The sequence below is a fragment of the Ictidomys tridecemlineatus genome, chromosome 10 (genome assembly GCF_052094955.1).
Source record: "Ictidomys tridecemlineatus isolate mIctTri1 chromosome 10, mIctTri1.hap1, whole genome shotgun sequence".
NCBI lineage: Eukaryota > Metazoa > Chordata > Mammalia > Rodentia > Sciuridae > Ictidomys > Ictidomys tridecemlineatus.
The window spans coordinates 35,721,748-35,865,082 of NC_135486.1; the positions used below are offsets into that span (position 1 = coordinate 35,721,748).

At 42.4% G+C, this 143,335-nt stretch overlaps 2 protein-coding genes and 1 long non-coding RNA gene across 11 annotated transcripts; 2 read left to right on the plus strand and 1 right to left on the minus strand.

Moving 5' to 3' along the window:
- The first annotated feature begins 33,279 nt into the window (after positions 1–33,279).
- LOC110598573 (uncharacterized) lies at positions 33,280–104,556 on the plus strand. 8 transcript variants are annotated; one of them, XR_013426519.1, is made up of 5 exons: positions 33,280–34,123; positions 34,731–34,859; positions 40,860–41,011; positions 41,682–41,797; positions 44,553–46,343. XR_013426519.1 is itself a non-coding variant. In XM_040276893.2 (4 exons), the coding sequence occupies exons 1-4, from the start codon at positions 33,332–33,334 to the stop codon at positions 41,713–41,715; spliced, it is 1,107 nt and encodes a 368-aa protein (XP_040132827.2). In that variant the 5' UTR covers positions 33,280–33,331; the 3' UTR covers positions 41,716–42,913. The 8 variants fall into 8 exon arrangements, 5 of the variants coding, with proteins under 5 accessions (XP_040132827.2, XP_077878866.1, XP_040132824.2 ...); XR_013426518.1 differs by lacking the exon at positions 44,553–46,343 and adding an exon at positions 42,678–42,913; XM_040276893.2 differs by lacking the exon at positions 44,553–46,343 and having other exon boundaries at positions 41,682–42,913.
- On the minus strand, positions 48,170–69,273 carry Cd34 (CD34 molecule). 2 transcript variants are annotated; one of them, XM_005329467.5, is made up of 8 exons: positions 69,119–69,273; positions 59,742–59,927; positions 58,898–59,145; positions 57,454–57,534; positions 50,899–51,049; positions 50,627–50,679; positions 50,155–50,319; positions 48,170–49,463 (listed from the first exon to the last, which is right to left on the minus strand). In XM_005329467.5, exons 1-8 carry the CDS (start codon positions 69,195–69,197, stop codon positions 49,278–49,280), a joined length of 1,149 nt encoding a protein of 382 aa, XP_005329524.2. In that variant the 5' UTR covers positions 69,198–69,273; the 3' UTR covers positions 48,170–49,277. The 2 variants fall into 2 exon arrangements, with proteins under 2 accessions (XP_005329524.2, XP_013215861.2); XM_013360407.4 differs by lacking the exon at positions 48,170–49,463 and adding an exon at positions 49,483–49,619.
- A 13,775-nt stretch (positions 104,557–118,331) lies between the features above and the next one.
- LOC144367207 (uncharacterized) lies at positions 118,332–122,486 on the plus strand. Its single transcript, XR_013426521.1, has 2 exons — positions 118,332–119,935; positions 121,628–122,486. It is a non-coding gene; the product is annotated as an uncharacterized LOC144367207 (long non-coding RNA).
- The last annotated feature ends 20,849 nt before the right edge of the window (positions 122,487–143,335 follow it).

A 143,335-nucleotide genomic window follows, 5' to 3' on the forward strand; every position in this document is an offset into this window, starting at 1 on the left:
CTTGGTCTTGGAAACTTAATGAAAAGCCTTTGGTGAGTTATTTCTATATGCAACTCACTAAGTCATTTCTCACACATTATCTGCATTAATCTGCTCAGCTTCTCTTCGCTGGGAATCAATCCCAAAGCTCACCTGTTCCTTTCCCAAGTCTCATCAGATGGATCTTTCTTGCTGGCCAAACTCTAGCAAGAAGGTACTCAGACACTGTTGATGCTGGACCAGAATTGGGAGACCCATGGTCTCCACCAGACTAAGCATTATGTTTACCTTTATTCTCCATTCTTTCCCAAGCAGGAGAGATGGATATCCCGCAGGTTATCAGGATAGCCACAACTGCTCAACATTCTTCAAATGCAATAACATCTGTAACCCTGTTACAATTCAGGGCTTGATAATATATTGTCACATCTCATGTCCCATGGGTCCAGTATCTCGTGTCTCCAATGAATCTGAACTTTTCAAAATTAGGGCCCAGGCAAGCTTTAGTATTCTTTTTTGCTATTCCAAAGCTAAGCTCCTAGCAGCACATGTTGATTGGCAGAAGGAGTTAGATTATGTCCTCCCCAACTCCTGGTCAACATGATGACCCTTAAGTCCCCTATCGACACATTGGAAACAGGGTCACACTGAACCTCTCCCCTGCAGATATTGGTTCTCTGAGGCCTCTGCTTCTTCTCTCCTTCTTCTAATATGGACTTACCAAACATGAATTTACTCTTCCAACTCCAGCTGTTAAAAAGGTCTACATACAATATCAAAAGGACAACCTGGTGACACAAACACCTGCACTCACCCCACGTCTAGCTGGAGGTTGCTAAGGGTGGCTCTCTGTGGGCTAACAAACAACCCAACGCTGAGCCCTGGGGGTCTTTATGCAGCTTTCTTTTCCTGTGGCCCCACAGAAGGCACAAAGGGGGAAGAAATTAGCTATCTCATTGCCTGAATGGCAAGGCCACTGTCAAACTCACTCTCTCAGAGACTCTAAGAGATCCCTGTGACTACAAACTGTAGATTTCAGCTAAGGAAAGAATGCACTGCTGGCCTTCCCTGATAGTGGCAACAGAAGAGAAAGGAGCCAAGATAGGCATCCCCAGCCTCAAGAGGCAGGGACACAGATGGAGCCCCTCATGTCTTCAGCACCTCCTGGTGCAGGCTGAAATTCTTATTGTGACCATACACAGATGCCCCAAGAGAAGAGGCAAAGCCCTCTACCTGTTGCCTTACTCCAAGGCCCCACTGACAGATGAAAAATGCTGGTGAATGGCACAGAGAAGGCCCACAGTCCTTTGGAAGCTGTTCTAGGTACCGGCTCTAGGTAGTTAATGAGCTTTGCCCAAGTAGCTCCTGATTTTCCTAAGGCCTTCCAGCACCTAAGACAAAGCCAGGCACACAGTGTTTGTTGATGCTGCTACTGAATCCAGGACAGGAGGGAAAAGAGAATCAAAATTAAATATAAGATATGGTTCATAACCAAAGGCGTTCCTAAAATAGCTTCCAGAGCTAACATGATTTGGGAACAGTTATAAAACAGCCTCGCTGCTAGGAAGCTTCTCATGGGCCTGGACTGCATCTTACGGCCCCTTATACCACCACGTGAGGCACATCCATTTCCAGTAACCATCTGCTGGGTGAACGGACCAATGAACACAGGAATGGACACACAAGACGACTCTTTGGGTCCAATTTCTAAACATCATTTTGAAAGTTATAAAATGCCAAGATACAACTGACTGACCACTTCCTATCCTAAACCATCCTCACAGTTACATCATCTTCACACAAGAAAAATATCTCAGCAAACTTTCCCCAATATTTAACCTCTTTCCCTAACACAAGGTTTGTTTGTTTCCCCCACACACACACACACACAAAATCAAGTAACAAGTTAAAAAATGGCAGGAACGCTTTCTGAATAAGCTTTGAGCCTTGGCCAAAATGATGAAGATAAGCTTCACCGTGGGATGCACCTCTCAGTGATCTGAATCTATTCAGGGGCCAGTGAGAATCCTGTCAGCTGACCTCTAGGACAACCTTGCTGGGGCCTGTAGGACTGTAAGGAGAGGTTTCCTTCCTATTAACCCTAGTGGGGCCCACATCCCTGGCCACCACTGATCCACAGCTTTGGGAGACCAGCAGAAATCTACCCACCTCGGGCCCTTTACAAGGGTCTGATTTCCTCCCAAGGTTGCCCTACAATTTCAGCCTCCATCCTACCAGACACATGTTCTCCTTGTCCCCCTCCTTGGAGAGCCTTCAGATAAGATCAAGTCCTCAAACTAGCATCCACTCACCCTTTAGCTACCCAAACAGCAACCACCTAGCCATGAACATGAACTTCCACATTCACAGAGCACCTATCACATGGCAGGCCTTGTGTGAGGCCCTTCACAACAATGTGAAGCTGGTGCAGTCAGGGGTAAGAACTGAAGAATTCCCCAGGGATGCACAGCTGGTAACTGGACTCACTAGTTCTTTACCACTGTACTGGGCATGCTAAGCACATCCCTCCCTCTTAGGAGACACTCCAAGCTCCTGTCCTTCACTGATAAACTAGTCCCCATCTTCACACTTATACAACCCCTGGTCTAAGAGGCAAATGTTTCAAAAAGGAAAAAAAAAAAAAAAGAGTGGCCCAATGCACAGGTAAAATAAGGTTTTACTACTGACTCGTTTAAATGAAGTGAATGTATGGAGACCCCCTTCTCATTTATGAAGCTTTCTATAACAAATTACCTTACTTCATCCCACACTGAAGCTTTGTGAAATATACACAAATTCCCATTTCACAGATCAGCAAATGAGAAAAGCAAGAAGAGTCAGTCCAGATTGTTCAGCCAATAAACAGAGTAAAGTTCTATAATAAGTTGAGTTTCATAATAAACTGAACCCAGGACTTCAAAATGCTCAATCCTGTCTTCTGGGAACATATGGCATGAAAGGAAACACAGCCCTGGGATACACAGTGGGGAGTGAGGGGTCAGGAAGATTCACACTGGCTGTGGGACCCAGGGCAAGTTAATTAATTCCATCTGGTATTAGTTTCTTCATCCATAAAACAGTGCTAATAACGACCCTGGCACATGGTTACACTGAGGATGAAGTGAGATAATGTGTGCAAAGTACTTAGCACAGGCCCAAAACATAGTAAACACACAGAAAAAAAAAAATGGCTGTTATTTTTACCACGCCACTGCCTGGCCCCAACAAGGACAAGAGTGACTCCTTTACTCTGTGCCTTTCATAACATATACAAGACACAAAACTCTGCATGCAGTAGGTGCCTAATACCAAGTGACAACGAGTAACTTCCTTATATCCCAGCCACTGTGTACCTCCAAACAACTGTGGCCAAGAATCACAGGACACAGATTTTTCAAGAATATGCTCAGTACCACAGGCAGGAGGGCGGGCTGCTACTCAGGTCACAGTGACCAGGACTGTCTGTGCTGGCCAGGGAAACTGGGGCCAGGCTTCCAACCATAGCAGCTATCAGGTCTAAAGAAGCAGAGTCCACCCTGGATGCATACGTTCCTTTGGGACCAGCAAAGAGACTGGGAAGGTTCCCAGCTGCCACTGCCAGCCAGAAACAAAATGGCCGCCACCCGAGGTGCAGCCATGGGGCACACAGTGCCTTCCCAGTGCCCTCCTGGTGCCTTCCTGGGAGGGTCCGCGGCGCCTCCACACCCTGCCTCACACCCTCCCCTCCCCAGGGCTCCGGGGCTCTGCTCCCAGGGCTTGGGAACATGCCTGTCCTTGGTGAGAAGAGCAAATAAAAGCACATGGCCTACTTCCAGCAGCCTGTTTCTCACTTTAAGATGAGAATAATAAAAACACACACATGCAGAGGCTGGAGAGGAGGGGAACCGAGCAGCACAGGGCTGCGGTACAAGGACTCACGCAGCACAGGGCTGCGATAACCTGGCAACCTAAGGAAGGTGTGTCAGAGTGAGTGGGACGGCAGACCGACAAGTACCCAGGCTGGGAACAGTCAGGGCTGGACGGGGGAAGGTCACAACGTGCTGGCCTGGTTCCTCCGGTGCGGAGCTGGGGCGGGAGGGAGGGAGGGAGAGTAGACAGGGCGCTGCTGCCCACGCACCTCGTGACTCCCAGCCTGTGTCCCCAACAGCCTCCCTACTGGCTGGCCTGCTAGCTCCAGGCTCTCTCCTCCAGTCCAGTCTAGATACTTCTATCAGTATCTTCTCTGAAATTCCGAACCATCACGTCCTGCTCTGACACCTTCTATGGCTTCCCCCAATGCCTAACACAGGCCTTGCTCTAGCTACTGGTTCCAATCCACCCCTCCAACCTCAGGTTTCTCCATGATCCCGCCCTTCTGTATGCCTTTGCTACCAGGAGACTCCTCCCTCATCTCAGCCTGCATATATCTGAGGTCGAAGTTCTTCAAACATGCTTTAAGTGAATGTCTACCAGGTACCAGGCACTGGGCTAATCACCGAGACTGTAGAAACATAATATATCCTGTGTGCAAAGAGCTCATGGTCACAGTGCAAACAAGTCCACCACTGCTATGCAAATGTGGTGGGCCATAGAAATGAGACACCTAGCACTCAGTACCAGCAAGGCATTATTTTAAGTCCTTTACATGCTCATTTTTAATTCTTTCAATAAGTACAAGTATTATCAGTTCTATTTTATAGATGAGGAAGCTGAGGCATAGCAAAGGTCAAGTACAACTTACTCAAAATTACCCTAAGTGCAGAGATGCCTACAAGTTTACATTTATATCAGTACTATTCACAGGAGCCAAGATTGGGATTCAATCAAGATGTCCACTGATGGATGAATGGATAAGAAAACATAGTATGTATACACAAAGGAATACTATTCGGTCTTAAAAAATATTGAAATCCCGTCATTGGCAGTAATGTGGACGGAACCAGAGATCATTTGTTTTAGGTGAAATGAGCCAGAAACAAAAAAAACAAGTACCACATGTTCCCACTTACATGTAGAAGCTTTAAAAAAAAAAAATGCTGATAGATGTAGAGAATAGAATCATTTACCAGTGCCTAGAGGGAGGCGTTGAAGGAAGGAGAGGAATGGAGAGAAGATGAACAATGAGTACGGGATACAGTTGGATGGAAAGAATAAGTTCTAACGTTCTAGAGTAAGTAGAATAATTACAGTCTACAACAATTTTTAAATTTGTTTCAAAATAACTAAAGAGTTCAAAGGTTCCACACACACAGAAATGATGTTTGAGCAGACACAAATGTGAATTACCCTGATTTGATCATTATGTATTGTATATGTCAATCAAACTATCATCCTGTACGCCATAGAGGTGAACAAGTATTATGTGTCAATTTAAAAAATAAAAATCACCCTAAGTGAGGGACCAATTTCCACAGGTACTGGACATCTCTGGGGAGAGGCTTTTAGGTCCTATAGGGCAGCAAGAGGTGGTCACTCAGGATGAAGCCAAATCCAGGATGGCTACAGCCACAGCACCTTCTCTCTACCTCCTAAAGAGAACATCCTAGAAGCAGGGCCTTCCCAGATGGAAGAGATGCTTGAGGTGGGAGGTGAAATACCACCCAAGGCTTCCCTCTCTCATTCTAAGAAAGGAATGAGCAGAAGGGGACGTACGTATGAGCAATAGCCAAATGTCACAGTGTGAAGTGTCACGAACTGCAAATTCACAGCAAATCCACTTAACTTCTACATTTCCCCAGGCCACTCAGAGGGAGAACTTACCCCCCAGATATTTACGGGCTTAGCAATCCTAGCCTGTCTCTTGCACAGTGGGGAGGGGAATATCTTGGTATCTCACAAGGCCCCTTTTCTTCTTTCCCTGCATAACTAAGAGATTTCATATACTCCTGCCAGCTAGGCTGCCCTCACCACATCACAACTGGACATGAATCTGGGTGTTGGCACTAGGTCATGTCACAGTGGGCATCAGGGTGCTGGGGCTGTGGCCCTCACACTGGAGCATCTCCCCTGGTACTGCTCCTCCTAGTCCACAGAGCATACAGACAGAGGGTACACCCTCAGGGTCAGGACAGCAACATGCCTTGGAGGAGAGTGTCCCCTCAGTCCAACCCAGGGAGCTTTTTTTTCTCTTTCTCAGACAGAAGTTCCACTCAAGGAGTCATCATGCCCCACACAGGCTACCAGGCAGCCTCCATCCTGCTGCAACCACAAGGGTATAGCTTCGCCTCTGACTAAGTACAAGGGCCCCCTTCCTCTTCTTCCAGCAACATTGTGGGGCTCTTCCTGAAAACTGACTGGAATATAAGGTTCATTAGGACAGGGTCATCTGTTTTGTAAGCTACTGAATTCCTAACACCTAGAATAATGCTTGGCATACAGCAGGAACTAAATGGCTGAGGAATGCACACATTTTGCTTCCATCTTGCAAATTAAAAAAATTAAGTATATTTTCCAAGATATAAAATATGGCAGAACTAAGATTCAAAATTCAGATTGCAGATACAAAACTCATCATGCTGCACAATCATCTAACACTATTTACTGAGTACTTAACATGGGCAAGATGCTCAAGAGGACAAGGAAAATGACTCCCATGTTTAAAAACTGGGGCTCCGTTATGTACTACATGCACTGGGGACATAAAAACATGAATCTTCCTTAAAGGTCTTATGTATGCATGCTGTGTGTGTGCACGAATGTGTATACAAACACATATCTCCTGTATACAGATGTATATACCTTTGCACAGATGCATATGCAAACATATGTTATGTCAATATATAAAAGTCATGTGTACAAACATCTTGTAAATATATACATTTTTTGGAGGGGGGTACCTGGGATTGAACTCAGGGGCACCCAAACACTGAGCCACACCCCCAGCCCTATTTTGTATTTTATTTAGAGACAGGGTCTGAGTTGCTTAGCACCTCACTTTTGCTGAGGCTGGCTTTGAACTCAGGATCCTCCTGCTTCAGCCTCTGGAGCTGCTGGGATTACAGATGTGTACCACCATGCCCCGCAAATATCTTGTGTAACCCATCACTAAGCAGTATGGGGGAACCAAACAGTTGAAATAGTTAATAAATGAAATAGGAAACTGGAAGAGGCAGAAACCATTAGAGACAAACAGCGTTTATGAAGGAGGCAGAAACTGAGGAGGACCTAAAGAATTTAAAGTCTTCAATAAGGAAGGAAGGAGACCCAAGGGGCAGGAATCACAGGGACACTGCAGGCTGCCTCGGGTTGTTTGTCTCTTTTTTTCCTTGTCTTTCTTTTTTGCAAACTTATATCTCTGCTTTTAAGTGTTTCATGTTCTGCACCTATCAGTAATACTGTTTGAAGAAAATGCCCCACTGTAATAAAAGAAAAAAAAAAGATATTTTGGAAATCACCACTCAAATCCAACCTCCTTCTCCTACAGATGGGAAAAGAGAGTTGCCCAGAGTCTTGAAGCTAGCTTGTGGCAAGACTGGGGCAAGGCTCTGGGCCTCCAGGCTGCCATGGGTCATCAGGTCCCTATTTCATAAGTATAATGGAGGACAGAGAAGGTGGGCCACTAGAGACTGAGAACCACAGTGGGCCAGACCAGTGTCCTCACCTGTGAAGTTAGGGGTCCTCAGCACCCCTCTCTCAGCAATATACACCTCTGACCAGGCCATACCCTGGGCTGCTGGGGCCACGGCAGCCGAGATTCCGCCCCTTCTGGAGTCATGAGTTGTTTTTTGTTTTTTTCCAGGTGGCTTGTTTTGACATGAGGTGGAGGCTAATCCTCCTGGAAAACTCGGGCAACACAACAGGGCAGCGGTCCCCTCCCTGAAGCAGTGGGCACAGCTGGCCCCAACAGGGAGAAACCAGATCCAGGAGTCTGACTGGTCAGCAGATGACCTCTCTGCTCTGGCCACCAGAGGCTCCTATGCATCCTACTGGGCCGTGTCCCCTGAACAGTGCAGGCACTAGAGCCAGACTGGTTCAACTTGTCTCCACCTATGACAAGCAAGTGGTCTTAGGTAATAGCCTACACCTCTCTGAAACTCGGTTTCTTCGTCTGTCAAATATAACGAACAGTTGCTGCGAGGTTTAAGGGAGTTAATGTATGGGAAAACCCTTAAAGCAGCACCTAGAACACAGAAAACACTTGATAAATCCAGCTACCATTGATATTATATTGTTTGTATGTGAGGCTCTCTGAAACCTGGGCTCTCAGGTGCTGAGTCAGATGAGACTAGATATACACTGTCATGGGCTGGGGTACACAGTGGTGCCTGAGAAGGTACAGATGTTAGCCTGCAGACACCCAAGCCTCATGCTGCCCAGCTCTGACAGGAACACTGTGCTACAAATAAACAGATAAGGTCTCTGGCCTCTGTGGCCCCATGTGCTCTACCTTGGATTCTATACTATAGGGTGGAAGCTGCCTGGTTCCCTGCATTCATGCTCCCACATTCTAGATCCTTCACTTACATCCTGTGAGAATGATCTAGACATTTTCCTTGGGATAAGTGATACCCTGGGTCTGGGGGAGTTCACTGAGATTATATTTGTAAGTAATTTCTAAGGATTTCCTTGAGATCTGGGGCCACCCTTGTGTGTGTTCCTAAGAATTTTACCAAACCACTTTGTCAGGAGGTGATTTTTGGAGTATGTACTTTTACCTGGCCCGGGACACAGCATCGGAAGCTCAGCATTTGCTACAGACAGGGAGATGGGAGAAGATGAGGCTTCCCCTTTCTTAGTCTTCAGCCTAATATCTCCCTAGGCTCTACAGAAAGTCAAGTCTTTAAGACTTAGACAAGTCTAGGACCTGCCCAGGCTCAATTTGTACTTCTTAATCTCAACCTTGTGTCCATATTCTAGCATCCAGCAGCAAGCATGGCTTGCAGCTGGAGCTCAATGAATTACCGGTTAGACTGAATTTTCTCTAGCATGTGATTCCAGATACAGTCATATCTGAGCCAGATAGGTCTGTCATATGCAATAGTCTTTACAACTTACTGGTGTCTATGTTAGACTGTTCTATTATACACACAGGGCAATGGGTTGTCCTGGGGATTCTTTGGTGTCCAGTCATTCTAAATGCGGCTGCTGAGTTATGCTGGATGTAGTGTTTAGATGTAGATCACTCGAGCTCCCCAACTGACATCTCTTGATCAACTTAAAAGGGGAGGAAACAATAGAAGCGCCAGCCCTATGTCCCACTTCCCCCACATATCCTCTACCTCATCATTCTGGTTTCCTCATTGTTCCCTGTGGCTCCCATTCTTTCCACCAAGCTCTTACTGCTTCCTCTACCAGAGGTGTCCTTCTCCCCTCTGTAAATAGCAGAGTCCAACTGCATTACAAGTCCATGCTCAAGTTCAAGATTTCCTTGAAGTCTCAGAATAATCTGTGCTGGTGAATTTTTTCTCTACACACCTGTTACTAGTGCTACTGCTTCACCTGGTGTCCAGCATTGAATAGCTCTAGCTGTTCCAGGTGTTTCCCTTGACCAAGGGTTATGGTCTGGACTACCAACATTCTATAGAAATTTCTTCCTGAGGTCAACCATGAAATCAGACACAGCGAGCCCAAGTCTTAGCCCCATGGCTATTCGCCAATCCCAGCGTTCCTTTTCAGACCCTTCATTCTTTTTGACTTAGATATGGCTTTTTACCCCATTCTTAAAATCTCTCTTCTGTTTTCAGTAATGACACCCTCCTGAGATGATTGCATCTGGAAAAAATTTTCTCTCACCTGTGCAAACCCTAGGGCCCCGCTCCCTGCTCTACCCTGTCTCTGGGACACCACACCTTCATCCTTCACCTCTAAAAGGGATTCAACCTCTAGACCTGAGTCATCTTAGAACTGCTGTTGAACAAAAGCCCACCTGGATATCCCACTGTCAGCTCAAGTTCATCATAACTAAAATCCATTCCAAAATTACTTGCTGAATTGCTACTAAAGTCAGGATTTATTCAAGTTATTGGTGAGCAAACCATGAAAAACTTCTTGCCCTAAGTGTCCACAGACAGATGAATGGATACAACAAAATGTAGCACATACATACAAAAATATTTTTTTTAATAAATCTCTGCCCTCTGTGTACTTTTCTGTATGTTTCACTTCAATAAAAATGAAAAAGACTTTGTTCTCACAGAACTTATACTCTAGAGTCAAGATCATGGGCATCATCTAAGCAGCTTTTTTCTCCAAATTCCTGTTACCTCAACTGCCATTCTCTAGACTCATATGATAGTGACCAGATTCCTCCTCCGCCGCCATATTCAATTTCTCTCCATTTTTCCTCTTTAAGGTTTGTCCTTCCCTCCTTCTCAGTACCAAATCCTATCAGCTCTTAATTTTTTATAGAAAATACAGGGAAGCAGGAATAAGTCTGCAGTGTCTGGTCTCAGTGCTGACTCTACTACTCACTGAAAAACTTCTAATTAAAGCTTTAATTTCCTCACCTGTCAAATGAAGAGTTTGCAAGACATTCACGAAGGCCTCTTCTGACTCCAGCATGGGAAAAGTCTCTGGCCTGAGGTCTGGTGTATTCCTCCCAGGCACCATGAGCAGCCTGAGAAGAAAGGCCTCATTGAGGAGGGGAACCCAGCCCGGGCAACAGCTCCCTGCAAGCACTCCTTGGCTCTCTCTCCAACTAGACTGAACTTTTACTGCTTGCAACCTTGTGACTTTGGATTACCTGACCTTGAATCCTGCCAGCCCTGCACTCCTGGCTGAGACCTCTTCTGACCCAACTGCCTGTAACTGGGACAGTCTTGCCTTCTGACACTGGACGCTGCTGTGCTACCACCACTGGGCTGCCTGGCAGCTATACAGCCAGGATGCTGCTAACCCATCTCTGAATTCTCCTTAGGCCATCATAATGACCCCTACTGACGTACCTGCCTTGGCCCTAATCCCTGTAGTGTTCTCTGAGTTTCCCCATCTGCTAAACACGGCTCACAATATGCTGTAAGGGATTCATTCACTCCACAAATGTTCACTACAGTGTCTACTCAGTATTGTTCTAAGCAAAGTCCTCGGTAAAGAACTCAACTGTTTCCTGTACCCAACATATCCCATTGCCAGGACAAACCTCCCTCTCAATATAAGACTTTACCTAATTCACCACAGTTAGATTCTTTCATTCAACAGGTACTCATTAAGTACTTACTATGGGCTGGGAACTATAATAAAACAGCAATTTTCAGAAATGCAACTTTCCTTGAAGTACAGTGGTTAAGAGCATGGGCCCTGCAAGCCAGTTGTAAACCTCGGCAATTAGAAAACGTCTCTGAGCCTGTTTCCTTGCTTGAAAATGAGCATAATAATAGCACTTAACTGATAAATGTGTCTAATGAATAAATTAGAGAGCCCATGTAAAATGCCTAGAACACTATATGACACATAGTAAATAAACGGACATTAACATTTTTATTTTGATGTGATGCCACAGGTGCCAGTACTTTAATATGCCAAGAACTTCAAGAGACCCTGCCTCACCCTTCATAACCAATATCCCAAGAGTTCCTTTGTAGAAAACTAGATAAACTTTGTAGAACACTTGATAGCCCCACCTTCAACATAGCTAACAAAGAATAAAATATCCTTGTGCAAAATACTATAAATAGTGCTAATTCTTTCACATGGGATATCACTAAAGACATGGATATAAAGCTACTGTGAAGAGAAAATATTGGCAATCATATATTGGAAAACATATGAAGAACTTTCTAAAAAGCAATGTGAAAATCTTAGGAAAAAACAGAAAAATGAGCAAAAGATATAAACAGACTATTTTGCAAAAGAAGATACTCAAATGGCCAATCTCACTGAAATGCGTATTTGGACCTAATGTTACCGTATACTCACCAGAAAGTATACAATGAAAAAGGAAGATAATATCAAATACTGGCAAGAACTTGGAGCAACCAGAACTTTCCCAGTGGGAATGTAATTGGTACAAAGGCTTTAGCACTATTAAAACTATGATCCAGCAATTCCGCTCCTAAGTATATTCCCAACAGAAGTGTATAAAGGTGTGTGTTTGTGTACACAAATATACACATATATGTTTATATTCACAGATACATATATATGTCATGCACCACATGTTTTGGTCCATGACAGGTCATGTGAATGGCAGTGGTCCTCTAAGATTCTATCATTCAGCAACAATATAGTGATCTTAGATTGTGCAAGTGCACTGTGTAATGTTCACGTAACAGTGAAGTCATCTAACAATGCATTTCTCAGGATGCAGATGCACCCATGCTGTGTATATACACAGATTTATACCACAAGCCACGTGCCAACACTTCAACTGTAGCACTGTCTGCAGTGGCCAAAATATGCAAATGGCCAAACATCAACGTACAAGGAAGAACAAACCGTGGCCCATGAATACCATGCAACCCCTACACAGCCGGAGAGTGGGGAAGCCACGTCGGCACACAAGGCAAGGGGAGGGCAGACACAAAAGGAATGGAAGAAGCCAGACCACATAGGAGGCGGCAAAACTAACCTGTGACATCAGTAGGCAAACACAATGCCATCCCTGAAAGGGTGGTCATTGGATAAAACTGTGAGGTATCTTCTCGGGGCTGAAAACGCTGTTTCTTTTCTTTATCTGGGTGCTAGTTACACACTGTGCACCGAACACATGCAATTTATTCACTCTTTTCTATGGGTATTCTACATCAATAAAAATATAACTAAATAAGGCTAACAAGAAAAAGAAGGAAAAATTTAGCAATTAGGAGAAAATGGACTTTTATCCAAATGGGTTGATATCCAACTACTAATAGAGCTTTATCACTTTCTACCTCTGCTGATGAAATCTACATTTCCACACATACATTTCTGAGCACTTTCTGGGTTTTAATAACTGACAGAGACATTAATCTATAAAAATTTAACGCCATGTAAATGAAATACATGTTTTCAAAACTCCCAAGCTTATTTGTCAAGTTTTATGTTCTGTGAAACTAAATCTGAAAACATATTTGGAATTTATAAATGCATGTTGAAATATGAAATAATTCGTAAGAAATAAGATTTGATTTGTGTGTGTGTGTGTGTGTGTGTATCGGGTATTAAATCCAGGGACTCTTAACCACTACTAAGCCGCATCTCCAGCCCTTAATTTATTTTGAGACAGGGTCTCGTTAAGTTACATAGTGCCTAAGTTGCTAAGCTGGCCTCAAACTTGCGATCCTCCTGGGCCAGCTCATTGGGATTATAGGAGTACACCACTATGCCCAGGTCAGAAACTAGATTTTTTAATGAGACAGAAGTAGAGGAAGTCAGGGACCAAGGGAGTGAAAAATCAAGAAGAACAAGGATATCAGGAGATCACACAGTTCTAAATCAGCACTCCAGGGCTTAAATTTCTGGTGGCTGCAGATCAATGAAAGAACTCTTGAGTCTACAAACAAGAAGTCCAAGTAGAAACCAGGAACTCAAAGACAAGCTCTGGATCTAGAAGCTAGATGACAATCAAATTGTGAGGAGACTGAGGGACAGAAGCAAAAGAACCCAGAATGCTGACAGAGGTGCCTAAGCCACCAAGAGGCTATAAGGGGAGTGACCTGTACTTCTTGACCCAGGGCAGGAAACGGTGGCTGGGTGTGGGCAGCCTTGGGTACAGAAGGAAGTGACTTCAGCTTATCATGGAACAAGAGGATGTAACCTTGGGTGTGTCTGACCTGGCACAGGGATGAGTAAGCCAGCTCACCCAGAGGTTCTTTCTCTGTTGGGTGTTGAGTTTCTAAATATATACACGCTCCTCTGCTCATCCATTCAAATGTTTACCATCACTGAATAGGACTTCTGAGGCTTTTGGTTCAGCTGCCCTAGTTGCTGAGATAGCAGTAATCTAGAACTAGAACATGGCTCCTGAGCCCACAAGCATCACCTCAGTCACTTGCACAAGAAGAAAATCGATGAAGAACTTCAAAGATTTGCCATATGTTAATCCTTTCCCCAGTGATTTCCACTAACAGAGGGAAACATTAAAAAATAAAACTAAAAGGCACCCAAGGTCACTTGCAAACATTATCTACTTTCTCCTAATTAGAAGTGCCTTCCTAACTTGTATGGACTCATCAAAAATGTATTTGCCACCACCAAACAGGGAAACTAAGTGAGTATATGGGACACAGGGAATGCTACTCAGAAGCAAACTGGTCCTAAGGATATCCATGTCTCCTCTCACTGGAGAAGAACATGTGCACATCTCTCAGGGTAGCTGGTTCTGTCCTGCTGAGCTGCTCCCCTACCCCAAAGTGCCACTCCCACCTTCCTCTCTGACATCACAGGTAAAGAGTCCAGGTAATGAGATCACATGAAAAGAACCCTGAAACCTGTCCTGAAATTTAATCACCATATTCTAAAATTCATATGCAGCTCCCATCCAGTCATCAGCTAGCTAGATCGCAGGTCCGCACTTTTGGGAGACTTCGCATTTCCCTGTTCTGGCCTGAAAGCAGCCTTGCTAACTGCAGGACGGTGCTGGCAGCTGAGAGCTGCATGGGGCTGCTTAGATACCTGGCAACAGGTCAGGTCTTTTATCTGGGAAGCAAAAGCACGTTCACCAGGGCAAGGAATATGATTTCCCGTATTTAAGAGAATTTTAACAAACAGAACTCAGTTCTGCAAGGCAGAGCAAACACTTCAGCTACAGAGAGAAGAGAAAAGCAGCTCCGGGCTACAGTCCCATCATTCCCACATGATGCCTGCTTGGAATCAAGCTGCTGTTGCCCTTAAAGTTCATCTTAAAAGTATCAGCAACTAAGTATGCCAACATCATATGCCTGCTTCAGTGCACTGCAACACAGCTGCACAAAACCACCTATATAAGTGGCCTGGAATGTACACATGCTTAAAAGGTATGATTCCATGCCAAACCATCCCCCAGGAGCTGTGAGCGACTGCCTAGAAACAACCTCCTGAAGTAAGATGCTCAAGTATTCCATCAACAAGGCTCCGTGAAGATGCTGAGGAAGCAGGAGAAGGGCACAAAGGGAGAAGGTAATAACCAGACAGCTCCTGGTCACTTCCAACAGAAGCAGGGACAAGATGAAATAAACTCTGAAGTTCATTTCTACAAAACTGTCTGCATACATCAAGGTTTCTCAATCTCAGTAAGATTATTATTTTGGACTCAGTAATTCTTTATTGTAGGGAGGGCTGTTCTGTGTACTGTAGAATTACTGGTGGTATATCTGGCCTATACCTACTAAAAACCCAAAACAGACTTTTTGCTCCCCAGTTGTGACAACTAAAATATATCTAGATATTGCCAAATATGCCCTGGGAGACAGGGATTGGGGAAGCAGGTGCAAAGTTATCCTTGGTCTTTGTCTTAAACTAACAAATCATGTCATACAGACATGATCCCAGCCCTGACCCAATGATATAATCACCCATTTTGGAAAGACTTGAGGACATTTAGCTTGGTCACTGTCGCCTAGGACACTAAGAAGACAGAAGTTCTGCCAGACAAACCATCACCATAGATCTAAGGAGTGGGAGGAGGAACACATTCTGTCACCTTCAGACCTCCAGTCTACAATCCAATAAAATCTACCTCATCCCAGATACAACCCACATCAGGGCACAAGATTGTGTGACCCTCTCCCTTCTCCACTGAAGTCAAGGGCCCAGGAGAGCATAAGACATGAGAGAGCACAGTCGGAGGTCTGCTGGGCTCTGAAAGCAGGCTCTGCCCCCAAGGTGGCACTCAGAAGGAAAAGTGGCCACCGATCCTGGAAGACCACCTCTGCCCACTCCTCTGCACCAGGATTCACTGTCTGGAAGTCAGTGATGCTGTGGGGTGGGAGGGGTCCTGCTCCCTCAGATTCCATGTGGCAGAGGGGGTGGATAGAGAAACCCTCAGGACAAGGCTGGAGAAAGGTCCCTCGACAGTTACCACAAGAAAGTCCCACAGCCACTCTGTCCTATCACAATTTATTTCCAGTGCTGAGAGTACGAACACCATTTACTTAGCTAAGCTTCTGGGAGAAGTGAAAGTATATCTCAACCCCTCAAAGCCTTGTTCAGCTAACCATCTTAGTTCTTCCCATTTCCAGACTCATTCACCTCTAGCCAAAAGGTATCCTACATGCCAGATTCCCTAAAGAAAATCTACCAAAGCCCAGGTCCCCCTTCAGGACCTGGGGAATCAAGGCTGGCAATACAGGCCAAAAGGCATGAATCTGCAGACCAAGATGAAGTGAGATCCAATATATACAAGGGAGGCACAGATGGACAGATGGAAACCCAGAACCCAGTGGGCATCACCAGTGATGTGCGCAGAGCCACGTCTCCAAGAGGCAGGCACAGGGCCAGGGAGGCCTGCAGGACAGGCTGACAAGCTTCCGGGCTTTGGAAACCGAAAGATCCTGTGTAATCTTGAACTTGCCCAAGCAGAGACAACACTGACTGCGTTGCTGACTATAAATCTAGTCCACTTGGGGCTGGGTTTGGCTCACTCCAGGCCGGCCCCCCACCAGCTACAGTTTTGCTAAATTTAGTGCTGTTCCCAGCCACCCAAACGACTCTGCTCTTCGTGTCCATTTCAGGTTCAGCTGGGGACAGACAGAGAGGAACGGGACTTGTCAAGAAGAGATCTGCCCTCGTGTGACCCTCTCCCTTCTCCACTGAAGTCAAGGGCCCAGGAGAGCATAAGACATGAGAAAGCACAGTCAGAGGTCTCCTGGGCTCTGAAAGCAGGCTCTACCCCCAAGGTGGCCTTCAGAAGGAAAAGTGGCCACCGATACTGGAAGACCACCCTTCCTCTGCCCACTCCTCTGCACCCAGGATTCACTGTCTAGAAGTCAGTGATGCTGTGGGGTGGGAGGGGCCCTGCTCCCTCAGATACCATGTGGCAGAGTGGCAGCCTCAGGACAAGGCTGGAGAAAGGGCCCTCTATAGTGCTCTGAGAATAGAAAGGTATTCAGTAAAATATTCAGAGGCCCCAAAAAATAAGAGGTTAAGAGGAACCAGCTCTTTACCTCTTATGTCTTAACCTGGAATTATCCAGGAAAGCTTCCAAAACTCTGATCTCATGTGCCCCCCCACGCCCTGCCAAAGACTACAATGTAACTGGCCTGAACCATGTCAATTTTAAAAGATCCCCAAGTGATTCTACTGTGAACACACATGTGGGAACAAGTGGGCTGAGTATGGGTCTCTGCTTACTTGGAGTTCTACTTGTAGGACGTGCCATGTGCACTCGGGATCCAACCACCATTTCCTTACTGTCACCACAACCAAGTTATGTAGCTTTCTGACCTCACTGTACTGACTCTAAAATGCACCCACTAACACAGAGCAGTTATACTCAGATGGTAGTTGTGAAGGCGTCACGAAAAAGTCCATGTAAAGCACAAAGAACAGTCGTGTGCAGCAAGTGATCAATGAACATTAGGAATCTCTGGCATCATAACAATAAAAAGGAGAAGAGGAGGAACCCAGAAACTGGTTCTGTGTTGTCCAAGGATTAAGAGTCTTTAGGAATGAAGGACTATTTCATGAAGTGGGAAGGGGAGAAGGGGCTCCACTGTCATCTGCACTTAGGAGGATGTCCACCCATTCTCCCTGCCTTTGTTCATGCTGTTCTTCTACCCCCATTGTCCCCACCTTGCCCATATTTCTACCATTCAGAACAAAGCTCTGACCATCCCAGGGCTCCCTCTCTTTTCAGGTCTCTTTAACAATATTTCCACCAAGACAATTTAGAACTCGATAATTTGCTACCCTAAACAGTTACCAGGCAGATAAGTATTCACCTACAAATAAGTGAGTGTTTTGATATGCACTAGTCTTGTACCTTAAAGAGACAATAATGAAGGTCCCCTCTCACACTGCTGGGCATCTAGCATTGTGCTGGACACACAACTCTGGATTAATACTTGTGGATGAACCCACAAAGCTGAACCCATATCAGGAAGGATCCAAACTCAGTGTCCAGGAGAAGCAGGGCTAGCATCCAAGGCCCATGGCACAGTGGGCTCCAGACTCCACTATAACAAGGACACACCATCACCCCATTCCATTACAAGAGGCTGCCCAGCCATTCATTCCCAGGACCTATGGCTCCTGCCAATGACCCCTATGATTCCCTCAACTTGACAACAGCCAGGCAAAGCCCAGCTCTGCCCACATGAGAGTCCACAGAGCAGCTGGCCACCCAACAAGCTGTAAGCCTCTTACAGATTAAAGGTCCTAATTTAAACCTCTATTTGAGGTACAAGTGGGTCAGCACTCTGCAGGCCGATCCGTGCAGCTGGTAAAGGAGAAACAACTATGATCTGAGAAAGGCTTCTCTCTTTGGAGGTAAAGAGAGAGCTAGAACATCATTGATCTAAGTGAAATCACTGAGGGAGTAGCCAACTCACTGCAACCCACTAGGAACCTCAGACCAGATGATCTGAACTCTAACCTCACTAGCCAGTGAACCTTAGAAACAGAACAATGATAGAACAAGCCAGGGTGGCCATCCTCTCCCTGCCCTGGCCTTGGAACATGGGGAAAGAGGGTTGCTGCTAAAAAATATTTAAAAGGCAAGGAAATAGTTAATAAAATCAGGAACCAAGAGAAGAGGGATGGTGCTGGATTTACTGCATTTTAGGGAGCCATTCCCTGGGTAACTAGGGAGAAGACAATCTTTGCTCCTAACCTCTGGCTGAGACTGTCCTGGCCCTGGTCCTAGCTCCCCTGCAGAAGGAAACACCAAGCACAGGTGAGCAGCCAGGATGAGGTGAAGATCACACTGTGAGAGCATGATTCTGGCTGTTCTTTAAAAGAAACCCTCTCATCACATCTGTCTCCATAGAGATGGCCTCTGGGGAAGTGGCCAGAATCCACTGTCTATGCTGAGACCAAAGAAATCTAGCTAGACAATGTTTCTCAAGCATTGTGGACCCTGACCAGAGTAAAAAATAAATTTAAACAGCAACTCGGCACACATATACATGTGTTCGTGTGTTTCTTTCTCTAGATCCAACGGAAGCAGAGGCTCCTGCTACACCACTCATCTTTACTACACCCCACGCAATACAATACTTATGATTACATAACACTCGTTGTTTTAAGGCTGGTCTCCCACTACACAGATTTCACCACCACTTCAACTGCCAAGTCCCTTCTCTGCAATACTAGCCCTCCAGAAATGGCAGCTCCAAGAGTCCTAAAGTCTCAGGGCATAGACCCAGACAATCTTCCTTCCATCCCCAATGGTGCCTTCTAGTGCTGGCTCAGCCAGGCCCAGGGCTTATTCCCGAAAAAAATGGTCCACAGGATCAAGCACTGCCTCACCACACCCTACTGATGGAACCCTCCTGACATAAGAAAGCAGAAATTATCATTTTTTTTTCTTCTGTAAGCAGATATGCTACAAAACCCAGGTAGCCAGGAAGTATGTTTGCTTTTTAACTGATGGTACAAAGACACTTTTATAGGAATTCATCTTGACAACAGAAATAAAAACAATCAAATGTTAAAGCTACCCTGAACCCAGTTTTTCTGCTTTTCCAACAGGCCTGTGAAATTTTGCCACCTCTTCCTCCAGACAGCCCACCCTGAATGATCAGGACAGCTAAGGAATTCCACAAAACCCAGACCATAGTAACATGAAACCCTAATCACTCCTTTTCCACACTCACTGTTCCCAGAAATGCTGCACACTGCCTCTTTATATCTGTAATTACCGCCTGGCGGGGTATCTGAGTCGGAAACCATGTCACAGAAAAAAAAAAAGCATAAGCATTCAATAGTCTGAATCAGTTAGTTTTAAAGGTTCATTTTTCAAAAACTTTTTCCCAGGTAAATTTTTTTGCCCCTCCTAAGGGTAGCAAGCTCTGTACTTCTGTATGTGCAGCCTCCCTACCCCGCCTACCACCACTTTCCAGGCTCATGGGGACCACCAATGTGCAGCTGCTTATCAGTGCCCTCCAAACCCAGAATGCCAACAGAGTACACTCAGTCAATTCCCAAAGACCTCAGGAGGCAGGGGGAAAAGTGTTTTATCGGTGTCTGATGAGCCCACCCAGCCTACAGCAGGTTTTATAACTGGGAACCTGTGAATCCTCTGATGGTGTGTACCAAATCACATGCTGTATAGGATTTTTTCCCCCTAGGAAGAAAGACCCCATAGCTTCCATGCAATTCCTAATGAGCACTGGCACAAAAAGAGGTTAAGAGCTACCCAAATCAAAATTCATAGGGAGCTGGTCAAAGCTCTGCCACGGCCTCCACCAACACACAGCTCCTCCTCTGCTCCACACACCCTGAGCACATCAGCTGCCTTGTCCCAACAAGTCATTTCCTCCTCCATCTCTGTGCCCTAGCACTGCATTTTCAGCTGAAGCCCCACCCGTCCCTGAATACCACTTATTAACAAATGCATATGCACTGAGCACCTGACTGGGGCAAAGCACCAGCTAGGCTCCACAAACAAGAAAGAAGGGACATTCCTAGTGTTCCTACAGACATCCTCCTCCCTTCCTCCTGGCTAACCTAACACTTTCTTTCACTTCATTTGTGTCCCTTTCATGCTTTCAATTTTATTTTAGGTGGAAATGTCTGTCTTCCTCCCTTATTCCTTCCTCTCCCATCCCCACCCACTGCATCTGCATAGAGAAACAGACACAGAATTGATCACATGGGACATCCTAGGCACATGTGCACCCATGAGCAGATGTGGATGGGTTACCAGTGGTCTGCGTGGTAAAGAGTCGTGCTTGGGGATAGGCCTCTCTCAGGAAAGCAGGGGACAAGGTTCTCACTGCAGCAGAAAGCACAGAATGCCTGTGTGTCCTGGCCACAGCCTGCCGCTCTCCTTCCAATATTGCATCTTAATTGTGATTCTGGTCATTGCAGTTGGAAAAACAACCCCAGATGTATGCGTCTGGCTGACTTACCTCCTGGATGATGAAGGTAGAAGTGTACTCCTGGGTTGTTGGTGCAAGCACTCTGAGCATGCGGTGAGCTGACAGAAGACATGAAGCAATGCTGCAAAGGTGTATCACTTCTCTGGAGGTGGCTTAAAGCTAAACTAAGATTCTGCAGAGCAAGCAGGGTGAAGAGACAATAGTTGCAGAATGGGGAAAAAATTTTTTTTGCAAACTACTAATCCAACAAGTGCTTAATGTCCAGAAAATATCAAATAATTCAACAGTAAGAAAAAAAATCAAATCAAATTCTCTGATTAAAAATAAGCAAATGGCCTGAAAAGACATTTCTTAAAAGAAGATATAAAAATAGCCAAAAAATATATGAGAAAATTCTCAGCATCACCAGTCATCAGGAAAATGGGAATTAAAACACAATTTGGTATCATCTCACCCCAGTTCCAATGGATAGCACAGAAAGACAAAAAATAATAAATGCTGGAGAGGGTGTGGAGAAAAGGGAACGCTCTTATAAGGTTGGAGGAAATGTAAATCAGTACAGTCATTATGGAAAAACAGCATGGAAGTTCCTCAAAAAAAAAAAAAAAACTAGAAATAGAACCACCATATGATCCAGTAGTCCCACTACTGGGGATATATCCAAAGGAAAGCAGGATGTGGAAGAGACACCTAAACTCCCATATTTACTGCAGCACTAATCACAATAGTTAAGACACTGCATCAACCTGGTTTCATCCATCATTCAGTGGATGAAAAGGTACACGAAATGTCCTTCATATACTTGATGGAATATTATTCCGCCATGAAAAAAAGAATGAAATGCTGTTATCTGCAGCAACATGGACAGAAGTGGAGGAATTATGTTAAGTGAAATCAGCCAGGCTCAGAAAGACAAATATCACATGTTCTCATCTACATGAGGAAGCTAAAAAGTTTATCTCATAGAAGTAGAGGTTAGAAGAGTGGTTAGCAGAACCTGAGAAGGGTGTGGGGGCAGGGAGGGATGGAGAGAGGATGGCTAGTAGATACAGGGGTACAGTTAGATGGGAAGAACAACTTCTAAAGTTGTATAGCACAGCAGGATAACTATGGTCCCAACACAATGAAATGATAAATGTCTGAGGTGATGAATAGGCCAATTACCCTGATCTTATCATTACGTATCATATTGTAATGCTCCATCGGTATGTATAATTACTGTACATCACTTAAAAATGTGTGTATGTGTGTGTGTGAGAGAGAGAGAGCGCACGCACGCGAGCGTGCCCTGACTTCTGAAGCTACCATAACCATCTCTTACAGACATCTGCCAGGGCACTATCTACTTCCTAAATCACAACATGGCAATGACTAAGATATTTGCTACCACCATATTTGCTACCTGTAAGATCCAGAGTGCACAGCCAACAGCACTGAGACCACAGCAAATATTGGTGAAACCCAGCACTGTTGGGTATACAATGAGCAACAAAAAGACAAGACTCAACCTTCATGTGAATTAAAGACTGATTAGGGAAGTAAGGTTAATACAGAAAAAAATAATTAGGGAGTTCACCTCTGATGCAGCATACATCAAGAAGATCCATTAGGATGAAGAATATTTTGCCTTTTATATTTATTAAAAAGAAAGTAAACTTTATTATTATTTAATTCATGAGTTAACCTGTTATGCCTCTTCAATGTGTGTGTTGAGTGGTTACTGTCTTAAGGTACAAGAAGCAACCTTAGATCTAAGTGGAAGATGTAAAACACAGAAGGATGAACGGTGGCACCCGGCTGTCTGTATAACTTAGAGCAGCTGACCTGTGCCCAGTTATGCATACTTAAAGATACCATCTTTAACACAATGAACGATGGTCCTTTGTAATTAAAAGGTAAAACCTGAAAATCACTGGCCTACCCTGTCACTGATTAACTGATAGAAAAACTCTGAAAAAGTTGTTTAACTTAAAAAAAAAAAAAAGTATTTTCTTTTTCCAAACTAGACAAAACAAGGGTTTCAAAATTTATTGACTTCTTCTGTCAAAAATATCAGTAGAATGCTACTTAATGAATATTTTTAAGCAAACAAACAAATGTATAATATGTCCCTTTAAGGTGAAAATGTAATTTTTTTAAATGGGTGGGGGCATTATTCCTTTTTAAAAGAGCAATTTAAAAACAGGGTCTTGGAAATCATTTCCACCATTCTGTGATAATGCTGTCAACTTCTATATAAGTACTTCATCTCTAAAATCTTCTATTTGTACAAATACTCAAACCATATATCCAAACTTATTTTAAAATCTCCCTAAATGAAGTATTTCAGGTGTTTTGGACCCTTTTATTAAACATATAAAAATATATAAAATCTTCCAATGAGTTCACCAGAACTGATTAATGTCAGGAAAGACTAAAATGTATTAGATGGATTTCAACAAAAATCTTTGCAGAAACTGGCAGATATGACCATTACAAAAAAGAATCAGGCTGGGAATATGGCTCCGTGGTAGACCACTTGCCTAGCATGCATAAACTCTGCATTTAATTCTCAGCCCTACAAAAAAATTAATAATAACATCAACAAATGTCAACATTTAGAAAATATAATCAAAAATTTACACATATTTGTGAGATCTTTTTCAAAAGTATCCTGACCTAAACTAGAACTTCAAACTACTATATGACACCAAGACATCCCAAAATAACAAAGTATACTCAATTGCGCTGTCTTACACACACACACACTCACACATATATATGGGGGGTTCTGGGATTGAACCCAGGGGTACTTAACCACTGAGCCATATCCTCAGCACCAAGTTGCTTAAGGCCTTGCTAAGTTGCTGAGGATGACTTTGAACTCACATTCCTCCTGCCTCAGCCTCCTGAGCTGCTGGGATTATAGGTATACACCACCATGCACAGCTGTTGTTACTAATAATTCTTTTTTATTTTTTTAAAGACAGAGAGAGAGAGAAAGAGAGAGTGAATTTTTTAATATTTACTTTTTAGTTTTCGGTGGACACAACATCTTTTTTATTTTATTTTTATGTGGTGCTGAGGATCGAACCCAGCACCCCGCACATGCCAGGAGAGCTTGCTACAGCTTGAGCCACATCCCCAGCCCAATAATTCTTAATAATTCATTTCATTTTATTTTTTTAACAAATCTCTATTCTCTGTCATATGTGCCTGGCACTATTCTATGCTCTGGAATACAGCAAAGGACAAAACTTACAAAAATCATCATTCTCAGGGAGCTCATACTTCAGTGTGAAGAGAGAGAAAATATACGAATAGAAATCTATATAGTATGTTAAATGGCGATGGAGAACAATCACTGTATGAAAGGATGCAGGAAGTGCTAGAAAATGCTGGGGTGAGGATACGCCCACTGGAATGGTACCATCTGAGCAAAGACAAGTGGAGCACCTGGAGATGCAAAGGTCCTAAAACAATAAATGCTGAGTTTCTATGAGGAAGAAGAAGGAGGCCCATGATACTGGAGCAAAGTGCAACGGAAGAGCAGAGGAGATAAGGACACAGAGGCAAAGGAGGGCCAGGTTTTACAGATCTGAGTGTATCCAAAATGACAGTCACTAGCCAAGTGAGGCTGCTGAGCACCTGAAACACAGCTGGTATAAACTGGGATATTCTGAGTGTGACTTTAGTACAAGCTGTAAAACAGTGTAAGGGATCTCAGAACCGAAAATATTTTTGACATGCTAGGTTCAATAAAATGCATTATTAAAATTAAATTTAACAGTTCCACTTTTCTTTCATTTGTCCTTTACAAGAAAAATTTAAATTACCCATGTGGCTCTCCTACGAAGCTCATATTTCTTTTGGACAATGCTAACATGACCTATAGAGTCCGACCAACCACAGTAATGATCGTGGCTTTTACTGAGTGGGAAGCCACTGTGGGTTTTGAGTACAACAGGGCATGATACGACTTTTGTTTCATGGGATCATTCTGGCTGCTGTGGGAAATCCAACCTGTAAGAGGGAAAGGAGAAGCAGGTGAGAGATGTCATTGGTCTGAACCAGAGTAGCAGCGGTGGAAGCAGTTCTGATAGATCAGATTCTGAATACACTTTGCAGGTGGAGTCAACAAGATTTGTGAAGGATGTGATGAAGGATAACAGGAAAGAGAAGTCAAGCAAAGGTGTTTGGGATAAGATACTGGAAGGACAGCATTCCCATAACTAGGTTAGGGAGACTGTAGAAAGAACATATCTGAGCAGGAAAATCAGAAGTTCCATTATGGACAAGCTCGGTGCTACCCATCTATTAACACCAACAGTTAAATGTTAACTAGGCAGATGCAGAATCAATTCAGGAGAGAGTCTGAGCTGGTGAAAAATAATTGGGGATTACCAGCATAGACTTAACTTTCCATTAGGAAAAATTTTCACCATACGTAAAACTAAAGAGAACAGTATAGCAAATCCCAGGTACCCATCACTCAGCTTCAACAACGACCAACTCATGGTCAATCTTATTTTTCTCCTAGGATTAATCTGATGCAAATTCTAGAAATCATCCTTAGAGATGGTATTTAAGCTATGAGACAGGAAAGGATCACAGTAGGGATGAAAGAAGATGGAGAGGAGATACGCAGGGCCTTCTCATGACCTTCTCTGGTTCAGAGGTCAAGTAGATGAGAAGCTGAGAAGGACAGCCAATGTACCAAGTGGGAAACCACAAGTATACACCCTGGAAGCCAAGGAAGAAGGGTGTGACCAGCTGTGCCAAAAACACTGCTGAAGAGCTACCAGGATGAACAATAAGAAAAAGCAGACTTAGTAACATAGAGCTCGCTGTGACCTCGTCATGAGAGCTTTCATCTGCAGTGGTGGGATTGGAGAGGGAATTCAACTGAAACAGAAGCAGGAAACTCTTTGAGGGGCAGAAGCTGAGACAGGTAAAGGTGGATTTTTTTTTTTAAGAAGAGAAAACAATAATCTATGGAAATGATCCAGGAGAGGGAATATTAGTGACACAAGGAGAAGGGAAAGTGCTAGGACAATGCCCAGAATATGTGAGGGGGACTAGAATTTATGCAGAGAGGGGGTGCCCTTGGATAGGACCCCAAAGACTTCAACAAGGAAATGGTAGATATGTCACAGCCACTGAACTTTTTTGTTTTATGATGTATATACATTATTAATAGAGAATTGCTATATATAAACACACGTGGGAAGTTGCTCAAAAGTTTTAACTGATACATGTACACATTAAAATAAGTAAAAACTATTTAATTGAAAAAAAATACTCTAAGCCATGTAACCTGCTGTGGCCAAAGATATATATCATGACATAGTTAATATGCTCTATATTATTATTTTAAGTATATAATAAAAATCTAGGAGTGGTAAAAGAATATTAATCTTTGTATCTGAGAAAATATTTTTACCAATATTTCTTTAAAAGTCTTAGAAACTATAATCCAGGAACTATAATACAGCTACATTTGAACTGAAAATACAAAAAAATACATATATATAATACAAATCACAGAGCAATCGCAAAACCAGAGCATCGCAGAGATCAAACAAAACTCTCATTATTTACATAGAAAAATGTCAATTACTTAAAAGTTATGTTACAAGACAGGACTAAACCGTACCATCAGATTCTGCCACCACAGAAGTATGTATACACAATACTGTAAGCTCTGCAAAGAACAGCAAATCAAGTAAATGGGCCTGTCACCTGAAAGGCCTGCAGGTAACCTAATTAAAGCAGGCAAAGCCCCAGTTCAAGCTGCACTCCACAAAGTCAGAGAAACATCGAACTTGTGCAAACATCATCAGTACCACCTGGTGCTTGCCAAGCCCTTTACCAATTCAGGATACCTTTTAAACGTTTTCATTTAGCCTCTCTACGATCCATCCGTTAAGTAAGCTCTCCGTTTTAACTCTCAGCTACACACACTCAGGCCCAAACATGTTAAATGGATACACATACGTAAAGGGAGCACCGCTGCTAGCAGGCAGGTTGCAGGGCTATGAAACACTTGGCTCCTTGGGGGCACCTCTCATCAGTCACATAAAATGACAGCACAAGAACATGAACACCAAGCCCTAAAACGTGGCATATCTGTCAACATAGAAGTGATGGCCACGGTCACACAACTCACACAGGGAAAACTGATGGCAGCTCTCCGTGGTTAGATGGTGAACATCATGAGAGCAGGATGCTGCCCGTCTTTTCACAGGTGCATGCCCAGTGTCTGGTACAGTGCCTAGCACACAGCAAGCTCTCAAGAAATCATTATTGAAGGAAGAAATAAATGACTAGTTACATGAAACCATAAAGCAACAAGGATAATGGAGGATGTTCAAAATCATAAAAATGTTTCCATGAAACCCAGGCAAGCTGTTGACAGCAGTTGACTGGGGATAATGGTGGGCAACTAGGTAAAGGTAGAAATGAAAAACTGCAAAACAAATTAAGAATGGCTGTACTCTTTATTAACAAGAGATTTCAAGGTTTATCAATTAAATGAAAAGTGTGGATCTTATTTGGATCTTGATTTAAACCAACAGTTTAAAAAAAAAGAGAGACAACAGGGGAAACTTAAATACCTACTGGATGACAGGTGATATTTAGGCATGACTGTGCTTTCTCCAGGTGTGATAAAGGTATTATCATGCAGAGATACATAATGATGTCTGTATGGATAAAATGCTACAATGCCTGAGAAGTGCTACTCAATAATCCATGAAGAGGGGAAGGGGATAATAAATGAGAGGAGATGGGCTATGCATTGAATGTGTGTTGAAAACTGGGTGATGGGAACATAAAGACTGGGAACACTCTACCTTTATATGCCTGTGAAAATTTCCACAGTAAGAAGTTTTTAATAAAACAATAACCATAATGTCAAATCACAGTTGACATATTTGCATTTGCTGCACCATAAGAAAGTAACCGAGTGGTATATCTGGTCATAGACAGGCACAGTCATTTCCCCACATACCTGCAGAACATGACTGGGAATCCCGCCTCTTATCCATTCCTGCCACCATGTTCATCTGGATTCACAGGCTACATGTCTGCCCTCACTCTGGGCCCAGAGATGCTTGTGTTTCCTGTTTCCTCACACTGATTTCTACTCCCCCTTGCGAATCCTCTCTTTCCTGCCATGAGTTCTTCCTTCTGTCCCCAGCCCTCTGTTCTATCTGATAGTACTGGCTGCCTTTAACCCACCTCTGGGTACCAGGTCATACTCTCCTTTCTCATGGCCCTGATTGATGGCAATGAATTTTCTCATGCTCATTGGCATTAATCCCTCCCTATCCTCTTTTCCTTAAAGGCAGTCACACTAGCAGTATACCCCAGTATGTCCATCCCTCCCCAAACTTGTCACTCTTACTGGTGTGAGTCCCTTTCTTTCTCCACTTACCTACTCAGATCCCTCCTGCACATTTCCAAAGCAAACCAAATAAGGATGGGTCAGCCAATTAAACATCTGCATGCCTACAGCATGCCAACTCTGCATCCGGCACCAAGGTGACGGCAATGAACAAGACAGACACAGACACGCTCTCCTGAAGCGTTATGATCTAGTGCACATGGAATTAAAATTGGTTCAACTGTTCATCAGCCTTCCAGTCCAGATTGTGAATCCTTTATTCACCCATGTCCTCAGAACATCACGTAGTGTCTGACACATAACAGAACTTAACGAATATCCAGCAGATAAAGTGAATGATTCTCCCAAGTCAATGCATAAGTCCCAACAGTAGTTTAAGCCCACGTAATGTGGAGGTCACCCTAAATTGCACAAATGAAAGGTAGTAAGAGAGAATTTTTTAATGAGAATCTTTTTTTTTTTTGATTAGCAGCCAGAGACCCAGCCTCTGGGGAAATGTATCGGGGAGGTACAAAGGAAGGTTTCTGGAGCCTGGCTTACCATTACCAGCTAAAGCAGCTCTTGGTGTGCTTGGCTCCTGCCTTCTTTCCTATTCTGGATCATCTGTTCCCTCCTCCCACTACCAGCCTCCTCCCTTCTCCCTTCCAGCTGCAATGGGAATAAACCTCAGTCACCCCTCCCCATTCTCCCCACTGCTCTGTGCATGTGGTTTCCTCTTGCCACAGCGTCTTTCACTTCCTATCACAGCCTTGAGAAGAACTGCCCCAACTGCTGCGTTGTTGCTGTTCTACAGTAACAAGAACTTTAAATGAGTCCTGTTACCAGTCAAGAATTTCACCAAGACTTCAGTAGGAGGACCCAGGTCAACAAGATGGCAACCAGTACACAAAAGAACTCCATAAAAATGGCCTGAAAAAAAAAAAAAAAAAGCTAATCCCAGCACCAAGCCAGTACAGACACACACCCCAAACTCTGAGCCCAGGGCCTTGTCTGACAGTGTTGATGAGTGCCAGGTTCAGGAAGACACACCAGGCTAGGGTGGAGATCATCTCTGCAGGAGCATCTTCAGGCCCTGAAACTAAAGCAGGTAATGAGGCCTGAAGTGGTAAAGCAGAGATATCGGGAGACTTAGCTGTAGGTCTTGGCAGGAACCATTAGCCTCCCTTCTCCTGTCCTGAGCTGGGTTTGGGTCAGTCCAAACTCTTCTGCATAGGCCTGTGAAATTAGAGAGGGAGGGACAGTAGCTTGTCAAACCAAGGCCACAACCCAGCCCTGCACCGGAACTCTCAGGCCTCCTGGCCCAAAGACAGGGTGGGGCACGCTCCAGACTCCAGGAAAAGGGCTAAAAATGAGGAGTTTCTCTGATACAGAATTGCTATTTTTAAGGCTAACTCTAATAATCTATCATCTTGACTACTAGATTATCCTCTTATGGGATCTCAAAGGCAGGCCCAATGCAGAATCTTCAAGAACTCTGGAGATCTGAAATGGTCACAGTAAGTGTCCCCAACAGAGACCTAAACACTTTTCTCATCGCCTGTGGCAGAGGTTGGCAAACTTTTATCTTTTGTATCTTAAAGGTCAAGAGAGTAAATATTTTAGGCTGTTGGGTCATATGGTCTCTGTTGCAAGTACTTAACCACGCCCCTATCACATGAAACCAGCCAAAAACAATTCATAAATAATGGACATATCTATGTGCCAATAAAACTTTATTTACAAAAACAGGCATCCAATCCATGGGTCATAGTTTGCCAAACCCTGGTCATTGGGAAAACCTGCTCTTCTAGAATTTTCATGCCCCAAAGAAGAGGCCACCATGCACCTAAAGGGCTCTCACCCACTCTGAAGCCAAGGGACTTCATTCCTGCTATTCATTTCCAGAAAACACTGAAGAAAATCTAGGCTGCTTGCTCCAAAGCCTGGCCTGGATCAGGAAGCTGGGCAAAGGTGGAAAAAGCTGTAGACATCAAATCTGAGGGCTTCAGAGCTGGAAAAAACTAGATCCCTAGGACTAGGCATCAAGGCCTAGAAAAGGAAGTGGTGTGCCCAAGATCATGTGCTGCCAAAGGTCTCCACATTCTATACTCCTCCAGAGTAGTAAATAACCAGGAAGCATATAAACAGTATGCTGGGGGAGGCCAAGTGCCTATGGCACCTCTCTATAGCACTACTTGGGGCTGAAAGCAAATGGTTCAGCAAAGGTCAAGGAGACTGCCTAGAGAGGTAAGTGTATGTACATATGGCTATTTTTCCAACAGTACTTGAACACAGTTACTAGGGAGAAAACAAAAACAAAACCCCAAACTTCAAAAAAGGATGTGGTTAGGTAGCAGATGTGGGTGATCAGCAGAAACTGGTCTAGGAGTCTGGGCAAGCCCTGGGGTAATAAACAAGCACAAGGCATACAGTATCACCCCATTCCAGGTCAATGCCCTAAGCCCTGGGATCTACTCCACAGACCTTCTCAGCAACCAAGTACCTTCAAACTTCGTAATCCAATATCCTCCAAATCTCTTCCCAGAACTGACTTCCATTGCAAACTTTAGTTGCCTGACCATAAACATCTCTGTCCCAATGCCTTGGCCATCATCTTGAAGAGCACATGTCCAAAAGCAAATAAAATAGGATTCCCCCGTGAAAGTCTGAATGCTAATTTTTCTTTTTCTTCAATCACCGAGGCTCAAAAATTCAGTAGCTTGTCTTCCCCATGTCCTGTCTCCAAGCCAAAGTGGCTTTCTGTACTACCTCTTCCTCCCCGTTCCCACAGGCTCCACCCTAACCCATGACCTCCAATCTGGTATGTTGCCAGTCTCCTGCTTGGGGCCCCCGGATTCCACAACACCAGATCTTCCCTCATTTACTCATCCACCTCACATCCACTATGATCCCTTCAAGGTCACAGTCGAGTGTTACCTACCTTTTGTGTCCCAGCTCCAAAAACCTCATCCAACATGGGTGTGAGGGGAGGATACAATAAATGCTTAATGATCGATTCCTAGCTTTCACCATGGAGCACTCAGAAAAATCTCAGGGCCTTCCTATTTCCCAAGACTCACAAGCTCTGAAGGCCCTCTAACATCTCACTCACCCTTCCCACCCTCATCTCTTACCATCCCAGAAACAACATCTTGGCTCCATCAAGCTGATCAATCCCTGATCCTCTTCATGTGCCCATCATTCCTGCATCCACATCTCTGCCCACGCTCTACTCACCCTTCCCTGCAATGACGTCCATGCCCTGCCCCCACTACGCACTCTAACTTCTATGCAACTGCCAGTTACTGAGCTGGGGGTGGGGGATGTAAAAAGGGGGTAGATGATTTGAAAAACAAAATGGAGAAAGAGGAGTATAACAAGGATATGCTTGGGGGGTCTCTGATCCCTGGAGGCAACACCCTCCCAATGGTCGCAAATGATTAGAGAACGAAGAGGCGGGAGGAGGAGCCAGATTTTTCCACTGAACGAAAGGCATGATTTTCATCACTGCTTCTGTTGCCCTGGTAACCAGGGACAGCCCAGTGGAGAGTACAGTAAAAGAACACCATGTTTATCTTTGCTGTCTGATCCACTTCCCTGTACACCCTTCCCTGACCATCCCCTACCCCCTAAGCTTATTCCAAATTTCTTATGATGCCATCAACATCCTTCTGGTCTCTTGCTCAAAACCTCAAAGGCAGAAGTAATTTTTCCCTCTTTTTATCTAAGGCTAAGTACCATGTACTTTTCTACTGCGGCATTCTGGGGGTCATCTCACCACACCCACCTGCCATGCCAGGGGCCCCAAGAACCAAGGCTTGGCCTCAAAGCACAAGAATGGCATCCACTCTGCCAGATGTTCCCCTGGGCAAGGGGAAATAAATGGGCAAGGTGGTGGTGAAGACTGCCCAGCCAACCCTTCTTTCTCGGGCCCAGACAGCTTGTGTGGAATGGGCCCCGTTCTCCCAGTCCCCCTCCCATGCCTGGGATCAGAAAAAGAAGCCAAGCTGGGGATGGGGGGAGTAGGTCCACCCACAAGCTCTCCAGATCCTGCCTCCTACATGGACACGGTGTCTGCGTGACCTGAGAACAGAGACAGAGTGCTCGCCCTGGGAGATTATATAAGCGTTATATAACATGGTGGCACCAATAAGCACACAGACGCAGTTATCAAGTGCCAGGGACAGGCCAGGGGTGGAAACAAACGCAAGGGGCTGGAAGAACAGCCCTCTTGCCACCAATGCCAAAGCAATGCCAGGCCCTAGCTGCCCCATCCCTGTCTATACCTGCTCCTTCCACCCCAGAGGACAGAGAGAGAGACTTGCCTGGCTCTGCATTCTTCTTCCCACGCTGGGCAGTAGGGAGGGGCCGCAGCACCATCACCACCGTGGCCCTGGCAGCCTCTGTCTGGCCTGAGACAGCCTGGCCACCCTTCTGGCAGGGGGGCAGCAAGGGGGTCTTAGGTAGGGGAGGAGTGAGGACCAGAGCCCCCTCTTCCTACCAGAATGTGCTTGTTTGGGGAACAGGGACTGCAGCAGCTCCAGGATTGGCTGGGCCAGCCGTCCCTCTGCTCTGTCATTTGCTGTTTCTCTAAAAAACAAAACAAACCGAAAGGGAAAGGGAAAAAAAAATTAAAGCACATTTGGCAAAGGCTAAATCCCAAATTTTGATATAGGGCTGCAAACAAAGCTGGAAGGAGGGGGGTATTAAAGAAATTGCCCTTTTTTTCTGCAGCCCCCACCTCCCACCTCCCACCATATCCTGGCAACCTCCCACCTATGAAGCGGCAGTAAACCTAGGGAATTGTCCTCAGTCCCCGACCCGCTTGCAGCCCCTGTCTAGGTCGCTGCCTCAGTTGCCTGCGCTTCTTCCAAGGCCGGTATTCCCCCTCCCCCTCTGCAGTGAGCTCAGAGTCCGCGGCTCCCTCCGGGACTTGCACGCGGGGCCAGGCGGCGGCCTGGGGCAGTTCAGGGCAGTTTGGGGCCAGATCTTCATCAAACTCCTCCATCATCACCACCACACCCACTTTATTAACATGGGGTGGGGTGGGGTGGAGGTAAGGGGGGGAGAAACTGAACAGAGACAGAGCCCAGTGGCATCTCCTCCGGTGGCACCTGCCCTCTCCCAAACTATGCCTCTGGCCTTCCCGCCGCCTCCGCCACACGCACCACCGAGCCCCCTGAAGAAGGGGGAAAAAGAAACACGTATTAATATCACGAGCCCTGGCGCACCATCCCTCGCCCCCTCAACCACCTGTCTCTGCGCTCTCCCTCCCCCACAGCCTTCCTCAACTCCGGGCGCCCCCTCTGCAGCAAAGGGGCACCACGCCCACTGCGGAGCCCAGGAACCCAAGGTGGGAGGGGGCTGGGGCTCACGTGCGGGCCGGGGGCTGCTCACCCACCGCCCAGACAGCCCTGACCCCAGAGTGCGGGGCCCGCCCGGGCGGCTCCAGGCCGCGATCCACTCCCACACCCTGGAGAGGGGAGCTGCGCCGGGAGACCGAGCTGCAGCGGGGGTGGGGCACGGGCGGGACCCTGGGCATCGCTTCCTGGGAGCCCACCGTGTCCCAGGACGCTCCGGGACCGCGCTGCAGGCCCCGCCCGCGCTGCCCACTCCCACCCGGCCAAAGCCCCGCTCTTACCTCTGCGGCCGCCATCCTCCGAGGGGACTGCGCAACACCGCTCGCTGCCCGGCAAGCGAACCGCGGCGCGCGGGAGATGCGCAGCAGCTGCGGACGCCGGCCCCGCGGCACCCGCCGCCGCTTCCCGGGCGTGTGAGCTCAGCCCGCCCGCGCGGCCGCGCTTCCCACTCCCGGCGTCCTTCGCGGCGCCACCCAGCGGCCGCGTCCAGCACCGCACGCTCGAGTCCGGGAAAATTCTGCCGCAGCCTCGCCGAAGGATTTGGAAATTCCCAGAATTTGCCAGTAGGTTTGCAGCTGGGCGGGGGTTGGGGGTGGGGTGGGGAGAGGGGCCTGAAAGGCCTTCTGACAGTCCCCAGGCTTGGGACAGGACAACTCCCACTCACTCTATCCCTGAAGGAGACTCCAGAGTCTTTGCATGTTATACTGGTTCCCCCATTGCTCTGACATTTCGTCCTCAAAATACTCTCCCAGTGACCCCTCTTTTAAAATGGGGGTAAAATGACGAGAGCTGGCATTGTAGGGCCTCCGTAAGCCTGCATAGAGATCATAGAGATGAGATCTGAGGTGTGCACTGGGTCATTTGCAGAGCTTATTTAAAAAACAACACAGATGCACCAGCCTACCTGTAAATTCTAATTCAGGAGATTTTAGAGGACTGATTTTTCAATCTTTTCTTGGATCTAGACCCTTTTGAGAATAGAAGAGCTGTGAATCCTCTGTTCTTTTGTATTCACATGTATAGGAAACACAATTTTGCATAGAATTTCAGGGAATTCTGAAACTTCTCAAAGCTCTATGACCCCCAGGTTTAAAATTTCCTCTCCGCAGGTATCCACAGATAAGAGACCTAGCTGTTGATTCTCTGAATCTGCTTCCACCTTTCCTCCAGCTGTTTCTCCTCCTGAAATATCTGCAGCAGACCCCAAGCCCACATTTCTGCCTGAAGAAATTCCACCTGTGCTTTCAGGCCAGTACAAAAGCCTCTTCAAGTGCCATCTGTGACCTCTGTTTTCTGGGAGTAAGTATGTTCTTTATGTCTTTTGTCTCTAGTAGATCTACATGCACCTGTGGTTATCTGTGTGGTTAGTTGTAAACTCTTTTAAGATCAATTTCCTCCTCTGCAACAAAGGTATCTTAAATGGTATGCCCTTGACAAACTGTTCATAAATAATTAAAGAGAAGTTGGGTTGAGGGGAACAGGAGGCCCAGGGAGAGGAATGCTTTTGTTTCAGGGGAACCTGTGCCCCTCCTCCTCCCCTGATGGATGCTCCACCAATAACCAACATGTAACTACTTCACTTACATCTCCATGTCTGAAAAACAGAATTCTCAAATTGGCAAGGTCTTTTTATGTATTCCTTCTCCTCTGGGCAAGGCCACAATTTAGGGTTTCCTGCATGAAGGTGGGATACAAGTTCATGAGAATGCATCTGCCAAATAGCAGCTATTCTGCCACTAGTATCCATTACTCCAAATAAGGGATATCAAGACCCACTTGCCATGCCAGAAGCACAGTGGCACATGACAGAAGCAACCAGGATGTCATCCTTGATTGTCTCATCTTACTTCCCTCCCTCCTTGCACATACTAAATTTCAAAGATTGCCCACCTCTGAATTCTCAGCGCACTATCATTTCTCACCTGGATTTCGGCATTTATCTCCATCCTACCTAGCCTGCCTGCCTCCGGTCTCAACGTGCTCAGAGCCAGTCTGCACACTTGCTATGGACTGAATATTTTTGTGCCCTTAAATGCATATTTGTGTCAGGCATAATGTCACATGCCTATAATCTCAGCAGCTCAGGAGGCTGAGGCAGGAAGATCATAAGTTCAAAGCCAACCTCAGCGACTCAGCAAGTCTTTCAGCAACTTAGTGAGACCCAGTCTCAAAATTTTTAAATAAAATAAAAAGGGCTAGGGATGTGTCTCAGTGGTTGAGCACCCCTGGGTTCAAACCCCAGTACTAAAAAAAATTTTAAAAAAAAGCATACTTGTAATCCTAAACCCAAAGTGAGGGTATTAGAAGGTGAGGTAATTAGGTCATGAAGGCAGAGCCCTCAGGAATGGGATTAGAACCCTTGTAGAAGAGACACAAGCACTTGCTCTCTCTCTTTCTCTCTGCCTTCTGCCATGTGAGGAAACAAGAAGACAGTTGGCCATTTACAAACCAGGAGCAGACCTTCTCCAGAAACAAACCTGCCAGTCCCTCCATCTTGAATTCCCCAGCATCCAGAACTGTGAGAAGTATGTGTCTGTCGTTTAAGTCACCTAAGCAGCTCAGGAGGCTGAAACAGGAGGACCCCAAGATCAAAGCCAGCCTCAGCAATTTAGCAAGACCCTAAGCAACTTAATGAGACCTTATCTCAAAAGGAAAAATAAAAAGGGCTGGGGATAAGGCTCAGTGGTTAAGCACCTCTGGGTTCAATCCCCAATAACAAATAATAATAACATTAGCCACATCTAAAATAATGTCTGCTTTCCCTGGCACCATAATACTTCTGTAATAGTGTCTTCAATGCTTAGTATCATACTTGGTGTCAGGTGGGAACACACAAGTTTTTATTAAATTAATGAAAACTTTGAACATGATACACATTCCAGATAAAAGACTCTGGAGCAATACAGTGGTGTTGCAAGATGCAGTGGGGCCAGGTCTACTGCTTTTAGCATCACTCACTTTTAACAAATTAATTTCCATCTTTCTGAGTCTTCCATTTCCTTAACTAAAAAATGGGGATAATAGTACTCAGGGTTGCTTTGAAGCTGGCTGAAGAGATACGTTGCAGTACTTTGCAACTTTAATGTCCTCCATATCTATATGTTAGTCAGTATTGTTGTATTACTTCACTTGATCCTCACAGTAACATTTTGAGTAGGCAGCTGACATTTCCCATTTTGCATATGAGGAAACTAAAGGTGGACAGTAGAAGGCAATTTGCCTAAGGTCATCTAGATAGTTACCAAGAACGGAAGAGGCTTGACACTGGGTTCCAGCATAGGCTCTCTCCACCACATCACCCTTTCTCTTCCCTCCCATCTTTAAAATAGGAAGCAGTGTTGGGACACATATATGTCAACATCCTGAGGATCATGTGCTCACAAATGTCACCGCTCAGCCTTCTTCTAAAGAGTTTTCCAGTGTGTGAGGTGGGTTGGTGGTGGAAACAGGACAGAAAGGAATGGGCTAGGGAGAATGACCTTGGAGATGACCCTCTACTCCCCACTTCTGCCCCTAATCACACCCTAGTGGGGTGAGCTCAGTCGACAGCCTCTCTGTCCCATGTAATTGGACTTCTGCAGGCTCCAAGGTTCCCAGAAGCTGGATATCTGTTTCCTCCACATGTCCAATTCTGTCCATCAGCAAATATCTACCGAGTTCATATTAAGTGCTCTGTCAGCACCTGCAGAAGTGTGGCCAAATCAACCACTCTGGGCCTTGATGTGCCCATTCTGCAAAATGAGGTTAATAGCCTATCATGTGTCTGTTGTGAGACTTGAAAAGGATGACTGATGGCTGTTGGCAGGTTGTTGCTAGTGGAGACGCCTACTGCAACACCCGGGCCCCATGGCTGCTGTATTTCAAGCCATGGGAATGGGTTATTTGGTGACCAGGCAGTGTTAAAGAGGAGAAGAGGAGCTGGAGAAGTAAAGAAAAAAGAATGAAGGCTGAAGTGCTTGCTCCCAGGAATGTGGAGACAGCTTTGGAGGTCAGAGGTTGTTGGAACTGTTCAAGAATGACGTTTGACTTTCTGGGCCCATGTCGAGCCAAGGTCATGAGAGGTTTCCCTGAGATCTTGGTGAACAGGGGGCGTGGACCACAGAGAGCCAAAAACATGACTGTGGGGGCTTAGATGAAGCCCCTTTTCAGAAGCTCCAGAAATAACTCAAGGGCATCCCGAAGATGTCAGTGATATCATCAGACGAGGCATTTTTACAAATGTGAAGAATGGAAGTGGTGCCAGGCACGTAGTAGGAGCTTGATGTGTGTGTTCCCTAGGATGTACACATACGGGCATCAGGTGTTCAGTCCCTTTGCTGCTGGATCTTCCCGTAGCGCTGCCTTTGCGTGTTTGTTTCTCGATCTGTCCAGAGCCCCAGGGGACACCCGGTGGAACTGCCCTTCACAAGATCCCTGTGTGTGTGGTTATGGTGACTTTTCTCTTTAAAGATCAAATCGTTTTCCCCCTCTCTCCGTTCAACAAAGACAACAGCCCTTTGGTTTTTGATAAACGTTCCTTTCCTACTAGCAGGTGGATTCGCCCCGGGCACTAAGAGCTGTGCTTTTAAACACACACACATAAGCCCAGCTGTTTGAATCTGCTGCTTCGGGTCTGTCTTATTTCCCTTATCTCCTGCCCTGGGGGCTCGGTTTTCTCTGCCTTGGCAGGCTGATAACATGTGGAAGGGAGAGAACCATTCTAATTAATAGACTAATTAGTGATACAAGCCTTTAATAGCTGATTATAGGAAAGTCATTCCCCATCCCCCAAGTGATTGATTTATTTATTGCCGTTGTGCTGCATTATGGTAAAATAGTCAGCTTCTAATTATCTATTGACTGCTCCAGTCAGACCTTTCCCTTCGCTTCCTCCTCCTCCTGCCCCTTGCTAATAGTAGGCACAGGCAGAACAGGAGAATTCAAAGGAGCCACTGAGCAGCGGTGGACAGATGTGTTAGGATCTATCAGCCACCTATCCTGACAGCTCAGAAGTGAAAAGGGAATGGGAGGTGGGGAAAACGAGACAAGAAATCCTACCCACCCTTCTAGAATTACTCCCCCATGGTGCCTGCCCCTCTGTATGCCACAACTCACAGGCATTATTAATGGCATTAAAAAAAAACCAAAAAAACAGCCTAATGTGGGACTTAAAAGCCTGCCCTCAAATCCAGCTGCACAGGTTCAAAACTCATCTGTCTTACTGGCTTGTGATCTGGGGCAAGTCTTTTCAAACTCACTGTGCTTTAGTCTTCTCATTTGTCAGGTGGAAATATAATTGTTCCTCCCCAGGATTGTGGTGAGGATAAACCATTTGAGGCACTTAGCACAGGACTCAGCACGTACTAAGCCCTCAGTAACATCAGCTATGCTAATTACTGCTGCCTGAAATTATTACACATACCTGTTACATAGAAGGAATGTGATAAATGTTTGTGGAATATATGAATGACTAGTTCATAATTCTCAAGTAGGTTGTAAGCCCTTGAAGTTCAAAAAGGTGGAGAAAAGAGAAATTGAACAATAAATCATCATAATAAAAGCTACCTTTAGTTAAGTGCTTATCATGAGCTAGCCTCTGAACTAATTGCTCTATATACATTCTCTCGTTTAATCCTTATGGAAACTGATTTTTTATCATCTTTCTTAAATCACAATTGTTATTATTGTTTTTTTTAATAGCCTGAGCTCTCATACACAATGTTGTGGGAACTCTATGTCCTCCCAAGATTCCAAGGACTCCCGGGGAATGAATTGGCAGTTTCATGATCATTTTTCCTTATGGATTCCTGCTCCGGCTGCATGCAAGCTTTTTTACCTACCTCCTGACAATGCTGTCCCCTCTTCCCCTCACTTTCACACATGGCAGGCTAAGCCCTTCTTTTCTTCTTTCCCTAAAGGCTCCTTGAGACACAGGGCCATTTTACCTAGAAGACTTATTGAAAGGTGGGGCCATCACAGGATAGCAGATGGCACAAGAAATCACTGATGTGCTCAGCACCCTCCTTCTGGACTGTTCTACTCTGAGCCCTTCCTGCAACCACATTTCCCTTTCCCTAAGAATCTTCTCTCAGTCTTTGTCTCCTCTGAAAACCTCATATCTCTGTTACTTTGTTATGCAAAGAAATTTCACTTTTTTGAATAAACGCTTCCATTCAAGGATATTCTCAATCTCGGTCAGAGAAGGAACCAAGAGAATAGAAGCTCGGTAACTTTTTAAAACTAAAAATGTTAACAAGAAGTATTTTCCTTGACCCATAAGCAAAGCACCATCTGTGATGAATCCTGCCCCACCCTAGAATGAAGACATATGGCAGTTGTTTTTTTCATAACAACATTTGTTTTTCTTCCTGTTAGACTTGTAGAAATGGTATGACGTATTTATTATAATACCCATTTTTTTTTCCAGCGGAGGAAACTGAGGATGAAAAAAAACATTTTTTTTTTAAGTTACTCGCTCAAAGTCCCACAGCTAATGTCAGAGTTGAATTCCAAATGCAGACCTGATTCCAAAGCCAGAGAGATTGACCACGACACCATGTGGCCACTTAGTGCAGCTCAAGCTGATCTTGAAGTGGTTCCATTCACAGGCGATTCTTACTCAGGAAATCTTTCTGTTGGGGGAGGTCTTGCAGGTCAGAGGAAGGTGAATTGATTGATTGAAGGCCAAAGACATTAAAACCAAGTAAGAGCTAGGAATAACTACCTATGTATAGCTTCACATCTGAGACCCAAGAGGAGTTGTCGCTATTAATCACTGCTGGATGATTGCTCTGATTGCTTCATTTGTGGGTGCTGCAGTTGCTGAATTTTACTGCGCTGTATTTGACCTTGGGGAGGGGTTCACTTTGGGGGAAGATAAGTAGAGTGGAGGAGGACAGAAACCAGATTACAGCAGACTGAACAGCAAGTAATAACCAAAGTTATAATTTTCCCATTATCACTCTTTGTTATGGGGAGAAACCCTTCCAATAAGTATCATGATTTCTATTTTAGGGAATGAGAAAGCCCAAGTCACTTTGCTTATGTGTGGCAAAAATCCCTCTGATCTCTCCACCAGTGACTTATTAAGGAATGTTTTCCAACTCTTTCTGGGAAGAGTTCTCATAAATTCTGTTTCTGCAACTTTAATCCACTTCCAGTAGTGTTCTTGCCTCCCTTATAACCTTGGTTCCCCAACCAGCTTCCCAGCTGGGATACACTTTCATCTGGGTCTGCCTGACCCACCATTCCTGCCTCAGGTAAGTCCTGTGCAAGAGAACTGATGAATCCAAGCTAGCCATTCTTTCATTCATTCCACAGCTAGTTATTGAGCTCTCTGTGAGAGCCTCTGCTACCTGGCCAACCCTTTTAGACATCCTGAGCAAACAGGTTTTAAAGATGCAGCCAACACTCCAAAGCAAGAGAAAGCCTGTCTTATCTTCCCAAAGAGAGAGCCTCTGCTCCATTGCCAGGTAGGAAACCAGAAAACACTCTTGGCTGCCATTCCCCCTCTCTGTTATGTCGAAACAGTGACTACTAGACCTCTTAAGATTTTTATTTTTTTAATTTCCCTCCATCTTCTTTCTTTGAAAATTTTCAAACCTACAGAAATGTTGCAAGAGGAAACAATGAGTTCCCCCATTTACTGGATCATTTTCTCCTAGATCTAAAATTGCTAATATTTTACATCACATTTGCTTTCTTGGCCCTCCCCATCTCTCTTTATATACATATGTATTTTTTTCACAATAATACTAAGATGCAATTTGCCTTTCCACTCTCATTCTCTCACAGGTATGTCACGTGTGTATGTGGATATATAGGCTTCTATGTGGTATGCTGGACCATGGGAAACTAAGTGCAGACATTATAAAATTTCATTCCTAAAGATTTTTGCACACAAAACCAAAATAAGGCCATTCTCCCATATAGCCGTAAAAACCATTATCATGCCTAAGAACCAAATCCAGTTGACTGTATCATCAAGACATCTCCTATCCAGCCAGTTTTCTTCTGCCACATGTTGCACTTAACTTCCAGAGTATAGTCGTCTCTTTGCTGAGCCCCTCTTCTGTCCATGATCCACATTCCAACCAAAGAGCTTTCCAAAGTAAATCTGATTATGTCTCCTTCCTACTTCAGACTTTCCAGTGGCTCTACGTTACCTTCACAGTGAAGAACACACCTCAGGTGGCACACAAAGCCAGCCAGCATCGTCTGGATTCATCTAGAGCAGCGCTACCCAATAGAATTACACTGTGAGCTATTTATTTGTCTGTTTGTTTGTTTAGAATTTTTTTTAAGTTGTAGATGGACACAATACCTTAATTTTTTTGATTTATTTTTTTATATGGTGCTGAGGATCGAACCCAGCGCCTCATGCATGCTAGGTGAGCGCTCTACCACTGAACCACATTCCAGCTTCTTTATTGTCATTTCAGGTTTGCTAGTAGCCACGTTTTAAATAGTAAAAAGGTGAAACTACTCTTTTTAAAAAGATATTTTTAGTTGTATATGGACCATTTATTTATTTTTATGTGGTGCTGAGGATCAAACCCAGTGCATCAAATGTGTGAGGCAAGCGCTTCACCATTGAGCTACAACCCCAATGAAATTGATCTTAAAATACATTTTATTTAATCTAGTATATACGAGATGTTATCATAGCAACACAAACTTAATATTTAAAAAAGTGCTCATTAGATATTTGACATTCTTTTTTTTTTCTCTCGAAATCCTTAAAATCTGACATATACTTAACACATAAAGCCCATCTCAATTCAGATGCTAAATTTTAAGGGTTAAAACAAAATATATTTTTTTGACTAAAACTAAAGGTTATGTTTCACACACACACAAGGTATCTGGTTCATTTTAAAAGTTGAATTAATTAAAATGAAATAAAATTGGAAGTTCTGTTCCTCATTCACACTAGCCACATTTCAAGTGCTCAGTAGCCGCATGAGGCTAGTTGGTACTGAAATTGTGCAGACTGAGAGTAGGAGTTTTTAAAGTATGAACCAATGTCCCCTGGGGATTCCTTAAACACATCTAAAGGGTCACTGAAATCAAAACTATTTTCATATTAATGCTAAAATGTTGTTTTCCTTTTTCACTTTCATTCTCTCACAAATGCAGAGTGGAGCTCCAGAGGCTACAGGACATGTAGTATCACAACAGATCTAATACAGAGGCATATAAGAGAATTGGCAATCTTCTATTAAGCTAGATATTAGAGATTTAACCAAGTGTAATATAGTGCCACTCTTTTTCTCAATCGTTTTTTTTGTAAAATATAATTATTTTTTTCATTTTGTTACATGTTAGGTAATGGAATAATAATTATTTTCAAATAAATTTAACAAATAATTTCATTTTTTCTGGTTTTATTTCTTCTTTTTTCTTTTTTTCCCTTTTTTTTTTATTTTGTTGTTGTTATTATTGTTGTTGTTGCTGGGGACCAAACCCATAGCCCCGTGTGTGTTAAACACATGCTGTACCACTGAGCCATACCCTCAACTGTTTTAATTCCTGACACAGTCATCATTGATGGATATATCCCTCAGAGTCAAAAGCTCTTTGAAATTCTCAGTTTTTAATGATGTAAGAGAGCTTTGAAAATAGCTGCCTAACTCTCCAGTTACATGGCTTGAGATTTCTTCTCTTCCCTCATATTTTTGGCTTGAACTTCCAGTTCCAGACAAGATCGAGTAGATCTACTTCTCCCTGTTCCTCTTTGCTAAATTTATTTAAAAACTCTGCACACAATATGTAAAATGAACATAAAAAGACTGATAGGTAGACAGAAGAAGGCAGAATGATTATGAAGTTCCAGACTCAGGAAATGATATGGCATCGGAGTGGTGTCATCAATTATCTAGGGGAGAGCCCAAATGTCCCTCTGGCCCAGCAATAATGAGGCCTCTATGCCCCACAGGTGGGGAACTTGGACCCACTAATACAATATAAACAGAAGATTGACTATCCAGAGTTTTATAACATCATACCCAAAATATCCAGATACAATTAAAAACCACTGGTATATCAAGAACCAGGGAAGTCGTAACTTGAATAAGGAAAGACAATTAATAGACACTAAGAGCAGATGATAAAGATGTTGAAATCATCTGTCATGGTTTTTACTTTCTTTTTGGGGGGTGGGGTGGAGGCATTACCTGGGATTAAACCCAAAGGTACTTAACCACTGAGCCACATACGCATTCCTTTTTATTTTTTATTTTTTAAGATAGGGTCTTACTAAGTTGCTTAGGGCCTCACTAAATTGCTGAGGTTGGCCTTGAACCTGCAATCCTCCTGCCTTAGCCCCCAAGTTGCTGGGATTATGGGTATATATCACTGTGCCCAGCCTGTCAAGGATTTATAAGCAGTCATAAAAAGCTTTCAGTGAGCAATTGTAACATTCTTGAAACAAAAGAACTATTATAATGTCTTGACAAAGACATAGGTCATCTAAAGAAAATCATATGCTCCGGCCTTAAAAGAAGAATTCACACTTCTGGAATGATTATCTTTACTTTGTGCCTGGGCCAAAGCTTCTTCCTCTCCGTGGACACCCTTTTCTCTCTTCCCCTTTTTATCTGTTGCTTGTTCCTCAGTCAGCCCAGATGTCTCCTCTTCTGGGAAGCCTTCCATGGCCTTCCATGGCTTCCATGGCCCTCCCACTCAGAGCTTGCACACCATAGCACTTTCGCTCCATGCAAACTGTTCTGTCCTCTGTCTCTATCACACCCACCCAACATGAAGACTCAACAGGAGGGCCTGTGTCTTACCTAAATTACCTGACATAGTACCTGGCTTATAATAAGCCCACAGAAATGTTTGTTGAATAAGTGAATAGATTAATGAATAAATGGAAACTCTTCAGTGGTTCCTCCTTTTCTACTGAATAAAATTAAACTCTGGTCCAGCTTTATCCATCCTACACAATCAGTGACACACGGATTTTTCTGGGACTCACTTTCCCTTAACACATCCTCTTTCTCTGCTACACAGGGGAAAAGACTGTTCTTTGAAAGTAACTTTTACTTTCTTGACTCCACATCTTGTATGTGCTCTTCTTTTGGCTTCGGACGTCCTCAACTCATCACTACCAACAAAATCATACCCACCTTCACAGACCTACCCAGATCTCCCCAGCTGGAAGGAGTCCCACCCACTCTGGATGTGCTGCACTTCATGTCGACTTCTGTGATATCATTTCTTATTTTATTCCTTGTATTTATTTTGTTATTATTTGTTTGAATATATATATATTTATATACACACACACATACACTATATATACTTACAGTATTCTTTGCAATGTTTTAAAATCTGTGGGTACACATAAATGCATATCTTCTTCACCTCAGCCTCTGTTGGCTGAGCATCTCACATGGTTCCTTGTTACTCTTTGAGTTTCTGGGTTTTTTTTTTTTTTAAAGAATAGTACCTACTTTGTTGAAGTTCTATGAATATTAAGTAAAATACACTATTTTAACATTGATGCTGTGTCTCAATTTTCCTAAGTACTCAATGAAGGTTAGCTTCTATCAATTATTGTTGTATTATTTGAAGGAATAAATGCACTGAGCAAGTGCTATTAGCTCTAACTTCAAAACATCTTTTTTTGAGCGGGGCTACCGGGAATTGAACTCAGGGTCACTCAACCACTGAGCCACATCCCCAGCCCTATTTTGTGTTTTATTTAGAGACAGGGTCTCACTGAATTGCTTAGGGCCTCACTTTTGCTGAGGCTGGCTTTGAATTCGTGACCTGCCTCAGCCTCAGCCTCCCAAACCACTAGGATTACAGGCATGCTCCACTGCGCCTGGCTCAAAACATCTTTTGAATTTCACTTCATGATCATCTGCTCCTGGCCACGAGCATTTCCCCTGACACTGTCACTAGAGTCTACTTGGTCTCCTTCCTTCTCCTCTCTTGTCCTCTACCTCTATTCTTAACTCAGCAACCAGCAGGATCTTTTTAAAACAGGAATCAGATCAAATTACTTTACTGCTCAAAATGGTGATTTCCACTAAAAGGCCTAATATGATCTGGCCTCCTTCATTCTCCCCTCTCACCAATGCAGCCTCAGTGGCCATCTTGCCTTCCCTCACAGTTTTTTGCCCTTGACAAGTCTGCTTCATGGAACTTTGCACTTGCTATTTGCTCTGCATGGGAGGAGCTCTCCAGCTTGACCTATAACCAGATCCACTTCTTCTTTCAAACAAACCTATGCTCTCAACTGCCACCTCCTTAAAAATAACTACCACATATAAAACATCAACCCTTACTCCCAATCTACACTCATCCCCTTTAGTTTTTCTTTCCAGTTTCACTTACCTGTGGTTAACCACAATCAGAAAATATTAAATGGAAAATTTAATATTTTATTCTGAATAGCATGCTAAAAAATCTCTCTCCATCCCACTCTGTCCTGCCCAGCCCATGAATATTCCCTTTGTCCAGAGTATTCATACTGTATAGCTACCCGCCTGCTAGTCATGTGGTAGCTATCTCGGTTATCAGGTCAATTATTGCAAGATCACACTATTCATATGTAGGATTTAGTACTATCTGTGGTTTTAGACATCTTAGAACATATAAAGGGGAACTTCTGTATTTTATATTTTTATAGCTCTTCATATGCCCTGAAAACATACCTATATGTTTCCTGAGATAAGATTGTTGCTTATCTCCTTGCTAGAATTGTAAGCTCCACAAACATCTGCTATATCTCCAGACTCTAGAACAGTGAATGACAAATAACAAGTGTTTAATAAAAGTTGGTGAATGACTTAACAGTGGCTGGAAATTCCTTGGATGGAAGAAACATCCGGTTGCACAAAACTGCTCACCCTTTCCCGAGTTTGTGTGAAAAGGAAGTATGGACTTGATCTACTTAGAAGGAATGGAATGGGGAATGACCTATTCATCAAGGCTGAGTGTACTCTTATTTATCCATTTAGATGAAAATCTGGCAGACATGAGTCTGTAATGAACAATGTAATATGGCAGAGAGCCCCAGGGCACAGCAGAAGGAGCTGAAGCTCACAATCTCCTGGGATTTTAATTGCTAGGCCCAGGACCTGCTGGAGGGCCAGGCCTCACATACCGCATGTTGGTGAAATGCTCCAAATGGGAAGCCCCAGACCTACCCTGATATTCCTTTACTGACTTCATGACATCCAACTAGAGGAACCCAGAGGACTCTGCAGAAGAACAGGGTGACATGAAGAAGGTAAAAGTTTACCATTCAGGAGTTGTGAATTCTAGCTGACTGGGCAAGTTGTGTCCTTTCTCTGAACCTTAGTTTGTGTTTAACTATATCATAAGGAAGTTGGGTTGAATGTATCCTTAAGGTCCTCTCCATCAGTGCCTTTCTGTGGTTATATAAGTTTTGTGTATGACATAAATTGTACTAGACTCTTCAGGGTGGGCCAGTGGCAGAGAGAAACTCAACATGGAGCCACTTGAATTGAGGCCGAGCAGTAGGAGCTCAGCAGGGCCAGCAGGTGGAGCCATTGCTGCACCAGGATGTGCAAGTCGAAGGTGGGAAAGTTTGATTTTCTGAGGAAGCAAAGCTTCCCAGCTGTGGTGGAGAACTCTATCCCTCCCACCCCCTACCCCACCCTGGGAACATAGTCCTTCCTTCCAAAGCTTACAGGTTCATACACTCAGGGAAAATGGCTCCAAGACCCAATTGCTTCTTTTCCTCTAACTGGTTCGCACTCTCAAATGGTCACTCATGACAAAATGTGCTACTAGTTGGAAGCCAACTGGATTTTTCTTTCTGATTACCATCTTGCTTTCCTCCAGTCCCAGGAGGGTTCTAGCCCCCTCCCTTCACCTCTCCTGGGTTCTGTGGAAGAACCACTGGTTAGAGAAGTTGGAGGAAAGCCAGAGACAAATGGGGGAGGAGGAGGGCTAGAGGGAAAGGTCTGGCTTTGTCAAGATAAGAATGGAAGAATCAACCTTTGTTAGGGCCCAGCCACCTCTGCCACTGTTGACACACTTGGAGGTGTTTCCTGAGGCTACTGGGAGTGTCCAGCAGCACGCCCTGCCCCCATTTCCTGTGGTCTGGGGGTGGGGGCATCTGGAAGTTGGAAAGAGGTGAGTGCATACAGATAGCAGCTGAAATCCTGAGGGTGGAAACCCGCTCCCCTCCTGGTGTTGGCTGCCAGATTTCTAGAAGAGTCTCCACATCGTCCTTTGCTATTTCTGCTCTGAGCTGGGGCACTAGATGGTCTGGTAACAGAGGCTGCCTAGGACATCATCCCTTTCCTTTGTTTTGCATATTTTGCATGCAGCACCAGTGTGTTCCTCTTTTCAGAAGGGTGTTCCAAAGTCCCAGGCACATCACCCTCCTTCCTGAAGGTCCCTGCTCCATTAGAGCCTGCAGTTCTCTCTACTACTGGAAATATCCAGCCTCCCTGCCTCCCCCCATAGAGAAGAGTTGGCACACTGGACCACAGATCCTCAGCATCCTAATTGGTACCTGTGTCCCCTGAGATGGTCAACCTCTTCCCAGGCTGGCCCCTCCCCACCACATTGCTGCATGGTCCTGCAGGGTCTGATGGGACTACTCTGTCATTCAGAACATCTAGCTGGGATAGCACCACAGAACAGATAGTTCGGTATTACTTTAATTATAGTATTTAAACACACAACTTTTTATTCAGGAAAAAAAAATCCACCCAATCCTCATTTCTGGAAAGTTCTCTTTCCAACCGTTATTGAAACCAGGATCCCTGCTCACCCCTCTAGAAAAACAACAACAGAAAAGGGTCTCCCCCAGATGAGGAAGCTTATGATCTTTGGGAGAAGTCATGGGGCTCTGACTATCTGGAGATGCAGAGCAATGAAGGGGTTCGGGTGGGGGAGGCAGAAACAGAAGTCTGCTGGGGCTGAGGTCACTGCTCAACCCAGGAGTCAGAGGAGGGGAACAGAAACTGTGCAGATAAGAGGAGACCGTGATCCAGCCTCAGCACAAAGAGAATTCTGCCAAAGAGCACAGGTCAAGAGGTTCTGCTCAGAGATATGGATCTGGTCTCCTGCTCACTTTGATCCAAGGAGTCTCTGTGTGACCCCTGAGAAACCAGGACTGAGCTGTTTGTTCTACAACATGGAGCCAGAAAATGTGCCAGCTTCTGTATGTGGACAGAGGGAGACACATGAAGCTTGGAGGAACTTGGGAAAGCAAGTATGGAGCTGGTGGCTAAACCCACAGTGTCTTAGAGGAAGGATAAGGGATAAGGTTTAAGACAACGTGTTTTTCTCTGGTTATATCATTGCAAGGGAGCAGGTTCAAGGGGGTAGTTTGGAGAAAGAAATACAAGGAAGAAACAGTAAAAGCCTCCTGGGAGGAAGATATAGCTGAGAGAAGCCCATCCTTTTCCCGAGGGGCTTCTGTAAGGGGGAAGAGAGCAAGAGAGAAGGAGGGGGTCCCTGTGTGGATGCTGCAAGGCCATCAACCACCCTGGCTGCTCCTCTGGACCTTGGCTTTTCCCCACCACACCTTTACCAAGAAAAGACCAGAGTCTAGGCTCAGAGAGCTGAATGTGTAAAGGGCACCTGGAAAGTGGAGGGCCCCAGGAACGGCCTCTGAGGTGCACACAGTGGGGAAGGGTAGGACATGAGAGATGTTGCCTCCAGCACGGAGGCAGTATGTGATCAAGAGGCAGAGAGGGGCCACTTTTTCCTGGACACTGCCCAGTCTTGCCCCACCCAGCCAAGTCACAGTTCGGTATCAGCCACCACGTGTTGTCTTGCTGAATGGCCGTTTCTGGAGGAGGCCTGGCCGGTCCCGTTCTCCTGAGCCCCTCGATTCACACTGGCCTTTCCCTGAGCCTCAGAGGAGGACCCAGGTCCTGAGCTATAGCCCTGGCCTCCACCGTTCTCCGTGTAATAAGGGTCTTCGCCCTAGACAGTGTATAAATAAAGTAGCATTATCTGGTCAGCAGGGGTGTGAGACACTGTGAGGAGGGAGACCAGAGGGAGGAGGGGAAGGGAGGGAGAGGAGACGCAGCTGCACGTGCAGGCTCCTTTCTTCCCGTAGAGCAGTCAGGGTTCCAGCTCCTGGAGGAAAAAGGACAGAGGAGAGGCACCACACCGCGCCACCAGAGCCCAGTAGCCAACTCCCCCAAGAAAACTGGCCGTCCTAAGGGTGGAATAAACTCCCCAGAGTAGGTGACCTCCCAAGGCCAAGAGGCACGTCTCAGTCTTGTCCTCCCCTTGTCCAGAACACTTCAAAAGTAGAAGCAAGATGGCACCTACTGGGCCTTCAATATGCTTATAAATAAGTATGGTTGACTTAGTGGTCGGTTCTGGTTGTGCTCAGCTGAACTAGCCCAGGAAACACAATGACATGAATCATCTGCTCTGAGAGTGAATAAGCGGACTGGCCCCATTACTTCACCCACCATCTTGCTTTATGTTGTTTGATTTTTCAACAGATATGGTATATGCATGCATGTGTATCCCCATACGGGAGCACCCAGGTGAAGTATCTTCTCTGGTAGTTCTCCTCTCCCTCCATGATACCCATGATACCCCACCTCCCCAGAAGACCACTATCTTCCTCATTTCCTTTACCCTGGACCCCAGAACTGACCAGCCTTTCTCCTGTGGGGCTCCAACTGCGACGGTTCATCAGGAAATAGCCAGTGGTGCCCAAGACGGCCAGCAGGATTCCTGAGGTGACTAGTGCAATCAGGGTCTTTCTGGAATAACTCTGATGGTTCCCAAGATCTTGTTTCGTGAAACCTTGGATCCCCAGCTTGAGGAGAAGACACAGAAAAGGCAGCCTGTCACTTGTAGAAAAGGATTTCTAGGAGAGGAAGGCCAGCTTACTTTATATCCCCGAGTGCAACTCAACAATGAATAGTGACCTTGGGGATTTCTGAGACAGGGCTTAAGACTGAAATCTCTGAATTGAGCTGCACTGTAAAATTTTTGGTTCAATCAGAAGAATGTGAAGGCTGTCAGAGAAGAATGGAGGGGCAGGAAGGGAAACTTCTGGAGAAGATAATTACTACTCCCTGACCCAGTGTTCCCTCAGAGACCCATCATCTCAAAGAACTTACCTTTCCCAGCTTAGACCGGTGTTTCTCCATAAGCAGGAATTTGCTGGGAAGTTCTAGAATTAGAAACAAGGATTGCGAAATCTAGGTAAGCTAGACAAACTTATGCAGCTATAGCCTCCCATTACTGTTCTAGAAGATGCTCTGATGGCCAGGCTGGTCCATCTCAGCACCTACGGTCTCTGGAGCTCAGATGTGGGATCTCAACCCAGGATCTTTTCACCTCAGGTCTGTCTAATCTCAGCCCTACTCCCTGAGAAAAGGTGCATCCTTACCTGTTCCATTGGCCAAGACCAGCAGTAGGCACTGAGGTTTAACTTCAGACTGGGCGAGAAGCAAGGAGCACATGCCAGTCCCAGAATCGACATCCTCTTTCCCACACAGTATTTGAATCAGGTCCTCTCCTCTATCCTTCTTAAAGTCCTCCTAAGAAAACAGAACAACAGAAAGTAGGAAACGAACTTCCCGGTACCTCTGAACTGTATTTAGTCTCAGGTAAGAATTCTGACAGAAATTATAAATTACCCCCTCCATAAGAAGAACCTTTCTTTCTTAAATTCCAATTGAAAAAATAGTTACTAACAAAACAGTAAAAAAAAAAAAAAAAAAAAAAAAAAAACACCTTAGTTTCCCTGTACCAAAACATATACTTATTAGTATCTAAGACATCAGAGAACAGACTCCAGAAATGTTATCTTATTTAAAGATTGCCCATTTGTGCATATGCAGAAGGATCACATGTTCAACAAATTGGTGAGGCCCCAAGTAATTTAGAGAGACTCTGTCTCAAAATAAAATATATAAAAGGGCTGGGGATGTGGCTCAGTGGTTAAGTGCCCCTGGGTTCAATCCCTGGTATCAAAAAGAAAAAGAGAGAGAATAATGAGAGAGAGAGAGAGAAAGGAAGGAAGGAAGGAAGGAAAAAGAAATCACTAACAGAAATGATGAACAATAATGCAAAAATAACTAAGAGAAAATCCTTGTTTGCGGGTTACATTAGACTCAATGATGGCAGAAAAGCCAATGAAGGTGAGTGGAGGACAAACTTATGAGGGACCCTCCCTCTCCCTGTGCAGAGGGGTCTCCTAAAGGGCACTGCTCAAATGTAAATGATGTTTTTACCTGGTGTTTCAACCCCTTTTCCACCAAAAGCATGAAAATCTTAATGAAGTCCAGGTATCCCTCTCCAAGGTTGCTGACTGGTTCCTAAGACTCGGGAACTCAGACTCAGAAGATGAACTTCAACAAATGAGTCCCAAGAAAGGTAGGAATTGGAAGCATTGGTTTTGCCCTTCAAAACCCTGATCTCCCACTTCCCGGGACTTATTTCAGCGGCCTCCCATCAGAGTGACCTCCCCTGCACAACCGAAACTAAGACTTTCTCCTCTGTCCGGATGGCAGATGGCAGAGGCGGAAATGCCTGATGGCTCTGACAACTTTCCTGTTAGGGGAAAACTGCTGGGGCGTGTGACAGTCATCAGACCTGAGCCTCTGTGGAGGAGAAAGCTTCCTGTTTGCGGGCAGGGCTGCTGCTCGTGGCAAGGCCAGAGGTCCTCCCAGTTGGAAAGGAGCCTGGGTATTTTCCTACTGCTAAGATCTAAGTCAGGAAAACCCAGGTTCCTTTGCTTCTGCACGAGGCAAGGTCAAGATTGGCCTTCGCCTCCCACTGGAATTTGAGGGAGGTAAGGGAAAATAACTGGGCATGATGGACAAGGCGAGGAGAGCAGGGCTGGTCAATCCGGGTCACAAGACATGAGCCCAAGGGTAGCCTGAATCACTGGCCAAGACTAGGTCACAGAGAAGTGCATCCTCAGGCCCCTGCTGCTTCTTCCCTCCATTAAAAGATCAGTTCTGCAGTTTTCCCAGTAAGTCTTTGGGTAGAGGCTCTTCTTCTGGAAAAGTCTCGCTCTTTAATACATTTGCATTAGGCAGTGTGGACCCCACATTGGATATGACCAGCAGTCTCCTATCGGAAGAGAATTGGGTAGACCCGGTTCTCTTCCCTCACCCACCATGCCTTCTGGACAGAGGGCAGGAAGTTCCCCAGCAGGTTTCTGAAGTGTCTCTGCTTCCTGAGGGAGACAGAGGGGCAGGGCTCCCCTAGGATCTAAAGTAGTCAGAGAGAATGGCACCTTCCTCTACTTGTCAGTGCTCAGAAGCTGCACCTCTGCAGCTGCTCTGGCATTTATCAAGCCCTGAATATAAGAAACTGTGGCCGGGTGCGGTAGCACACGCCTGTAATCCCAGCAGCTTGGGAGGCTGAGGCAGGAGGATCTTTCTGAGTTCAAAGCCAGCCTCAGCAAGTTAGCAAGGCCCTAAGCAACTCAGCGAGATTCTGTCGCTAAATAAAATATAAAAAAGGACTGGGGATGTGGCTCAGTGGTTAAGCACCCCTGGGTTCAATCCTCAATACCCCCCCAAAAAAATAAACTATGAAAACTGCTCTCTTTTATATATATATATACATATATATATGTGTGTGTGTGTGTGTGTGTGTTGTGTGGGGTTTGAGGATGGGATTATCTATGAATTCCACACAATCAAACTCCTTCCTCTTCCTGTAGTAGGGTCTTTGTTTGCATCAGCAATTAAAATAAATGATGCTTACTATGTCTAGGGCACAGTCCTAAGGGTTCTTCATTTACATTTAGGCCTTCCACAAGCCTAGAAGATGGACATATTTATTCTCTTCATTTCGTGGATAAGAAACGGAGGCACACAGAGACTATTTATATAGCAAGTATCATGACAAAGGTACAATCGAAGTGCTAAGGACATACAAAGGATGGCAAGGTCATGTCTGGCTTGGAGTTATTAGCAGGAACATCTCAAAATAGACCTTGAAGAAGGGGTAGAATGCCTGCAGGTGAGGCTGGTGGGGAAAGACACCAGGGAACTGGGAATCACAGTGGACATGCAGGGCATCAACCCTTTTTTTGCCGTTGACTAGAATCTTCACAAGTTATGCATCTAGTCTGAGTGTCAAGTTCCTCAGCTGTAAACCGGGTTGTTTGGGTGATTAAAGAGACATTGTATGAACAATGTCCAATACACTGGGAACCTAGTGGACACTAGATAAATGGCAGCTATTACTATATTAATAGCAAGACCTATATACAATATCACATAGAGTCCATATTTTACCATATTCTGTCTATCGTTTCTCTCTAATTAGACTGTAAGACTTCTGAGTGTGTGAGTAAGGTGGGGGGCAAGGGTGTACCATACATAATTTTGAACCTGGACTGCACTAATCATAAAAGTAAGCAAACAACAGAATTCAAGGAATTGTTGTTCAACTTAATAACCCACTTCCACATGGGGTTCCCCCCCCCCCCTTGCTTAACTTCTTGGACTAAATTCAAGGGAATAACAGCAGCTAGCCTCCCACTCTGGAATCCAAGGGCCTCAGTGAATTGTGTTTGGGCCTAGAGAGGAGCAGGTGGGTCCTGAACAAAGCACAATGCTTCTCCGGATGCTCAGAATAAACATCCTCCCCCAAGAGACACTGCGCGGGCAAACATCATGGGAGAGTGGGCAGGAGGAAGCCACAACCTCACCATTTTATTCATGAGAATCAGATTTATGAGCCCCTAATTATATCTGCTCATACATGTGACTTTGGAGAAATAATAAAACCATCTAACCTTTCCAGAGCAGCATATTCAAACTTTGCAAAGTCTCCAAACATGTGTAAGAAGAACCTCAGGCACTGAGATGGGAGTGAGGGGAGGGACAGGCATTTTTCTAAAGACCTTGAAGTCATTTATTTCCCAATGCTGAAATTTTAGGATTAATCGCCCTCAACCAGCCCTTTCAAAAATAATGTTATTTTTACTTTGCAGTGTGCATCTGACAGTGCAGGTAAAAATTATATTTTGACACAAGGACTGGAGTAATTCAAGGACCTGTTAGAAGTCAAACAACAAAGGGACAGTAACCAAGGGCGAGAAACTAGATTGTCTCTAGAGCTCAGGTTCTTTCCAAGAGACACACTGTCTTCATAAGTTTTTCATCTCGAGCTTATGTTTTGTGCATGGAAACTGACCTTTAGTGTTTGGGCAGAGGGCAAAGAAGGCGGGGGCTGGAGATGTGATCTGGGGGCTGGAGGCAGCCCAGCCCAGATGAAGTCAATATGACAGAATAAGAGTAATGTGAGCTAGTTGAGTAGAAACAAGCCCTGCACATAAACAGATGTAGCACTAGAGAAAGGTAGCAGTAGGGCTGGGGATAGAGCTCAGTTGGTAGAGTGCCTGCCTTGCATGCACAAGTCCCTGGGTTCAATCCCCAGCACCACAAAAGAAAAAAAAAAGTAGTAGTAAAAAAACAAATTTGTGGGCAAAGGACTTGAATTATTATTTCTCCAAAGAAGATACACACAAACAGCCAATCTGTACATGAAAAGATTCCCATCATCACTAATTATCAGGGAAATGAAAATTGAAATGATAATGAGCTACTACTTCACACCAAATAAGATAGTTTTTATAAAAAAAATCAGAAAATTTCAAGTGTTGAAATTGGGAACCCTGAGCACTATTATAGTGATGTAAAACGATACAGCCATTATGGAAAACGGTATGTGGTTCCTCAAAAACAGAATTACCATGTGATCCAGCAATTCCACTTCTAAATACATACTCCAAAACTGAAATCAGGGTGTCAAAGAAACAATTTGCACACTCACGTTTATAGATGCATTATTCACCGTAGCTAAAAGGTGGAAAAAAATCCAAATATCTACAAGTGGATGAAGGGATCAATAAAATGGAATATATACACACAATGGAATATTATCCAACTTTATCAAAGAAGGCATTTGTGATGCATGCTATGTATGGGTGAACCTGGAGAACGTTATGCTAAGTGAAATAAGTCAGTTGCAAAATGACAAATACCACATGATTCTACTTTTTGTGAAGTAGGTAGAGGAGTAGCCAAGCTCACAGACACAGAGGGAATGGAGGTGAGCAGGGCCTGGAGGAGTGTGGAATTCTTCTGCAGGTTAAGGGTTCCAGTTTTGAAGGATGCAAAGAGTCCTGGAGACTCGTACAAAAATGTGAATGTACCTTACTGAACTATACACTTAAAAAGGGTTCTGAGGGTACATTTTAGATTATGTGTATTTTACCACAGTTAAAAATATTTTGGTGGGGCTTGGGATGCGGCTCAAGTGGTAGCACGCTCGCCTGGCATGCGTGAGGCACTGGGTTCGATCCTCAGCACCACATAAAAATAAAATAAAGATGTTGTGTCCACCAAAAACTGAAAAATAAATATTTGAAAATTTCTCTCTCTCTTTTAAAAGAACAATTAAAAAAGTAAAATAAAAATATTGTGTCCACCTAAAACTAAAAAATAAACATTTAAAAAAAATATTTTGGCGAATTCCATTCAACCAACAGGTATAGAATAAGACGATAAAGTAATCTCACATTTTAGAAACAACCACCAAAGCTAAATTAAGCTGGCACTGCAGCAGAGAGAATGCAAAATCAGACCTGGGGAGACACGCTCTGCTAATGAACGTTCTGAGATGTAGAAAAAGGTGTTTGAGGACACTGCAGTGTCACCTTCCCTCTCCTTGGCTGCCTGGAGCTAAGGATGGGGAGCAAAGGGAGAATAATAGAGATTTATGTGTCTACAGAGTGTAGGTACAGAAGACAGGCCTAAATAGTCTATTTGGTACCCACCATGCACGTGCTTTCCTCAAAAACTAAAAAGAACCAAATAAAAAAACTACTGGAATTAATAAGCAAGTCCAAGAAAATGGTTAAACCCAAGGTAATTATTCGAAACTCCATTAACTTTCTAACATCCCAACAATAATCAACTGGAATATATAATAGGATACCGTGTTATTAACAAGCTTAAGAAATCCATCAAACCTACAGAGAAACGGACTAGAGGTATAGTTCAGTGGTAAAGTTGCCTAAATCGCATGAGGCCCTGAGTTTGATCCCTAGCACTGGACCAAAAAAACAAAACAAAAAGAAACAAACAAACAAAAAAATCAACCAAACAAAAAACTTGTAAGGAAGAAAAAAATCTAAATTAAAAATAAATAAATAAATAAATTTAACAACAACACACAAGGCTTAGAAATGCCAAAGAATACTGGGGGAGGGGGGGAAATATGAAGGATTTTAGAATGGTTCCAATTAAAATGGTGGTGGGAATTTTTTTGGATGCTGACAAATGTCTTCAAAGATTTTCTAAAAGAAGAGCTGGAAACTACTATATATTTTTTATAGTATAACGAGGAAAGACCTTATTAGCTGTGTATTAAAAGTACAAATAAACAAAAAACCCTTACATTTTAAAACGGACAAAAGCATAAACAAAGTAAAAAGATAAAAGTAAACAAAATAAAAAGATAAAAAGAATGTGCCCTCACATATAAAAAGCTGTAAGCTACCATGTAAATTAAATATAAGCTTTATTGAATGAGGTGATCATTCAATAAATAACGTTAGGAAAAACAGTTATATGGAAAATACAGCATTACAACAAAATAAATTCTGCATGGATTATACCACTAGAATTAGTTGACTAATTTATATCTGGATAATAAAAAGGATTTTCTCAACATAAAAGCATACTTCAATATGACATAAAATAACAAAATTTTATTCCAATTGGTTTTGCCTTTTTTGCCCACCAGATGGGGCCTCTTACTCCCCAAAAATACAACACTCAACGTTAGAAGCAGCCTTTCCCTGCTGAACTCCTCAGACCCCTACCAAAATCTGGCCCAATCCAAGATGGTTTAAGGATGTTCAGAGGGTGTGTGGGGGAAGGGAGGAGGTAGCAGGTCAGGGTTGACTTACGCAGCTAGAGGTCTCATTTAGCTCCAGACAGATGCCCTGAGTCAATCTCACTTCTCTAATTCCTGAGCATTTGATTTCTCCCTGTATTAAAACAAAAACAAAATACAAGTGAGTATCTTTGTCCTTCATTTCTTTCCTACCTCCTTTCCAGTTGGATTTCTATGAGGTACTCCCTTAAAAGGTTTTAGGAAACAGGAAATTTTAAATTTGTCAATGACAAAAATCCCAAATCTGAAAGGCTCCCAAATAGAACTTTTTGAGTACCAACATGATGCAGTAAGCAAAGATGTCACATCACAAAGTTTGTCTTATGAACAAAGTTATTGAAAAATATTGTATAAAATTGCATTCAGGCTATGGATATACGTATATGTGTATGTATGTAACAGACACATTTTGTGTTTTGACTTGGGTCCCGTCTCCAACCCCCAGCATATCTCATTTTACGTGTAAATATTAAAAAAAAAAAAAATCCCAAACCCAAAACACTTCTGGTCCCAAGCACTTCAGATAAGGGATACTCGGCCTGTATTGATTCTGTATTCTTCCATTTTACACATTATCCCTGTTGGATAATCAAATCGTTCATTACTGGGTTACTGGCTTGGGCTTATAGGCAAGTCACTATTTACAATTTGGTAAACACTGGCTCCAATGATACAGAAATGGGAGAGGGAATCTTTTGCCAGTTGGGCTATTTTTCTTCTAGTCAATTGCACACTTGCAGGAAGCCCATATAGACAGACAGACAGACAGTGGGATGGCCAGACAGATCCTGGAGACACACCCATTCGCCTTTTGGCCCTTAGGACTGTCCAGATTCTTATGCTGGCTCTTTAGAAACAGAAACTAGGTTGGCCTCTCATGTCTGTCCTAAGGCTGCATGCATTCAGATTTTCTACTCTTCATGCTAAAAACTGTTGACAGCCACATGTCTCAAGGCTCAGAAGGGCAGGCTGAGCTAACCATCCCAAGTGCACTCAGTTCCTACCACTGCCAATGGCACCCTCACTGCCTCTCTATGCCTGGCACAACCACCAAACTCTCTCACGCAGACAAAATGCTATTTGTCCTAAATATAGTGAGAGAAGCAGCTCCCTTAAATGGGACATGGATTCCAAATATTCCCAAAGGGAAATGGTGCCCAAGTCAAAGCCACACCTATAGGTATAGAAGGAACCATAAAAGACTGGATGGATCTCTGAGAATCTCCTTTGCTTTCTATTAGAAAAAAATGTAATACCCAAAGCAAAGCTCACCCTTGCCACCTGAGTGTGCTCTTTCCCCCATTTCTGACGCCTCCCAGCAATATTCAGAGTGCATATTTCTGTGCTGATTCCCATATGATCCAAATTTCATCATCAGCTGGTATGAAAAGAGGGAAAGAGAGCTTGCTTGCATATGAAGTGAGAAGGCAATCTGCCTTTGGGCCCAATTTACCCACCTTGATAATGCTTGGGGTAGGAGAAGATGGTGTATAGGGTTCCGTGGGTGATGTTATCACAGAGCTGGTGCTATTGGGTGAGTAATCTGAAACATTTACAGGTGGCTTCAAGGTCATCTCTGAAGTTGACACATTTTCTGGGGTGGTGAACACTGTGGTGGCTACAGAGGTGTGTGACTGGACAGAAGAGTTTGTGGTTTCGGGGACTTGGGTGACCCTAGAAGTAGATGTCCAGCTGTCCGTAGCCCCTGGAATACACCAAAACTCAAATGTGCATGTGTGCACAGGCACATATATACAAATGAACACATACAACCTCAGCTCATGACATGGACAGGGATTTTTACATAGAAACAGGAGCTTGGGAAGGTATTGTTATTTCATCTCCTTATCTCGATCAAACTCATTCCAAGCCATTGTTGGAACCACAGCTATAATCTAGCATGTGTTCGAGGTGCCCTCCAGATTCTGAAAGTGAATTACATGCTGTCTTAGAGAAGCTGAAGTTGCCCAAGATGAACCTAGAGCCCTTCAAAGAGACCATGATCTATGCTCTATGCAGTCCTCATCTGATCTTTATTACCAGCTGAACTCAGCATGAGATGAGCATTACAGGGAGAATCACTCCTCAGGAGCAGCTGTCAATTCATTGACCTGAGAAAGATGTCATCATTGGAAGAATTATCTAGAACCTACGTCAGAGTACCCTAAGCAAGATGCCCAAAGTACTAATGCAAGGGTTAGTTTGATTCTATCTGTGGCAGAGGACATGGTCTGCAAACATTCTATCTGCTTTATAAAAGTACCAGCAGCATTGCTTGAGGAACTTGGACAAATTCTTTACCTGAGATGACTGATGTGGTCTCACTGCTGTTCTGAACGCCAGGATGGAAACTGTTATTTCCAGGGTTGGTTTGTGTTATGTTTCCCTGGTTGGGTACACTTGTTGGAACACTTTCAGAAGACATACTCATGGAGGTTGATTCTGGGGTAACAATAGTCGTGGTCTCCATATTTGTGAACCCAGAAGCTATACGGAAACAAGGAGGAAAAGTCAGAACCTCTCTGGAGCATCATGACATCTCCTGACACAATTTCTTAGCTTCAAGCAGAAACTTTTTGGAATATCCCCTCCTGCCCCTGGCAATGAAACAGCAGTAAATCCTCCTGGACAGTGGACTAATTTCCTATTACTAGATTTTTCCAGAGCAAACAGAGAAATAAAAATTTATATGCACCCAAGTGTCTAGGGTAGTATTAACTGTAGGAGGAAAAAGTTGCAAGCATCAAAATGAATTCTAATAGGATAAATGGCATATACACTTAATATACCACAATCACTACACACTCATATACAAAATTTTCCCAAATAAAAATCTATAAATTCCAAGCTGCAATGTGAAAATATGAGGTAATGTTCATCAGTGTTTAGTAAAATATTAAAATACAAAATTACACCTGAGATATATGAGATATACACACATACATATATGGCAGAGATAAAAAAAAAATCTAAGGGAAGACAAGTTTCTATTTCCTCTTTGATGTATCCTTCTCTTTTTTGGTCATTCTCCATCTGACATATTAACTCTTGGAATAATCACACTATCACTATGTAATCTCCTTTAAAAAAATCTTCTTGGTCTTTTTCTCATTCCCAAAACCCCCTCATCTTTTCCCTTGTGACCTTCTAATACATTCTCCTTTCCTTTCATTAAGGAACTCAGTTGCAGCAAGATTTCTTTTTTAAGAGGCTCTAACCTAAAAATTCCTAATGGACCAGAGAACACAAAGCCTGGTTTCTTATTAAGTGTAACGGGCGGGGGGGCTCCACCAAGAACTAACTATGTGATTTCACATGTGCATGTACTTCAGTTTACTTACCTCTTCAGTGAGGGTCTTTTCTGTCTACCTTACGTGAGAAAATCAATGATATAACAAGTGATAAATTACTTTAGTTGAATGTTCCTGAATCTAATCATTCTCTGAAGATCTTTGCAAGTGTCCTTGCCCCTCATTTCCATAAATTCTGCATACCAAGTGGTACCATCTATAGATTCAGGAAGGAAAAGGCTTCCACCTGGACCTTGGACCTTCTGTGTCTCCTGTGAGGACTGACTGGCATGTACCCTCTCTTCTAGATCGCACTTTGAGGACCAGAAGTTCTTTGACTTCTTGTTCAAATGATTCTTTTCTCACATCTGAGATCTGCATGGAGTTTTCCCCAGCCCATCTTTTTAAGGGTGAACTGCAACACTAGGAGGTATAAGGCGAAGGCCCACTGGTAATCAAGTGCTGGCCACTTGCAGGGTATAGGTGGGGTGATCCATGCATCCATGCAAGAATCCCCCAGAGCGTGGGCCCAAGTCATAGGGAAGAAGAGAAAAGAATTCGGCTGGGGTGAGGGTCCATCTCTTCCTGATAAGTCAAATTGTGTACTGAATTTCAAGAGTGTGAGAATCCCAAATTCACACCTGGCCTTCCAAGTAGCCATGAAGGTTATGTTTGTCAAGTTAACAAAGATGAAAGATATTTTATTTACCAGTTAGTTGGCCTGCTTTAAAACTGTGAAGTTATAAGTGTAGACATACAGAACGTGGGCCTCTGTTGTACTCTGGCCTTGGGCTCTGTAAATGTTAGAGGTCGACTTAGTATCCATAGTTCACACTTGCAGTACCATCCTCAAGGAAATGCCTCTGAGGATCCCAAGACACCCTAAAGCTTGTCTCCAAATTTTCCTGCTTAAGATCTAGGTCTGTTTTTCAGAGGTTTGCAGGTAAACAGCACTGTACAATGAAACCTCTTGATCCCTCGGCATCAAGAAAGAAGTCAGACTTTTAGCTTCAAGTCAATTAACCTGAGGCCAAGGAGGCTTCCCCTAAAGGTGGTGACCAGGGTTTCACTCTACCACATCTGCCTTCCTCCCCAGCAGGCTGCAAGTAGATTAATATCAACAGCAAATGTATAGTCATTTTTTTCTCTTAGGTGATAGGAAAGCAGGCAGAAGATGAAATATTACTATCTCCATTTTAGAGATAAAGAACATAAATTACCAAGGTGTTGACCAAGAGGCAAGATCATAGATGATGTAGGGCAAGTAGTGACAGACACTGGTGTTCAGCTGACTCCTTCATCATGTTGTAAGGAGGTCAGGCTGGGTCTAAACTACTAAGGGCCCAAATGCATTCTTCACACTTCTGGAGAAACAAGGATGGGTGAGTTCTTATCTGGCTTAGATGGGAGGTGGGTTGATCAAAATAAAATAGATGTGAAAGTCAATTCATGCTACTTCCTTTTTTAGATAGGACCCCCCCCCTCACTAATCTGACTCTAGGACATGAATTCATTATAGGGAGCAGGTGTTGGTGACATTAGGACACTGAAATGAAAGATCATGCTCAAGGCACCATTCCAAGGCACCCCTGGAATCTCCCCTTGACACCCTCTTTTTGCCCACACCCTCCCTTCTCTCTTCAAACACGTCAATTCCTGGGAATCTCATCTGGTCCAGCCTGGCCCAGCCCTTTTCCCTCTCCAAAGGAAGCAAGGCTTGGTTGAAATGATGTCATGCTTTTGAACCCCCTCCCCCAAGGGGCCTCCTTCACCCAGACAAACACTTTTGAACTTTTCCAGATGTGAACAGAGACCTGCTGCTAGTTCTGAAGACAGAGGTGTCTGTTCCAGAATAGTGAAGCAACTCTGGACCTAGGCCAGCTACTGACCCGCGGGGGACCGGCTCCCAGCTGCAGCAGCCTCCTCCCTCCCACTGTTTGGTTAAGCATGGAGGAAGGTACTATAATCTGTTTGCAAATGAGAAGGGGACCCTAACGTCACATTCATGGCTGTGAGCCCGAGGGTGAGCAGAGAACCTCTGAAACACTAGAGACATAGACAAAGGAAGGGCAGAAAGGCAAGGCTGAGGGACGGGCTCTGTATAAACTGGCACAAAGCAAGGAGGCCTTATGGCTAGGGAGCCAATCCTGACCTGGCTACTATCACTGAGGTCACTCAGTTGAGTCCCTGGGCTTCAGTCTCCAGGGCTCCCTTTAAAAGTTCACCAAAGAGATCGTGTCTTGAAGGAATGACAGACAAAGAGTCAAGATTGACTGCAGGCTTCTTTTTATTCTCTTCCCCTTCACATCCATGGCCTGAAACCATCAAACACTGGCCTTTCTTTTTCTGAGCTTCTGACCTGCGGCTCTGTAGGGGACTAACAGCAGCCTACAAGTCAGTGGGAATCTGTCAGACGCTGAGAGACAATTGATGAAACCTCCACTGTGGTCCATTCTAGACAAGAGGAACAGCCCTTGACCCCATCCCTGCAGAGAACTGTAGTTCAACTTAAAACTGAATAAAAGGCCACCTTCTGTTGTTTACTCCTCAGCCCGTCCTTATTAACTGCACCACTGTAAGGGCTATCTGACCTTAGTTGTCCTATAGGATCTTGACGCACACACTTGGAGCCAGGGAAGAAACAAGGTGTCAGGAAGTTAACAAATGAGAAGTCAAATAGATGTCACAGAATTCATGTAGCAAAATTCACACATTGAACTTATAGGTATTTATATAGAAGCCATTTTTCTTGTTGGACATGCAATTTTAAAATACTTGGTTATTTGCTATCTTAGCCAAAGCTGACAATTAGAAAGAAACTATTAGAAGCAAATAAGAAGCAGCAGCAGCCGACAACTGAGAAACTAAAATAAATGAAAAAGCATACATGGGTACCAAACCCGCACTAGTCTGGTATCATTGATGAGGAGTAAATAGATACACACCTTCATAAGCATTAACAATGTCACTGAGTTGCAACAGAGCTACGTTATTTTCATGATCCATCTGAGTCATGAAGGTTGAAAGTCCTTTTATCTGGGGGTGTACTCTGAAGAAGCAGAGGAACCCGCAATGCATTTGAAAATACTTCCACCTACAATTAGTATGTTGAAGATTCTTTTGGTCATGAAAGGAGGTTTACAAATTCTCAGAGCTCCAGGAAGCTGTTATAAGTAAATTCCCATACTTGAAGAGACTGAGGTTTTCTATACTTGGTCTTACTTTTCATAGGTCTCTCATATTTTTTTTTTTTTAACCATGCTGTTTCTTGGGCAGCTGACAGCCAGCCCCAATCTGCCCACTCGCTAGCTTCCAGCCCAAGTGAAGCATTTTGAAGGAGTTCCTGGGTATCTTGGTGGAAGGCACATGTCCTCAGACAGGACCAGTTGGAGCCCAGAGCCTCATAAATGGTCTTATTTTAACTCTCCAAACCTTTCCTATAAAATGAGGATTAAAAAACAAACCCTACCTCCTGGTTGTTTTGAGGAACAAAGGAGGTCACCAAGTGTACAGCACTTGCCTGTCTGGTAGCTGTTTAAAAGCCAGCAGCTGTCATTATGATAAGCCCCTTCCTTCTGCTCCCCAGAGAGCAGAAGGCTTATCTCTATCACTCATCTGGCACAAAATCACATATGCTGTTTCCTCAGGATAGGTCTAACTGTCGCCTCAGTTAGACTACAAATATCTTGAGTGGTGGGGCCATTCTTATTCTTGTGTGTTTTACCCATGGCACTGAGGATCATCCTGGGATGTCAGGAGAAGCAGTAGGGTCGAATAGGTGCGCTGGATATGTTCATACCTATGGCTTCTACTATGGCAGTCTCATTCTGATGCTTGGTTTTAAGAGGAACTATATTAAATTAGGGAGTGTCCACATAAAGACAACCAGGATTAGATTTCTAGAAATCAAGTCACACTGTTGAAGACCTAGCATTATTTCATTTAGATCAGGGCTTGGCAAACTATTGCTGGCGGAACAAATCTGGCCCAGGGACTGATTTTGTATAGCCAGTGAGTCAAGCATGGCTTTTACATTTCTAAGTGTCATAAAATAATACAAAGTAAAGAGTGCATGAGAAACCCTGTAGAGCTCCCCAAACCTTAAATATTTACTATCCAGGTCTATACAGGAAAAGTTTTGCTGACCCTTGATCTGAAAAAGAAGAATCTGAGAAGGGAGAATAAATGACTTCTTTCAAGATTCATTTCACTTAAACAGTGTATGCACATTTTCCCCCCTGAAGCACCAAAGATGTGAAAAGGGTCTTGCTCAGTTCTATAGAGAGCACAATATAAGCCAGTTTGATTCCTTCCCTCCATTAGGCATTAGTGTCAATGTAATTTAAATAAATCTCTTAAGGATTCCACAGTCTAGTAGGGCTGACTAAAATGGTCTTTAGGGATTTTCATGAAGAACCAGATTAAACCTATGACAATCCAAAAAAAAATTAGTATAGTGATTAGAAGTTACAGTAAAGCTAATTTCACTGCAATACAAGGATAAAACTTAATGTAGGTTTTTTTTGTTTGTTTTTGTTTTTTTAATGAGATGAGCTACTTTGTGAGATAAGTAAGCCCCTCATGTTTCCTGGAAGCATTCAGGAAACATCCTTGTTAGGGGTCCCTGCCAACCCTCTGATCTACCATGAGTTGGAAACATACTAAACTAGAACAAAGGGCTGGGCTGACGTCTTCCTAAGGGAAAGCTAAGGTGCAGGCATAAACCAGGTAAGAATCTGTGGCCTGATCATCCCCAGTGTACTGAGATTTTTCTTTTATAGTCTTGACCCCATCCATTTACTTTGGAACCTCAATATCCCAAGGATCCTCGGATTGCCTACATTTCTTCCACTCATGTCTTTCAGTTTTCTTTTAGCTCCTGTGACCCTTGGATTGCAGCTCCATATCTATTGTACTCATTATTACACTACTTCAACATAAGCTAGCCAAGCACCCATTCCTTTAGTCTCTGCGGAGAACCACTTACACAAGACCAGTAGGCAAAAAATGATTTTCACTCAAGGTTTGAGAGTGTGGAGCAAGATTACAGGGCATCCCAGGAAAGATGAGGGTATAACCTTGAAACATCATATCTTACCATGCTAATGACGTCATACTACAAGGAATCTTCTTAGCCAGGTCTTTTCCACCCTCCACCCATCACTGTTCCTCTCTTGCTGCAGGTAGGTCTCCTCTCCCTGGGCTCTGGAGCCCTCTAGCCTTTGTCTCTTGAGACCACCCAAACACAAAGCCCAGTTTATCACACTTAGCAAGCCTGTCTCCCGTCTGCCCTTGCACATCCAGGGTTTGTCTAGGTTGTTGGCTTTCTCACCCAAAGATCCAATTAACACATTTTCTTTAACAATGGAGCACCGATATCTAGAGATGCCACTTCCCTAAGGGGTATCTGTTTTTATTTCATTTTATTTTTTTTCCAAATCAGGAAGGAACAGACCTCCTAATTAAGCCAAAAGGCTTTTCCCCTTGCACCTGAAGGGAAATGATTCATTCCCTGATGGGACCCACAGTGCGGGTCCAGTGAAGTACACCTTGTCATGTCTCTCTATTTGATCTCTGCCCTCCCAAAATGCACGCATCTTTTGCCTTATAGCACAAAAACCAGGGCCCTTTAGACAAAATATTGTAGAGAATGTGTTTTCATTTGTTAACTAGAGGGAAGAAAATGTTCTCATTAGAGAAGCTGAAGCCCAAAAAAATATGGAAATTCTGCCCTGGCAACCATGAGAAGTTTCTATTGGAGGGTGGAGTTTTGTTCTTTTCCCATACCTTCATGCTTCCTGTTCTCCACACCACAGGACTTTTAGTTAGATCAATTGAAATCCATGAGAGAGAGAGGCCCAAGTGCCCTGAGGGTGGAGCTGGGTAACCATCCAACCCTGAATGTAAGCCCAGGCCTTCGAGCCCAGGGTCTAAAGGAAATAAGGCAATGAGACCGTAAGAGTGGAATTTGTTCCTCCTTATTATTTGTTTTTGTAGGACTCTGTGCCTGGGTTTATCTGCTGCAGTTTGGCACTTCTTGCCCTGAGCATTTGGAGACAAAGACTCAGGAAAGGAAGGCGATGAGGAGGCCCAGGAGGTGGAGCCAAAGGGATAAGAAAAGGGCCCGGGCCCTAGCAAGCTCTATCAGCCAAACAGGAATGCTGTGAAGTCCAGGATTTGCAAAGGTTGTGCAGACTGGGCTGGCCCTACAAGGGGGAGCACTGGGGACCACTGACTTAGTCAGAGGTCCCCAAGGCTACTCCTTCTCATGGACATGTGGCAGAGAGTCAAAGGGTGGAGTCCGCTCCCCTCTGGAAAACATCTGATAAAATTCTTTTCCCTTTTCTTTTTCCCCTCTTACATGTAGCCCCAGACAGGATATGGGTGTGGGGTCCACAGGCACGAAGGACCCAAAGAAAGAAAAGGAATGTGACCTATTCCAGCAGGACTGGGGGTGTTGTCAGAGTGAGGGGAGTTATAGACTTTGAAGGAAAAAGAGACCCCAAGCCTGGAAAAAAAAGAAAAGAAAAGAAAAAGGATCCCTAATTAATTACTGAAAGGCTTCCCACCGGGCTGGTAGCTAAAGCTATGCTGCCCAGGGGTCCCTAACCCACCCTCTGCAAAGAGAGCCCATTTGTGGTTAGCTGCTATGCCTGTGTTCATGCCAATCTCACAGGCATAGAGCTCCTGAGACCAAGTTCTTCATTGGGATGGTAATAAGACATCACAGAACTCCACATTAAATTTCTCAGTAATAATTGCACTCTTTTTTTTTTTTTTTTGCAATGGCCCATTGGTAGCATTTCGACTTATATAGTCACTCATTTCATTTATCCTACAATATACCCAGGACAGAAAATAACTCCTAATATTAAAAAAAAAAAAATCTAAACAGAAACCCTAGAGAGGTCTCGGGGAAAGCATTAAGTCCAAGTAGTAGACTATTCTTCAGTCCAAAGCTGAGATGCTGAACTTCCCAGTACATCTGTCCGAGGTTTTGCAGCAGTTGCACTACATCCCCCCCACCAGCCCTCCTCTGCAGGCCAAGGCAAGAATGATACTAGCCAGCTGAGGAAATAAAAAAGGGTGGGCCTCCCTTAGCCCAGGCCCAGGTCAGCATGAGCTGTGTGGCCAAAAGAAAGTGCAGCATCTGATGGGAATCTGAGCCATTGGTCAACTTGCCCCTGCTATGAAGGAACAGTGTAGCACCCATTCTAGGGTTTCAAAACCTCACCAACAGCTTTATCCCTGTCTAAAGAGCGTGTCCAAGGTTTACAAACACTCAACCCCAGAACCTAACTCGGCCTCCTCCAAGCCAAGCCAGCTCTCTCCAACTGGGTGGACCCAAACAGGGATAGTAGAGGAGACTGGGAGCAAAGAGGCCCAGCAAGCAGATCTACTTTGCAGGGCCACCCAAGGTGGGTGGTCTTTAGCATGTAGTGAGTTGAGAACTGGGATGCCTAGAGAGTTGTTTAATAAAAGGGAGAGCGACTTACAAAGTTTCAAACCTCTAAGTGAGATGAGATGGAAAGGTTATTTCCCCAATGAAAACAATTAATTATGTTTAGCGAGTGCCTACTATTTTTTTCCAAAGTGAGAGCAAGAGCTTAAGAGTGTGTGGGGGTGAGCAAGGAGTGTCCTGACCTGTCTGCTAGCTTTAGAACTTGGAGGCGAGCAATAACTACTTTGAGTTTGTGCAGGGGTGAGGAATTGTGAAGACAGAGAGGCAGGGAGCCCTTAGTAGGATCCCAGCGGTATCTGGAGGGGTAATTCTAATTTTGCTTTCCAATCTTTAATGCAAGATCACCCCCCTCCCCCAACCTCAAGGGCTGTTCATTCCAAACGCCTCTGCTCACCCAACTCGGCCTTCCTCCAGGACTCCCAGGACCCTGCACCTCACCCCCTGTTGGCTTCCCTTGAATTCCTTAATGTCCATTGTGGATCCCCGGACCTAGTAGACTGTGGGCGCCGGGGCCCTTCCCACCAACCCGCTCCGGGACGTTGCTTTCTGAATCAACCAACAGCCGCACAACTTTCCGGCTTCCCTCCTCCCCCTTCTCCTGGCTCCCGCTCCAACTTTGCGCTCCGCACCTTTGGCAACGCCGAGACGTTGGCATCTCCAAAGCGCTTTATTTTAGTCCATTTCAGCGAGCCGTGTTGTCCGGCTCACACCTCGGGTAAATTTACATTCCCGTGGTGTCTTTCCCCTGCCACCGCCACCGAGTCCCAGGTGAAACGCTGGTCCCTCCAGAGCATTGGTGGGCGACAGTGCGTGGGTGGGGCAGGGGTCCCTTCCCTTCGCGCAGCTCTGTTTGTGGCTCAGCCCAGCCGCAGCTCGACCCTCCCCGCTGGGAAGGCGCTCCGGCGCGGCGCGAGATCCATACTCACGCAGCAAACTCAGCAAGCAGAGCGCGGTCCAGCCCCGCGGCATCCCGGGCCCCGCGCGCGCGCTCCTGCGGCCCAGCATCCTTCCCGCGCCGCTCCCGAAGAGATGCACAGAGTGGAAGACACTGCTGGGCCCGGCCGGGACGCGCTCCTCCCGCCCCCTCCGCCCGGAGGGGGTGGGGGATTCTTGCTTTTTTTTCCCCTCCTCCCTCTTTAGTCTTGGCAAGGCCGGCCCCTCGCCTTGGCTGCCACTAAAGTGAGCTTCCCTGGTTAGTCCCAAAGGCCGAGGACGTGAGTCCAAAAAGGTGGAGGGTTGCGTGGCCCCAGACGTCTTGTTCAGCTTTCTGAAGAGGCCTGATCCTGATTCTAGACTTCAAGCTGCACTTGCACTTAACTGTTAACCCTCTGTGTCAGCCTTGCTGGTGGCCAGGATAGAGGCAAGTTTCTTCTGACCCCCGTCCCCCTCCTTTCCTTTGTGTTTTTCTTCATTTTAAAGTGTCAAACCCAGAACAATCTGTGGAAGGAATCTGCTGTTACAGCCTGCGTTTACAAGTGTGATCATTTTACTAATCAGGTAAAATGCACCACATGTTCAGTCCGACACATTTAATGATAGACACAGTAGATACTGTGTTGCATGTTAATGAAGAATTTAAAAAGGGCAGGACACGTAAATTACTATAATTACACATTTTGGCAGTTCAATGTATCCTTGTAGACTTTTTCTCTCACCCCCCTCCCCCAGATCTATAGTATTTGTGCTATTTTGAGGGATATTTTTTCCCCTATGACCATCCATATTTTGCCACTTAGTTTGATGGTAACAGTTACCATCATCATGAAGACAAAAGACCCCCATCCCCAGCACCTGGAATGCCTTCTGCCCAGTCACTGTTCTTTAGTCCTGTGTCTAAGTCTCTAGGGGCTTCACTTGGCTATACCTTCAGAAGAACTTCCAGTGATTCCACCCTCCACCATCTTATTCATTCCCAAGCTTTCTGTTCCCAACAAGTTGTTCTGGGTGTTGGTGAATTGAACTGCAGAAACTTGCATCTGGGCAGTCAGCCTTGCTATAAATTGGGGTGGGAGAGACAGGAGGAGAGAGGAGATGGCTGGGCAGATGATTCTGGCAGGGGTTGAGATAAGGCATGGTCTGGGGGAACATGTTCTGAGATCCTGAGTCACAGGACTGCAAATACTCAGTCCAGTCTCTTCCATGATGGCTGAATCTCTTGCCTAACGGGACAAAATGAAGGTTAGAGCAGGACCTTGGGATCCCTTCTGATTTACTTCTCTACAGATACCATAGGATTATTTGGGTTACACAGCAGAAGGGTGTCTTTCTAAAAAGACCCCAAATCTTATTCTGATCTTAGTATCTTTAAGTAGTAAAATGAATAGTGAATGAAGGGGCTGGGGTTGTGGCCCAGTGGTAGAGTGCTTGCCTAGCATGCATGAGGCACTGGGTTCAATTCTCAGCACCCCATAGAAATAAATAAAATAAAGATCCATCAACAACCTAGAAACATTTTAAAAAATAGTGAATGAAGCTTTTCATTTCATGATAAAAGCTTAATATGCTTCATATACAGATTTGATTGAACACTATATAAGGGTACAGTAGATTTTGTTTCAGGGCAAATGGTGATTCAAATCTGACCACATTGTTATCGAGGGCCTGCAGCTGGGGACAAAAGGGCTGCAAAATGCATTTTAAAATCAGGTATTGGTCCCTGGGACTCCCAATTAACAAGGAAAACACCACATTTTCCCCTTCCTTCAAATGCCTTAGCTTCAGGAGATGGGTCTGCTTCAGGTACCCAATATGAAGTTGTGAATGAAATGTGGAATGGTATTTCCTGCTAGAAAAAGAAACCCATGTGGTCCACTTGGCTCTAACTTTACTCCCAGAAATTTCTTCGGGTTACTTCCAAGTGCCATTTGTCTTCCATAGCTGGACCATGACAAATGAGAAACTTACCTCTCTACCTCTCAAATCTTAACTAGCTTGGGAGGAGAGAGAGAGAGAAGGAAGGAGGGGAGAGAGGAAGAGAGAGAGAAAAGAGAAGAGAGAGCAAGAAAGAGAGAGAGAAGAGAAAGAATTATTTTGTGAAGCAGATTTTCTTGAAGCAGGATCTACCCAGAATCAGAATCAAGGGTAAGGGCCAAGAATCTGTACTTTTAATAAGTACTTTCTATGATTTTTTTTTTTTTTTTTTGCACACTGGTTCAAGAAGCCCTAGTGTGGAAAGAAGACACTCCAGTTACAAAGGAATGAGGACAAATGGATGCCAGGCTTCAAGGGAAAATAAAAGCGTGAGGCTGGCAATTCCATTGTTTTGAGACTGGCACAGTATCTTTTCTGGCCAGCAGAGCTATAGATGCACCAGAACTATGAAGCTAGGTGATGACTGGTCACTCCACATGCTTTCCAGGTCACTGGGACTCATCTTTCCAACTTACACACCCTTGCCCCAGCCACCCACAAGCACAGGTTCTGGGTGTGCCACTCTACGGCTTCAGCCTTGTGTTTCCTCATAGGCCAGACAGTTGAGGTAAGTCTCTTCAAAGCTTTAGTCTTTCTGTCTTGGCTCTCAGAATCTCTGTTTCCCTAAGCTGTTGCTAGAAGAGGATTCCAATTATACCACCCAGAGTGGAGACAGCAACAAAAATATCCTGAGTGAGAGGCTCTGTCAGGTCCTTTATAGATCTTTGTAGGTAATGACTACTCTTACTCTTGAACATATCCTATCCCAAACACATACAGGCTTCTTGCTAAATTAAAAATAGGCCCTCGTCCCTTGTTAAATATAACAACTTTGATATAAAAAATAAGATACATATCAGTTTATTTTCTGTTACTATAATAAAATACCTGAGACTGGATCATTTGTAAAGAACAATTGGCTCCTGGAGACTGGTTGTTCCAAGAGCACCTGATTCTTCTGGCATCTGGTGAGGATATTCTAGTTGCATCATAACACAGTGAGAGCATCACATGGCAAGACAGAGCAAGTGAGCCAGAGAAAGTTCCTGTTCATAACAAAACCATTCCCTCAACAACCTATGAACCCATAAATGGATTAATTCATCCATAAGGACAGAGCTCTTAAGAGCCTCCCAAAGGTCCTGCCTCCAAATACCGAGTACATATGAATCTGGATACTGGATTTCCAATACATGAAAAATGAAGGATGCATTCAAACTACAGAAGTAAATGGCTTTGACAATCCTGAGTTTTAAAATAAATTCTTCATTTTGTTCTTGGAATCTAAACTATTACATTTACATGGAACTATTAAAGAGTTTGGAGTTTAAAGTTTAAAAGTCGAGGAAGTTTACCTTTTGTGCGTAAGCATTTAATAAAAACAGTTGTTAATTCTGATTTTTCTAGTTTCATATTTTGGAACAAGACTTTTCTCCCATGTTGCATGCTTTCTCTGTGGGTCTTTGAAAGTGCTCAGGGTTTGGTCCCCGTATGGCAGGGAAGGATGCCTGGTAGTGGGGGTGTTCTGATGCTGGAGAGAAGCAATGAGAACCTGTGTCCTTGAGAAAGTCCCTTTCTTTCTCTTTCTGCCTTCCATTCTCCTGCATCTTTTGGCAGAACCAAACTGGAAACCAGCTGACAAAGGAGGTTAAGAAATGTACATGCTGATTCTCAGCCCTAGTGTCCTGTGGGAAATTACTTTGATACAGTGGCTGCCTCTATGATGGGCAGATTATTCCAGAGGTCACTGACCAGGAAGACTCAAACCAAATTATGATGATCAAATCACAAAAGTTTTTGAATCTATTTAAAACATAGAGCCCGATCCAAGGAGCAGGAGTTGGGGTAGGTTGACACACTTGGGGTAGTATACAAACAGGGTGAATGGAATATACTATCTGAGTCTTGTGTTTTATTCCAGGGTAATTATGAGAACCAGAATTGAGATCAAGTAAGAGAGCAAATGGTAGATGCTTGGGGACTCATACCTATTTGCTTCATTGTGAGGTGCAAGAGCAGACAGGCCTGACCTCTGGTCTTTGTGCACTCCATCAATGTTCTGGACAGCCATCTTTTGTGTCAGCATTTCTGCGACTGAGTATATAGGCCCCAGAATGGTGTCACTAATAAGTAGACAATTTAGTAATGGCTTTCAGCTCATAGGTGGCATGATCTATACCTTGTGAGTTATTACTTTTTTTTCTACCCCTCTCTATCTGCAAGTAACACTCTAGTTTGTTTCATTTACTCTATTTTTAGATGCCTTAGAGGTTACTAATATTTTTAGTACATCTTCTGAATTCTGCCTACCTCTCACAGGTTACTTGTTTGCTTATCCCCTGTAGTTAATACATCTGAGGAGCTCTACCCATCTCACTTGCTGTCCTTGTCCCTTGTAGTGGAATTGAATACCTCACCTAATAGAACAACTCTGCATTGTACCCCAACATTATACAGAGGAATATAGAAGTGTGAGACTGGGTCTTAGAAACGCAAGGTAGGTAACTGGGAAAAAATCCAGTTTCATTTATTTTTCATACAGATAACGGTTTTTCTAGCTCCATTTGCCAAGTGGTCTCTTCCGTCACAGATGATCTGACCTAACATTCTGGTCATGTGTTGGCATTTGACATAATTGTGGGTCTGGTTCTGGGCTCTCTATCTATTGGTTAGCATACATCCCAATGCCTTTGCTATCTCCTTTACTGTGACTTTCATTAAGTCCTGATATCTGTAGGACAATTATTTCCCTCCTTAATTTTCTTTAGAAGTACCCTGTTCTTGGCTAGTCTTGGCTCTTGATTTCCCCACATACATAGCAATACTTTGATCACTGCTTATCAGATTCCTTTCCAAAATAGGCTTTTGGATTTTGACCAAAATTGCCCCACTGATTAATTTGGAGAAAACTAAATGTTTTATTCAGCAGTCATGTTGTATATCACCATTGTTTGAATCTTTATGGCAGTTTATGATTTTCCCTGTAGTGGGTTTTAGTTTATCTTTTGATAGATTTATTCCTAGGTAATTGATGTCCTCTAAGGCTACTGTAAATAGTTTCTCCTTTTTAATTTATTTTTGTTCCTGATGTATGAAAATGCAATTCATTGTTTTATATTAATCTTGTATCAAACTTGTTTGTTAAATTCTCCTATTATTTCTAATTATTTCTAGATTCTTTTCGGTTTTCTATGTAAATGATCATATCAGTGCAAGTAGTGATAATGTTATGTTTTCTTTCCAATCTTCTGCCTCTGATTTGATTTGCTGAAGTTAATGTACTGGCAAGAACATCTAGGGATGAAATATGTGGTGATTCTACACATCCTTGCCTCAGTCCAGATTTTGAAGGGTAAATTTCCAGTGTGTTTAATATTTCCACATTTGCTTATTCTTTTTTTTAAATTTTTTTTTAATATTTATTTTTTTTTTTAGTTCTCGGCGGACACAACATCTTTGTTGGTATGTGGTGCTGAGGATCGAACCCGGGTCACACGCATGCCAGGCGAGCGCGCTACCGCTCGAGCCACATCCCCAGCCCCACATTTGCTTATTCTTTAATACATGCTTTTTATGTGCTAAGGAAATTCCTTTCTATTACTAATTTGCTAAATATTTTTCTCCAATAATGAACTTATGCTGACTTTAAAAAATGCTTTCTATATAACTATTAAAATGACAAAGTTTCTCTCTTTTAAAGGTAGTACTGTGAATTACATTTATAGGTTTTCTAACATTAAATCAGTTTGAATATTTTGGATTAAACCCATCTTCATCATGGTCTATTAATTTTTATACAACATAGAATTTAATTTGCTAATGCAATCATCTTCTTATAATTTTTTTCTCACACTTAGAAATGGGCACAAGCATGTAATTTTTAAAAATCTTTTTGTTACTGTCTGGTTCTGGTATTGGAGCAATGAACTTTTTATAAAATAAGTTTGAGCATATTTCCCCACTTTTTTCTATTCTTAGGAAAAGGTTTTCTTTTGTTTTTGTACCAGGGATTGAACCCACATTGGTTAAACACCACATCCCAAGGCCATTTTTTATAATTTTTAAATTTTAAGAAAGGGTTTTGCTAAGTTGCTTAGGGCCTTGTCAAGTTGCTGGGGCTGGCTTTGAACTTGCAATTTCCCTGCTTCAGCTTCCCAAGCTGCTGGGATTACAGGCATGCCCACTGTGCCCAGCAGAAAAAGTCTTTATAAGGTGGATGGCTTCCTTTTAAAGATTTGTTAGAATCTTTTGTGTCTGATAGTTAGTGTGGAACTATTTTACAACAGTGCTTCCATTTCTGTAATTTCATAAGAATTATCAGATTATTTTTTTTTCTTCTTGGGTAAATTTTGTTATTTTCCTAGGAAACTATGTATTTATCAAATTCTTCAAATTGTGGCTGATAAAATTTCTATTTTCTTGTAACTATGTGTTTAACCCTGAGTATGCTCCCATTTTCATCCATATTATTACTTGTTTGTGAATCACTGTGTCTTAACTTTTACAAACATTTAAGTTGCAAGATTTTAAAAATTATTTATTTTAATTATATGTGAATATGCTGATATATAACTATATATTTATAACATATATAACTATATATAGGACATATATAACTACATGTACTATATATAAAACATACATAGCATATATAACTATGTATGTAGTTATATATAATTGTATACAGTTATATATAACTATATATAAAAAACTATATATATGTATACACACACAGACACACACACACACACACACACACACATATATAAAAAACTTTGAGTGAGTTGGAAATTATTCCTATGTTGTGAAAACATCCCTCTCTTGCACTTGAGTGGGTGGGACTGTTCCTTAGAAGGGCGTGAACTTGGGCTAATCAACTAGTGTAGGCGCCCAAGATAATCAATTGGCATCTTTCATAGGCCCTGGAGACATCATTAAAAACAGAAACATGATGTTCAGAAAAGAGGCCATGAGTGCAATGCCTCATGTCCCCCTTCTCCTCCAAGCATAGTCCCAGGGCTGCCACACCAGTTTTGCCTACTAAGGGATAAGCTTGTGAGTGAGAAAGATGTGGCCTTTCAGCTTAACTTGCACATAAGCCAGTTTTTCTGCGATTGCTGCAACTAGTCAGAGCTGAGGATCTGAAGCATAAGTGGAATGGAAGCATGTGCCACTCAATGCTATTTTGTTGCAGGAGAAGTAAAGAGTAAGTATAGGTGATGATATATGTTATATATTTATTATCTATAATAATTGTTCTGGATGGTTGAATTATGGGTCATTTTCACTTTCTTCCTCCCTCTTATATGCCATGCGTAAATTAGTTTGTTTGTTTGTTTGTTTATTTTTCAATAAGCATATGTTACTTTCACAAACAAAAATAATAAAGTTATTTTCATTTTGGAAAGGAAAAAGGTGTGGCAGTTAATAATTATTGTAGGAGGGGAGGGGAGGGGAGGGGGGATAGTAGAGGATGGGAAAGACAGCAGAATACAACAGTCACTAGTATGGCAATATGTAAAAACGTGGATGTGTAACCGATGTGATTCTGCAATCTGTATACGGGGTAAAAATGGGAGTTCATAACCCACTTGAATCAAATGTATGAAATATGATATGTCAAGAGCTTTGTAATGTTTTGAACAACCAATAAAAAAATAAAAAATAATAATTATTGTAGTTCTTTTCTTTGGATTTGTCAAATCCTGGGTAGTCTGTAGGAGCAGTCATGGGATAGCTGAAAGCAACTTGGTTAAAGGGTGACAATGCCAGTGAGGAGGGTGACCTGTATAAAGAGCTATACACCCTGGGGAGCAACTGCCGAGAAAGGGACTGAAATCCACTGTGTACGAATATGAGAGCATCTGTGCTTCTGGTATTGACTCTGTTGGCTCCCCTGCCATCTTTTCCAGGTTTTCAGCAAATCTTCCTGATGGTGCAGGCCTAACCCAGCATTGCTTATGAGTACTACCAAAGATCATTATGTTTCCACTAAAACCAGAATATCAAAGGGGGTTCAGGCTACCCTGGGGGTGAGGTAGAACTGATTCAAAAAAATTCCAATTTTTTGAATTTTTTTTTTTTTTATTCAGGAAAAAAAGAAATGGAACTCCTTGGCAAAATATCCTTCTTCATGTGGACATCCATTCTTCTGGTACTGTCCACAGTAGATGTAGGGAGGAGATTTCCCTGCCCAGAGCGTCCTGAAATCCTTCTTGCACCCAATGCTGTTTCCAGTTCATAGCCCAACAGGCTATAAACACCAGGCACCTAGTGGCCTTTGTCTCTGTAAACCAAATGGAGAACTTTAATGACATACATTTCATGGACGCCAAAAGAAAAGAGGATGGCTATTTTTAACTTGGGGCAGGAAAATGTGGCTGGAAAGGAAACATCTGTCTCAAACTATTCTCTGGAGCTTTATAGGGAGGTCTTCTCTAACATGTAACCATCCAAAATGAAATTAAGGTGTTTGGTCCAGTCCTGGCTCTGCAAGCAAAAGGCAAAGCATTCCTCACTTCTCGTCTGTGTTGGGGCTACCGGCTGGAACAGACCACTCAGAGGCACAACATGGGGGAAAGGCTAAAGACAGACAGATTCCTAGGAAGTTTTGGACCCCTTCTAGTTTATTATCTTCATCCAAAAATGGCTCCGCCCTCAAATTTTATAGACTCCTTAATTGGGGGCTGCCATAGGACTCAAACTGGGAGTGAGAACTCTGAGTGCCAAAGTGCTTTCCGTGGCAGTCTGACAGCTCATCTCTGAACAGAGAAGTTTTTCTTTCTTTCAGGGGCAGCAGGAAAGTTCTCTTTTCCCCCAAGACATGCCAGTTTCCTGGGTGTCTTGATGGGGGGTTGGGGCGGGGAATGGTGTGCAAAGTTCAGAAACATCTTTCTGCCTCTGCAGAAGCATTATCAATCATTCCTGGACACACAGAGCAAGGCTGGGTTCACCCATCAAAGGCTCAGGACAGTTTAAGTGGTGTGGGATGCAGATTTACAGCGAAGGCTGCTCAGGCTCTGGCCAGATCCAAGAGAGGCCTAAGTCAAAAGAGGAGGTGGAGATGAGGAGAAGCAAGACAGGGCATGTTGCTGGCGAGGAATTGCCAGTCTTTGTCTTGGAAAACTGACCAGAATATTCACAGTGTAGTTCTGTGATTTTTTTTTTCTTTTTCTCATTTTCTTTTCTTCTTTGATTCTCCCCCACCTCACCCCACCCCACCTTTTCCTGTTTTCAGCCAAAGACTGGGCCAGGAGAAGAACACTTTTTTTTTTTTTTCCAGATTGAGTAGGGAGATGCCAGGAGAAATGACAAGGAAAGAACAAGAATAAAAGAGCCCGATGGATGCACTCACTCCCTCTCTGGGTATACTCCAAGCAGAGCTGTGTCACAGCAGCAGGGCTGGAGGGTGTGAAACAGGGTTGCCAAATTGCATAAGTCTCTAAAAAGATCCATATGTCTGGGCTGCACCAAGCTGCCTAGCTCAGGGAGGGGGCCGATAACATCATCTGTTGGATAGGGGTGTGCTCTCTTCCTCTGGGGACTATTAGATGTCAGCTTAACTAGATGTTGTCAGACTCATGATGACCCAGGTTGGGAATTTGGGGTGCAAGTGTTTAGGGTGGGGAGATAGGAGGAGGGACAGGGAGCAGAGCAAATTGGAAAGATGAAGTGTGTAAGCTATAGTCTATGAAACATTGAAAAGGGAAGGAATTTGGAAACTCCAGGATATGAAGTTTTCTTTGAAAAATTTTCCCATGCCAGGATGGTTTTGGGGGAGTCATTGTGCAGATGACTGCCAGGCTATTTGCCCACTTCGTGGGAAGTCTGGACTCCTCATTCCCACAATTAGCTCTCCAGAGCCAGTGAAGACTCACCCTCTTCCCCCTCACATCTTTAAGCTCCAGAATGTAGCTTCCTCTGGTGTGGAGGGTAGCAGATGGTGCACAGCTGTGGGACACATCTGGTCTTGCAGGGATCAGAAGACGACACGGGGACCAGTTGAAATCTTAATGGTTACCCTGGAGGCCTGTCTCCAAAAATTTGGGGTGGTGTCCCTGACACTCTACCCAGATCCCATCTTGGGCAGATTTCGTGTTTTTCCTTAGTCCCCTATGCTCTTCTCCTTTCCAGCTTCAACTGGATTAGAAGGAGATGATTTTGTGAGAGTATCCAGACAGCTGCTTCCCAGATGTGTGTTTTCCCCAGAGATGGCCATATCCAAACTGGGGGGCTTCGGCAGAATTGGGGGACAATAGGGACAGGGTCTGGGAGGTTTCTCTGAGGATATATATGGACCTAGGAGAATAAGCACAGTGCCTATCTGAAGATATGGTAAAAAGTGGAGAAGGATTGGGAAGGTCCCGGAATGTTCTCAATTCTCTGTTCCAAAACTCTGCATCCAAATACATGACTGCTACATTGCCAGATGGCCTCAGTGTGTGTGTGTGTGTGTGTATGTGTGTGTGTGTGTGTGTGTACACTTGGCAAGTAGAACAGAACCTTCTCTAGGGAGGTCTTGAACCCAGCACTCCTCTGTCTCTCCATTGCTACTGTATTTCTCACCTGGAATACCACTGACTTCTAATCTGGTCTCCCTGGGATCCTTCTTGAGTTTCTCCTACTCATTCTTCACGAAACAGGCAGATAAATGTATTTAAAATTAAAACCAGGCCATTTCATTCCCCTGCTGAAAACCCTTCAATAACTTCTGTTTCCTCTACAATAAAATCCAAAGTCTGCACCACGACCCCTAAGACCTGAAGGGGCTCAACTCCAACTTGCCTCTAATATCATCTCATAGTCTCTTCATCACACTGGCTGCTTCCAGTTCCTAAAACTTGCCAAGTTCTTTTCCAGCCCTAATTCTTTATCCAAGCTTTCCCTTGGCCTAACTTCTCCTCCCTGCCCACTTTCTGCAAACTGGCTCCTCATGATCTTTTTGCCTTCCCTGACCACCAGTGGAGAACACACTCCCACCATTCCTTGCCATTTTCCCCAGAACTCCCTTTCAAAAACTCCTTCCTGGGCCTTATCAGTACATACCTTTATTTCATTTATTTATTTTTTATGTGGATCGAACCCAGGGCCTCACATGCGCTAGGCGAGTGCTCTACGCTGAGCCACAACCCTTCTCTATGGATTGTAAACATCAACATGGAGGTAGAAACCAGGTAGATTTTGTGCCCTGGAGCAGTGTGGGTAAAAACAGGCAATCTCAATAGTCGTTCAAACAATGAATAAACTTCATTTTCTTTCTTTCTGTCTTTTTTTGGGGGGTAGGGGGGATTGAACCCAAGGCCTTGTACATGCGAGGCAAGCACTCTACCAACTGAGCTGTATCCCTAGCCTCCATTTACTTTTGAGTATTCTCTACTCTATGGTTTGCCATACATATATTTTATTCACACATTAGTAAAATTTGCTATTATTGTTAAGAACTGAGGGAACTGGCATATACTATTGTGTCTCTTGCATGAAAGCCAGGTCTTTTTTATGCCTCAAGAGAAGAAAAATGTAGAGAAAGAAGAAATTCCTTTCCATGGAGGCCTGAATGCTCATTCACCTTACTGAGGACCTATGAAAATGTCACACAGGGCCCTTGTTCTCTAATTGGCATTTGGAAACCCAAGCCCAACCTTTACAGCTGTACAACCTGTTCCCCAGTCTGGCATTGGTGGAGCCCTGAATGAGGCTCTGAACATCCGTGGGCACCTGGGTAAATCATTTCCCCTCTGCAGTGCCCAGTGCTAGCGTGTGTTTGGTGACACAGGGCTCTCTGAAGGAACCAAGATGGTTGCTAAGACCCCTTCTGCCTCTCACTACACCCACAACCTGATGTAGAAGAGGAAGACAGAGCCATGCTTCCACTGAGGGGACTGAGAGGGACATATCCAAGCCACAAGCGGCTGCTGGCTGGGGGAGTGGGGTGGTCATTTCCTTATATGAGAAACAGCCCAGGGGGAGAGGGGAAGCAGCCAGAGTGGGTGGCCAATTCCTGTCTCTGACCCTTGGGGCAGCGCCTGCAGCTCCTGCCAGGCTCCCACACCTTGGCTAAGAATAGCTCAGCTCTTTCCTGCTGGCCTTCAGTCCTCCGGAGCCCAGAGGAAAGCGAACCGGACTGTCTAACCTCAGGCTGGGCCGTCCCTTCCGGCGATTCTCTCCTCCGCTCTGGGGATCAAAGGGCCGCCAGGGATTTCAGTTCTGGTTTCTGACGCTACCACCTAATAATAGTGGTGTACAGGGAAGGGTGGTATCCAGGCCATCTTCGGAAGGGTGGGAAGCTGGAAGCCTTGAACCTGAACTCTCAATGCCGAGGGTTGAGAGGATGTGTGTCTGGGACAGAGAAAGGTGCCAGGGAAGCTTCAGGTAAGCTAAGGTTAGAGGAGGGAACGTCACACTATGAGCCTGAAGGGAAAGAAGCTCCCAGTTCTGAGTCAGACCAAGACAAGGCCTGGGCATCTGCATAGATACCCAACTGCACAGCCAGCTTGGGAGCAGCCAACCTGGAGAACTCCTGGAGAAACAACCCAGTGTAGACAGTTTGGTGCAGTGTAGACAGTTTGGTGGTCCAGAAAGCAGATCCCTGCATGAGGTAGTGGCTCCATTCTGGCTCCTGAGATGACTTCAGGACAATCCATAGACTATATAATTTATCATCCAAACAGGGCCACTTTTGATAGTGAAAGCAAGCTTTGTTAATAGCCGTGCCAGAACAGCAAGCACAAATGGGGTCTATTCCAGGAGAAACTAAGACTTCTGGTTGCTTTAACCATGACCCATGCTGAGCGTCCGTGTTCTGGTTTCCATAGATAACTCAATAAGAACATATGAAATGCAATAGATGAAAAAAAAATAGAAATTGAGGCACCACAGAAATCTGGGGAGTATGAACAAGCTTCCCTGTTTTTCATGGGTCCTGTCCCTTCTACATAAATTGACTGCAAAGAAGTTAATTATAGAACTCAGAGGAGTGGCACAGCTGAGAAAGAAAGGAGACCTGTCACAGGAAGTTTCATTGCTGAGCCTGGGTGGGGGGCCGCCTGGATGGAGAGATAAGCTGAGCTCACAGCAGCAGTGCTGGTCCCTGCTTCTCTGCAGTTGAAATCCTGGGCCTGTAGCAAGCCCCATAGAGAACCCCTGCACCCATTCAATGGCAAAATAATTTCACCACCCCAGTTAACCATGAACAATTTCTGCAACTCACTTGAACAAACAGGTCAGGTGTACCTGCATTAAGAAGCATGGAAGGAGCTGGAACTACGCTATGTGTCAGAATCCATGTCAATTTCTGGGGCTGTAAAAACAAACAAGACCATATTCCCGCCTCTTCAGGAACTCACAGTCTAGCCGAGGAGACGGAGTGCTAAGTAATTTGTGAAGCAATGAAACAATGATGCTTTGATGGAGAAACTTGTTCCAGAGCCTCTTTTTCAGAGCCGAAGACTCTCCTAAGCTTCCTGTTAGTACATGACATTTGTCCAGATAGCAACACATTTGCTAATGTGGTGAAATTTACTGAGCAGCACTATGGAACATTTGTGAGGATCATAGGCTTTGGAGTTACTCAGGCCTGCATTTGAATTCAAGCTCTTGTAACTCACAAATTGCATACTCCTCAGCAAGTTTCTTAATGCTTCAGGATCTCTTAATCTATAAAAGGTAGATCGCCCATAGCATCTACTTCATCTAAATTCATTCATATGAATGAATCACCCAGGCATTTTGTTGAAATATACATTTGATTCAGTAGATCTGGTCTAGGGCTCAGGTTCTATATTTTTTAAAAGTTCCCAGTCAATGCTGATGCTGCTTCTCTGAGGACCACACTTTGGGCAGCAAGGACATCTAATGTTGAAAGATCAAATAAGTGCTGAGCACAGAGCTGACAAATGATAACTTAAGTGCTCAATAAATGTACCCTCTTACGATCCAGATGTAATATGAGCATGTTCATGTATCTTCATTTAAATATCTCCCCGTGTATTACTTATTAACATAATTTAAAAGAAAATTTCTTAAGCCAGGGAAATACTCCCTGTCAGAGCTTTTGGGTACCACATGGGGCCAGTCCTTTCTACTGTCCATGACATTGGGATAATACCAGAAGAGGAGAATGAAAGATTTAGAAAGGGCTTCTAATGTCCTACAGTTCAATGGCAAATTTACCACCCTTGAAACCCCTGGACAGAAGAGTGGGGGACTCCTGCTGAACTGTCCCAACTCTCCCGGAGGGCATCACTCCCAGACTCAGGAAGTACCAACAGTAAAGTACCAAATAAGAAGAACATGACGAATATCTTTAGATATTTCTGTAAGCTTTGATGATTCAAAAACATGGCCCCTAATTAGTTGACACCCCTAAGAGGCAGACTCTAGGTCCCTTTGTCTTCAACCTGAGACAGCTTGTGACTGCTTCAACCACTCAAGTGTGACACTGTAACAGTGCTGCTGTGTAATTTCTGAGACTAGATCTGAAAAGGCCCTGTAATTCTTCCTGTTTTCCCTTGGAATGCTTGATCTCCTGATGTGCTCCTTCTTTGGGAACCCAGCTGCCACATGCCTTATGGAGAGGTCCCATTTAGATGCCCTGGTTGACAGCTCCGCTGTCAGTCATCTCAGCTCAGGGTGCAGGCATAGAGACGAAAGGGCCTCCACATGATTTCACCTCCCAGTTGCTCAATTCATCCCAGCTACTCAGTTTACCCAGGTGAAGCTCAACAGGGGGAAGCCAATACAAGCTCTTCATGCTATGGCCTGACCCCCCCAGATCATGAATAGAATGAAATGTTTCCTATTTTATGCCAATAAGTTTCTGGAGAGATGTGTCATTCAGGAATAAATAATTCTTTCATAAGCAATTCTTTCTTGGCATGAGAATATATAGATCTGAGGTTTCAAAATTAAAGTTTGTTTATCTTAAAACTTTACAAATATTACGTATTATTTATTAGAGAATTAATTATCTATTGTTTTTAAAGTAAATATCAGATTTTGAAGTTCTGTGATTAATTATGACATCATTAGAAGAGAAGGAGTCAATGGTGGGGGGAAAATCAGGCTTTGGAATTGAACAAACCTGATTTTGATTTTCAGCTTTAAAATTAACTAGTTTTGTGATCTCAGGCAAATAAGTTTATTTTTCTATATTTCAGTTTTCTAATGAAGTGAATGGTATGATAATACCTACTGCAGAGAGACTGTGGGGGATTTTAAATAAAATGATTATAGGACATAAGCAATAGTTGTTTTTACTATTATTTCCAAAATGGTCTTTTGAGGAAAATGTGCACAAGTAATTATAAGAGCATGCATGAAGGGAACTGAAGCAACTTAGACCGGGCAGACAGAAAGATTTTTGAAAGACCTACACACTAAATTTTAAAATGAGTAAGAATAACTAGATAGTCTCATATTTTAGAACCTCAAAAATTTCCAAGAATTTTGGGGGCACATCTGTAGAAAAAAAAAGACTTTTAAAACAGCAATATCACCTGGTGTGGTGGCATACACCTATAATCCCAGTGGCTAGGGAGGCTAAGGCAGGAAGATAGAGAATTCAAAGTCAGCCTTAGCAACTTAGCAAGGCTCTAAGTAACTCAGAGAGACCCTGTCTCTAAATAAAATATAAAAAAGGGCTGGGGTTGTAGCCCAATGGTTCAGCACCCCTGGGTTCAAACCCCAGTACTGAATAATAAATAAATAATAAATAAACAAACAAACAAACAGCAATATTTGTATTTAAATTTGAAGGCAAATAACAGCCAAAACAATCTTGAAAAAAAACAAAGTTGGAGACCTTATGCTTTTATATATCAAAATCTGTTGTAGAGATACAGTAATTAAGGTGGTGGGTTTTGAAGCCAGGACAGATAAACTGACACATGGGGTAAAATAGGCTTTGGAAACACACGACATGTATTATAACTAATTCATTACAAAAATGACAACGCAGAGGCTATGAAGAATTCAGAAGAGGAATAGAAAGGTATGGAAATAACATGAAGAGTTATCACGAAAAACAAGAGATGGAATTGCTTCAAGAAGGGAGTGATCAACAATGTCAGGCATAGCAGATGTCCATGAAGCTGAAAAAATTTCTTCAAATTGGACTTTCAGTGGGATTGTGGATACTTTGGGATGTGCTCTTTGGGTAAGGTAGACAGGAGCCAGATTATTGTGGTTTGCAAAATAAGTGGAAAGGATAGGAAATGTAGGACACACTAGAAGTGAAGGGCAGAAGTTCCTTATTTATACATTAAGAATAGCAGAGACTTGAGTATGTTTATAAACTGAGGAGAAGATGAAAGTGAAGAGAAAAAGAAAATTCACTTCACTTGAGATCTGTAAAATTACTAGTCCAGAGGAAATTCATTATATTCCAGGAGAGAAATAAAGACTGAGTCAAGAATAACAGGTGGTGCAAGGCTGTAATCCCAGTGGGTTGGGGAGGCTGAAGCAGGAGGATCACAAGTTCAAAGCCAGCCTCAGCAAAAGCAAGGCACTAAGCAACTAAGCAACCCTGTATCTAAATAAAATACAAAAATAGGGCTGGGGATGTGGCTCAGTGGTTGAGTGCTCCTGAGTTCAATTCTTGTTATCCCGCCAACGCCCCGCCGCCCAAAAAAGAATGACAGATGGCTTAACTGTAATTGATGAGTCTTTAAATGTCTCCAGAAACAATTATAATAACATTTTAGTTAAAATGGCCTCAATTCTTGGACATTCTCATTTATATATCAAAGGTCTTTTAGCTGCCTAAAAATGTAATATCTCAGGCATGAAAAAGGCTATAAAGAGCAATGTAAGGAACTTATGAACCCTGTGCTCACTTTAAAAACACAAGGTTGCCAATACAAGGAAAGACTCCTGTGTTCCCCGTTTCTGTTCCTTATTCTTCCCTTTCCCTCTTCCTCCAAATGTAATCACTTCCCTTGGTGCTTATTATTCCTGAGCATTTTTTATACTTATTATACATTTGTACATATCTTTTTAAAAAATATTTTTGTTGTAGATGTATAAAATACCTCTATTTTTATTTATTCATTATTATGTGGTGCTGAGGATGGAATCCAGTGCCTCACGTATGCCAGACAAGTGCCATACCACTGGGCCACAACCCCAGCCCCATTTGTACATATCTTTAAGTGACAGACATTGTTTTACATATTTGCATATTTTAAATAAATGGAACTACATAAATGGCATTGCAAGTTGCATTGTGTGATTTGGTTTTAGTCCTCAATAGTTTTGTGAGATTTATGTGTGTTGACAAAGGCAACTATAGTTGATTAATTTTTAGTGATGGTATTATGTTATGTGGATAGACATATTGTAATTTATCCTCTATTGATATTTTCAGTTTTTTCCAATTATAAACACTGACACATGAACATTTCTGAGCTTGTTTCCTTGTATACATGTGTAATAAACTATTTATGGTGAATACATACTGAGGGATATAATTGCCAGGTTGGTGAGAAATGAAAATGCTCAACTTTGGTAGAGCTAAATTGACAAATTTGTTCCTCATTGTGATAGTTTCTATTTATTGATTATGGAAAAGTTTCAGCTCCTATCTCTTAAATATTTCCTCTGCTTTATATGCTCTGTTCTTTCTTTATGGATCTCTGAGTAAATGCTTATCAAAATTTCTCAATGTAATCTCTCAGTTTTCTTAACTTAATATATATTTCTCTTGAATAGATATTTGAATATCTGAGCTGCATTTTAGAAATTTCTTCATTTCTATTTTCCTATTTACTGATTCCTCCTTGAGTTGCAGCTTATCTTATTTTATATATATATATATATATATATATATATATATATATATATATATATATATATATATAACCTTTTTTATTTGGGTATGACAGCTGAATGCATTACAATTCTTATTACACATAAAGAACACAGTTTTTCATTTCTCTGGTTGTCTACATAGTATATTCACACCAATTTGTGCCTTCATACCTATACTTTGGATAATATGGATAATAATGATTATCACATTCCACTATCATTTCTAACCTCATGTCCCCTCCCTTCCCCTCTAACCCCTCTGCCCTATCTTGAGTTCATCTATTCCTCCCATGCTCCCGCTCCCTATCCCACTATGAATCAGCCTCCTTATATCAAAGAAAACATTCAGCATTTGGTTTTTTGGGATTAGCTTACTTCACTTAGCATTATCTTCTCTAACTCCATCCATTTACCTGCAAATGTCATGATTTTATTCTCTTTTATTGCTGAGTAATATTTCATTGTGTATATATGCCACATTTCTTTTTTATCCATTCATCTATTGAAGGGCATCTAGGTTGGTGCCACAGTTTAGCTATTGTAAATTGTGCTGCTATAAACATCGATGTGGCTGTGTCCCTACAGTATGCTGTTTTTAAGTCTTTTGGGTATAGACTGGAAATTCATAGGCAACAAAATAAAATTAAACCCCTCTCTCTCACCAGGCACAAAACTCAACTCAAAATGGATTAAGGATTTAGGAATATAACCAGAGACCCTGTGTCTAATAGAAGAAAATGTAGGCCCTAATCTCCATCATGTGGGATTAGGCCCCAACTTCCTTAATAAGACTCCTATGGTGCCAAAATTAAAATTAAGAATTAATAAATGGGATGGACTCAAACTAAGAAGTTGCTTCTAAGCAAAAAGAAACAATGTGTGAGGTGAATAGAGAGCCTACATCTTGGAAGTAAATCTTTACTCTTTACACATCAGATAGAGCACTAATCTCTAGGGTATACAAAGAACTCAAAAAGCTAAACACTAAAAAAAAAAAAAAAAACAAACAAACAAAAAAACCAAAAACAAATAATCCAATCAATAAATGGGCCAAGAACCTGAAGAGACACTTCTCAAAAGATGATGTACAATTAATCAACAAATACATGAAAAAATGTTGATTATCACTAGCAATTAGAGAAATGCAAATCAAAACCACTCTAAGATTTCATCTCACTTCAGTCAGAATGGCAGCTATTATGCATACAAACAACAATAAGTGCTGGAAAGGATGTGGGGAAAAAGGTTCACTCATACACTGTTGGTGGGACTGCAAATTGGTGCAGCCAATATGGAAAGCAGTATGGAGATCTCTTAGAAAATTGAGAATGGAACCACTATTTGACCCAGCTGTGGCTCTCCTTGGTCTATACCCAAAGGACTTATCCTATATATTTAATTTTATTTCTTTATTTTTATTATAAAAATACATCCCATGTATAGAATCATTGAATTTTTGAGATTTTTAAATCTTCAGAATTTTTTATAATATGTTATAATCTTCTTCCATCCTGTCACTTGTCCTTTTTTAAGAAGATTTTTTTGTTATATAGAAGTTTTAAATTGTAATGTAGTTAAATTTATCATAAATCTTTTCCTTTATGATTTGTGCCTTTTTATCTTACATAAAAAAGTTCTGCTGGGTGCCTGGTGCATGACCATAATCTCAGAGACTCCAGAGGCTGAGGCAGGAGAATTGGAAGTTCAGGTAACTTAGTGAGGCCCTGAGCAACTTAGTGAGACCTTGTATCAAGATTTAAAAAAAATGTGTGTGTTGGTGGGTAGGGGGCGGTGCCTGGGGAAGTGGCTCAATGGTTAAGCACCTCTGGGTTCAATCCCCTATACCCCCCCTACAGAAAGATCTTCCCTATGTAATAGTCTTAAAGAAATCTTACTATAATTTTACCAAAGACCTAAGTTTTGCTTTTTCACATTTTCCATTTGGAATTAATATTGATATTGTCCAGATGGGATTCTGTATTATTATTTTACACTATGCTAACTGAGCCAGCTCTAATTAGTTATCTTTTCCATATCAATATTTATCATTTCAATCCTAGATTTTCCATTTATATGAACATATTTCTGAGTGTTCTAGTCTATCCCCTTCAATTAAGTTTCTATTATGTGCCAATATCTATTTTAATTACTGTAATTTCCACATAAATTTTGGTATATAGATGTAGGGCTTTTTCCTTAAAAAAAAACACTTGACTATTATTGAATTTTAAGACTTCCAAATAAAGTTTGGAATCTGTACTCAGAAAAAGCACTCTGAATATTTTTATTATAATAATGGTAAATATAAAGATCTAATTGAGGATACTTGAGAGTTTTATAATATTGTCTATCTTTCCACGAACATCAAAAACTAATTCTTTTTTATGCCTCAATAAATTTTAATAACTTTCCATACAAAATCATACTTTTGGATTCATTCCTGAGTAACTAATTCTTATTGTTACCAATGATATTTAAATAATTTGTTGTATTGTGTAAGTAATAAATCAATATTTGTACATTGTTTTTACATTTAGCAACATTGAGCTTAGGTTACTTTTTGATACAAACAGTCATATCAATTGTGAAAATAAGTTTTACCTTCTTCACATTTCTTCTTTTTCTTTCCTTGCTGCACTGGCCAGACAGGAAGTCTTTTTTTTTTTTTGCTCTGGTTCCTGATTTTAAAGGAAATACTCCTGACATTTGTCCAGGAAGAATAATTTTCTCTAAGTTTAGACCAATGGTTCACAAACTTCAGGGTATGTCAGAATTACCCAGAGCAATCATACATTGCTGGGCTCCATCCCAAGCATTTCTGATTCTGTAATTTGGGGTAGGATTTGAGAATTTTTATTTCTCAAATAAAAATCATCCCTGGTGATGCTGATCCTGTTGGTCCATTTTAAGAATCACTGGTTTAGATATCATTTTTGTCAGATATTACTATTTTCAATCCTCTGGTGTGTTCTTTCCCTCCTTCTCTGTAATAGAACCCAATCTTTAATTGAGAATAGTGTAGCCCAGGGAAAAGACTTTAGTCCCCAGACCCCCTTAGAGTTAGCTGTAGCCACATGACTACAAAAATTTGTGCAAAAAAATTGAAGCCACGTCTTGTATATGATGTCTGGGAAGATTCCTTGAAAAGGAAGTGTTTAGGTGATGTATTGCTGTGAAAGAAAACACAAACTTAGTGACTCAAAGCAAACATTTTTACCTTGCTCACAATTTCAAAGGTCAGGAATTCAGGAAGGATTTGACCAGGTGTTTCATCTGATCCACAGTGTCACTGGGGTATCTTAGGCTGAACATCCACTTCCAAGATGGCATTTTTATTGATATGGCATCTGTGCTCTTGGCTTCTCTTCTTATGGTCTCCCTTCTCTCAGCGTCTTTTTGTATAGTGGGGGCTTCTCAGAACATGGTGGTCTCAGCACACTCACATTGAGACTGGCTGTAAAAAGATAGGAAGTGTGGCTGCCTAGAAATGGCATAGTGATATTCCTGCCATATTCTGTTGGTCAAAGCAGTAATAGGATCTTTCCATATTCAAGGGGATGAAGAAATAACCATTCTCGTGGGAGAAGGAAAAGGTCACATTGCAATGGAGCATCCGGGATGGGAGAGATTTCTGTGGCAATGCAATGGCTGAATTATAATGTTCACATTGGACTGTGAAGTTGAAGCTTAGCACTGAGGACAAAGCAGAGAGAAGCCTGAGTTATTGATGATACCATAGAGCCACCATATCACCGCTGCTGTTTATCTTTCAATGTTCTCTGTATGAGGGAGAAATGATGGTCCCTTTTGATAATTGAGGGGTTTCTGTTATGTGCAAGTGATCTTAATCCTAATAAGTAAGTCATTAAGTTAAGGAAATTCATGTCTCTCTTTAACATGAACCACTGTTTACCTTTATTAAATTATTTCCCTTATATAGTGCAGTGATCATATTGTTTTTCTTTAGTTTGCTAGTATATCTAAAAGGAAGTTCATGGATTTCTCTCTCTCCCTCCTTCTCTCTCTCTCTCTCTCTCTCTCTCTCTCTCTCTCTCTCTGTGTGTGTGTGTGTGTGTGTGTGTGAGAGAGAGAGAGAGAGAGAGAGAGAGAGAGAGAGAGAGAGAGAGAGAGAGAGATGGAAAGAGAGAGAGGGAGGGAGAGGAAGAGGGGAGAGAGTTTTAATACATTGCCGTTTTGAATATTTTAGATTGTCTTGAACTTTGCACTTTCTATTTACTAATGGGTTGATACGATTTTTCTCTTACTGTACTGGTACATACTTTTGCTTTAAAATCATATAAGCCTGGTAACAGAAGTCAGCAAGTGTTTTTTCTTCATCTATTATCTGGAAGTGTTTGCATAATATTAGATTTATTTGTTCCTTGATTGTTTTATGGAATTCACTTCTAAAATTTCCGAGTCTTAGGTGAGAGCATATATTTGTGTAAAATTTTAACTGCTCAATTTATTTAATAGTCTGAGTATGTGCAGATTTTCTATTTTTACTTGAGTGGGTTTGGATAATACTTGTCCTTTGATTTTAAAAAGGTGCACAATTATTTATACCAGTCTAATATTTTAACTTATTGTCTTTACTGTTATGAATGATTTTTAAATTCTAATGTTCATTTCTTTTTTTTTTTAATTAATTCTTCTTGGTTTCTTTCTACTGAATTTGCCTGAAAAATCTTTCTTCATCCTGTTTTTACATTTCTGCACCCTTAGATGTATCCTGTGTCCTTACATCTAAGATGTGTCCTTTGTAGAAAATGTAAAGTTAAATTTTCCAAAATCCATTTTAATGTCTTGACCTTATATTTGTTAATTTTTAGTCTAATTACATTTAGTATATTCATTTGTTTATTTAGATTTTTTTCATTATCTTATTGTATGTTTTCTCTTTGTGTCACTTTTCTATTATTTTTTTCATTTTATTAGATTGGCCATTTTTCTCACTTCAATTTTTTTTTCTCTTATACAATCTTGAAAGTTTAACGTTCTATTTTAATTATTTCAAAGGTTAAGCTTAAAATTAAAGCAGGTATATTAATTTTAATGAAGGTGAAAGTATCTCCATTCCTCTCAAATACTCAAGTCTTTCCTCTTTTGTCTTACATGGGATGTTATTATATTTCATTGATTTAATTCTGTGTCATTAACATCCATTCATTCAGTGAATGGTCATTAAGTATTTGCTATGTGCCAATCCTGTGCCAGTACCACAAGATACAACTATAAACAAAATGAATTCTTAATCTACACTTTTAAACAAGAGCTCTAGGGGAGATTTTTTTTTTTTTTTTTTTGGTGTCTATCGTACTCCAGCCCCAAAGTCCAGGCAGAAACAGAAAAATTCCTTTGAAATTTATCTTTATATATAAACTGGTAGAAACAAACCAAATTGCATGTGTGTCTGCACATACAGACACATATATCTCCATGGTTTAAGAACTCCTATTTTTTTACAGAAGTTTTATCAAAAACAAAAGGAACAAAAACACTCAGCCACATTTCTCTTTAGTTAATTCTCTTGGTATTTACCTGCATATTTCTAAATAACATGTTTACATTGCTTTCTTTTTCTTTTCTTTCTTTCTGACTTTTCATTATAGTTGTTTACACATAAATTCTCTGGGTTGGCAGATGTAATTTAGCTGTTTTTTAATTCACCTCTCTCCTTATACCGTTCAGTCTTATCCTACAAGATTAATGCCAGAAAAGACAATAAGTGGTTTGTTTTCCATAGATACAACATAATATTAACCTGTATAACCTCTATTCTGCATTTATTACTTTATAGCAATACAAACTCTATTTATAAGTGAAGCAAGTAACTTTTGAATATTTTTCCTTTCCTTAACATTTTTTTTTAATTTCCCTGGAAATAACTGTGGTCTTGAGTTATCTTTTGCTTTGATTCTGGTGAACTCATCATTGATTCAACTCTGAACTCTCCATACTGTTGATTCCTCCTCTCAAGATATTCAGCAATTTCGTCTTCTGAAAGAAATCTCTTAAAGAGATTTCAAATAGGCTCATTCTGTACCGTGGCTTCTTGTCTCTGATGGCTGTCTCTTTATCCCATCCCCAGGATTCTCTCTGCTTCTCTCCTGTGTTGGATTTCTTGTTTTCTCACCTTGTCTTCTCTTCAGTGGTTTACTCCCTCATTTGGGACAAGCACATCCTCCACTAGCTTTTTAAGAAGCAGTGTATCAGAGGCAATGTTTGAAATTGACTTTAGCCTACTCTCACAGTTTAAAAGAATAGCATTCTTGATTATAAATTAATTCCTTTTAGGATTTTGAAGGCATTGCTCCAGTGACTTTGAGCTCCTAGTTTTGCTTTTAGGAAGAAGTCCAAAGCTATTCCAATTCCTGATCTATGAATGTGGCATGTTCTTTTTCTGGAAAACTGTAGGAACTTTTCTTCACTCCTTAGTGTGTTGAGAAGTCATGATGTGCCTTGGCGTGGGTAATATGCTCATCTAGCTGGATTCTTTGGATAAGTGTTTTGTCTCTGGAGACATATATGCCCATTTGGGGAAAAATATTGTGAATTATTTTATTGTCTGAGTTTTGGACTTTTTGAACTTCTCGTTTTCTTATCTTTTAAATAATGTTTTCTGTACTGTGTTTTTACTCTTTTCTGGGTGAGTTTGAACTATTTTTTTAAATGTTTTTAATATTTACTAGATTTTTTTTTTACTTCCAGAGTGCTTCTTAATTTATTTTCTGAACTTTACTAGGGAGGTTTCTTCCCCCCTCCTCCCTCCCTTTCTTTCTGGTATTTGATTTTTGCTTTATGGGCATAATATCTTTTCTTATCTCCCTGAGAATATTGACAATTGTTCTTCTCTTTTTTAAAATTTGATTCTCGGCATAGTCTTCATTTCCTCCAATTTGCTTTCTTAGTTCCCTCTCTGTTCATTTGTTTGTTTGGACTCTTATCTTTTAGGACAGAGCCTTTCTTTACTATCTACTGGTCCTAAGTGTCTGCTCATATAGCTACTGGGGTTCTAGCAACCCAACTGGAAAATCTGAGTCAGGTTTGGAGTATGGTTGAGATGTGTCTTTGGGGAATCCCTGGCATAAATAGCTTTAGACCTTTCCCCTTGTACTTTCCAGAGGCCCCATGGAGTTTTTTACTCTCCTGTCTGGGTGTTTAGTTCTAGCTACAGGTTTACCGTGGGAACGAGTAAGAGAAGTGGGCTGGGGAGGTCAATGTTCCATTTGTGTTCCTATTTCTAGAAGGCTGCATCTGTCTGAGACAGGGGCAGAGCCATGACACTCCAAAAACTCTGTTTTACCTCTTTCAGCAACTAGATCTTGCTGCAGGTGGAAAGAAGCAGTCATCCAAGAATGGCAAGATGAGACAAGTGGGAGTAGGTGGGTGGAAATATGGGTATCGACTGATCCTTCAGCTAATCGTTTAACTTCTCGCTTCAACTTTACCCTCACTTCTCAGAAGTTCCTCCTGCCAGTTCTGAACTATCTGGAGTTGTGTTTTTTGTTTGTTTGTTTGTTTTGTTTTTTGGTGTGTGGTTGTGTGTGTGTTTTGGTAACAGGCATTGAACCCAGGAGTACTTAACTACTGAATCACATCCCCAGCCCTTTTTAAAAAAAAATATTTTATTTAGAGACAAAGTCTCACTGAGTTGCTAAGTGCCTCACTAATCTGCTGAGGCTGGCTTTGAATTTGTGATCCTCCTGTTTTCAGCCTCTCAGATTGCTGGGATTTCAGGCATGTGCCACTGTACCTGGCTACTATTTGGAGATTGTTGTAGTTAAAAATCAATTCTGTTGGTTTTCAGCTTTTCCCACAGCAGGATTAGAATCGAGATTCACTCAGCCATCTAAGGATCTTCTAAATCAGTTACTACTCTTTCATGTTTCAAGCTTCCAGTATTTGACTATTATTGATTCTCTCCCGCACTCTTTGTTCTGGTGGATTTTGCATTAGAAATTCTCTTTGCTCTAACCTAGTAAGGTTTCAGAAAGGAACAACAGTAAATGATGCATTCATCTTCTGTTTATAACTAGAAGTGTAATGAATTCTTTTTTCCTGATCCTCCTTCACCAAGCCAGTGGTCCTTGTGCTTCTCTCCCTAGTGCTTTCCAGAAGCCTGGGTTCCAGCTCCACAGGGAGGGGCCCTTCTTTCTTCTGCTCTTTGTGATCCTTTCAATCAAAACCTCTATCTGGCCAAATGGAAAAAAAAAAATCCTTCTGGGCAGCTGGTCATTGAGCCTAGATTTATGAATCTGATTTCTTGTTTCTTTAGGAATTTCTTTTACTTTCTTTTGAGCTCAGCTTTGTACTTAAAAGGACATCGGTTATGTTTTATTTTGTTTTACAGCTGGACATTTCAGAGGAGGGACTCCACCCTATGAAACTCTTCTTTAGATCAGTCTCTCTGAACTGGTGTTGGTTATTCAAATAGATAGTGTCATATCTATCCACTCATTTCAACAAATATTATTTAACCCTTTATCCTGTGCTTGAAGCTATACAGGGATCTGTCCCAATTTTTCATGTACCCAAGAAGACAAAATAATTGATGGAGCAAAGCAGCTTTGAGAAGTATCCTTAACTGAGCTGTAAAGAACTACAAAGTAGCACACCTACAATTGGGGACAAGCAGACCTGTACTCTTGGAAGTCAGAGAAGGCTTATAACATGGTGGCACCCTGTTCACTGGAAGGAGATAATTCAATTTAAAACCAAAAGAAATATTGAGTGGATGTTTTTGGAACCCAAAGATGTTATGATCAGATAGTGTTTAAACCAGTGAATTCTGAGAGCTGCATGTTAAGAAGAGCCATTCAGTCTGTGGACCAACCATGGGTTCTCCACTCAACGTGGGTTTTTTTTCCTGTTTTTTTTTTTTTTTTTTTTTTTTTTGTGTGTGTGTGTGTGGTGGTGGGGAGGGGGGCAAGGAGAATTTACAAAGGCTTCAAATATTTCAAATGTTCACGTGTTTCTAAAACATTTTGATCTAGGATTCCAACTTTACTTCTATATCAGCTGTTTTGAAATTCTCTTGCAGAGCATTACCTAGAGTCATTTGCTTGCCAAATATTTCTTTTCTTTTCTTTCCTTTTTTTTTTGTTTTTTTGCTTGCCAGATATTTCTAAGTAACAATAAAAATATCAAGTTCTTTATGGTTGACAAAGGACTTCCTAAGTATGAAAACACTTATTTGTTCCCAACACTATCTAATTCAGCTTTCACACTGTGGCCTCAGGCATCCCACATTGTTCACATCCAGTTTATTCTTGAAAATGTTCTGGATTTTGAAATTTCAGACACCTTGAGTCTATATTTCATTATCTCAAATGAGAAAAAATTTAAAGCACTTCTTAAAAAAAAAAAACCAACAAATTTCTCCAGGTCTCATGTAAATTTCTGAAAGGTATAAAGAATTTGAAACACCACTTGTATTAATGAGCTCATTGGTATGTAAAGGCCAATGCAGTGTGTACTCAGATTTTTTTTTTTTTTTATGGGGACATAAGTACTGAGGATTGAACTCAGAGGCTCTCTACCACTGAGCCACATCCCCAACCTATTTTGTATTTTATTTAAAGACAGGGTCTCACTGTGTTGCTTAGTGCCTCACTTTTTCTGAGGCTGCCTTGAATTTTCGATCCTCCTGTCTCAGCCTTCGGAGCTGCTGGGATTACAGACATGTGCCACTGCATCTGGCTGTGTATTCAGATTGTTCAGTGGATGATAGAAGTTAGGCTGTCCTTCCTACATAATCATATTTTTTTTTGTTCCATCCCACCCCCGCCCCGCAAAATGATTCTTCACTTTCAAATTTCTTCTCAGTCACTGGGCTTTTCTGGGCCTCTTTGATTTGCATACTTTTTTTCACCATCTTTTCCAACTTTCTTAGAAGGCATTTTTCTCAACAGCATGGAGGAGATGATAGCAGTAACACACAAGTTTAAACACTATGGTAAACAACACAAGCAAGTAAGAAGCCACAGAACAGAGGAAGCAGCTGAGATATAATGGCAAGGCGCCCTCCATTCTTTTGCCCGGACTTGTGCTCAAATTATGAGTTTTCACTGGCCCCAGCATGCAGATACTTTGCAGCAGGATTTCAGTTAGGGTCATGCGTGCAGGAGGAAACGGATGCAGGCCATTACAGGGCATAGCTGGTGAATGAGAATTCAGGTAGGGAGGGGTATCTGAATTGGGTCCTGTATATTCCCTGTCTTAAAAAAAAAAAAAAGTGAAAAGTATTTTTTTAAATTAACAAAACAAATAGAAACAAAATAGGAAAAGACAGAAAAGACAAATAATAATATTTATTTAATTTCTTGTGGTTTTCATGCTGACTGCTGATTAGACAACAAATCCCTTTGTGGAAATGACTTCATTTTACGATTCAGTCCAACAAATGATGCTGGCCGCCCAAGTGGTGCCAGGCACGGTGCCAGGCACTGGAGGCACAGAGCTGGCTGTGACGCAGGCCCCAGCGTGGAGGCTGAGTGTGTGAGCTTGCTGCAGAAAGAGTATGTTTCCTCCCAGTTTGCATGTCTGCATGCCACAGTCTGCTACTGGGTAAATGGGTGAGTTCTCCATAGAATTCCATCTCCCCGAAACACACATCACCTTTCCCCAGCTACAACCAGCAAGACAAAGTAGCATTCTGATCATTGATGCTGACCATCCCCCTGGGAAGGATTATTAAAATAAAGGCATAAATTATTCATCATCATGAGTCACTTATCATTGCATATAAATCATATATTTTTAAGAGCGAAGAAATAAAAACATGGGCACCTTCAATAGCTTTCCCTTATTAAACTTCAATGTCTAGCCCTAATCACTTCTTCACCTAAGCCCACTTGTCTTATTTTGTAAAAATAACCTTTGACTTTCTCATGTCAAATTTTTAGTCTCAGAAAGTCCTAGCTGGTTCATTGGGATTAGACAAAAGGGAATGAAGGGAAAGGAGGAGGATGGGAATAGGAAAGACGTAGAATGAATCGGACATCACTTTCCTATGTTCATATATGAATACGTGACCAGTATAACTCCCCATCATGTACAGCCACGAGAATGGGAAGTTATACTCCATGAATGTGTCGAAATGCACTCTATGGGGCTGGGGCTGGGGCTCAGTGGTAAAGCACTTGCCTAGCATGTGGAAGGCACTGGGTTCAATCCTCAGTACCACCTAAAAATATATTTTAAAAAATAAAGATATTGTGCCCATCTACATCTAAAAAATAAATTTTAGAAAAATTCACTCTATTCTCAGTATTCTTAAAAAACAACAACAACAACAACAACAACAACAACAACAAAATCCTAGCTTTTCAAACAGTACTAGAAAGTCGGAATTTCTTCCTTTCTCTGCTTCAGAGCTTCTCATAGCCCTGGGGTCAAAAGCCTGTAGCTATTTACTTACAGTTGCTAAAGAAAGGGCATTTTGTTTCACTCTCGGGTTATCTGAATAGACTCTGACGTATTTTAACTGGCTAACTAGACTTCCAGAGGAAATCTGGCTTTAAGCTTCTAGAAGTGACCTTCCTCTTTCTTTTTCCTTCATAGTTGGAAGAGGAAAGAGCAGAAAGACAATGACATCAACAAACACTTAATACCCAGCCAGGGTGTACTAGTAGGGGATCCGTTACATACCCTGGCCAATTTCCACCCTGCTCTTGGAAGCCCCTAGCTTATATTTATTGAGAAGTAAGTTGCATAAACGCCTCTTCACAGGAATGGTCTGTAGGAAGACACTGTTTAAACCACACGTGTAATTTAAAATTTTCTAATAGTCACATTAAAAAGCAAAAAGAAATAGGCAAATAATTTCAATAGACTTTATATAACTCAATGCATAGAAAATATCTTGCAATGTAAAAATGTTGAGACATTTTAGATTCTTTTCTTCTTACTAAATGTACAGTATATACTTACAGTATATCAAATTTGGATCCTGAATTTTTAATGGGAAATAGTCAAGTTGAAGTATATGATTTTATAAAATTTACAGCCAGAAAAGTCATGAACATGAAGTGTTCCAAACATAATTACAGGTTTTCTGTTAACTGAATAAATTATTCTTCTTTAATATTTACATCCACACTGACAATACTGGTCCATCTTTTTAATAGTAATCACTTTTGAGTATTTATTTATTTATTTTTGCAGTACTGGGGATTGAACTCAGGACCTCCCCCATGTTCTACCACTGAGCACTCTACCACTGAGCTACAGCCTTTTTAAAGCAAAACAACAACAACAACAAAATACTTTGAAGCCAGGTGGTGTATGACAGCTAGGGAGGCTGAGGCAGGAGGATCACAAGTTCAAAGCCAGCTTCAGCAAAATCAAGGCACTAAGCAACTCAGTGAGACCTGTCTCTAAATAAAATACGAAACAGGGCTGGGGATGTGGCTTAGTGGTTGAGTGCCCCTGAGTTCAACCCCTGGTTACCCCCCGCTGCCAAAAATATTTTGAAGCAGGATCTCACTAAATTGCCCGCACAGGCCTTGAATTTGCAATCCTCCTGCCTCAGTCTCCAAAATAGCTGAGATAATAGGTGTGTGCCACTGCACCCAGCTCATTTTGACTTTCAAGCAAAATCTATCGGTTTCAAAATTCTATCTACACAAGTTAAGGAAATTCATTCACTCTTACATGAGCTCAGAATCAACATTGAACTCAAAGTAGTACTGAGGGAATGGAAAGCAGTTCTTTATCAGTATTGACAATTTCTTTTCATTTTCTTATAGTTTTTACAGCCATTTTATAATTGATATAATGTTATCAATAATAATTTAAACCTTCTGCATATGGACATGAAAAAGAAAACTGCAAAACTCATTATATTGATGAAATTATGAAAGGTTCCCATTTCAACTTAAAACCTCACATCTGTCAAAATGGATGACATAGAAGCTTTTTCTTTCCTTGGAATTTCAAATTTGGTTAATTTAGATACAGTGTGATGTTGTGAAAACTACACCCACACGGTTTTATATTCTTTGCAAATATTTGCCAGATATTGCAAATATTGCCAACTTTCCTATCATTTTCAAGGAAATCTTGAATTGGAGTTAATAGTACAGTAAAACTTTGTAAAACTATTCCACAACTCAAGCAGAGAACATTGGCAAAGATATCATGGAACCATGAAGTTCATTGTCTTCTATTTCTTTCAACAGTTCCATAAACTTATAATGATTCATTGCGTTTGCATGTATACACTGAATGATTTTAACAACAGTATCCAGGACACATTTCATGGAGCCTGCTTCAAAAAACTGAGCATAAATATTTGTAACATGTATCATGCAGTGAAACAAAGAAATAAAGGAAACATCAGTCTGTTTTGAAAAATTCCAATAAATCTTCAGTTTTGAACTAACATAACTGGAGAACTGTTGTTGTTGTGTTAGGAACTAATTTTTTTAATATCTAGCCAAAATTCTTCTTTGACAGATGTAAACTATTGAAAAATATTTATTCCATGAGTTCGATATTTTAGGCCATGAATGAATAATATTTCTCAGTAAATTAAAAAGTCTTTGGGGGACAAAACGTACCCAAAGTACTAATTGGACAGTGTATTTTATATCTTCTGACTCATCTAAAGCTAAACAAACAAACAAACAAACAACAACAACAAAAAAAAACCTCAAAAAATGAACTTGCACCTGCAGTTTTTCAGAATTTGAGTCAACTCATCTTTTTTATTGTTATGGATTTGTATTCTTCAAACACTTGTTTGCTGATTGCATTGAAGTTTTTATTTTTTTGTGAAGTATATTTTTAAGTCTTTTCCTTATAATTTCTTCACAAAATTCTTGTAACTGAAAACATTTCTTTTACCATTTTTCCAACTAAAAATGTCTGTATAAGTATATGCATATGTGAGAATCAAAGCAATTTAATATCTGGCCAAAGAGAAGAACTTGGATCCTGTTAAAAGTCTTCAGATTTTAGGGAAAAAACAAACTGACTTAAATTTTTCATCTTTGATATTCAGTTTTTATTTCAGGTAAATACTTTCATCAAGTCTCATTTGAATGTTGGGAGTAAATTGATAAAATTTACTACATATTTGTTGAAAAAGTCTCATTAACTAATGTATACGCTTTATTCTCTTTAGACAAATTACAACAATCAGCTTTCTGCTTTTGCTCCATTTGAGTAAATCATAATTGCCATCCACTGTGGAATTTGCAACATACCTTCTTTCAACCTCTCTCAATTTATAACTCTTTGTATTAAGGGATTGGCATTTGTACCTCTCCACAATTCTCCATCATGTGTTACATCTACATTTTGGATTTAAATTTTTGTCTATGTTTATTTCAAACTAGAAAAATAGTTGAATCAAGGACAATGACATTTTTATTCCATTACCAATTATGATTTGTAAAGCCATAACTGTAACTTGTGCTGTTTTTCTAAATTATTCAAAAAGCACATTATAAAGTTGTATCACCACATAGCAAAACAATAATTCAAACTCAATCAATACGTGAACATAGATGAGATTAGTGATGGGTTTACGTTCTGTACAGTCACATATGCACCAGAGAATATTAGTGCTTTATGTGAGAGATGAAGTGCAATGTAGTCCTGCCAAAATGGTCAAATTAGAAAATACTGGAAAAATATGTACACTGCTTCAGTTTTTAATGTAAAGTAATTACAATGAAGTAAAAATAAGAAATCTGGTGTCACAGTGGCACTAGCCATATTTCAAGTGATTGCAACCCAAACGTGGTTGGATTAGCATATTGGAATGTGCAATCTCCCATATGTAGTCTCTAGACCTGGTAGCCAGTCTCCCAGCTCAACCTAAAAGCCCTTCTCACAAAGCTTTTGATTCCATTTCCCTAAATGAATAATTTAGAACTCCCATGAACAGATATTTTTAAAATATGATTAAGCTACAATCAATCGTGACTCATTCCAAATAACGATGCAATGAAATAAAACACAAATTAAGAATAAAACAATCTTGACTTTCAGAAAATCTGGCTTTCATGCTTTCCACATTTTCATTTATTGCATAGTATATTAAAGGAGAGTTCCATGTAAATCATTAAGCACAATGTCTGGAACATAGTAAGTCACATGCTTGTTTGTTTCCTCCCTGTGTCATCTGATTGCTGATGATTTTGAGCCAAGAGAGGGTGGTGCTGTTGTCCATTTGCTGCTGGTGCTGGGGACAAGGGGAGGGTCAAGGGTGGTTGACGGTTGAGAGCTGAGGCTGGACTTCCAAGGTAGCAGATGTCCATTGCCTTCCCCAATAATGACTTCATTCCTTGATTGCCAGGGTGTGGAGATGGCTCACCATCTGGGGTCATCATCTCAAGCTGGTGTCTTCTAGGCCTTCTCCTCTGGAAACACATGTACAGGGAGTGCTGGCCACTATGGAGGACCTACTCATTCAGCATTTTTATAGAGAGCCAGAGGAAATTCTCATTCAGCATTTATTTAGGAAGCAAGAAAGATTTTCTTTCCTCCAACCCAATGCTTATGCCTCCTGGTTAGGGGAGGGGTTATATGGCTTTACTCTCAGCCTATGGGTTATCAAGCCTTGAGCTCTTCTTCCATGATCACAGCTGCTCTACCCTGGCCAGGTGCCTGTTAAAGATTGCCATATATCAGTTTCTAGTGAAAATAAAATTAAGATTTTTCCAATATTTCTCATTTGGGGGACACACCCCATCCTGCCCTAAAACAGGTAAGCCTACTGGTCAACTTCTGAATATTGGTCTTTGAATATGTCAGGAATACTGTTTTTATTAATAAAAGGGGAGTTGGAAGAATGAAAGCTAGTGTTTATTGAGAGCTTACCATATTCTAAGTATTTCATAACTTCTCAAAACATTGTGAGTGTTTTTGTCTGCAATTTTGAGATGATGAAACTGAAGCAATGCAAAAGTAACTTACCAAGGCCAAGAACACACTGCTGGTAAAAGTGGTGCTAGGATTCAGATTTAGGTGGTCTGACTCTAGTATTTATATCTTTGTTCTTATACAGTGGTGATTATCTAATTAAAACGTCCCTAGGTTTTTTGTTTGTTTGTTTGTTTTTTGTCTCAGGCAGGGATTGAACTCCTGGATGCTTAACCAGTGAGTCACATTCCCAGTGTTTTGTTTTGTTTTGTTTTGTTTTTTGAAACAGGGTCTCCTTAAGTTGCTTAGGGCCTTGCTAAGTTGCTAAGGCTGGTCTCAATCTTGAGATCCCCCTGCCTCAGCCTCCTGATTTGCTGGGATTACAGGCAGGCGTCACTGTGCCCTGCTCCTAGTTTTTTCTTAACTTCTATTTAAGTCTTTCTGAACAGAAATATATTAACTATTTGATGCAACAATTCACTCACACTTGCTAATGGGACTGACCCAGTATTTTTGTTGTTGTTGATATTGTTGAATTAAGTAAACTAATTCTTGTTTACCTTTAAGGTTTGGAAGTTGTCCAGCCTGCTATTCCAAAAGGACCTCAGAGTGAGACAAGTGCAAGGCAAGATAATTCACAATGAAGTCCTGAAGACTCCATTGGAAGGATGGAGGGTGAACAGGCAAAATTCAGGCACTGACATTGATCGAGTTGGACACATGGCAATAACCTGACTTTATATAAGCTTTCTGGCAGGCAAAGCAAAAGCTGAAGATGTTGGATTGCATAGTTGTCATTTACTGACAATCAGAAAGATAAAAATTCATCTGTAGACAACTCAAGTAGGAATTGATTGCATGAGCCTTTAAAAAGGGAACTGAAAAACAACATGGAAAATATCTCACTCTGGCTTTATGAGGCACAGAAGAGTCATTTAGATACTTGGTTGTCATATTGCTCTTAAGTAAGAGCAGATGCCCTTTTATACAAACCTGATACTTGTTAAATCCTTTCCACGAGGCTTAAGAAACATAATTCTGTGCTTCCTTCAAGGCCTGAGATTACAAGATTGGAACCTGGAGAAATTCTTATGGGTAATTTATGTGCTCCGACTCTCTCAAATCCCAGATGTCTAAACAATCACCCGGCATGTGTAAAATACCTATAAATAATGAGCATATCCTCTAAACAATATAGATTTTTCTGAACTGTTTGTTCAAATGAAAGCTATATGCTTTAGATACAAGGTTGGTTAAAAAAAAAAATAAATGTTTCATTGGCATTTGCGGCCCTGGGCATGTCATGCTGCCCAGACAGGCTGACCACTGCAGAAGCCTGAGCCACAGGGAGTGGGAGAATGAAGAACAATGGACTGTGAAATCATGTGCAAGGTATTGTTTGGCATAACTCTAGGAGAGAGCTATTGTTATCTACATTCTCCAGATGAGAAAACTGAAGATAGCAAAAACCAAAGGTTCCTTCTGAACAGCATTGACTTCAAAGCCCCCTCTCCCTGAACACAGTGCTGTTATCCGAAGACACTTAACTCTAATGCATACTTCTCGGCAAATCTTTAGCCTGACAAGTCATTTGCTCAGTGTTAGCACCTGTCTACACCTTCCCAATGCAAACTTCATTATTGCACTTATTTTTTTTTTTTGAAGAAAGCATCTATTGGATGCCACAAACTAAAATAGTGTTAAAAAAAAAGCAATAATTCCATTTAACCAGTTGGATAAGATTGTATAAACTGCCCTTTTAAATTTTGATAAATGCTTACTTAGTTCTATGATTTAATCATGGTCTAATTAATAATAGTTGGTGTTCCTTCTGACCACAGCCGAACAACAAATTCGACTGCTGTTAAGGCCTCTCCTATTTGGAGACAATAAAACAATGCCACTGGTTCAAAGGAGAGAGCCCGGCCTTCCTGCTTCCTATGGCAGAGGTGCATGAACCCAATTGTCCTGGGACCATAAAGATTAGAAAAGAAGCAGTGCTAGGTCATTGCCCAAGTTGACGCCATTTAAAATTGGCACTTTATTTACCGTGGGAACCAAACTTTTCTACTGGGCCTGTTTTCCTAGAACTGCCGAAGAATCAGGCCTGCAGTCAGTGGTACGTATTAATGATGTTGAGTTGCTCAAGTGTCCTTGAGGTTTTCACGCTGGGAAGGAAAACATGCTCTTCAGCAGAGCTTTGTTCTGACATAAAGCACTTTTTACCAGTAAGGATAGGAATAGGACCGTAGTGCAGATAGGAAGTCAAATTATTGGAGAGAGGGACTGTAGTGATATCAGGGCTATGGGCGGAGTTAAAGATGACAGGAATTTTAAGTTTCGGTAGTCCAGATGGTTAAGCAGAAGTAGGAAAATTAAGAACCAGATAGTTTGAGGTTTAGAGGGAGAGGGACATGTGTAAATCTACTTGAAGGTGGCTGATAAATTAACAGTCACCTTCCTTGTGTGGGACCTGTGCTGTCACTTACTCTTCCCCATTAATGTTGACAAGCATCAAGAGTTCCTTAACAGTGTGATAAAGGTCCGCAAAGGGGTAAGACTTAGTGGGGCTGACACTTTCATTTCACAACCTGATCCAATTTATAGAACCAGGTTTTGGGTTGTCCTTTTATCTACTCTTCTATTTGTTTGAAGTTCATTCAGAAAATCAGCATGCACTTCCAGGCCAGGCATTGTGCTGGTTACTGGGGATGAAATGGTCAACAGCACAGGTCTTATTGGAGATACAGAAAACAGTCAATAACACCAGAATGAGCACGCAATGTGGGATCATAGGAAAAGCATGATGAGCGGCCCTAGGAGAAGCATCCAACTCAGTCCTAGTGAGTCTAAGAAACCTGCCTGGAGGAGACGATGCTCAAGAGCAGACCGGAAGGATGGGGGAGAGAGCCAGTGAAGTAGCTCCTACCTCCTAGGAAGGCACCTTCCAGAAGGAGCTGGGAGCTGGCCAGCATGGTTGGAGTGTGAAAGTGAGGTGAGTTGAGAGTAGGGGCAGAAGAGGAAATCAGGAAGGACTAGATCATGAAGCATCTTGTAATCCTTGTTTAAGAGTTGGGACTTGATTCTAAGAGTGGCCTGGTGCTAATGTACTGAAGGACTAGAATGATCTCTCTGCCTTAAGTGGGAAGGATGGAGTGGGCTTGAAGGAGAGCTTTGAGCAGTGCTTGTTGCCTTTGATCATCTGCCAGCCCCATCAAGTTCTTTGGCTCACACTTCAGTGGGGAGAATCTAAAAAAAATCAGAGTTAAAGATAGTGAGACCTTTGGCACCAGAGTTATTCAGCCCTCCATCTCTGACTCTGTCTATCCAACTAACACTTTAACAGTAGTTATCAAGGAATAAATAATAACCTGACTTTCATAAGCACCATCTGTGTATATAAGCCCTTCATGGCCTCCTCATAACGACCCTGTGTTCTAGGGATTATTATCTCCATTTCACAGATGAGGCAACGATGGCTCAAAAACTTGAGTACCTTGTCCCAGATGACAAAGGTAGTAAGTGACGAGGGAAGATCTGAACCCAGGCAAATTGACACTAAAGCCCTTATGAGTGGCTGCCAGTTATGAAAATTCAGGTAGCATTTATGTCTCTAATCTGGATGTTACCATGACTCAGGGGAAGAGTCTGAAAGATAGAACTACATGATTTTTTTTTGTGTGTGTGTGGTATGCCATTCAAACCATTGAATGACATCCATATTATTATGTAACCATCATCTCTCTCCACCTCAAAACTTTTCCAGCATCCCAATTAGAAACTTGCTACTCGTTAAACAGTAACTCTCCCCACCCCACCGTCGATGAAATAAGCTGGACATGAAAAGACAAATACTGTGAGCTTCTAGCCCATGGTAACCTCTACTTTCTATCTCTGTGAATTTGCCTTGTCTAGATGTTTTGTATAAATGGAATCATATAGTATTTGTCCTTTTTGTGTCTGGCTTATGTCACCTAGCATAATTAGGTTCATTCATTTAGTAACATACATCGAATGTCATTCTCTTTATGACCAAATGACCTTCCATTGTATGTATGTAACACGTTTTGTTTTTATACTTCTCATTTGTTGGACACCTGGATTTTTCTCCACCTGTTTTTACTATTGGACATAATGCTACAGTGAACACTGGTGTACAAGTACCTATTTGAGTCCCTGCTTTCCATTCTTTTGGGGAACTGCCTAAGAGTGGAATTGCTGGGTTGTGTAATGTTTCTATGTTTAGTTTAATTTTTTTATTGTCAGTAGTTCTTTTTTTTTTTTAAAGTGTGTGTGTGTCGATGGGGGTACTGGGGATTGAATTCAGGGGCTCTTGGCTACTGAGACACATCCCCAGCCCTAATTTTTGTATTTTATTTAGAGACAGGGTCTCACTGAGGTGCTTAGTGCCTTACTGCTGCTGAGGTTAGCTTTGAACTCGTGATTCTCCTGTCTCAGCCTCCCAAGCTGCTGGGATTATAGGCGAGCGCCACAGCAGCCGGCAGTAGGGCAGTAGTTGTTTGTTTTTGTTTTTTGCAGTGCTGAAGATTGAATTATGGACCTCACACATGCTGGCCAAGTGCTGTACCACTGACTGAGCTATACCCCAACCCCCTATGTTAAGTTTTTTTGAGGAACCACTGAATTACATGAGGATAGAACCACAAGTCTTAAAAAGGATCTTGCATTTATTTAGTTAGCTCTTTTTCTTTACAGCTTGGGCAGATAATAATACTTTAAATATTAATTGCCATTTTTGAGCATTGACTAAATATGCCAGCCATTTTATATGTATTATTCCATTTAATCCTCTCTAAAGCCTTTTGAAGTGTCTATTATCTCAGTTTTACAGATTAAGAAACTGGTGCTCAGAAAGGCTAGACACCACGACTGGCATCTCTCCAATGGTAAATGGCAGAGCTGAGCTTGGAACTCTAGTTGTGCCTAATTCCAAGTTAACTCAAGACTCTGAACATAAATATTCTTGGTGGCATGGAGGTACTGGGTTACTTGCAGGAAACCAGATTTTAGTTTTCTCTCTCTCTGGACTGTGCTTGTAGAAGCTTTTGACTATTTCTTTAAATTTATCTTGCATTTTACCTTTTGTGTGTGTGGGTGAGTGTTTTCTTTTTACCTGGGTTTATGTTTTGAAAATGTGCCTTCATTGTCAGTGAACAATGAAACAGGCAGGAAACCAAACGCTTTGTTGTTATTAGTGGGTAAATATAGCATCGGGGCTGGTTTTTCCTCTTCTGAATCTTTTCCAAAGTATTTCTCCATATAGCAACTGTAATATGAGCCTTAATAAACATTCTGCTCATTTGGATGCCCTTACTAGTTGGGAGAACTCATTTGATTTTCATGTCTTTTTGCTCTTCTTGGGTGAGCTTATCAATCATCTCTCGTCCAATTTTCTTTGTTACAGATTGAATTTCGAAACTTGTCTCACAGTGCCTGTAGGCTTTCTTCCCAAAGATCTCTTTCCTGTCTTAGACAGTTCACACACCATTGTTAAAGCACAGGCACACACCATCTTTAGCCAAGGATAACATCTCCTCCAAGACTTCTGCTTTACAGGTGTTTGATTCCATTCATTTGTTGTTGAATGTCTCCATTACTAATGTAATGTGTTCTGAATTCCTCTTTCATTTTGCTCTCTAAGCAAATTAGTGAACCATTTTGTGGATCATATTACTTTTTTTTTTTCCTACTTAGGATTTTGAATTCTGTTCTTGGTAATGCTGAGAATTAGCCTAGCGTGTTGCCTTAGTCTGCTTTTCTCACTTGGGTAAGAAAGCGCACTCAAGAGGAGACATAGCCCTTGCAGCTATTCCCTAAAGCCTTCTCCAAGGGGCCCTTTTTCTCTCTGCAGGTTTCTAGATGTTCAAACTGGGACTTTCTCTGGTGCTGGCTCACCTGGCTGCCCTGAGCATCCTGCTGGTTGTTCTGATTTAAAAATAGTAGCTTGCATTTACATACAGGCTTTTATTTTTAAAGCACATTGAAATATACTGACTGAAGTCTCACTTAAATACAGTGAGTAAGCATGATAATCCCTATTTGATAGATGAGGAACTAAGATGTATGGGGGTGAAGTAATTTTCTCAAAGAGTATAAACTAAGTGGCAGGTTCAGGGTGCAGACTTTATCTTTTGCTTATATTTCATCAGCACTTGGATATAATCACATTCTTTCTAGTTCCTAGTAATCAGATTTTTTTTATACTTATAAATGGACAGCATGCCTTCATTTTATTTGTTTATTTTTTTGTGGTGCTGAGGATTGAACCTAGGGCCTCACACGTGCAAGGCAAGCGCTCTGCTACTGAGCTACAGCCCCAGCCCTGGTAATCAGATTTTGGATTAAAAATATTTATAAAGAAACTAATGGAAAACAAAAAGGAAATATGTGTGGGCAAAGCAAGGTACATGAAGTCAGATGAAAATAAGCAGGTTTGTCCTAAGTTTGAACCACATATTTCTTCATGGATCTGTATGCTTTGAAATCACCACAAACTTAGCAACATAAAAGAATATCCATTTATTAGCCCAGAGTCCTGTAGGCCAGACAGATTTGGAGTCTTATAGGGCACGCCCGAGTTCCTTGCTCGGAGGATCTCAAGGCTGAGGTCAAGGTGTTGACCAGTTTGGGCTCTTCTCTAGAAGCTCTAGGGAAGAGTTCACTTCTAAGCTCAAGCTTGTTGGCAGAATTGAGGGTTGTAGACCTGAGATCCCACTTTCCTGTCTGGCTATCAGATGGAGGCTGCTCTCAGTTCTGAAGCCACTTAAATGTCCTGAAAATACCCCTCCATTTTCAGGACAGCAATGGCACCTCACATCCTCACGCCTCAAGATTCTGACCTCCCCTTCTGTGATCAGACAGAGAGAACTCTCTGCTTTCGCAGAGCTCATATAATTAGGTCCGGTTCACCCAAATAATTCTCCTATCCCAGGCCCAACTATACCATTTAACATAACCTAATGATGTGAGTAAAACATCATAATGTTCAGTCTTGGGGATTATGCAGGATGTGTACACCAGGCAGATGAAAAATCTTAGAATCCTATCTTCTGGGAAAAATGTTATTTTGAGGAACACAGACCTTGTTATTCTTTACCATTTTAGATAACACTAAGGGTTTTGGGACCTTAATTGTAGGGCCTGCAGGGAACCCTAAAACCTCAACACTATTTGTTGATTTGGTCTCTGAGTGTGGCCTTAAGCAGCCATATTGGACATCGTGGTGCTCAGATGGAGGCCACTCATGACTCCAACCCCAAGAATTCCTAAATCTGTCTTTCCCCATGCCCCTAAAGGTCTTTTGGTTCCTGTTCTTGTCCTGAGCCATCTGTTAATATTCTGAGTGGCTGGCCTCAGTGTCAATCACCAAGAAGGTACAGTGGCCTCTGTCCCCGGTGCACTATAACTTCTTCCCTTATTGTCCTAGACAGTGTCAGGAATGGATTCTATTTCATCCCAAGTAGTATGAAATGATGAATTATACCTGGGCTCAGCACTGAAAGCCTCTTTGGCTTCCTCCCATTTCCTAGTTTCCGATTAACATGGAAGAACATGTCTTTGTCCCACTGGCCTGCTATCAACTTGGCACCTTCCAGCCACTTCTTATTCCTGATCGGATGATCACATGGAATTCTAAGCTCGTCTGCTGAGTTGGATGACAGACATTACCAGACCTGAACAATAGTGTGGACCAGTGCTTCTGACCATAAACTCTCAGATAGCCCACCTGCCTCGGAAAAACAATCTTTTAGAATTATAACTCTAAAACGCCTTATTATGTGCCCAACATGTTCTTAGGTGCCTCACTATAAATAAGAATTGTGGCCACACTTCCCAATGGTACAGGAAAGTATCATTAAACACATTTCACCAATGAAGAAATGATGGTGCATGCCTGTAATTCCAGTGGCTCAGGAGGCTAAGATAGGAAGACTGTGAGTTCAAAGCCAGCCTCAGCAAAAGCGAGGTGCTAAGCAACTCAATGAGACCCTGTCTCTAATAAAATACAAAATAGGGCTGGGGATGTGGCTCAGTGATTGGGTGCCCCTGAGTTCAGTTCCATGTACCTGAAAAACAATAACAACAACAACAACAAGAAAGTTCACACAGATTACCTAAGGCTACAGAACTGAAAAGTGACAGAAATACCAGTTTAGACTACTTACACTCTTGTGATTACTTGTTCATAGGGAAAGCAAAACACTCCCACTATGAGAACACCATAAGCTCAGGGAAAGCAGTGCTGCTTTCTCACACTGGGCTACTAGAGGCTTCTACCCCGTATGTTGTCTTAAAACTTTGTTTTAGGAAACATTCTGCTGCCGTCGATGCTGGCATGCTGTTCCCAGTTCTATCAGTATGGCTGCTGCCTGCACATCCCAACACAACACTGCACTGCGAAGGGTTTCACAATGTCTAAATTAACAAAACAACTCTTAGAACATTTCCCACAAAGTGCTATATGCAAAACTCATGTGTGGTGTGCACATTTGGGATAGCAGCCATGTCTCTGCTTCCTATGTAGATGTGGGGTGGGGGCACCTGCAGCAGGGATATTTTCTGAGCTGTGTGACTTGATTGAGGGCACATCTAGATGGCCAGGCAGACATTTTGGCCAGGCGCCTCTTCCTCTTGAGTGTGCAATGGCAGAGAGAGGTTGCAGTGGGAGTGGATTCCTTTGTCCTCACCCTGGTTGGCTCAGCTCTGTTGTTTCACGGCTGTGCTCACAAGTTTGTCTGTACTTACCCAGGGCACAGTCTCCTCCTGATGGAACTTCCCAGCCCATGGCCTCTGCGGGGACCTCAGGCTGAGTGGGGTTGGCCATTTCCTGTATTCACCCTCTTGTATTCACTCTGATTCATCAAGAAGTGAAACCTGATTCAAAGATAGCCAATCCATAGACTGACCATGACCTATGAGGTGGCCCAGGCTTTTCCCTATCAGAAGCTCTGTAGTTCATTTGGCCAATCCAGTTCTCCTTCTTGAAAATCTGAACCAGAAGATAAAGAAATAACCAGTCAGTTGGTAGACAGAACAGCAGACACAAAATGGGCAGATGACCAGAATAACTGCCCACTCTGGTGGTGAAGCATTGAAGCTCAGGATTGGGAACTCAGGAGATTGATGTAGAAACAAAATAATGCAATGCTTAGAGTTGCCAGAGATCCCAAAACATGCCCTTGACATCTCTTTCTCATACCTGACTGGATTTTGTTTCTGTTCATGTATTTTAGCAAGATTCTGGTCTCACTGTTGCATCCATGAGGATGGTTTAGGCTGCAAGTAATAGAAAACTTAGCTAAAAGTGGTTTAGATAATAAATTCATCTCACTTGACAGAACAATCCCAAGGGGTTTCTTTCCTTCCTATGTTGATTAATTTAGTGACACAATAATACCAAGTGTTTTCTGAATTTCTCCCATCACCCTCATATTTTGCTTGACCTTCTACCTTAGCTTCTTTTATGATTTTGCAAGACTACAGAAGTTTCAGGCAATAACACCCAGAAATAAAAAAAATAAAACTTTAAAAAGGTAAATATAGTTCTCCAGTGTCCTTTTAAAGAGGGAGGAAAAGTCTCCATCAGCTCCCTAGCAAGCTCCTCCCATGTCTCATTGGTTAGAATTGTAGCTTGTGCCCATTCCTAATCAGTCACCAGGGTCAGTAGATAGGAACCCAGTTTCCTTGAAGCACAAGGTAGCTCTGTGCTTTAACCAGTCAGCACTAGCTTTCTCTTAGCCCAGGAGAAGCCACTCAGCAGTGTTGCTCCACTTATTATCTCCTACACCAAACACACAGTTCCATTTCATGGGATGACCTCCTTGTACCTGTTTCTTTCAACTACAAAGATCAGCTAACATTCAGATCATCATTAGCAAGTAAAGGAAGTGGTCTTCAATAGGTATCCTTAGAGAACAATTGAGAGCTGAGTAGGTACACACATGCAACATTAAAGTTCCCACTGGTTTTCCCCATACTTTATGGGGCTCCTAAGATTTACATAGGTGCATACATACACACACTTCACAGAAACAAACTCCAAGGAATGATCTTTTATCCTGCTGCTAACCACTGGGATTCTCAGTTCATTTCCTGCCTTCAAGGGCCTCTGAAGTACTGTGGCAGTCAATCTGTTGTTTGCAGGGACTTCCTCCAGCTGACACAGAAGGTTTTCTAGAACAGTGGTTCTTAAAAGTCCTTGTGCAACACAGAATCACCTGAAGGTCTCCTTAGAACAGAAAATTGCAGGGTGGGCTCTACTATTACTGAAAGTGAAAGCTCAGTCCTTGTCCCTGATGCCAATTCATGCCAATGTAATAATGAGTACACAGTTTTAAGAAAATGTAAAAAGAAGGTTTATTGCTTTGCTAGCAAAAGAAGAAACACTGGGGACTCCAGTCCCAGAGGCTGTGGTTTTGCCTAGTAGGGAAAACAGAGGGCTTTTAAAGAAGCTATTCAAAGGCTATATTTGTGCCCAGGCAGGGGGTCCCAGGTGAGCTCTGATGGAGTGTTGAAATTCACTTGTTAATTGGGAGATAGTCACTTCCTAGTTCTTCTGGTAACATCTCCTGCCTGTGGAGGACAGATAACTCTCTAGGTAATCTTGTTCTGTGCCTCCAGGTTAGAGAGGGAGAGAGGGAAAAGAGGAAAAGGAAAAAAGAAAAACATGTTCTTTTAAAAATAAGCAGCAAGGGTTATATCCAAAAGATAAAATGGATCATAGTTACACTACCTCCACAATTTCTAATCCACTGGGTCTGGGTGGAGCAGATAATGTGATTTTTCACAGATTTCCAGGGGATGATCATGCCATTGGCCCAGGGGGAATGCACTTACAATCACTACCAGAAGGCAAGGGGTTCAAACCTTTATCCCAACTGGCAGCTCAGCATCTAAGGAGGCCACGCATGTACCTTCTCTCAGGAAAATCTACTTCCTCCTCACTTGCAATCACCACTCCTCCACCTAGCAGGGGCTGGCAGGCCTAGCTCAGAGAAGCGGAGGCCTCCTTTCTCTAGGAATGTTGGAGGGTGGAAACTTGGCTTCCTGCCAGGAGAGAAAGGCAAAAGGCCTTCAACCTTTGGACAGAGCCTAACTAGGCAAATGGCACAGGATCCCTTGCATTTCTCACTCCATTTGCTTTCACAGTTTTAAAATGAACTAATAGCAGTTGGGAGGCTACTCAGGTTTCTTTAAGATAATCCTTGTGGAAGGGACCCTGCCCAATGCAAAGCTCTTCAGATTTACAGTCTTAATCACAATACGGGGGACTAAACCAGGTCTGGGTTAGGGCCCTTCTAAAAGGGGCTCAGCACAGGGAACTTTCTGGGCTTTTTCACTTCTTTTTCACCTCTAAAGCAGGAGCTCTTTTTTCCGGGAGTTGTGCACACCCACCCTCAACCTCAGCTCCAGAAGGGCTACCTAACCTGGGCATGCGCGCGTATGTGTGGTTTTCTAGTGAAAAGCATAACTGCCTTTCCCCGGTTCCTTCCATCGTCAACTCCGGGATCCTTGTCCCACGGGAGAGCCGGGGAACCCGGAGGTGCTGAGGCAGGGAGGAAGCCCGTGCTTCCCGTCAAGTGCCGGCGCCGCCCTGCCAGAGCCCCGTGGGGGGACACCGAGTTTTCGCAGCACCTCGAGGACGCGGCGCAGGCCGCTTGGCAGAGTGTCCCAGGGAGAGCCTTGGCCGCCCCTCCAGCGGGTCTCCGCCAGGCCCTGGGGGCTGCGCCGGCTCCTCCACACATTATTCAGAATCGCGCGTCAGCCTTGGCTAGGGCGCCTGGCGCGAGCGCTCCGGGCTTTGGCCGCCTCGGCCCGGTCTGAACCCTACGGGCCGCGGGCCAGGGCGGGCCCGAGAGCTGCGCGCCAGGACCTTGTCCCGACGCCTCCCGCACCAAGTTCCTCCTGCCGGGCCTGTTGTCCCCGCTTGCAAAGCAAGGACTGCACTTTGGGGCTCGCGGCTGGGTCTGCGCCCGGGGCTCCCCGCGCTCCGTCTTGGGCTCGCAGCACCCGGCTCTCGACCCGGCAGCGTTGAGCCCCAGGAGCTGCCACTCCTAAGCTGTGGCACCCCGTCGTCCATCGGCGCCCGAGCGGGAGTGGGAAACAGGGGCGGGAGCCGAGGACGCGCTCTGCACAGGGCGACCTTCCTCTCGTCTCCTCGTGGCGAGATTTCGGGTGGAGAGCACCCCTCGGGGATCCAGCTGGGCGGTGTTCCAGATGTGTGCAGCTGTGCAGCGGGAGACTTTCCCCGGGTTCTGGGAGGGGACCGGCGCAAAAGTAGTCGCTGCTGCTCCCTCTCTGTGTGAGTCAGTGGGGAAGATTTGCTTTGTAGGACTTGCACCATGCACCTTGCACCTGAGCACAGAGGGTGTGAAACGTTTTTTTTTTTTTTTTTTTTGGCGGTGGGGGGGCGGTGGGGAGTAAAAGGGACTTTGGATGAAGAACTGAGGGCTCCGTAGTTGAGGTTTGAATCTTAGTTCCACCATTTACCAGCTGCCTAGCCTTCACAAATCCACTCCCCCTCTCTTTTTCTGGGTTATAAATAACTATAGCTACCACTTGAGTGCCTATTATTTTCCATGTACTTTACATGCATTATTTTTGTCTTCCCAAAGATTTTGCAGGCTAGGTGTTATTATCCACATTCTGCCGATGGAAAAGTGGGATCCCGTCCAAGGAAAATGACTTGCCAAGTTTGTACCACTGGTAAGTGGGGACAATGACTTGATCCTTTCTCTATCTCCAGAGACAGTACTGTCTCTGAAAGTGAGACTGATACCATACAATGAATTTTTAAAATGTGAAAGGTCCTGGGGCCAGGTGAAGTCCAAGTATTTTACTGGCATGACCATACCTCCTCCCAACCTCCACAGCAACACTTGCTTGGGTGGGTCAGGGTACAAGGGAATGGGGCTTAGACTCACATTCCTGACAGTCAGCCTTACCTACCTCCCCAACTTGGAACCAAAGGGTTCACCTCCCTCTTTCCCATTCTCATTTACACCCACATCACCACATTCCTCTGTTTTCTTTAGAAGGATGTGGTTCACTGTTGTGGAACTTCCCTCCCTGACCAGTTAGTCAAATAGATTTTCTCTTCTGTTCAGAATGGGAAAAAGAAGGTCAAGGAGGTCTCCATGAGGATTTTCCTCGTCTTGAGAGGCCAACAGTGACTTAATTTCCCATCTGTGTCTAGAATCTATCTACTTTGCAGATAAAATATTGGAATGCTGAGGAGGGCCTGGGTGTTAGAGAAATTTGTGTGGTAGTCTTTTATAAAATTAAATCTGCTAGTAATAATGCCACCAGTCTTGGACCCACAAGAGTTGTGGTAAGACTCAAAATGGATAATGGCCAAACATGTGCTTTGAGAAGTGTGAAGAGCCTTGTAAATATAAGATCCATTCATTCAAGGAACTCGGTGGAGACAACAAATATAAAGGTGAATGCTATCTTGGAATCTTCCAGACCATCAGGGCAAATGAACATGGCTATACAGGAGAAAGGGGATCCCTAGTGCACCATTGGTGAGAATGTAAACTAGAGCTAGTATAGAGAACAATATGGAGATGCTTCATAGAAATAGATGGAATTATTCCACTACTGGGTAATTATCCAAAGGAAATGAAATCCATATGTCAAACAGACATCAGAAATCCCATGATTATTTCAGCTTATTCATAATAGCCAAGATATGGAATCAACCTAGGTGTCCATCAGCAGATGAATGGATTTAAAAATGTGGTGTATATACAGAGTAAAATACTATTTAGCCATAAAAAGAATGAAATCTGTCATTTGCAGCAACATGGATGGAACTGGAGGACATTATGTTAAGTGAAATAGGTCAGGCACAGAAAGAAAAGTACTACCTAATTTCACTTTATTTTTTACAAAGTTGATCTCATAGAATTATAGTAGAAAAGTAGTAACCAGAGGCTGGGAAGGGTGGAGGTGGGTAAAAGAAATGGAGAGGGCAAATGGATACAAAGGTACAGTTTTTTAAACTTCTAATGTTCTGCAGCACAGTAGGTAAACTGTGATTGACAGCCATCAATTTTATATTTCAAAAAAGTTAGTTCAGAGAATGTTCCCAACACAAAGAAATGATAAATGTTTGAGATAACAGATATTCCAGTTACCACAATCTGATTACTACATGTATTCTAATACCATGCTGTACCCCATAAATATATGCAATTATTATGTCAATTAGAAATAAAAAATTTTAAATGACTATACAAATAGTTAAAATATAAGATGCATCACATGCAAATACTGTACAAATATATCCCCATTATGTAAACTTACACTTTTTTTGGAATAACAAAGAATATGGGCATCTGGTTGTATTTAACATTCCTACTCTTAGAAGTACTCCTTTTTTCAACAGGAGCTCTTAAGTTAGTCTCCTTCTTTCCACTTGTGTGGGTCTATGGCAGGGGAGTGTGTGTGTGTGTGTGTGTGTGTGTGTGTGTGTATTAGTTCCCTATTGCTGCTGCAACAACTTACTACAAACTTAGTAGTTTAGAACAATACAATTTTATTATCTTGCATCAAAAGTCCAACCTCTGTCGGATTTGGCTAAAGACAAGGTATTAGCAGGAAGAGTATCCAAAAGGAGGCTCCAGGGGGATTTTTCCTGGCCTCTTCCAGGTGTTAGAGGCTGTTGCATTCCTTGGCCTGTGCCCTTTTCTTTGAAGCTGGTGGTGCATTACCAGTTGAGTCTTACACACACTGAATCACTGTGCCTCTGCTTCTGTCAGCACATCTTCTGTCCCAACACTGACTGTGATGCTCCTTATAAGGACTCTTATGATTGTATCAGGCCCATGTGGATAATCCAGAATAATCTCCCCATGTTGAGATTTTTTTAATGTACTCATCCCCATAAAGTTCCTTTTGCCTGATAAGTAACATTCTCCGGTTCCAGGGCCTAGGACTTGGACATCTTTGTGGGGGAGGAGCATTAAAAAAATTCTAGGGCTTCAAACCAAACAGTTTTATGTATATACACATATGTTTTTTCTACTCTCCCTCTTCTTCAAATAAGAAGTCATAAAGCAGCTTTATAAAGGTAACAAATCATGAAATAAAACTACTTACAGCCTCGCTATATCCATTAAAAATCAGATCCTTTGCTATCAGAGAAGAAAAAAACAAAGGATAACAACACAGGCCCCACATAAAAGGTAAGGAGAAGGGCTTGGTAGGCTGGAAAGTCATAATATTGTATGTGCTTCACTGGGAATGCTGGCTACAGCCCTTGGAAATGATTAGCTGTTAACAATTGTTCACAGCTCTTCAGTTGCTCTAATCTACAATTCTTTGTCTGTGTAGACTTCAAAACATTTTTTTTAAATCAATAAACTATATTTTGTAGAGCAGTTTTAGGTTCACAGCAAAATTGAACAAAAAGTACAAAGTGTTTCTATATACCCAGTCCCCACGCCCACACCCTCCTCCACTTGAAACATTTTTTAAGGCAGTAATAGAATTCTTGGCTCCTTTTCTTTTCCAAAAGTAAAGCTAGTTAAAAAATAAAAGTGATACTGCTCTGGTTGAAGTGGGTACACACAGCCCCTCAACCTCTGTCAAATCCCAGCACAAGATTTGAAACCTGTTCTTAAGTTAACTTCTCTTAGTTAAATGAAGAGAACACTTTAAGGTAGAAAGCACCCTCTGCACTACAGAAGTAGGGAGACTATCATGTTGGAAATTCCTCTCCAGTCTTAAGAGACAAAACTTACAATGTTCTGCCAAGAACTGGAAGGATAGGCTTTCTCGCTGAGACTTGGTTTCCCCACTTCTGTCACATAGCATAGGAATCTTCATGCTGGAATCTGCTATTTTAGTTACTAGAGTGACAGGGCCAGTGGGCAGCACCTGAATATCACAGCAATGCGGGCGTGCATGGTATAGCTCTGATTCATTCATTGTATACTTACGGAGTCCCTATCATGGCCTGGACTTATACGCTGGGGACATAATATTAACTAGGACTTACTGTGGGCCTATTGCAGTCTGGTGGGTGGTGGTGCAGAGAAGTGAATAGCAGGCGGTCCTGAAATAATGTTGGATAGGATTCTACAAGCTAGGTAGAGAAAGATTGAAAGATTTCCAGAGGGAATGGTCTCTAAGCAAAATCTGAAACGGTCAGAAGGGAGATTGGGACGGGGGAGCCAAATGTGCAAGGCCACAAGATGGTGAAGAAATGGAATAGAACCGGGTATTTTGGGAAATAAACAGGGGCAGATGATGATGGAAGGCCTTGAGGCTGTGTAAGTGTGTAAGTCTGGGCAGCCACTTCAGGGTCCTAAGCAGAGGACTGAGGTGGTCTGATATGCTTTTCATTAGCGAACTCCATGACTTTGGCCAATGTGCTTCCCAGTTTTCTCTTCCACGTGCCTCGAGGATCCCTGTGGCGCTTCCCTGCTGTGGTTCTGCAACTCTTTAAGCAGTGAAAAACACGCAGTTTGCAGGCCTACCTATCAGTGAGGCTCACATGCAAAGTGGAGGTCCCATACTTGGGTCCTCTGGGTCAGTGCAAATTCTGTAGTCAAAGACGGAAGCGACCGTGCTCAATCGGATGGACGGAGAGTGGGCCAGAGGAAGGGCTCTGGCCAGGCTGCGAGAGGCCAGTGGACTTGGGAGACTAAGGCAAGGTGGCAGCCGGTCCGAAACCTCCGGGTCAGCCGGGAGACTCTTTCCAAATCCTCGGTCATCACCGCCGCTCACTGCGTCTTATCGCGTCTCTGGGGCCTCAGAGGAAGGCTGCCCGACCCGGACGCCTGAAATCCGCCCATTGTTCCCTCCCCGGGCCGAAGAACCACAGCTCGCGGCGGGCGGCAGACCGCAACCCCGGCAGCCGGAAGCGCAGGCCGGGCGTGGGGCCGAGGGCGGCGGACTCGGGTCTGCGCAGGCGCAGGTGGAGCTGCCTAAGGAAGACGGGCGCGGTCCGGGTTCTGCGGCCCGCGGCTGCCATCTGGTGGATATGCAGCACGGTGGCCGCTTCCACCCCGCAGAGGCGGGCGCTGGCTGAAAGCGGACGCAGAAACCTTGCCGGGGAGCCCAGCCAAGCGCTGTGTTTTTCCAGGTCCGCGCAGGCCAGGGGAGCCCTGCGTGTTTGCTTGGTAGGAGTGGATTACCGGGAAACTAGACGGAAGGTACCCTGCAAATAGGCATGTACTGTATTGTTTGGGAGTGAACAGCGTGTAAAGTAAATGTCAGGTGAGGGCAGTGCCGGGAACCACCGCCCGCCCCTCCTCCTGGCCTTGGCTGCTCCCTGACCTTGAACCGCGGGCAAAACAGCTCTTAGAGTGAGAGCATTGAGAGGAGGCGGGGTGGGAGCAAGAGGTGTCAAGACAGAAATAAGAGCTAGCCTGCCCAGCCCACGCATTCCACGGCAGAGAGCACGCCCCTTCTGCCCACCCCACCAACGCCATAGATACGTGGTGAGCCAGTTTTCTGCCAGATGTGAGGGGTGGCTCAGGGCCTGCTCATTGATGACAGGAACAGAACCCATGCAGAGGGGACCCCCAGCCCATGGGATTAGAATTACATCTCTCTCTTAGGGAGCCACTACTTACACAGTTGTCTTGGCCTTCACTGGCTGGGTGTGGCTAAGTAGTGCCCTATCTCCTGATTCTGAGCTGTCCTTGATCTTGTTGGTTCCCACCCTGTTCTTGTACGGAGCAGTCCCTTTGAGTGTGTTTCCTCTCTTCAGGGGATTTAAAGATTAGTCCTGAACATCTTCTTTCGCCTTCTGTTCTTGCTCAAGGGCATGTTGACTATTTCTTCATCTCACCTGAATTTTCCTGGGCTGCCTGCTGGGAAATGGCTTCTTTAGGGCTCCTCCTGTTGCAGAGCAAGGACATTTTCCCCCCTGGATCCCTAGCGACTGGGAGGTCCTCCATCGCCAGTTCTTTGTGATCATGCCATACAGATTTCAGACAAGTCACTCAGACTAGCAAGCATTTGTTTATTAGAAGGGTTTTGGAAAAGGGAAAAAGGGACCCTCTGAAGGGAAGGGAGGGAATGGGTCCTCTGGGGAGAGGCGCAGGCCACGCCTTCCTTCCCTCCTGTTTTATTGGGGATCCCAGAGAAGTTTCCAGAGTCCTGCCTACATCCACTGATTGGATGACTTTCAAGTCACCACTGTGCATGGTCTTACCCCATGGAGGGGGAATTTTATTATTATAAAGACATGCTAAAGATCCAAGGCAACTGTGGGTCACCTTGGCCCACACTGACTGGTTCTAATTGGAACTTGTTCTTACAGATTTTATGGTTGGGGTTTTGCCTCTAATCCTGTCCCTCTTAGTCCTGGAATCTGTCTGTGTGAAAGTCACAAAACTCTGCCCTTCAGGGTAACTTGTATTCTTATCTGCAGGGCTGAGCCTTTTGGGCTGGTGGTTGTTCCCTGAGGAATGTGACATGTTCTATTGACTTAAACCAGGCAAGGCCAGAGCCGCCTCAGGCAAACTGCCCTTCAAAAGAAAGCATGGGGGGTGGGTGTGGGAATCAACAGAGAAGGCTCAGCTCACAGAACTCCCTCCAGCCGAAATTTATGTCCCCACTGCTTATGTCTGCCACCTGTTACATCCCACCGCCACCATTTTTATGCTCTCCCAGTTCTCCTGCATTCTACTGATGGACATCATCCAGTGTCATCAAAGGGGCTTTTTGTGCCTAGATTTTCAATGGGCAGAGAAAATTCAGAAATGAGAATACCGCTGACAGCAGTTTCACCACTCTAATAGAATTCATGTATTCCATTCATAGATATTCCTTTCTCTAGCTTCTAAACACTCCCCTGGTTGCAGGTGACATGGGTTTTTATTATTTGACTTCATCACATCTCATCTGTGGAAGTTAGCAAGAGACTTCATGACTGGGAAGGAGAAAGACAGGGACAGACCATGGATCTGGAAGGCTCTTAGCATGGACTTGAATGTGGTAAATTGATGTCTCATGTTCTTCAAGAAATGTCCAGACAAGGTGACCTCACTGGGGATCTGGCCAATGCCCTTGCCACACAAAAGGACACATTGAGATCCAGAGAGAAGTGACTGGCTCAGGTTACTCAGCAAGCTGGTGACCTAGCTGGAATTCCGTCCTAGCTCTCTCCACATTCAGCTCTTTCATTGATTGCACATATTTATTGAGGACCTACTATGTGCCAGGGACTGTGCCAAGCATTGAGAATACTGATGTGAGTAAAATGAAGTACTTTTGAGATGGGGATTTAGGGATACAGAGAGAACACTTGAGTCTCAAAAGAGAGACACTCATAAACTGTTGGAATACAGAACAAACAACCCAGCCAGTGTCCTTGTGCCAGCATCCCTGTCTGCAGCTTGATGATTGGCTTATGAAAAAGAAACAAAATTGCAAGATGACCACTGGAAGTCTGGAGGAACCCCTCCTTTAGGAAGCATGGGTATTAAAGACAAAAATGACCCTGGAACACTAGAGGGCAATGTGCAAACCCAAGGAAAACCACATGAAATTGAATAACTCTGGCCTGACTCCACCTCTAGTCCAGCTCAATAGTTACTGTCCCTTTATAAATGTTAAAATAACAGACCGAGATGGGGTGACTCATTTTCTCTCTCAGGTCACCCATATGTCTGTTCTTCAGTATACTTTCTTTCCATAATAAAGCTCTTATTCTTTATTTCATACCTGATGCATTCTAAAATTTTTTCTTTGATCTCATCAAGAACCCCGATACCTCCCTGTACAATGACACTTGTATAATGCTTGTATCTTCTAGTGTATAAGAGATTGCAGGCAGACAAATAAATCTACCCCATAATGCCTTACGGTTAGAAGTGCTAAGATAATCTGTGCGTCTTTTCTGGTATTTTGGAAGGTTTGAGGCTTAGGAGATGTTCATGAATATGTTCACTAATCAAAAAATATTGGTGGGTGTCTCACTCTGTGTGAGGTGTATGGGGGACAAACATATATAGTCAAGTGCTGCATAATGATGCTTCAGTCACCAAAGAACCACATATACAAGGGTGGTTCCATAAGATCATAATGAGGAAAGATCTACTTTCAAAGACCGCCACTCAGCTGGACAGAGAACGGGCCTCTTAGCATCCTTACATACACTTTATAATTTTTGTGTTCAGTGTTTCCTCTCCTGATTTCTTCCAAAGAGGAGGTTTATAGAAAACTCTGATTCTGAAATAGTGCCAATCCCTTCCCCAAAAGGCATCTCAAATCCAGCCGCTGCTACTGACTTATTGATGGGCACCATCCAGTGGCCTTGGGGAGGTGGTGGGCAGCCCAGCCATGGCTTATAATAAGGAGAGACAACTCAGCATCCACCCCGCAGTGAATAATAGAACAAAAGCTGCTAGCGCCTGCAGGATCAAAGCGCATGAGCAATCACAGTGTGTCTGGGTTAAATAGATCAGCAGAGGGGGCTGGGGCAGCAGGCTGGTGCCATGGACGCTTCTCTGGGAAGTCTGGGCTGCAGAGGGAAACTTCAGCTGGAGAGAGGTTTTCTGTTTCTCACAAGATACTCTCCTGTGGCTCTTCTGTTAACCTTCCCTGGAGAGAGGGGACTCATTCCTCTATCCACTTTCTCCACCACCTGTCCTCAAAGCCTAAAGAGATGGGTGGCTATGTCAAGAGGGCACAGGAAAAGAGTACTGAACCACAAGGCGGGAGACACTGGACCTGTGAGCTTAAGCCACCCTGGCGTTCTTCCTAGGCCTAAATCTCCCCATCAGTGAAATGAGGAAGTTGAATGTAATATGGTTTCAGACTTTCTCTCCACTTTGGAAACTACATTTCTCTGAAAAGAGGCAGACGGATCTGTTGCCTGCTGGCTTCCTGTCCAGTTACCTCTAATCCACGTGGAATGATTACCATCACTATTCCCAGTCCATCCTTAAACTTAGTGTATGAAACCCCATTTTTGTGGAGGAATCAGGAGGAGAGCAGGAAGCCAGATTATATTGTTTATTTCCTCCTGCAGCCTGCTTCCCTGGCTAGTGGACAAACCAGAAGTAGCCTCCAAGTAATTTGGGGGGGCAGGTAAATTCTTATTGGGATTTTTTTTTCAAAGGCACATTTTTAGATTGAATCTCAATGTATATGCAGTTCTAGAGGAGAAGCTTCTGATGGAGTAGGGGCGCTCTGGGAGATTTGTAGATGTTTATCTCAATCCAGAAGACCCCCTGGGATTCTGAGCATGCTCTGAGAACGTAGCCTAACTGCTCCTTGTGAAAGTTTGTATGTGTGGTGTGTGTACATATGTGCATGTTTGTGTGTGGTGTGTGTATGTGGGGGGTGGTGGTGCATGTGTGTGTGTGTGTGTGGGTGTGCTTTCCCCAAGTCAGCTCAAGTCCAAAGATTTTTATTTTTCCTCTTGAATAAGCCAGTGGGGGAAGTTAGTATATAATTAGAGGAAGAAATGTGTCAGGAAATAACTAATTTTACTAGTGGAAAATTGCTGTAAGCCTTTCCTTTTGTGTGTAAGCCCAGCAGCCTGCAGGCAGGTAAGAAGTCTGAGAACAGAGGCAGGGGGATGGCTCAAGACACTTCCCCATTTGAAATAAGCCCAATGCGTGGGTCCACAGATAGATCACATGTGCATGTGCACACACGGACTCTCACGCACATCACATGGACTTGTGTGATGGAACACCTGGACGTGGGTACAACTGAATATCCCACTAGATAAATTTCAATGTAGGGTAAATACTAAGTATTGTGAATTGAACTGTGTTCCCCAAAATGATGTGTATAAGTCCTATCCCCAGTACATGTTTCTGAGACCTTGTTTGGAATAGGATCTTTGCAGATGTAAAGTGATTAAGATGTGGTCCTACTGAAGTAGGGTGTGTGAACCCTCATCCAATATGACTGGTGTCTTTATAAGAAGAAAATTTGGGCATGGATATGCAGAGAGAAGATGGTGAAAACAAGCAGAGATCGGAGAATGCTGCCACATGCTAAGGAAATCCTGGGCCATCAGAAACTGGAAGAAATAAAGATCCTTCCATTAGGAGACTTATGGGGAGCAGTATCCTGTAACTTGGTTTTGGACTTCTTGCTCCAGATCTATAAAAGAGTGATTTTCTGTTGTTTTATGCCTGGTTTGTCATTCTTCATTACAGTAGCCCCAGGGAATGAAGATATCAGATGTATAGGGTGTGAGTTTTCTCGCCCAGGCTGAGGGTGTAGGGGAACTTTGGCACATAGGAGTGGATGGATGTCCCTGCTCCTCTGTTCCCTCCCAGAAACCTCCACCTTCCCCGCCTCTGACCTTACCTCTCCGCTGACCTTAGGCCACCTCCACTATCCAGCAGCCAACATTTATCACGCACTTCTCTCTGCAGAGCTCTACTCTAAATGCTTCAGCTCAGTAAACTGAATCTTCATGGCAACCCATATCACCCCTGTGGATGAGGTGTTCTCATCCACAGGTGAGGAAACTGAGGCCAGAGAGTCTAATAACTTGCCCCGGTAAGTAGGGACAGAAAACACTGGAGTTGGTAGCAGAGTCAGCCTTCCATCTCCTACAGCGAGGACTGCCTCTTTCCTAAGGAACTGTGTTCCCAATCACGCCTGGGCTTGTCACTGGCTTAATGGTCTCCTGGGCTGAGATGTCCAAAGAAGAGGACCAGGATGCTCAGTGGAGAAGTCAGAGGAGGACAGGGTGCTGTGTGGGGAAGTCAGAGGTGGGCACCATGGGATCTGAGCGTTTGTCACCTTTCTCTTGGATTACTTGTTTTGAGTGAAGAATATATTATTTATTGAAAATCGTTTTACACCCCCTAAAATGCACATATTGGCAGTGTACAGTATGACAAAATTGGACAAGTACATCTAGTCATATAATCACCACAGCAATTAAGAAACATTAATATCATCATAGACAGGTTCCATGTGCCCTATTCCACCGCCATCTCCATCCCAGGACACACCTGATCCCTGATCCTGTTGTTAGCATTACAGGTTATTTTACCTGTTCTCATACTAAAAATATGTGGAAATATGTTAGATATATAAAATAATAATAACAACATTATATGTTTATAATGTTATTATATATAACATATAAACATCTATTATATGTTTTTAATGTTATTATTATATATAAGATATTATTTTTTACTCACCATTCTTTTTTTTTAAATATATTAGGGATTGAACCAGGGATGCCTAACCTCTGAGCCACATCCCCAGCCCTTTTAATTTTTAATTTTTTTTTTTTTGAGACAGTGTCTCACTAAGTTGCTTAGCGCCTTGCTTAGTTGCTGTGGCTGGCCTTGAACTTGTGATCTTCCTGCCTCAGCCTCCCAAGCTGCTGGGATTAGAGGCATGTGCCACTGCACCCAGATTCATTTTCAATTGCCAAATAATATCCCATTATATAGGTGAATCAAAACTTGTTTTTTTCTTTCACTTATTGATAGATATTTATGCTGTTTAGTCTTGCATGATTACAGATAAACTTTCTCTGAACATTTATTTATGTCTTTGTGTGAACATGTGATTTTTATTTCTTGTGGGTAGATACCTAATAGTTGATGGCTAGATTATATTTTTAATTTTTTTGAGAAATTGCAAAAACTCTTTTCCAAAGTGGTTGCATTATTTTATGCTCCCACTGGTAGGGTATGAGTTCCAGTTGCTTCATATCCACCAATACTTGGCATTGTCTATTTTTAATATTTTTGCTGTTCTATTGGTTGTGAAGTGGTGGCTCATTGTGGCCTTAATTTGTACTTCCCTGACAACTGAACAGGTTGAATATCTTAATGGGCTTATTGGAAGAAGGTTCTATACCTTCTTTTGTGAATTGTTTAAGTATATTAACAGTTCTTCAATTGGGTTGTTTGCTTTCTTATGATTGAGTTGTAGGAATTCTTTCTGTATTCTGGATATGAATCCACTGTTGATATATAAGTTGTGCATGTTTTCTCTCAGACTGTGGTTTGTCTTCTTTAAAAATAGCAAAAGACATCTTTTATTTTTAAAAATAAAAGATGTCTTTTGAAGATCAAAACTCTTAAACTTTTGTTAAAATCCAATTGTGGATACTTTTTCTTTTGCAGTGTATATTTTAGTATACTAAAAAAAAAAAAATCTTTGCCTGCCTCTAGATCATTGATATTCTAGAGTTTATGTTTGGGGGTCTATATCTCATCTTAAATCACTTTTTGGTTGAATATGAGCTAAGGGTTCATACTTTTCTGCATAGAAATATCCATTGTAGCAGGGCATGTTGGTGCACACCTGTCATCCTGGCAACTTGGGTGGGTGAGGAAGGAGGATTTCAAGTTCAAGCCAGCCTCGGCAACTAAATGAAGCACTAAGCAACTTGGTGGGACCCTGTCTCAAAATAAAAAGGGCTTGGGGCTGGGGATGTGGCTCAAGCGGTATCGCACTCGCCTGGCATGCGTGCGGCCCGGGTTCGATCCTCAGCACCACATACCAACAAAGATGTTGTGTCCGCCAAAAACTAAAAAATAAATATTAAAAATTCTCTCTCTCTCTCTCTCTCTCTCTCTCTCTCTCTCTCTCTCTCTCACTCTCTCTTTAAAAAAAAAAAAAAAGGGCTAGGTATGTGGCTTAGTGGTTCAGTGCCCCTGTGTTCTATCCCTGGTACAAAAAAAAAAAAAAATTCAATCGCATCATCACTTAAAATTGAAAAGATGATGATTTTCCCATTGAATTGCTCTGCACTCTATAAAAAATAAGTTGATAATATAAGTACAGGTCTATTTCTCAAGTTTCTATTCTGTTCCATACATCTATCTTTTTAAATTTTTAAAATTGTAGATGGACACAATGCCTTTGTATTTATTTTATTATTAACTTATTTATTTTTATGTGGTGCTGAGGATCAAACCCAGTGCCTCACACATGCCAGATGAGTGTGCTGCCACTGAGCCCCACCATCAATACATCTTTATGCTTGTTTTGACCTGTCTTGATTGTAGTAGTTGTTTAGTAGGTCTCAAAAAGATAGTAAATGCTTTAATTTTGTTTTGTTTAAACATTTGATATTATCCTGAATTTTTTGCATGAAGTTTAATTTCTAAAAATATTGAATAAAATATTATTTATCTTGATTACTAGGACTTTACATGTGAAGCGAATGTCTTACCTTCTTCAACCTTAGACCAGCCTCACCTCCAACTTTGTTTTCTTAAACTTCTTTTGGTCACTCAAGGTAGTTGTATTTTCATACAAACCTTAGGATCAGTTTGTTAATTTTGACAAAAAAAATCTCTTTTTTTTAATAAGAGAGAGAGAGAGAGAGAGAGAGAGAGAGAGAGAGAGAGAGAGAGAGAGAGAGAGAGAGAATCTTTTTTGTAGATGGACACAACACAATGCCTTTATTTTTACGTGGTGCTGAGAATTGAACTTGGGTCCTGTGCTAAGCGAGCACTCTACTGCTGAGCCACAATCCCAGCCCCACAAAAAATCTTTTAATTAATTATCTTTTTAAAAAATATTTTTAGTCGTAGATGGACACAATACATTTATTTTATTTATTTATTTTTTTATGTGATGCCAAGTATTGAAGCCAGTTCTGCACACATGCTAGGCAAGTACTCTGCCGCTGAGCTACAGCCCCAGCCTGAAAAAAATTCCTGTTGGGATTTTGACTGTGATTACATTCAATTTATAGATCAATTTGTGGCTCTTACTATAGTGAGTATTTCCATGCATGAGCTTGGTACATTTTGTTATTAATTTAGATGGTCCTTAAAATCTCTTAGCATTGTTTTATAATATTCAGTTAGAATTCTCACATATCTTTTATTAAATTTATTCCTAAAAATTCTACATTTTTATGTTTATTGCTAATGCTTTATTAAAAACATTTAAAATAAAATATTCAAAATAAAACACTCAAATGTTTAAAATAATAAATTGTTTTATTTCCATTTCCATCTCAGTAAATTTTGGTTTCCAATTGTTTGTTGCAAGTCTGTAGAAGCACAATTGATTTTGTACCTGTACATTTGCTAAATTCATGCATTAGTAGTGTGTGTGTAGGTTTCTCAGGGTCTTCTATGTAGACAATCGGGGATGCCTGTGAATACACAGAACAATCCTTTCTTTAATAATGTGTGCTCTTTTCATTTCTTTCAGAACCTCAGTACTATATTAAATAAAAAATTTAAATAAAGGCAGACATCCTACCCTTGCTTTTGATCTTGGGAGGACACAACTCAGTCTTTTGTGCTTGTCTATATTAAATGCAGCCAAAGCCTGTGCTGCTGTGGGAAATGTTGCTCTGTGGACCAGCCACAGTGTCAATGTGTGAATAGGGTGTGGTCTTAAGAACATCCTCCAGGGGAAGGCAGGACAGAGTTAAGGAAGTAAACATTACCTTTATGTCTTCCTTCCCCATGTATCAGCAACCACAGCTGCAGGTTCCTTCGGTAGAAGGTAGGGTCTGAAAAAAGAACACAAAACCATCTGGACTTACTTTGCAGAGCCTCCCAGATGCTGCAGACTCAAATCTCAAGGAGTTATTTGCTCAGGTCTTTATTCTCTCCCTCTCTCTCCTCCCCTAGCTTAAAGTGTTTATGCCTCTTGCAGTTTCCCCTTCTCCATCCCTCCATATCCTGAAGCACATGCCAATATACAAGTAAACACTCACATACCCTCAAACCAGATTTCACATCAGAGATTTGAAAACATTAGACCAAAAATCGATGGAGACAAAGACAGTCTGGAAGTGGTTGCTCAGTCTATCTCAGGGAGTTCACCATCATTAATGGAGATAAACATCATTGGGAAAAGGGTAAGGGAAACTTGACAAATTCAGCTGTCTACAGACATGGTGAAGCCCTGCATACCTGTTGTCCCAGCTACTTGGGAGGCTGATGTGGGAAGATCGCTTGAGCCAAGGAGTTTGAGACCAGCCTGGGCAATATAGTAAGACCCTGTCTCAGAAAAAAAAAAATCATAGAGGATAGAGATGCTATGGTGTATCATCTCCAAAACTCATGTTGAAACTTACTGCTTATAATGAGATATTAGGAAGTTGGACAGAAGAGATTTTTAGGAGATTGATTAGAGCTCTACCTTTATGAATGGGTTAATCTATTCATGTGATTAATGGATTTATCCACCCATGTGACTAATGGATTAATGGGTTAATGGGGTATCTCTAGACTGTGTTTGCTGTAAAAGCCAGTTTGGCCAGGTCTCTTGAGCACTGTCTCTTGCCATGTGATGCCCTATGTTAACTACTTCAGGGTTCTGCCATGCAAGAAGGCCATCAGCAATGTGGTCCATTCATCTGGACCAGAACCATGAGCCAAAATAAACTTCTTTCCTTTATGACTTACCCAGTCAGTGGTATTGTGTTATTAGCAACAGAAAAATGGACAAGATGAAGCTTTAATAGAAGAGAAGTGTTTGGGAACTGGAAGGGTCTCACAAAGCTATATAATCTAACTTCTGTTGAGACACAGGAGACTACCCCAGCTCCTAATCCTTCTTTAACTGACCCTTTGAATTTGTGAGATAAAGTCTGAGTATGGGTAGGAGGTCCCAATTATAGTCAATATTAATGAGATTTTGTATGACAGAAACACAACTAATACTGCCAGCCCCAAAGGGAATATTTAGGCTCATATAATTGAGAAGTCCAGAGGATAGGTCTGGCTTCAATCATAACTGAGTTTGAGACCACAACAAAGTCATCAGGGCTTTGTGCTTCCATATTCTGGGCATAGTGGCCACCAGTTATGTTAGGCTCACAACCTATAAAGATATTCAACTACAGGAAGAATAAAGCTTCTTCTCCATAAGTATTAGTAGAAAAGTCTCATGGAAAGATTAGATTGGCTGGCTTTGGGTCATGTGACCATCTCTGATCCAGTTGCTTGAGCCAATTGGAAATGGTGGCTTAGCCTATTTCAGGGAGTTCACTATCATTAATGGAGATAGAAGTCATTAGGAAGAGGGTAGGGGAAACTGCCAAGGGTATGATGTATTCTGGCTGTCTAGCCAGGATCTTGTGCTCATCCCTGAAGGACAATGGCAGTCTTATCCATACCACTGGGAATAGCTTCCCCATAGAAAAAAGGGCTCTTCTACCAGAAGCAAAGAGGCAGGTCTGGACACAACACAATAGCAGCCTATTGCAGCTTAAACCCTGACTCACATATGGTTATATAAGACAAATTATTTGTCCTAATTGTGCATCAGTTTCATCATCTGAAAGAGAGAGTAACACTCTTGGTTCATGTAATATTTACACCATGGATAACATGGGCCTATGGTCAAGAATGCACTTGGAGATGGAGGGGGTTTCTATTCAGCTGTAGCCCATGGCACAGTTTCTCGGTGGGGAGCTGAAGAGTAGGTGACTCCATCCCATGAACCTCATTATCTTAATAGCAAACCCAGGTAACAGATTGTCCTTGGAAACACCAAGGCACAAAAATCACTGAAAAGAGAAGGCAGTAAAGATTCTCAAGTCCGCCTGTTCTCTCTCCCTGCATGGAATGCCACGAGTACATCCTTGGACCCCAGAGCAAGAACAGGTGTCAAGTAGGTGGTCTTCAGACATGCATTACGTGGTCTTCTTTCCCCACCCAGCTGCCTTAATACAAGAACAAATAAGATTACAGAAGCCAAGAAGGCAGCATTTGGAAATGTAAAAGATAAACATGCAGAGGCTAATTGAAGAGTCCCCTGATGAGAAGGGAGCTGTCAGAGTTCATAATCAAGGCTATGCTTTACCAAAGGGGCTCTCCCTGCTCTCTTTGCAAACCCAGGAGGCCAGCAGCTTTAACCCTTTGGGAGGACTCTGCTAGGGGAAGGCAGGTTTGGGCTGTGTGAGAACTGTCTGAGGAGCCCATGAAAAAAGTCTGTGATGGTGTGAGCTGCCGATGTGGGAGGGTGCTCTATATGTCACTGCAGTTTGCACCTAAGGTTGGAGGGGAGGGGTGAACCTTGTGATAGGCCAGGAGGCCTGTCAGCTCCAGGATTCTAATTCTACCATTATGATTTTTTTCAGATTCAGTCATCAGAAGCCTATCAGACGTGCTTGGACTCAGCCCTGAAGAATCAAAATACAAATAGACGATAATATGGTGAGTAGTCGATGAAGCAGTTCATATGTGTCAGGCATTATTTTAAGTGCTTTTCTATAGAAACAAATTGGATCCTCGTGGCAATCATAGGAGGTATGCAATATTACTGTACTGATTTTACAGTTAAGGAAACTGAGGCACAGAGTCTAGGTCACTCCCCCAAGTTCATACAGGCAACAAAGACTGGAGAGGGATTTGGACCCAGAAACAGAAGAAAGAATACAGCATATATTTAAGTCTAAAGAACATGGTAACACAACCTCTGCTGGCTTGACCTCCCCATCTTGGGGAGAGCAGGAAGTGTGAGGGTTTGAAGATGAGGGACACCTCATGAGACTCAGATTTAAAGGCCATCGGGGACTTTTCTGTCAATCCCTTGCTTCTGAGGCTTTGGCCTCCTCGGCCACCCTGGGAGGTGGCTGGGGATGGATGGATGTTCTGCCTGGGCCATAACTCACCAATGTGCTGGCACACCCCCACTTCCCCAATCTACCTCCCACTCCCCATTTTTCCCTTTCTCTGGTTATTGTAATTATTGAGAATTTACAGAATAATCCGTCACGAAGTCCTCCAGAACAAATTGAATGTCAGGTTTATAAAACAACCTAATAAAGCAGATGGCATTACCCGCTGGTAAATCTCTTCCCGTTTCCTGCCCCACCCCCCTCCCCACTTCAGTGTCTCAGAAAGCTGACAGATTATCCATTTACAGGCAGATTAATCCTGAACAGTATAAACATGGGGAGAAAATTACACTTTCTTGTCTCCATAATTGATAAGAAGGGCGCATTAATCTATAAAGCCTGGAGGAAAGGCCCATCTGTCTGCCGAGACAGTCGTGGGGGTGTCTGGGAAGGAAGGAGACCTGTCCATATGTCTGTCTGACTGCATGCCTGACTTTTTATCACAAACCACTTTCCCAGAGGCTGGTCCTGGAAACTGGGCACCTGCAACCTTAGACAAATGCCCATCGCTGCCCATGAGCTGGCAGGGCACAAGGTCCCACCCGTACTTGGAATTCTAGGCTACATAGAGATGCTGCCACTTTCCTGTTTTCTTCTTACTACACGGTTCTGCTGTACTTTCCTAAGCTGGTATTGGATGTCCACTTGCTAACTCTCAAGGGGAATTCCAGGAGGAATTTGTTCAATAAGATTCTGATTTAGTTCCCTCCTCCCTTTCTACTATCGCTTCATAACTTTTTGTTATGTGTTATCTGGCACCGTTAGAGACAGCGGTGAGGCCTTAATTGTCTCCTTGAGGCCTGTCAGAGCCGGTCAGTGTGTAGGTGCACTGAGTGCTAAGGATCTGAAGTGTCCTGTCAGCCCGTTGCACTCTGCTAAAGGATAGAGGCGGAGTAAAGGTTTTTGAGTAGACTCTTCGCCCCAGGATCAACTCTCTCTCCCAACTCAGAGATGACGACATTGACAGGGACACACAATCACTGCCCTGCCCCAGTCCTGTTTGGAAGATTTAGGGCAGGCTCCATCTGTCATTGTGATTGGGATGGCTTGAGGTGGAGATGGAGGGAACATAGCAAGTAGGGCAGAGGGTCCAGGGGAAGTCCTGGAAGACTTTGTTTCTGGCCAGGAGGACCTTATTGGATGAGAGAGAGAAAAATGAACAATGAAGATGGGAAGGGGAGACAGGCAGAGACCACCAATGCTGAGGAAGCAGGGAAAAGGAATGAGGAGAGATTGAGTAAAGGAGAAATATAGAAGATTATGGCATGAACTCATAATTTCCCCTCCAGGATGGGTGGGCATTTCTGTGTGTGTGTGTGTGTGTGTAGGTGCACTGAGTGCTAAGGATCTGAATGAAGAGCAGAAACTTTTCAACAGCATATTGCACTTTATGATACCCAGCACACCCGCCCCTAGGACTGGACACACACTTTGACTAGGTTTCTCCAAAGTGGTGGGCCACTTCCCACTGCTAGGCATCTGGACACAAAAGGCTCCCAACAAATGTTCCAGTCTTTGCCTTGGGACTCCAAGGTCTTTATACAAATGACACACTGCTCCTGCCTAGAGTTTGAGGATGACTCTAACAGAGTTTCCCAGACCATGTCCCTTGGAGCACAGGTGGTACTTGAGCTATTCTTTGGGTCCCATAGTTAAACAAGTTTGGAAGATGCTGGGTTAAGTAAATTAAATAATGTTATCTCCTCTGTTTTATTTTTGGTGTATTTTGCTTCTCTTCTCTAGCTGATTTTTCTCCATTTCTATGTTTTTTTCTCTCCTACTCCATCTTCATTGTGAATTTGACAGAATCCAGTGAAACTGTATATAGTAACTCATTTGGTTTCATGCTTTCCTATTTAAAATAAATGATTTTATACACACACACGCACAAATATATATATATGTATATATACATATATATTTAAATTTATATATATATAAATTGACAATTATAATTTTAAAGGAGAAAAAAGATTAGTGACTCACCCCAGGGTCTTACTAGCTTGAAGGTAATATCATTCATTTTCACTGACTCATTTTAATAAAAATTATTATGACATGAATTGTAAAGTAATGATATGTAAATTATCTAGAGAAACCAACAAAGCACTTAATTTTAGCCCCTTAAATGTAGTAATTAATGTTGGATGAACATCTAAGGTTTGGAGGGTTAGTTTTAAAAGGTATAAGTTTGGGTGATAAAATGAATTTTTTTTTTGCATATTATTTTTTTTGCTTGAATGTTTCAAACCACTTAAACCAATTAACTTGTTTCTGTCTAAAGAAGCGAGTTTTGTGCTTTTGTAGTTGAGAAAGCTGTTTTTAGGCCTGTCACTTCATCTTTACAAATCACTAAGATTGGCCTCCCATATGCTGTCCAAAGAGCAGTGTTTTTTTGTTTGTTTTGTGGTTTTGTTTTAAATTTTCAAAGCCTTATGTTCATTATCCTCAGAAATACAGGGGAAGTGGGAAATACTATCTTTGCTCTTAAAAAGAAAAGGCAGAGTGAGAAATTGTTCCGGTCTTCAGGATGCCATTAAGGATGTCACAAAACAGCCATGTGCAGAGGCACATGCCTATAATCCCAGTGGCTCTGGAGGCTGAGGCAGGAAAATTTCGAGTTCAAAGCCAGCCTCAGCAACTTAATGAGGCCCTAAACAATTCAGAGAGATCCTGTCTCTAAATAAAATATAAAAAATATAAAAAATAAAATATAAAAAAGGGCTGTGGCTGTGGCTCAGTGGTTAAGCTCTCCAGGTTCAATCCCTACTATCCCTGCCCCTCCCGCCCCCAAAAAAGTCATAAAATAAAGTCAGCTGGTTAAAAGAGAAGAAAAATAAAGGGATGTGATATGAAAGAGCATCGGATACTGAAGAACAAGGTTCTCTATGGGTTACCTATTATGGTGCTGCTCACAGCCCTCTGCCTGAACTGCCTCGCTCATACTCTGGTTCCCATGCATTTCTGACATCTCTTCCCCTTCCCCTTCATGGTAGAAGGAAGAGGGATCCTTTTATTGAATCTTCTTCATTTTTCTACTAATATGTTATTGAATTTTTATTTTATTTGTGTTTTCAGCTGTAAGATTCAGAAGCTTAATGAACACCAATAAGATAAGTTAAAGGAAAGCCACACCTAGACTTATCACAACCAAGTGGTGGAAATCAAAGCAAAGAAAGGTCCTTGAGAGCAACTAGAGGAAAAATTATATTTCACATATAGGGGAACACAAATTGTAAGGGCTGCAGATTTCTTCTAACCCACAAAGGTCAGGAGGCAGCAGAAAAATACATTTAAAGTATCAAAAGGAAAAAACAGTCAACCCAGAATTCTATATCCAGCAAAAATATCCTCCAGGTATGAAGTCAGACTAAACCTATTCTCTAATGGAGGAAAACTAAGAGAATTTATCATCGGGATATATTTTCTGTAATGACTGTTAAAGGAAATTCAACAGAGGCTGAAGGAAAATGTTAACAAAAGAAAGTTCATGTTCCTGCCCACCTTGCGGGGAGAAGGAGAAGTGAACTTACTGTACCCCCACCCCCATCTATCAATACGTGGCTCTCCTGCCTGCTTCCATGCAGAGACAACAGCCAAGACCTAGAAGACTATCACCAAGGTCTGTAACAGGTCTGATTACACCAGAAGTATCCCTGCTAGCCTACTTCTCTTGATTCCTTTTTCACTCTTCCTATGATCTAATACCTCTATATTCTTACCTCCTACCTCATAAACCCCACATCCTACACCTCCCCCTCTTTGTCTACCATTGGAAAATGTAGACCCTTATGCAAACCTACTATTTATATAGCAGACATTAATAGAATAGTCTGTTATTGTGACAAAACTGTAATTGTCTAAACAAGAGCTATTTGCTTTAATGCTGCATATTGTTTGCATTGCATGCTGTAAATATTGATCTGCTCCTTTCAGGTGAGGTATTGGTAACGTGAAGGGACACCACATGTTAGAGGGTAGAAACTGTTATACCTCAGATCTGCACTGCTAGAGAGAAAGACATACAGACAATATGGAAAAAAAGGGGAGGGGGGAGAAAGTGCCCAAAACAAACCAAGATGCTTTAACTTAGTACAACAGAATCCATTGACAGCACAGTAGGTGAAGTCTCAGAGAAGGAGTTCAGAATGTACACAATTAAAAGTATCTGTGAAGCAAAGAATGCTTAAGAGAGCAAATACAGGCAACAATTGATTACTCCAACAAAGAGCCAAGAGAGGAAATACAGGTAGCAAAAGAAATTTCTCCAAGAAAAAGTTAGAGATTTGAGTAATAATAATAATAATAATAATAATAATAATAATAATAATAATAATAAAACAGAAATCCTTGAAATTAAGGAAACAATAAACCAAATAAAAAAATTCAATAGAAAGCATCACCAACAGAATAGATCATTTGGAAGACCAAACCTCAGGCAATGAAGACAAAATATATAATCTTGGAAATAAAGTTGACCACACAGTGAAGATGGTAAGAAATCATGGTCAGAATCACCAAGAATTATGGGATAACACAAAAAGACCAAATTTAATAGGAAGGCTCAGAGATACAAACCAATGGAATGCATAATCTCTTCAATGGAATAATATCAGAAAATTTTCCAAACATGAAAAATGAATTGGAAAATCAAATACAAGAATGAAGGAAGGAAGTATAACAGAAATGGTCCCAAATGTACAAAATTACAACAGAGCCACACCAAGGCTCATTATGATGAAAATACCTAGCATACAAAATAAGGATAGAATTTTGAAAGCTACAAGAGAATAGTTTCAGATTACATATAGGGGAAAACAATTTGGATCTCAGCAGATTTTTCAACTGAGACCATCAAAGCTAGGAGGTCCTGGAACAACATATACCAAGCTCTGAAAGAAAATGAATGCCAACCAAAATTCTTACATCCAGCAAAATTAAGCTTCATATTTGGTGATGAAATAAAAACCTTCCATGACAAACAGAAGTTAAAAGAATTTTCAGGGAGAAAGCCTGCACTACAGAACATTCTTAGCAAAATATTCCATGAGAAGGAAATGAAAACAACAATGAAAACAGCCAAGGGAAGAACTATGGTAAAGGGAAAGCCAATCAAAGAAGAAACCAAGTCAAGTTAAAAACCAAAATTAAACCAAAATGACCAGGAATACAAACCATATTTCAATAATAAAAGAAAGTTCGCTTTTCAAGAATGAAGGAAGTATAACAGAAATGGTAAGTATCTAGGTAAATGTAAGGGACTATCTTTTTTTTTCTCTTCAAGTACTTTCAAACACATGACCATTAAAAATAAAATTTATAACATTATCTGGTAGAGTTTTCAATGTGTGAGATACAACACAAATGATAATTATAACATATAGATCAGTTGAGAGGAAGAGTAAAAAAGTTTATATGGTTGCAAAGCTTTTACATTTCACTTGAATGTGTATATATTTGCATGTGTATGTGAAATAGTTTCTACAGCAGCCACTAATATGGAGACATTTGGCCAAATTACCAATGATAAATTTAAACAATACAAAAATTATTTAAATAACTCAAAATACTGAAAAGGGGTCATAGAAGAAACAAAATAGGAGGTAAAATAGAAATCAAGTGATAAAATAGCAGAACTAAATCTAACAGTATGAATAATTATATTAAATGCTGATAGTCTAAATCCTTCAGTTAAAAGGCAAGGATTGGTAGAACAGATAATGAAGTCCTTGCTAAATATTGCCTTCAAATGACACATTTCAACTATAAAGACATAGATTTTAAATATATATTATGTATACATTTAATAAGCATAAAAATACTAGAATTGCTATTTTTAAGACCAGATAAAATTGTCTTCAAGGCAAATACTACCACTAAAGATAAAAAGGGATAATTCATGTGGAGATCATAACACTTATAAACTTACATTAACCTAGTAAGAGTCATTCTGATCCTTGGAATAAAAACACTGTTAGACAAAGTTCAAAATTTCTTTATAGTTATTATTTTATTTAGAATATGTCCCATAGAGGTGGAATAGCTCAAATATCATGGTCAAAAATTATTTAGATTCCCCCAAGAACTTTGGGTTACTTCCCCCAACTTTGCCCTCTTTCAGCAGGAAGAAGCTTGGAGATATTGTAGCCCATTTTTCCATAAAAATGGAATGTAGAAATTGGCAGTGGGGAAATTTAACAGTAGTCCACTTTATGCTTTATGCTTGCTTCTTTGCAAAAAACAAAAAATTATTTGGATCGATTTTTTCCCTTCTGCCTAGATACCTTATTAATTTCATATATATAGGTTGGTTCATTTGTTTCTGTTTATATTTTATCTTAGGGTCTTTATTCCATGTTTGACAGTTTTATTTTATTTTTCCATAGTAACATATTCTTGTACAGTAAAATATTTATGTGGGTCAAAATTGAAGCTAAACAAAAGGTATATTTCAAGAAGTTTCCTTTCCTTAGCATCTCTTCCTTATTTTAACTCACTCCTTCTAGGTAACCAATTTCACTAGATTCTGATTTATCCCTCCTATGCCTCTTTTGCAAAAATTGGTGTATATTTTTAATTTATCAACGTTTTTGGGGGCAGTGAATGGGGTATTGAAGGTGAGTGGACACCCAAGGGCAGCTGAAGGGCATCTGTTACCATTATCTCTTACCAAAACTGGATTTTAGGATTTCTCCAGTAATATTCTTGGACCCCTGGAGGTCTTGGCTGTGATGCTGCTTGTGCATCTGGCTGTGTGTGTGTTTGTGTGTGTAGGGATTATAAGAAAACAACTTTAGAACTGATCCCCCACTTCTCCTTCCTCTATTCCCATTTATCCACCACCCATTCCCCTGCAGGTATACCTGTTCTGAGTTTTCTAAAGTGTTTAATCTCTTTGAAATTTCTCATTTAGATCGTCAGATCTATGACTTATTTTCTATGCTGTCATTTCCTCAATATTAATTTTTGAGGAGTCAGCCAGCAGCCTATGCTCATTTGCCATCTTGTCAGGAAACAGTGACTCATTTTGTCCGGGTAAGCAGTCAGTCTCTGAAATGTGTTCTCCTTGTCTTCTGCCCCACTTCATTGTGGTAGAGGGTTTTCAAGACCTTGTGTAGCTATGGGGAGAAGGATGTCTTCTAAATGGGGCTACTGTGTCCTGCAAAATGATTGATCTGGGCTGGTGCCTGGTCTGGTGAACCCACTAAGGTCCTGTCTGGCTGTTTGGGGCATCAGGCTGGCACCCACTGTCAGAGTTTGTCATCCAGACTGTCACACCTCAGAGTTCCTTCATTGGGTATGGGGGGAGGTCTTCGGTCATCCCTGCAGTCCACCCTAGAATGAAACCAGGAGCTGAGAGCTCAGCCTCATGCTCATCTCTGCAGCAAGCATTCTCTCCAATGACTGCTTGTATGCTCTGTGCCATGTGGTTGTGCCTGTGTGCTGAGCTTCTCTTACATGGAAAGTTCCAGCGTCCCCTCACCTACACCCAAGAGGGTAGTGCAATTCTTCTAATGTTCTTTACCTCCCTACATCTATCTAGATGTTTTCATAGTGTTTGCTTTCACTAAAACCCAGAGTTTTCCTTTCACCCAAACTCCATACAAACTCCTGTTCTGACCTCTGCATCATAAGTATTTACGCTATCTCCTCCCCAGATAGATTATGAGCTCCCCTAGGGAGAGTATGGGGTCATATTTTTTTTCTTGCGATACTCAGTGTCTGGCCTTGGGCTCAGCATAAAATAAGCACCAGATAAATGCGTGTTGAATCACATTGAATAATGCAAGTTAAAAAGAGATGAGTGCTTTAAACGAAGTGTTTGGGGGGAGAAAGACATTATGTTTTAGGGTAATAGAAATGTTTCTTAAGAAGGTGCCGTTGGACGTTTTGACCAATGGAAAGAGCACCTGGGGAGAGAGGAACATCATGATCAAAGGCAGGAAGATGGAAAAGCACAGGATGTTTGTTCCTTTTCAGAGGAGGAATCGTTCCTTGGGCTTCCTTGCAAACATTTTATATAGAACCTCAAACATAAGTGATGTTGAGACTAAACTGCCCTGAGTAGGATAATGTCCACCTCCCCCTGCATCTCTAGGAAGATGAGCAGGAGTTGCCGGTGCACAGAGGTCATAGAAGACTTTAGCTCAGAGAGAAAAGGGCCTTTACTTGGTTCAAGACATATCCAAGGTTATAGTAATTCACAGCCTCTAACATTCGAGGTCCCTGCAGGAAATAATTAATACACACAGACAAGGTAATTGGAGAGAACTATTTACAAAGGTGTGGCTGTTAAAGGAGACCAACAAGGGGTGGCAGGGCACCCCTGGGCTAGCAAAGTCCCATCTGGGTAGTAGGGACAGAAAGGGAGGAGTTACCTTGTGCAAAGGAGGAGGCTGTCCTACAAAAGCTCTGTCTTCCCTGGAGGTGTAGCCCACTCTGTGAGTATACACTTTTTGCACACATGTGTTACACAGGTGTGTATGTAGGAGGGTGATCCCTTTTTTTTTCTTGCTGCCCTCTGGGGTCTCCCACCAGTGCCTGCCATTGACTAAACTCAACTGAAAGCCTCTGGGGGTGCAAAGCAGGACATGGAAGTTGGAAAGTTGATCTGCAAATGCAGAATATTTTGTACAAATCCACTGTCTCTTTTAAATCTCAGAACAGCCCAACAATTAACACCTGCATATTATTTTTGAGGGAAATAAGGCCACACAGGTTGACTTGCCTAGGATCAAAACACTATATCATAAGGAAGACTCAGGTTTTCACCATTTGTAGAAATAATTGTTTCATGCATGAGTGTGTGTGTGTGTGTGAGAGAGAGAGAGAGAGAGAGAGAGAGAGAGAGAGAGAGAGAGAGAGAGAGAGAGAGAGAGAGAGAGAGAGGAGAGCAGGAGGTAGGTGATGAGAAAAACAGAGGCACACAGCAGGCTAGAGCCTTCTCAGGCCATGGGAAGCAGAATCCCTGGAAGGAATTCTAAAGACCTGACTGGTATTTTGAGCCAGGACCTTGACCTTGATCCTGAGGCTTGGATGCAGGAGAAGCATTAGGGCCTCAGACCCAACGAGAGCAGAAAGTGGTGGGATACACTTATCTCCAGCAGGGAGTTTTAGCCCTTGGGGATTTTTTTTTTTTTTTTTTGTACTCAGGGGTCTCAATCATTGAGCCACATCCCCACCTCTTTTTGTATTTTATTTTGAGACAGGGTCTCACCAAGTGGCTTAGGGCCACACTGAACCACACTGAGTAGCTGAGGCTGGCTTTGAACTGCCTTAACCTCCAAGGACACACCAGCAGGAATTTTTTAAAATTGTTTATTTATTCTAATTTGTTATACATGATGGCAGAATGCAATTCATTTCATATTACACATATAGAGAACAGTTTTTCAAGTCACTGATTGTACACAAACTATTTTCACATTATTCATGTCTTCATACATGTACTTAGGGCAATGATGTCATTCCACCATCATTCAGGCAGGAATCTTTTCTAGACTTAAAAATAATCAAGGACTCCAAAGAGTTTTCATGCATATGGGTTGACTGACTGATTTTCTTTCTTTCTTTCTAATATTTTTTTAATTGTAGTTGGACACAAATCTGTATTTTATTTATTTATTTTCATGTGGTGCTGAGGATCAAACCCAGTGCCTTGCACATGCTAGGCAAGCGCTCTACTGCCGAGCCACCACCCCAGCCCTGGGCTGACTTTCTAATACAATATTTTCTGTGCTAGAAGTTACAACAGAAATTTAATAAATACTTATTTTCAGCTAATTTAAAAGTGACAATAATAAACAGAGTACATGTTAATATAAATAACATATTTTTATGAAGAATGATTTTTCCACAACAAAAAAAAAATTAGTCCATGAGCAGGGTGGCACATTTTCCATTGTTACAAATCTCTTTAATGTCTAACTGGATTCCCCATCTGCTTTTGCAATCAATCTGTTGGGGTATGTTGTTTTGGTTGAAATATGTGAAGAAAATCTGGCCATTACAGATACATAGTTGGGGCTGTTCAGTTTTGATTCTAAATTTAACCTCCCTAAATGCTAGTTACTTGAAGGTTATTTATGCTGTGGAATTAGAAACCATATCAGTGAACCTTCTATGCTCTATTGCATGTTTTGTATCAAGTGTAAAAACAACGTATGAAAACACATTGGTGGTTCTTCAGCTGCTGAGGGTGCTTGGATTCTTTCATGCTCTTGCAGAACTACTCACTGAGCATTTGAGAAGTATTACTTCACAGAATTATGCAGCTTTCCTGAATGTTCCCACATTCCATTATACAAAAATAAATAATAAATAAATAAATAAAATAAAAAATAAAAGCAGATTTGTCACTATTACCACTGACCTCATCAGGAAGATTTGAAGTATTGGGAAGCTATCAAGTTCACCGCTGTGAACACAAATTTTCCAAAATTCTAGTCATTACATGAAAGCTCAAATCACAGCCTTGGCCTCAAATTTGTCAGTTGTTTTCCTTAAAGTGACAGGCTCACTTTGTTCCTTTTCGAGATGATTTGTACCAAAAGCACAATACTGAATAACTATGGCTTGTTGGTCATCCTTTCAAAGAAAAATGACATTCCAAGAAAGAAATGGAGGGTTCAGCTCTGAACTCACCTTGCGCCAGAGCTCCCTCCTTGAGATGAGCATCGGGTTTCCATTGGCAGCAGGAATTGCTTTGTGTGTACTTCTGAGCTAGTCGCACAGCATATTAAAAAGATGTGTGCTCAAGGATTGGGATTTAATAAAACTAATTATTCCCACTGATTCATAAAGAACATTCATACATAAAAATGGCTTAAGACAGTTAGTGTGTGATGAGGGGAAAAAAAGCTATTAATAGAATTTGGTGCTTTTCTTGGTCCATGTGGGTATCGACAGTTTATGTTACCACAGCCTTTGCACCCCCAGGGCAAATGGCCATGCAGTAAAAAGGACAGTGTCT

Coding starts and splice junctions, on each gene's coding strand:
- LOC110598573 (XM_078022739.1), top strand. CDS start 33,332: ATGCCTCTGGCCTTCCCGCCGCCTCCGCCACACGCACCACCGAGCCCC. Junction 34,860..41,681: donor GTGACCTCTGTTTTCTGGGA/GTAAGTATGTTC, acceptor TTCCTACTTCAG/ACTTTCCAGTGGCTCTACGT. Junction 41,798..44,552: donor CTACCCAATAGAATTACACT/GTGAGCTATTTA, acceptor TCTGCTACACAG/GGGAAAAGACTGTTCTTTGA.
- Cd34 (XM_005329467.5), bottom strand. CDS start 69,197: ATGCTGGGCCGCAGGAGCGCGCGCGCGGGGCCCGGGATGCCGCGGGGC. Junction 50,320..50,626: donor ACCGGTCTAAGCTGGGAAAG/GTAAGTTCTTTG, acceptor CTTCTCCTCAAG/CTGGGGATCCAAGGTTTCAC. Junction 49,464..50,154: donor GCCCCACAGGAGAAAGGCTG/GTCAGTTCTGGG, acceptor TACACTGTCTAG/GGCGAAGACCCTTATTACAC.